Genomic DNA, 144179 nt, shown 5'->3' with positions numbered 1-144179 from the left:
CTTCTAGATTCAAGCCAAAATTTTCAAATTTATAGTGCATTTGATGAGGTGAGCAAGTCTTCCCATTATGCTCCTAAGTGGCAATAGTTATTATGATAATATAGACTTTGTGCGATAGATACGAACATTCAAGAAAGTTCATAACAGGATCGAACAAGGGATCGTCCATTTTTGTTTTACATTGGTGATGCGCATCATGAAGGAAATAACCTTGTTTTACCAAACGAAAAACTTTATATGAGGTTGCAACTTTAAAATGTAGAACTATGGATGCACCTAAAAAATCTATCCGAAAAAGTTATTTTAATGTTGAAAAACGTTATAATTGAGCATCTTGACATCGATATGTATGATTTTGAAAGAAAAAGGATTTTGAGTCTAAAAAATGGTGCGTCTTACAACACATTATCTAGAATGTCCATTTTCAAAAATTTTATATGTTTATAGATCTACTTGATTTTAACCATTTTGAAGTTTAAAATTTTATAATTAGATATGAAAATAGATTATGAGATAATCTTAAGAATTTTTGACTTCAAAATTGAATGTTATGACCAAATTTGAAGGTGCGCTTAATTCGACTGTTTAAGGTTGCAACCTCATGGAAACCAAACTCATAGCAAAAAGATAGAAAAATGTGAAAAATTTAAAAATAAAATGAAAGACAACAAGGGTGAAAATGGAAAAGTAAAGAATGTCACAGGCAAATACTTAAAAGGTATATTATTTTATTTTTGTAAGAAATGAGAACTTTTTCAAAATAGTGGTCATTGTTTTATGAGTGAAAATGGAAAAATAAAGAATGTCACAGGCAAATGGTTAAAAGGTATATTATTTTATTTTTGTAAAAAAAGAGAACTTTTTCAAAATAGTGGTCATAATTTTATGAGATTATATATTATAAGAGCATTTGACTTTAATATAAGGAGGTTGCAATCACATTTACCTATAAGGAGGTGACTTTAATATAAGGAGGTTGCAACCACATTTACCTATAAGGAGTTCACAAATGCTCTGGCCATTACATAAGTAATCGGATAGTTTGAGGTGCATCTTAAGGTTTGAAAAAATTTCACAAGGCTTAAGAATATTTATTTTTCAAATTTGAGCATGGTAAATGCTCAATTTGAATGCTAATGAGTAAAAGTGGTTGTGGTCTTCTAATACTAAAAAGAAATGATATTTTTGCAAACTCTTCTTTAATTTATTAGACATGACTATCATGTGCGTTGACATTATTTTAAAGGTTCGAATAGGGTAAACCTGGGGAAAATTAATGAAAGCCCGTGAACTTTATTTTCTGAACATTCTTCCCTCCACAACTTCTTAAAACAGTAGACCTCAATATTTTTTTTTTTTCGCACTTTACCCCAGTAAAAGTCAATAAATGTATTATCAAAATACCTCACTTTCTGCCTTATACCCACGTTTTCATAGTGCCGGTACGATACAAAACACTGCCAAATTGGCATTATGAAATCAATGTGTCAGACTCATATGACACATTTTTTGTACTGGACCGAACTCATTTTCATTTCCAACACAAAAAAAAAAAAAATGCCATAAACAAAGGTCAAATAGGGTATTTTGATAAAAAAAGGGCACCTTTTTAACTTGGGGTGGTAGCAAAAGAAAATAATATTGTGATTCATAGAGTGATATCAAAAATGTTGGGGGGATGATGCCTAAAAAAATCAAAATTGGGGGATTTTAATAGTTATCCTATAATCAACAACCTTAGGGTTGCACCTCTAGTCTAGCTTTTTATGGATTGAGGACCTAACAATTGTTGTAAACAACTGCAAAACCATTATCATGAATTAAATGATGGAAGGGAAGTTTTTATTATTATTATTTTTTATTTTTATTCAATTCTAGAATGTATATTATAGTTTTAAAATTTATATTTATTTTTAGGATTTTTTAGTTTTTTTAGGATTTGAAGATTTTTATTTTTATTTATTACTCACAATTACTATTCATGGTATTATTTATAGTTATTGTTCACGATTACCGTTTATAGTTACTATTCATGTGGTACCGTTCGGAGTATTTTTAAAATTATAATATTGTTTTCAAAATTTAAAGTTTTTGGACCTCTCCAATAATCATCTTTCTGGGAGCATCCCTCAAGAACTAGGTAAGCTTCATAACTTAGAGCACTTATTCCTCTCGGATAACAGCCTTTCAGGAGCTATCCCTTGAGGACCAGGTGAGCTTCATAATTTGGAGCACATAGTCCTCTCCAATAATATCCTTTCCAGAGCCATTCCTCAAGAACTAGGTGAGCTTCAAAACTTAGTGGACTTGGCCCTCTCCAATAACAACCTTTCAGGAGCCATCCCTCAAGAACTAGGTGAGCTTCAAAACTTAGTGGACTTGGACCTCTCCAGCAGTTCTCTCTCCTGTAACTTCTCCTTATCAACCCTAGCAAATCTCTCCATGCTTCATAGTGTGGACCTTTCTCAGAATCGTGGATTGGTTATATTGAGTGGTGTTTTGCCTTTCCAGCTTTCTAAGCTCCGCTTGTCATATTGCGACATAAGCAAATTCGGTCCCAGTGTTCTTGGGTTCCTCTCAATTCAACATACTCTAGAGACATTAGACATCTCTAACAACAGAATTGCAGGAGAAATACCCACAAATTTCTTTACTGATCTTCCTAGGTTGAAGGAGCTAAATATGTGTTGTAACTCCTTCAGTGGTAGCATCAATTCTTCCATTAGCAGATTAGAAAGCTTGTTACATTTGGATTTGTCTTCTAACTTTTTTCCTGGGAGACTACCATCCAATCAGACAAACACATTGGAAGTTTTGGACTCATCAAACAACAGATTATCAGGAACTTTACCATCCAATCTTACCAAAGGAAATAATTTGAAGTACTTGAAGCTAGCAAATAACAACTTGGAGGGGCCCTTGATCTCAAGAGAACTTTGATCTACCTAGCTTAATGTCATTACATTTGAATCACAATGCATTTAATGGAACAATACCTAAGAGCTTATTTATCAAAAGTCAACGACTGATGGTCATAGCCATTGAAGATAACAATATGTCAGCTGTCATACCAAAAGAGATCGATAAACAAGATCTTTTAAGAATGTTATTCTTGAGGAGAAACAATTTTGAAGGTAATATCCGCTACAGCTTGTGCCAGCTCCAAGAACTTGCAATTCTAGTCCTTTCCCAAAACAAATTTGAAGGTTTTATACCTTCTTGTTTCAATAACAAACCTGCATGGACAGACTATACAATATCCCCATTAGGCTATGAGTTTGATATATTTTCAAAAGTCAGTGACCAAAATGAGGTGGTTAATTTCAACAAGGGTTACATATATGAATATCGTGGAATTGTATGAAGTGGTTAATTTCAACAAGGTTTACATATATGCATATCGTGGAATTGTTCTCTCATCGATGATTGGAATTGATCTCTCTTTGAACCAGCATTGTGGCTCCATTCCATAAGAAATGGGCCTCTTAAAAGGACTCATGGAACCTCTCAAATAATCACCTCACTGGGACACTCCCAACATCTTTAGGAGATTTGAGTCAGATTCAGGCAGTGGATCTCTGGCGAAACATGCTCAAGGACAAAATACCTCTTGAACTAGGCTGCCTCCATTTCTTAGGTCTCTTTTCAGTGGCAGATAATGATATGGAAGGGAGTGTCCCTTGTGTCATCTATCTGGAGAAAGCGCATTTGCAGGAAACCCTAACCTCTATGGATTTCAAGGGAATGAATGCTTTCATCTTTTGCCAGTTGTGCCTCCAAGAAATGGAAATGAAGACAATGAAAATATTAAATGGGTTGGAGACAAACCAACTTTCTATGCTCGTACTCAACTGGATTCATAGTTGGCTTTTGGGGGTCATGGCATCTCTTTTTCCCAAAAAAAAAAAGAACAAAAGGAGAATTGTATATTTTGGAAGGATTGATAAAGTTTTGCATCAAATCTCTTCCATCTTCTAGTGACTTTATAGCACCCTGACACAGTCTGGTGTGGTGACCTCGTATCAGAGGTTTTGTTATGATGTAAAAGTTTCTCAAATGGTAGCATTCCTACCGTGAGAATTATTTTGGCTTTCTTGTATCTCAAATGGTTTTTCCTTTATCTTCTCAATCATCATGGTTGTGCATAACTTGAGATTTGCCTTCCTTGAAAAATGTGGGCAGCCCTTGCCTTGGGTCCCACATGTAAATTGCTATAGGCCCAATTTCACTATGACGATCCTTTGATTGCCAAAAAGTACAGGTGGGAATTGGGTCGGGTCGACCATACCGGTTCCTAGTCAATATCCAAACAATAGACCCGGGTCAGGTCTAGGTCCACTTGACCTTGAACCGACCGGGACTGGATTCGTGTCCGGGTCTAGCATGGATCCTACCGGTCGGGTTGGGTCGGGGGAGGTTGAGGCCCCTACTTGTTTTTTCAATTTAATTTAGTTTTTTCAAATAAGAGTTTTTTCAAACAAGTGATTGTCTATAAAAGACCATTTATCTTTTGTACAAAAGATAAATGATGACGATGACAATGAAAGTTACCCAAATATTGAATTTTATTTCTGAAATATAAACATGGTCCCTTATATTTCATATTTTATGCTTAAGTCGGACTTTTTGAGAGTGTATAATGTATTTTATTTTTATTTGTATTCCATAATTTGGCGAGTCCATACTTATCATACTTATGCACCTTCCAACTATGTAAAAAAGACAATGTAAAAGAAATAAAATTACCAAAGAACTCTTGAAACTTGTAGAGATATTTTGGTCATTTTTAACACAACAGACTATAGCTATTAAAGTATAAGGACGTTCTCCATCCTTGCCTATTGACAAAAATTGGAGAATAATGTACATAGGTGTACATCCCTCACCTAGAATTTGTGTTATGAGGCTCGGCTGAGTCCACTCGGACTCGCCATGGAAAAGCCAAGTTGCCCCGAGTTGTATGTACAAGGGGTACATAGAAAATTTAAAATAATTTAAAAAAATTGTAAAAAAATTATGGTAATGGTGTATACATTTTTTTGTATGATTTGGATTTTTTTGGAAATTATTGCTATGTGTAATTTTTTTCCATGATTTATATTTTCCTTTTTTTAGATATTTTTTTTAAAACTGCCCATCTATAAATCATTTTTTTTTACATCCATTTTATGCTCTTTTAAGATTTTTTGGATTTTTTAATGTTTGTTTTGGTTTTCTTTTACCTTTACTATCTTCATTTTATTTTTTCATATTTTTTATATTTTTTAATTTTTCTAAGGCCTTTTTGCCCTATACACTCGGATTGGACCGAGTCACTCGCCTCGCGAAAGATGAGTACTTTGGCCGAGATGAGTATCTGCCTAGAACTATAGTCAGTCAATCTCTACATTTAATCATCAAGAATGAGCAGCGGATGTCCTCGTGGTGTATTTATATGTTATATTCCCCTTACAATAAGAGCAAATGAAATCTTGGTGGTGTCGAAGTTATATATTGCTTGAGATCAGTTTAAGTTGGTTAGTCATGTTATAGATTAGTCATCCAAAGAAAATGAAACCCACAAGAGAGAGAGCATTTTTCATATGAGTGTACATCAGTGGAGAATACTGGAATACAAACTCATGAGACAGGGCATCATGGCCATGGTAACATAGTTGCCCATTTGGTTATTGTCTGTGAACGGGCGAAGAAGTCGAATGACTGTAATGCCTGTGGCAAAATGCATGGAAAGTCGGGAGACTTTTGCATCCATGGCCCTCACGCAAGCATGTCCTCTCTTCTTGCCAAGAAAAAGAAAGGCCAGTGCTCTCCCCATATGCCAATGGCATAACCCAAGGCAATGAAAGCATAGAATGCAGGTGTCATTTCCACCCACCCTTCCTCTCCTTCATCTTCGTCTTCTCCATCATTATCGCTTGATGCACCTGGTACATTTGGCGACAGAGTTGTCGAACACCTCTTTCCTTGTGTATTTAGTCTTGGGTTTCCACTAAAAGAATTCTCATTGAAAGTACAGAATTGGGTTGTGTCTGGTATCTCTCCAAAGAGATTATTATTGGCAACAGAAAACAAGGACAAATGGGTAAGCCTTGTTAATTGAGGAGGGATTTCACCAGAGAGTGCATTGTGAGAAAGATCTAATGTTGTGAGACCCAATAATCCTCCAAAGGATTTGGTAATTGGACCTGTTAGAAGATTGTTGGAGAGATTCAACATGGCAAGTTCTTTAAAAGCCCCATGTCTATTGGAATAGGGCCACTTAATTTGTTTTCCGACAAATCCAAACCAGTCATGTACTTAAGAGGATCCCCGCGATAAATATACATATTTCCCTTTGTAAAGTCCACCTTCTCTTGTGAGCCAGTGCCTCGATGAAACTCGGAACCATGCATGACAGAAAGAGTAAAATTTGCTCCATAATCAGATGAAATAAAACTTGTAGGAGAGGTATTTGTCCATGCAGAAAATGATTGAAGCAAGGAGGTATGGGACCTTCAAGGTTGTTTCGGTAAAACTTGTAGAAGAGGTATTTGTCCATGCAGAAAAATGATTGAAGCAAGGAGGTATGGGACGTTCAAGGTTGTTTCGGAAAATATCCAAAACAGCCAAACTTTTTACTTGACACAGCTTCAGTGGAATATGATCGAAAAAATTGCTTCTCAAGATTAGCACTTTCAATTCCAAAAGCCAAAATAATTCAATTGGCATCGGAGTATATAATTTATTATTTGCAAGATTTAAAACAGTTAGAGATGAACTACACCGCAACAAGTTCCTTGGTATGGTTCCATTGAATGCATTGTTATCTAGATGGAATGATACCAAATTTGGTAATTTGAAATGTTTGGATTGCAAGGGTCCTTTCAAGGAGTTATTAGACAGGCTCAAAAACATGAGCGCGTTTCCTCTGGTCAAATTGGAGGGTGATTGTCCAGTGATTTTGTTGTTTGATACATCCAAAATTGTTAGGTGACAGGGGAAGATGGAAGGCAAATTTCCTGAGATGTTGTTGCTAGACAAATCCAACACTCTCAATCCCTTAAAGTCATTGATGTAGGACATTAAGTCACCATTAAGAGAATTCTGGGACATTTTAAGTGATTGCAAATTTGCAAAATAACTAGAGAATATTTTTGGTAAATTCCCAGTGATTTGGTTGTTGGAGATGTCCGAACTTTGAAGGTTGAAAGAGATGTTAGGTAAAACTTGTACTCCTGAGAACAAATTCCCGTCCAGCAATAGTAGTTCTCCTCTAGTGTTTTCAAGCAACCAAAAGGGGATATTCCCAACAATGTTGTTCTTTGAGAGATCAACAAAGTCTAACTGGTCTTGAGTCCATAGGAAGCCTGAAGAACTTAAATTGAACTTTCTCATGTCACATGATGACAAGTTGAGGCTATTAAGCTGGAAAGTAGGTGTAAAGTTCTTATGGGAAATGGTTAGCTTAGGATTTGCAGAGAGGTCCACATATTCGAGGCTAGAAACATTTGCAAAGACTGTGAAGGAGAGGAGAAATCACCTGACAAGTCATTATCGGAGAGATAAAGACCACACAAAGAGTAAAGCTTATCTAATTCGCATGGGATAGAACCTTGCAGGTGGTTTCCACTTAGCAGTGGAGAGGTTTCCCAATATACATGTTCTCTTCAAGATTTAATCTTACAAGGAAGGTGAGGTTGACAATAGACAAGTTTATTTTCGCTGAGGTGAAGGGCATCCAATGATAATAGGCTACCAAGAGATTCCGGTATGCTACCGGAAAGTTGATTCCCATATAAAATATATTGTCATATTTAGTTTAAAAAATTTAAAGCTTTAAAAATAGTGTAGATCTATGAAAACTTGAAAATCTTTAAAATTGACCGTCCAAAAATGTGTTATAAGATGCACTATTTTCAAAACTCGAAACCTATTTTTTTTCTCATGTCCATGTATCTTTGTGTTGTAATGGATCAATTTGAGGATATTTGGGCATCGAACAACCTATTTTCGTGAAATTTTTGATCTGGCCTCTAATTTGATTGTTTAGAGCCTCGGCTCTATATAAACTTTTTCCATTAGGAAATATTTCATGTTTGGGGATATTTTGATGTCAGGTGTAAAAAGTTTTTCGATTATTTGGGGATATTTTGTTGTCAGGTCTAAAAGGTTTTCGATTTTCTTGTTTAATTTTGTATTTGTTTCTAAGGTTCAAGTTTAGAACCGATTTCCATGAAGATGAGTTGAAGACTTGACCTTCTTTTTTTTTTTTGTTTTTTGACAATTAACAAAATTTGATGACTTTTAATGACTTCCGATTATCTTTGAAATTTAGAGGCCAATGTGTTTGTGTCCACAAATAATAATAGCGTAAATGGCACTACCAATCACAATCACATATAAGAATTGTAGATTAGTTGGAAAAATATGTGATGCGCCTAACATTTTCCCACATTGCTTCCAATTCTAGTTTAAACCTTCATGCATCAATTTCCGCAATCAACTCATAATTCTTATAATTACTAAAATACCTTTAGGTTCCCAAACCAAAAGCAAATTGGGCATTTTTCTAATTTATTATTAGTGAGAAATTTTGAAGTTAACTTTATTAATTAAGATGTTTTGGCCCATATAATGATTTTTGTAAGGGGTTTTGCCCTCCTTTGCCTCCCCAATTGCCCACGGGAAAGACCTAAATTTGTGTTTCGCTACAATTTATTCGAGGTATCCACCTTAAATAATCAAAGTAAAGTACACCTCTAAATCTAAATCATGTTGGAAGATGCAGTTCAGTTTTGGTGTTAGAAATCTCTTTGATGGACTAAAACTCCCGATTATAAATTTTAAAGCTGCAAAAACAATAAAAACTCAAACTATCAATAAATATTTGAAGATCTCGAAAGTGGACAGTCTAGATAATATGTTATAAGATGGGAACTTTTTCTCTTCATCTCCCTGATATGATCAAGTTAAAGAAAGGCCATTTTCTCCAAGAACCAGCCCACAGACCTCGTTATCAGCCGTGCAATGTGCCATGTGCGACTGTTTCCCATATAATTTCTACCCATACGAAGATTCCCACCATGCATTGATGTGATTGAGTGACAAAAAATTTCCATTAGGAAGGCACAAGCTCGGGTCCTCTCAAATCAAAGCAAGAGAGAGAGTGTGTGGATCCTCTCCAAGTCAAGAGAGAGAGAGGCTATTGCTTGACTTGATGATTGGGGCCTTCCCATTCCATTAATATGTATTTATTGAGTTTGGATTTTTCTCTCTTTGTTTTTGGGGTATGGTTTGTACAACGTTGCAACTTGAAACTATCAAATTAAGGCGCACCTATAAATTTTATCATAAAATATAATTTTGGTTTAAAAAATTCGTAATATGGTTTGAAAAATAATTTTCATTTCTAATTATAAAATCTTAAATTTCAAAAATAGTGCAAATCAAGTACATTGATAAACACTTGAAAATATTGAAAATGGATAGTTGTCACACCCAAAAAATTTACAGTACAAATATTCTTGAGATGTGACAGTCAAAACATATATACATCTCTTGATAGGATAAATTTACAGTGGCGAATTCTTACATAGTAACAAAAGAAAGCTTAGGCACAACTACAATATTTTCCAAAGTTGCCCTTGACTAGTACTCAAAATGAAACTGCAGTTTGATGCGTTTGGCTACTCATTAAGTGATCATCATAATCCTAAAAAATAATCATGACTGAAAGATATAAACTAACTTTCAAAATGGAGGTCAATTAAAAACAATGCGAGCACAAGCATTTTCAGAAATGCACAATTAAACATAATCCAAATGATTGAAATGCGTACAACATTTTAACGGCAGTGCATAATTCGAAGGATTCCACAAAATACCCTACTGACGTCCCAAGTAGGTCACTTATATACCCCATCAGCGTCCTGATGGGTCCACTTAATCCCTATCGGCGTCCCAAGTAGGTCACTTATATACCCCATCAGCGTCCTGATGGGTCTACTTAATCCCTATCGGCGTCCCAAATAGGTCCACTTAATCCCTGCAGGTCCACTTATACCTCACTGGTGTGCCGGATGAGTCCACTTAATCCTTACCGGCACCCCTGATGGGTCCACTCATACCTCACCGGCGAACCGGATGAGTCCACTTGCATAATTAAAATATTTCTAAATCTCTTTAAACATTTGAAAACAACAATATCATGTACTCAACATATCACTGAATCATTAATATGAATTTCACTGAAACCATTAATAACAGTCACTTTCAATAACATTTCAAAAATAACCAATCAAATATTTTGGGCTCAAATTTAGAAAGGTAGCAGTTCGTAAAGATATTCTAGCATAATTGGCAATTTAATATGTATAGAAAAACTCTTATAGAATTTCAAGAATATGGAATTATTACAATTTATGAGATGTCAATTTGCAATTAAAAATTTCACAATAATGCTATAATCAATTGCAAAAATATCAATTTTCAAATAATAAGGCAGTCATTGCACATGAAATTTACAATGTCTAAATATTAAAAACAGTAGAAAGAAATCTTACAATTTTACTAACAGCAGAAATATCACATTTCTTTCTAAATTTTTTTAACAATAGACGAGAAAAAGAAATAAATAAATTTATTTAAAAGAATTTACAGCATTTAAAATTTCTAATATTATAATTTTATTAAAAAGATTATTTTTCAAAATAATGAGGTCACTTGCACATAAAATTTATTGTGCTTAAAATTCATGATAATAAGCAGAAATAATTATTTCATTTCATTTTTAAAAAGAACGGATTATTTTTCAAGATAATGAAGTTATTTACTTAAAATATTTTAGAGGGAGCTTCCGATAAAAATTCGGCTAGGGAGAGGGGCTCTCTGTGTTTTGACCAGAGAGAGAAAGATCTCATAAGTTTTTTAAGATGGGAGTCCTCGCCTCTCGTACTTAAACTCTTACAACACCTTATTATAATATTTTATTAAGTTACACCTCCTACACAAGGTGTAACTGTTATATAACCCCTTATATGCTTAAAGCCCACGTCCACTTGACGTGGCAAGGCAGTGCAAACAAAAGAAACTTAACTAAAAGATTTTGAAAATAGTGATGGTTTCTAATGATCATCATGTTCATATGGACCAACACTTATTAAAAGTTTTTTTTTTTTTAATTTTAGAATTATTACATTCCTCCCCCTTTAAAGAAATTTAGTCCTCTAAATTTGTGTACCTGATTACTGAAAAAGATAGGGATTTTTTTTTTTTTTTGAAATTTTAGAAATATTACAATAGTCTAGATAATTTATTGCAAGATACATTACGTCGAGGATTCAAAATCTTTTTTTTCTTTTCATATTCATACATCTCGATGTCGAGATGATCAATTAAAGGGTTTTTCAATATCAAAATAATATTTTATAATGGATTTTTGAGATGTATCTTAATATTATTACATTTTAAGGTTTCTACCTTTTATAAATTTTTGTTTGGTATTTGTATATGTGAGTGAGAGAGATTAAGATTGACGACAGTGGCTTTGGGAGGTAAACAATGGGAAGACTTTTGACCAGAGTCAATTTGTAGGCGGGTCATTCACGTTTTGTTAAAAATAAGAGAGAGAGAAGAATATATGGTGAGGAGTCACTTGCTTTTCCTTATCAAACGATAGAATAACAAGGCTCACTTTTTCTAAAATGCTTACTGTGCCGACGCATCACTGGTGTGTACACTTATTCTTAGTTGGTTTTGTTAATAAATATGTCATGTTTGAAAGGATAATTTTTGAGCAATCATTTATTGTTTTTTTTTCATATTTTTACTCGATCGCCGAGAGTCATATCCACAATAACGCCATCGTTATGTAGTCTAGAAATTTATCTTGGTGAGACGTATAAAAACAAAATGTTTACAAATAGTAGAATCCGGCTCTTGTGTACATTTCAACTACCTATAGAACAAATTCTATCAAAATTTAGAGTAATATATGTATAGATCTGAAATAGTTACCTAAAATATAAAATGATTTTATTATAGGCAGAAATTACAAAGAAGGTCGGTCATCCCGTATTTTTTTTTTTTAAAATTGCCCCTCTGTCATTTCATTTTTGTTTTATTTTTTTGTTTTTCTCTAGTTTTTTTGTTAGTAGGGCAATGCCTAAAACTTTAGGTGCTGTGCCTAGGCAGTCCAGGTTAGAATTCTTGGACTGCCCTGCGAACACAACAAAACCCCAATAGACCAATATGAGGTACCCATCTTCAAACCATTGTTTTCCTCAAAAATTAAAGAATAAAGTGCGATCCGCGGATGGGGACCTCGGACCTCCCAAGAATTGAGTTTTGCTCGGTCTAAAGAGCGGTCCAAGATCCCCAACCTCGGACTGTTGTTTTTCTCAAAAAATAAGAAATAAAGCGCGGTCCGAGGATGGGGACCTCGGACCTCCCAAGAATTGAGTTTTGCTCAGTCTAAAGAGCGGTTCGAGATCCCCAACCTCGGACCATTGTTTATCTTAAAAAATAAGAAATAAAACACGGTCCGAGTATGGAGACCTTGGACCGCTATTTTTCTCAAAAAATAAGAAAGAAATAGCTGTTCGAGGATGGGGACCGCCTACTAACAAAAAAACTAAAAAAAAAAAGTGGTATGAGGATGCATCCTTAGACCGAGAGGCAATTTTAAAAAAAATAAAAAAACGCTGGTTGTCCGACCTTCTTTTTAATTTCTGCCTATAATCGGCTTATTTTGTAATTTAGATAAAGTTTTTGGGTCCTTACATAAACCAAAAAGCAACACTTACTCTGCAAATCCATTTCCAAGTAAAATAAATTTGGAATCTCAGTTTGACTGATACAGTTAGCTACTTTATTATATAGAACCAAAAACCAGCAAAGCAATTGCTGAGAATTCAAAATATCTTAAAAATTTATGCTTATTTTTATACTTCGCTTAGCATCTGCTATAAAGAGTCTATGTGTGTGTTCGAATTCAGTTAAGAAAGAGGTCAGTCATGGGGGCTCTCTGCTCTCACAAAAAATCACTTGCCTCATGCCTGTTTCTTATGTCAAGCGTAATCAACATTTTCTTTTGGGTTGGATGTTCGTGCCTGGAGAGAGAAAGAGCAGCTCTCTTGGCATTCAAAGCTTCTTTCCTTAATCAAATCTACGCATATGAGCAATTATCTCTTTCATGGGAGGGAACGGATTGCTGTGGCTGGTTGAGAGTGACGTGCGGTAAAGAGGGTCAGGTTGTTGGTTTGGGATTGCATGCTTTGGGAGTTCTTGATATCAATCTCACTTCTCTTCTTCGGCTTGAAGGACTTCAGTTCCTCGATCTTTCAGACAACAACTTGCGTGGTTCATTGTTCATTAAAGGTGCTGAATCTCTCACTCTTGGCACTCTTTTTCTTTTGAATTAACGGTTCCATAGGAGGCAGTTAAGATCATGCCATCAGTTTTGATGTTCATTATTAAAATTTGGTATGCTTTCAAAATTTTACAAAACCGAGTGGGAGTGTGTGTGGTTACACGCGTTGCAATTCCTCGAGAGAGTAGCAGTCTTATATAGAAACACCAGTATGTGTGTGTGTGTTTGTGAGAGAGAGAGGCAGCCATGGATGCAAAATGAGAGAGAAGAGCAAATACACAAATAAGGTGCTTTTGCCTTGATGTTATCATCATCATCAGAGTGTTTTTTCAACCATTTGAGGTCTAATCAATGTTAGAAAAATCAGGCGATCTATTTCAAAAAAATATATATAAAAATCTAAAAATTAAGGAATTTGTTTGTAATATATATATTTTTTAATATTATGGAAAATATTAAAAAAATTTTTTGTCATTAATACTCATTATTATATTTTTCAATCTTTTTTAAAAAATTTTAAAAATACCCCTAAGCAAAAATTGATTCTTTAAAATCCATTTTTTCATTAATTTGAAACTTCAGTTGAGTGTGTTTTGTTTTAATCATTCTCTATATGCTTTTCACATTTTAGTAGTTTTTTTTGTATCATTTTTATTTTTTTCAACAATTTGCTGAACGCCCAGGACTTGTCCAGTTAGAACTGTTGGATCGACCGGTTTACCGGTTAGGCCGGTTAAACAGCTTCTTACCCTATGTCCGATTAACAGTTTTGGTTCGATTTTGTGAACACTAGGCTGAATACACAAATTCAGGTCCCTATTTTGTTCTATCGAGGGCCATATCCTAAATGAGCGATATGTACATAGTGAAGCCCTAAGTCCCTCTGTCTGGTAATTCTAGAAAAGCATGGAAAGTAATGTCACTCCCTCTAAATACTATGAAATTGGGATAACTGAGATCATCAAAAGATGGAGCAAACTGGTGTAAAAAAAAGAAAAAAGCACCAAAAAATCACATTTCCCATTTCGGCGACATCGCATACTTTTGGAACTTTTTATGTAGCAGATCATAAATTCCCAGATTCTCCATAATGGAGATTCCATGGGGTTTTTCCTCAATCCTGATGCTACTTTTTTGTTGGGGTCTTTGCAGAGCTTTACAGGCTAAAGAAGTTGCAAACTTTGGACTTATCGTACAATTCATTTGAAGGCGCAATGCCAGTGGAGATAGGTTTGCAATCGTCGTCCCTCGAAGTGCTTTATTTATCTTCGAATCAACTTGGAAGCCTACCTTCTTCTTTGGGCAACCTTTCCCATCTTAAGGAGCTCGATCTAAGTCACAATGAGCTCAACGGAATTATTCCTCCTTTATTGGGTAGTCTCTCATCTCTTGAAGAACTTTATCTAAGTGAAAATGAATTTCGAGGTGGACTATCTCGATTTCTTGGCAATTTATCCTTTCTCCATTTGGTCTATATTGATCATAATAACCTTTCAGAAGCCATCCCTCCAGAACTATCAAAGCTTCGAAATTTACAGTTTTTGGACCTCTCCAGTAATCACCTCACTGGGAGCATCCCTCAAGAACTAGGTAAGCTTCATAATTTACAGTTTTTGGACCTCTCCAGTAATCACCTCACTGGGAGCATCCCTCCAGAACTATCAAAGCTTCGAAATTTACAGTTTTTGGACCTCTCCAATAATCACCTCACTGGGAGCATCCCTCAAGAACTAGGTAAGCTTCATAATTTAGAGCTCTTGTTCCTCTCCAATAACAACCTTTCAGGAGGCATCCCTCAAGAACTGGGTGAGCTTCAAAAGCTAGAGGGCTTCTCCTTATCAACCCTAGCCAATCTCTCTATGCTTCAATATGTGGACCTTTCTTGCAATAGTAGACTTGTTATATTGAGTGATGTTTTACCTTTCCAACTTTCCGTACTCCAATTGTCATATTGTGACCTGAGCAAATTCAATACCAGTGTTCTTAGGGCTACAGCTAGTCTTGAGAGACTAGACATCTCTAGCAGCAAAATCAGAGGAGAAATACCAAATAATTTCTTTACCGATCTTCCGAGGTTGAAGGAACTAAATATGTGTTGTAACTCCTTAAGTGGTAGCATTGATTCTTCCATCAGCACATTAGAGAACTTGTTAGAGTTGGATTTGTCTTCTAACAATTTTTCTGGGAGACTACCATCCAATTTGACAGATACATTGGAACTTTTGGACTTGTCAAACAACAGACTATCGGGAACTTTGCCACCCGATCTTACCAAAGGAAATAATTTGATGATCTTGAAGCTGGCAAATAACAACTTGGAGGGGTCCTTGATCTCAGAGAACTTCGATTTACCTATGTTAATGTCATTACATTTGAATCGCAATGCATTTAATGGAACAATACCTAAGAGCTTACTTGCTAAAAGTGAATTGCTGGTGGTCATAGACATTGAAGATAACAATATGTCAGGTGTCGTTCCAAAAGAGATAGAAAACGCAATTCTTTTACGGGTGTTGATCTTAAAGGGAAACGATTTTGAAGGTAATATCCCCTACAGCTTTTGCCGGCTCCATGAACTTGCAATTCTAGATCTTTCCCAAAATAAATTTCGAGGTTCCATACCTCCTTGTTTCCATAACAACCCTGCATGGGCAAACAATTCAATATACCGTCCGATTTTCTTTGGAAATATCAGTAACCCAAATGAAGTAGTAAACTTCAACAAGGGTTACACATATGAGTATCGTGGAATTGTTCTTTCATCGTTGATTGGAATCGATCTCTCTTCGAACCAGCTCAGTGGATGCATTCCAAGAGAAATGGGCCTCTTAAGAGGACTCATGATATTGAACCTCTCAAATAATCACCTCACCGGTACACTCCCAACATCTTTAGGAGATTTGAGTGAAATTCAGGCACTGGATCTCTCCCGAAACATGCTCAAGGGTAACATACCTCTTGAACTAGGCCGTCTCCATTTTCTAGGCCTCTTTTCAGTCGCAGATAATGATCTTGAAGGGAGTGTGCCCTGTGAGGTTCCTTTAACAACATTTGGAGAAAGCTCATATACAGGAAACCCGAAGCTTTATGGATTTCAAGGGGATGGATGCTCTCATCTTTTACCAAATGTGCCTCAAACAAGTGGTAATGAAGAAATGGAAGATGATACATGGGTCGGAGATAAACCAATCTTCTATGCGTGTATTGCAACTGGGTTCGCAGTTGGCTTTTGGGGAGTTATTGTATCTCTTTCTCTGAAGAAACAATGGAGGATTGTTTATTTTGGAAGGATCGATAAGGTCCTGCATCAAATATCTTCCATTTACTAGTGACACATTGAGACAATGTGATGTGGAAACTTTGGATGAGAGGATTTGTTATGGAATAAATGTGTCTCAAATGGTAGAAATTCCCGCGGTTGATTTATTTTTATTTTTATTTTTTAATGTTCTTCCCATAGTTGAAATTATATTGGAAAATGCGCGCAACCATTGCCATCCCACATGTATATTGGAATGGCCCAATTTTAGACAAGTGCACCATGATCATTTGATCATAGAAAAGCTACTTTAGTGTCATCTCCGTCCAACCCATTCATAGCTGGTGATAGTGAGAGGCTGGCATAATTCTCTCTCTTTCTTCTCTTTCTCTCTATGCAAATACTAAGGTTTAAAAAAAAAGAAAAAAGAAATACAAGGTTGGCAACCCGGATTGCCAATCTCATAAATCGTGTCGGATCAATGGATCGGAAAATCGGACAAATTGATATGTTTTGGCACAAAAGAGTTTCAAAAAATCACTAAAAATTCCTAAAAATGTATATTGTTTTTTACATTTTCAAAAAAAATGGGTTTTACACTTTAGATTTTTATTGTTTTATTGAAAACATATAAATATTGGGAAGATATTTCATGCTTAAGAATTTGTTGACTACTACATCCATTTCATAGTCAAATGTATCGTAAAATTATATTGCTGTATAAAATAAGTTATTATAAGAATAACAAATTAACAATAAGTTATTTATTAATATTTGTAAAATTTATAAATAAGTTAATTTAAAATAACAATCTACCGATTGAGCTTGGACACTAACTCCTTTTTTTTTGTGCAAAATAATAATATCAAACTTGAGAAGAATGGATTGATGGGATTACAAGAGAAAAGAAACAAAATTTCAGTGATAAATAAACTCTGGATAATAAGGCCAAGAAAGAGAACCGTTATCTTGTTTCTTAAATTAAAATCGAAGTATTAATAAACAATGAAAACCATATTTTAATAAGTAGAAATATGAGGACCCATTGACTGATATTTCAAACGTGGTACATAACAGTAACATAACATGAGATACACAGAAATAATTTTTTTTTATAATTACAAAATTTTCAATGGCATGTGTTTCATGGCACTCGATACTAAGGTAGGGTGGGCCACCCTTTTTGAAAAACAATTTTATAACTACAAAACTTTCAAAAAAATAAAATAAAGGAGTTCATTGTTACCAAGAGAGGTAGGGTAGGCCACCCTGTTTTTTTTTTTTTTTGTTTTCTCTAAGGGGGACTCATCTGGATCTTGATATATCGAGGGATTCGGAATGGCATGAAAGATTCAGATTTCGATCACCGAATTTTTAAACCCTCACAAATATTCGTGAGTAACTTATTTTTTGTTTTTGTTTTTTTTCTAATGGATCTCATGAGTGAATTTCTACCATTCTTCATTCATGGTTCATTACCATTCAAAGTCCATCATGGAAACCCCTTACAAACACTACCTTACAAACACTAATGAGTTAATTTCTACAATACTTAATTCATAGCTCATTGCCATCCAAAGTCCATCATAGGGTCATAGATGTCTAACAGTATTTAAACTTTAATAAATTTTCTACAAATCAAATTTATCTAAAATTTAGGATATGTATACATCTAACTAACTAACATATAAATAAATATAGTAAAAGTAATTTAAAAAATAAAAAATACGAGTGAAATATTCATAGGGATGCTTTGATATATATATATATATATATATATATATATATATATATATATATATATATATATATATATATATATATGTGTGTGTGTGTGTGTGTGTGTATGTGTGTGTGTAAAAGTTTATACAAGGTGTCAATATTATATTGTAGAAGTAAAGTGCACCTTGATAACTCATTGAAAAAGATTGTTTCATGACTATAAAATTCTCCAATTGATCATCTTGATCTCGATATACATGGATATGAAAGAAAAATTGAATTTCAAGTTTTAAAATTAATGCATATTGTAATATATTATCTAGTTCGTGCATTTTCAAGGTTTTCAAGTACTCATAAATCTGCTAGATTTGCACAATTTTTTGGAGCTTTCAATTTCATTATAACTTTAGCGTGATTGTGTAAGATTGACACCTCACACACACACACACACACACACACACACACACACACACATATATATATATATATATATATATATATATAGGGAACCTTAAAATGTAGAACACCGGGTGCACCTCAAAAATCCATTGGAAAAAATTATTTTAATGTTGAAAAACCCTCTAATTGAGCATCTCGACATCGAGATATATGATTATGAAAGAAACCATTGGGCATACACTTTAGCTTTCAGCTAGTAGGCTAATAGGATATATTTGGGAGAAGATCTTGTTAGGTTGAAAAAAAAGTGGATTTAAGAAAAATTGATTAAGAGATGGAGACTTCTTAAAAAGGAAAACAATTTGATAGGGTTGTAGCTTTATGAAACTAAGTAAAGCCTCAACTCATAACTCATAAATATTTACAATTCGAGCATTGGAAAACCTTTACATGGATTATCTCGGCTTGAACATTATGGTTGTAAAAAGAAATTAGGATTTTAAACTCTAAAAAATAATATATAGTATAATAACTTATTTAGACCATACATTTCATTCTAAAAATATATGTCCATAGATCCACAAGTTCTGTATCATTTTTTTTTAGTTTCAAATTTTATTATCGGTGTTGGAAATTGATTTTAGATCCATCATGGAGATTTCCATTACCAAAAGTGATTTCCAAAAAAGGATTTGAGGTGAAGCTTTATTTTGTTTTCATAAAAGCCTAAGCCTTATAGAAACTTCATCTTTTTGAAAATATAAAAATGTAGATTATGACATAAACTACAATCCCGATGCATTCGAGAAGCCTTTGACGTGAATGGTCAATTTTAGCATTAATACTATTTATTGTGTCCATCCATTTAAGAGTGAGAGGCATCTTAGCACGATTCACCATTAGCACTATTCGGGTCCCGGTCTGGGTCCAGACGGACCCGACCCGTACCAATAGTTATAGGATATATGATGACAACCATGTCTCGTTAGGCACGCGTTAGATGTTCATATTGTCACAATATTGGCAATATTTACAGTATTATTGACAAAAACAAAAGAAGATAAGAACAAAGGAAAGGGAAAAAACAAAAATGATAAGCTCACCAGGGACCCGACGGGTCTGGGTATGGGTCTAAATTTTGGCCTTGATTACTAAACCAGGACCCAAACCATTGTCACCCCTAACTGTGAAAGTAATGCGCACTTTAAAAACTCCTTGGAAAATTGGTAAAAACCTTAAAATATACATATACGGAGGTCTTCAAGTTTTAAAAATAGTACACCTTGTAACATATTATCCACAACAATCTATTTTCAAGATGTTCAAGTATTTATAGATCGCCTCTGTCTTCACTATTTGTGGAACTTTAAATTTCATACGTAGATATCAAAATAGATTTTTTGGGCCATCAAAGTGACAAAAAAATTATGTATTCTGAAATGATTTAGCGATGCGCCTTATTTAAAGGTGAGACATACAAACCACACCCTCCTCTGTTTATATAAGCAAAAATGTAATAGATCTTTTATTAAAGGGTGTGGTTTGTATAAGGTTAGGTTATAAACAATCTGAGTAAGGCACACCTTCAAATAGTATTGAAACATGTTGTTTAGTATAAAAAATCTTTGTGATGACTTTAAAATTTATTTTCATCTCTAATTATAAAATTTAAATATTCAAAAATAGTGTTGAGCAAGCAGATCTATGAACATTTGAAAATATTGAAAATTGACGGTATACATTACAAGATGCACTTATACATTACAAGACACTATTTCTAAGACTTGAAATCTATTATATCTCGTGTCCATGCATCTTCAGTATACATTACAAGACGCACTTATACATTACAAGACGCACTATTTCTAAGACTTGAAATCTATTATATCTCGTGTCCATGCATCTCAAGTTCGAGATGATAGAATTGAGGGTTACTCAGCATCAAAGCAACCTTTTCCAGTGAATTTTCGAGGTGCACCATAAATTGACTATTTAGAACCTTACCCTTATATAAACTTTTTCCTTTGTTAAAAGAAGGTTGGAGCGACAGATTATTCTAAGGATGCAAAGGCCTTTGAAAATACTAATGAATATAGTTCTCCCAGATTGCCCACGAATGTATGCAAGGGAATCACGCAGTGGATTTGGCCACCTCCTTGAAAAATTTAGGCTTTTATTTATAATTAAATTTCTAGAATTATGCTATTGTAATAAGATATATTTTTAGGGAATACTATGAATACGCCACCATTTTTAAGAATTATACTCATGGACTGTCATTGTGTGCAAATTACCCTCATTTCTTAGGTTCTCTTGGTCCGAAAAATAAAAAAAATCTCATTTAATTTAATAAAATACTTTTTATAAATAGGAAAGGCATGGAAGGTAAAATAAACTTTTAACATTTTTCTTTTATGAGGGGCAAGTAGCTCCATTTGGCCCTCTATAGAAGTTCGAGAGCTAAACTCAAAAATAAAATATCTTAAGGTCTAGTTTATTTAAAAGAAAGTTCTCAGGAGGCCTATTAAGAAAAAGGCTGTTGCACCCTACTTGTTGATGTAGCCCTTGGAACTAACATCTCATGCACCTTCAAATTGCCTCTTTATGGACTGGTATTTTAAAACCTCGATCGGTGGGGTAAATGGTCCACCACATAAATTTGTGATAGATGGCTGGATCGGCAATCCAAAAAAATACTAAAAAATAAAAATAAAAATTGGGGTTTATAGGTGGGGATATAGGGCAGAACTATATAAACATTAGATAAGCATAAAAAGAAAGAAAAACGAAATGTGAAATAAGGGGTTTTATGTGTGGAACCGAGCTATGACCGATTCCTTTACAAAACCAATTTAGTCCATACTGATTCCCAGTCCGGTTTGACGATTCACAAACTGGATCGTAGCACGTTAAAACAATAATTTGGCTGCTTATTTTCCAACATAATAATCAATAATCCATAGACGTGAGTCAGTTAACTACGCTTAAGTTATAAAGTAGGTTATGCAGTTGAAAAACTAACCTAAGAAGAGTATGTTGGGTGATTACCTTGTGGGATCCAGCCCCATAAGGAGTGAAAAGAACAAAAAAAAAAAAAAAAGGACCCAAAAAAGAAGAAAAAAGGGTTACAGAGAGAGAGAGAGAGAGAGAGGACATATGGGTGTTTTAAAAAACAAACAAAGGGTATTTTTTAGAGACACAATTTTGCAAGCAAAGATAGGGTTCTTTGAAAGCCCTTGGAGAGAAGAGAGTGCAGGTTTGTAATAATATTTCTATCACTATTATCAAGCCATCCAGATGCCATTTTTGTTTTCTTTCACACTCAACACTCAGCTGGAAAATCGGAACAATTGGTGTGCTCTCTGGTTGCATCTCTAAGTCATTGGAATACCATTTTATTAGGGCTTTTTGAGGTGGAAAAGAGCTGATCTTGTTGGTGCTTGTGAGGTAAACTTGTATTTTTTTCAAGTTATTGTTGTTCTCTCATTTGATTGTAAGCCTCAAGTTTTGGGCAAAAACTTAAGAAAAAACAATATTGTAACCTTCATTTGATTTTAGTGGAATCCTCTCTCGGATTTGCCCCGTGGTTTTTCTCTTCACATTGAAGAGTTTTCCACATTAAATATTGTGTTGTGATTGTGTTTGGTGGAACTTTCCTCTTTTTTGTGATTTTTACATTTCTTGACGCTTAGCAAATTGCCTATTTTTTGGTATTTGCACAAACATACATTGTGAGATCTTTTTACCTTTGATTCACACATAGAAGGGAAGGGCATTGCTTCCCAACAACTGGTATCGGAGCATTTGCACATCAAGTGTTTGTTTTTATTCATATGTGAATCAAATATGGATGTAAATACATCTACACTAATGATTAGTTTGAATAGGGGTAATTGATTAATTTGGAAGGCCAAGATGAAAGACCTTATGTATTCAAGAGACCTCTATTTACCAATTGATGGTATAACGAAGAAGTCGAAAACTATCACCGATGATGATGGAAAGAAGTTAGATTGGAAAGCAATTGCTTGCATCTAGTAATGGTTGAATGATATAGTGTTTCACCATGTATCAATGAAAACTAGTACAATTTCCTTGTGGAAGACTTGTAAACTTGAAGTTTAAGGGGAATGGGTCGGTTGTGGAGTACTTGAATGAAAAGCAAAGCATTGTAAATCAGTTGACAGTTAAGAAAATTGTGCTAGATGATGAGCTGGAAGTATTGTTGTTGTTGAGCTCATTGCCTGACACTTGGGAGACCCTTGTTGTATCCTTTAGCAACTTGGCACCCAATGAGATTGTTACAATGAGTCAAGTTACAAGTAGTTTGTTGAATGCAGAAGAGAGAAGAAAATCTTCACATTCCTCCCACTCACACGCATTAATCACTGAAGAACGGGGGAGACCAAATAATAGATAAATTATAATTGAAGCAAATCAAAAGGGAGATCCAAGTCAAGAATGGAGTGACGTGTTACTATGGCAAGAAGCCCGGACATATGAAGAAGAAGTGTCCAAAGTTTAAAAGAGATAAAAAAGAAGGAAAATGTGGTGATGTAAACAAAGAACATTAGAAAACCACTGCGGTTGCATCCGATGATGTTATAATTGTCTCGATGTGTGGTGAAAGTTATGTTGATACAACGTGTGATGATTCAAATTGGGTGATTGATTTAGGAGCATCTTTCCATGTTACTTCACACAGAGATTTCCTTACCATTTACAAGTCGGGAGACTTCCGTTCGGTAATGATGAGAAATAATGGAGTATCCAAAATTCTTGGAATAGGTGATGTTTGCATTACTACCAATACTGGCTACAAGTTGGTCCTCAAGGATGCGAGACATGTTCCAGGCCTTAGATTGAATCTCATCTCAATAGGAATGCTTGATGATGAAGGGTATGAGTCACAATTTGGCAATGGAGTGTGGAAGCTGAAAAGGGCACTCTTGTTGTGGCAAGAAGCAAGAAATGATGCTCTCTTTACAAGACCGAAGCCCAGCTATCCAAAGGTGATGTGAACACTGCCTTTGAAGAATCTCTATCCGACTTGTGGCATCAACGACTTGGTCACATGAGTGAGAAAGGTTCGAAGATTTTGGTGAAGAGAAATTCTATTCCAAGTCTCAAAGGTACGTCTTTAACCCCTTATAATCATTATTTAGGAGGAAAACATCATAGAGTTTCCTTTTCACATGCTAAAACTAAACGAGATATTGAAATACTTGATTTAGTTTACTCTGATGTATATGTCCCTACAATTGTGAAAACTCTTGGTGGTGCTTTGTATTTTGTCACTTTCATTAATGATGCATCCAGGAAAGTTTGGAGCGTTGCCATGAAGAGCAAAGATCAAGTATTTAACAGCAAAAATCAAGTATTTAAAATTTTTCAAAAGTTTCATGTCATGGTTGAAAGACAAATATCAACTTCCTTGAAATGCATTTGCAAAGATAATGGTGGAGAGTACACCTCAATGAAGTTTGAGGACTATTGTGCCAATCATGATATACGACACGTGGAGACTATTCCCTCCGCACCGCAACATAATGATGTTGCAGAAAGAATGAATCGTACCATAATGGAAAGGGTTAGAAGCATGCTTTCTTCAGCTAAGTTACCAAAGGAGTTTTGGGGTGAAGCTATGAATATGGCATGCTACTTGATAAATTTATCTCATTTGACTCTATTGGAAGCGAATGTGGACCGGCAAGGATGTATCCTATACACACTTGAGAGTATTTGGATGCAAGGTTTTTATACATGTACCTAAAGAGCATCGAAGCAAGTTAGATGACAAAGCAACCCAATGTGTATTTCTCGGTTATGGAGATGATGAATTTGGGTATAGGTAGTGGGATCCTAAGGCCAAAAAGTTGCATAAAAGCCAATATGCGATATTTCGTGAAAACCAAACACTTTCCGATTTCGATAAGGAGCAACCGCGAAAGAGGTTTGTAGATGAGCTACCAGAAGCACAAGCCCTTTTACCCATACATGATAATGATGGGCAGCAAGTTCAAGATGAAGATGACCAAGTTTGGGGTGGTGAGACTCCTCAAATAGATGATGTGAATGATGATGATGTACATCGTGATGTTGTGCAGGGGGAACAGCCTCCTCAAGAAGAACCACTTATGGTGAGAATGTCACAAAGGGAACGAAAAGCCTCAACAAGATATCCATCATCAGAGTATGTCACACTCACTGAAAATGGTGAACCAGAAAGTTTTAAAGAAGCTATGGCACATGAGCAAAATGAACTATGGAAGAAAGCTATGCAAGAAGAACTTAAATCCTTACATAAGAACAAAACATATGAGCTTGTTGAGCTACCAAAAGGACGAAAAGATATGAAGAACAAGTGATTATTTAGGTTGAAAAATAAATATGATAAGAAGAAATGAGGTACAAAGCAATGCTGGTTGTCAAGGGATTCAGGTAGAAAAGGGTGTTGATTTTAATGAAATCTTTTATCCCATTATGGAGATGACTTCTATTTGAACTATCCTAAGTCTAGCTGCTGGTCAAGACTTGGAGATTGAGCAGTAAGATGTCAAGACAACTTTTTTGCATGGAGATCTAAAGGAAAAAATATATATGGAACAACCTGAAGGTTTCTTAGTGAAGGGCAAGGAGCACATGGTATGGAAGTTGAAGAAGAGCTTGTATGGATTGAAGCAAGCTCCACAACAATGGTACAACAAGTTTGACTCTTTTACGATGAATCATTGTTTTACTAGAACCACTGCAGACCACTGTATTTACCTTAAAAAGTATTCATATATTTCCTTTATTATTCTCATGTTATATGTTGATGGTACGCTCATTGTTGGTTAGTATGCTAATTTGATCGACATATTGAAGAAAGAATTGAACGAGGCTTTTGACATGAAGGACCTAGGGGCTGCAAAACAAATTTTGGGCATGACAATCAAGCGTGATAGGAAGAACAAAAAGTTGTGGCTATCACAAGAAAAGTACATTGAGAAGGTACTTAAAAGATTTAACATGAAGGATGCTAAGCCAATCAGTACACCATTAGCTAGTCATTTCAAGTTGATTGCCAAGTTATCTCCAACCAGCAGTAAAAAGAAGAAGGAAATGGAGAAGATCCTCTATGCATCAACAGTAGGGAGTTTGATGTACGATATGGAGTGCACAAGGCCAGATATAATACATGTTACCGATGTAGTTAGCAGATACTTGACAAATCCAGGCAAACAAAATTGGGAAGCTGTAAAATGGATTCTACGGTATCTAAGAGGCACATCTAAACTTTGCGTATATTTTGGAAACTCATCACCCTTGGTGGAAGGCTATACAGATGCGGATATGACAGGAGATCTTGATAGAAGAAAGTCTACTTCGGGTTACTTGTTTACTTTTGCAGGAGGAGTCATTCTTGGCAGTTAAAGTTGCAAAAATGTGTTGCACTCTCGACTACAGAGGTAGAGTATATTACTGCCACAGAAGCTTGTAAGGATATGCTATGGTTGAAGTGTTTTCTATGGAGTTGGATTTGAAGCAAAAGGAGTATGTAGTTAGATGTGACAGTCAAAGCACCATTGATCTGAGCAAGAATGCTACATTCCACTCTAGGACCAAGCACATTGATGTGCAGTACCATTAGATTTGAGAAGTCTTAGAAAATGAGTTGATGAAGATTTGCAGATTCCATACCGATCAGAATCCATCAAACATGATGACGAAGATAGTGGCAAAGGAGAAGCATGAGTTATGTAGAGCTTTGGCAGGCATGAGTTTCATGTGAGCATCCAGTATGGGGAAGCCCCCATCATGGGTCTGAAGGGGGAGTTTGTTGGATGATTACCTTGTGGGGTCCAGCCCCACAAGGAGTGAAAAAAAAAAAAAAAAAAAAAAAAAAAGAAGTTAGGAAGAAAGAAGTTTTGAAAGATAGTTAACATATGGGTGTTTTAAAAGAAAAAACAAAGGGTTTTTTTTAGAGACACCATTTTGAAAGCAAAGATAGAGTTATTTGAAAGTTCTTGGAAAGAAGGTGCGAGTTTGTAACAAGATTTCTATCACCATTATTAGGCCATCTAGAGGTCATTTTTGCTATCTCTCACGCTCAACACTCAGCTGGAAAACAGGAACAATTGGTGTGCTCTCTGATTGCATCTCCAAGTCATTGGAGGACCATTGTTTTGGGGTTTTTTGAAGTGGGAAAGTGAAGATCTTGTTGGTGCTTGTGAGGTAAACTTGTATTTTTTTCAAGTTATTATTGTTCTCTCATTTGATTGTAAACCTCAAGTTTTGGGCAAAAACTTGAGAGGAAACTATATTGTAACCTTCATTTGATTTTAGTGAAATCCTCTTTTGGATTTGCCCGGTGGTTTTATCTTTCACATTGAAGGGTTTTCCACATTTAATCTTGTGTTGTGATTGTGCTTGGTGGAACTTTCATCTTTTTTGTGATTTCTATATTTTTTGGCACTTAGCAAATTGCGTATTTTTGGTATTTTCACAAACATACATTGTGGGATATTTTTACCTTTGATTCACATATAGAACGGAAGAACATCGCTTCCCAACAGAGTACTAATTGTAACTTTTTCTCAACATCAACACTTGCTGAACATCTAGCCTCTTCTTGTAGTCCTTCTCCATACCCATGATACATACAAAACTACTTCTTTGGCTCCAAATGAAAACGAATATGCATTTTTTCAGAATTGGATTCTCATTTGCTAGGTTTTGGATGGTCAGATCTAGTTTTTTAAGATCTAGCTTATTATTTTTTTATTTTTGTAAATAAATTTTAAATCGAGAAAATCCTTCGTCCCTAGTGGCCTGGTTGTACAATAATAATTCATGCTCCTCCTCATTTAAAAGAGAAAAAATGGCTATAATTTACCTTAAGCAAGACCGTGCCTTGAAAACTAAATTGAAAGTCAAGTTTTGCAATTGATTTTTTTTTTTTTTGATATATTAATGTGGGAATTGAAGGGGGAGAATTGAAAGAATTTTTTGAGAGACTCTTTGATACACCAAGATTACCTAAAAATGTGGCTTTACGTCTAATGGCCTTCATATTCTCTAAACCCAATTGTGTTAGGTTCGGATTTGGTTTTATTCCTTCGAAGGTATAACCCGGTTGGCATCTTTGAACTGCATTAAACAAGACTCTAGAGCCTTACTTTAGAAAATAAAATAAAAAGTTAAAATAAAAAATAACAAGCAGTCCAAAGATCCTTAGTCCGATGGGCAATTTGGGAATGAATAAAAACGACTTTTTGATCAACCCTTCACAATCTTACAATCCTACAATAGAGTAACAAGGTAACATTGTTGCCCATTGGAGAAGTCGAATGACTGTAATGTTTATGGCGAAATGCATGACTATTGCATTCGTGAAGCATGTAAAAAAAAAAGAAAGGCTAGTGCTCCCCATAGGCCAATAGCATAACCCAAGGCAATGAAAGCATAGAATGCAGGTGTCATCTCTTCCTCTCCTTCATCTTCATCTTCATCTTCACCATCATTATGGCTCGGTACACTTGGTACATTTGATGACAGAGTTGTCGAACACCTCTTTCCTTGTGTATTTAGTTTTGGGTTTCCACTAAAATAACTCTCATTGAAAGTACAGAACTGGGTTGTGTCCAGTATCTCACCGGATAGATTATTATTTGCAACAGAAAACATGGACATATGGGTAAGTCTTGTTAATTGAGAAGGAATTTTACCAGAGAGTGCATTGTAAGAAAGATATAATGTTGAGAGATCCAATAACGCTCCAAAGGGATTTGGGAATTGGACGTGTTAGAAGATTGTTGGAGAGATCCAACATGTTAAAGTTCTTTTAAAAGCCCCATGTCTAATGGAATAGGGCCACTTCATTTGTTTTCCGACAAATCCAAACCGGTCATGTACTTGAGAGCATCCCCGAGATAACTATATGTGTTTCCCTTTGTAAATTCTACCTTCTCTTGTGAGATTGTGTGAAGTTTATAACCCATTCGGTCCCTGGAAGCAAGTTTGGTAGAAAAGGTCAAAAATGGTTCATAACGAGATGAAATGGAACCAATTCTTGCGGAGAGGACCACATCTTTGAGGCTAGAAACATTGGTAAAGACTGAAGGAGAAATCACCTGACAAGTCATTATCGGAGAGATGAAGACCATACACAGAGTAAAGCTTACCTAATTCGCGTGGGATAGGTAGTTTTCACTAGCCCAAGATATTCAAGAGTAGATAAACAAGCAGCGATGAAATGCTTACTGCCAGGCATCCTCACGTGTCCCTTTTATAGAGGAGCCGAAATTTACGTGAGGGTCATGTCGGGAAGTATCAATATATCGGCTCACAATAAAATCGAAAATAAATCATTTTTATTCTTTGAGCTATGTTAATTTTCTATGCATGTTTTTTCCTAATGTATTTTCTCCTAAGTTCTTTGAGATGGTTCTCTATCGGTTGTTATCTTTCTCTCTCTCTGTACTAATATCGAGCATTATAAACAGTGATTGCTAACTAATTAATCAATTTTCCCCTAATTTCTCGCTGAGTGATTCTCTTTCTCTCTCTGTGTATTGGAGCTTTATATCGAGCATTATGAACAGGGATTAATACTTAGCAAATAAATCATCAATAAAATGAGTTCAAAAAATAAAAATAAACTAGTGTTCAATACAATTTAAAGCTGCAATACAATAAAGCCTATAAATCTCTGTGAGCATTCTTTGATTTTCTATAATAAATCATCAGCCATATGCAATGAGCCCGTTTTAGGATTTTTTAAAAAAAAAAAAGAAAAAAAAAGCAGAGAAAAGGTAAATGAACTTTTTATGAAGGTATAAAATTGAACTTTTATAAAACAGGAAACATGTAAATAAACTTTCAAAATAAAAATGAACTTTTATAAAACAGGAAACATGTAAATAAACTTTTCGAAAATAAAGTTTTTTTGGAATGATTTATTGTAAATATATAAAAATCGTGTCTTAAACTTCTTCATGAAAAAAATGCGATTGTTTGACTCTCTTTTTTTAAGTAATAAGCAGATTAAAACGGCCTTCAAAAAAACTCCGATTATTTTTTAAAAACCGTGTCTAAAAAGCTTCCGATTTTTTTGTATTATTTGTCTTCGGTTCTACGGTTTAAATTTTGAAGTGACTTTTTTTTCCTTTGAATTAAAAACTAGTTTGAAGACGCAATTTTCGAATATATATATATATATATATATATATTTCATTAAGTGAAAGAAACAAAAGTTCAAAATGGATTAACTCTCCAACTTGAACCAATAATACAAGGATTATGAAGTAAAAAAAGGCAGAGAAGCACAAGCTTCGGTCATAAGGAAAGCCAAAAGCAAAGTTCCACAACAGTCTAGAGTTTTGTTCTCATTTTCTTTATGGGTTCAATGCCTTCTTCGGTGCTTTTGAATTTTTTATCTGATTTACTGTGATACACAGGAAGAAGCATTATCAATCAAGCAAAAAATAAATAAGGAAATGCATAAATAAATAAAAATAAATGGATGAGTTTTTGATAAGCCAGGGCTTCATGAAACTTTTTTTCTTTTTTGGGTATATCAAATGGGAGAACAAGCGCCTACCAATTTTTTGAAATAGTTAGTGGTTTTCAAATGCGTAAGTACGAATGAAACCTAAACCAGTAACTGAGACTCCGGTGGTACTACCACCACGACCTCAACCCCATTCCCAGGTCATTAAACTGGAGAGGGCCTCACCTCAAAATGGTGTACTAGAAATTAGATGCAACACTTGAGAACCTTGTGATGTTCTACAGATCAATTGCTGCCCCTAGCTGTGGATTTTGGAACTCCAAAAAATAGTGCAAATCTTACATACCTGTAAAGACTTGAAACGGACAATCTAGAAAAAATATTACAAGATGGAACATTTTTAAAGCTTAAAATCGAATTTTTTAGATCCATGGTTGTTGAGGTGTAGATAAATAATATGCAAAATTTATGGGGCTGGAGCCACGTTTTCCAACAAGGTTTGAGGTGTTCAATGCATCAAGCCATGACTTCACAAAATACGTTTCCTCAATAAAAAGCAAAATATTATCTAACGGTTTGCAAAAGTAATTGTCAGAAAGAAAGATATTGCCAAGATAGAATAAAATTCATTGTGTTCTTAATAAGAGACTATGATATATGAAAAATTCATAATATGACATTATCTCAAATGGCTGTATTCTTAATAGTGCATTGCATTATAACATAAAGGAAATACATATACATCTGTGTGTAATCCATTTAGATAGAAGAAAGACAAATAACCAGAAAAGCATTTAATAGCAAAGATGGAGAAACTCTTGAATAAACATCTCGTTCTTTTTTATACAATTATTGAATAAAACATTAAAACAACTAACGAACATCATTTTGCTTATCTAAAATAAAGACAAGTAATAGCATGAATACTAACATATCTAGAGAACATAACTAGAATATGAATGATAAATAAATAATGATAGCTAATACAGCATAAAATAAAAACATGGAATTCACTAGAAAGGTGTACATTCAGCATGTAATTCAATAGAAACATGGACTTCACTAGAAGGTGTACACCCCCTTGGTATTTGGCAATGATTTATGATGAGATTGTATACACTTGCAGGGATATGGAAGTTTGCTGGATACATATCTCGAGGATGTCCAACGAGCTTGCCGACCTCCTGGCGAAGGATGGGGCGAGGGCCCACGAAGAAGTGCACACCTGGCCGCCCACTTCCGCTTAAGACCTAAGAAGAATTACTTAGAAGGAAAACTCACTGTATTCGGGCATCTTATTTAGCCCACTTTTGTTATTCCACTGTAAACTTTGCAATGGGCCAGTTTTTTGTGAACCCATTGTAAACTTTATAAGGGGACTATTCTATAACCCCATTTTTTTGTTAAGGGACTATTCTATAACCCCATTTTTTGTATAGGGTCCTTCGACCTATTCTTTTTTACCGATGAGTCCCGCCTAGAGGGCACTCTCGGACTGACCTCCAACTTGTACTTCTTTCCATTCAGCAATACAAATGTTGACATTTATCAGAAAAAAAGTGTGTACATTCAACAGAATCGATCATTCTTGTACATAAAGTTCCAACTTTGCGCATACTAAACCACCAACTTAGACAGAGTTTTCTGGCTGCAAATGCAGAACATGTAGATCACATTAGATACGAACCAAAAGCCATCTTTTCGATAAGATATTGTAAGGCCCAATTTGGACAGTTCGGATATATTGATTGACCATAGCGCCCAGCTACAATCCTAAACCACTTATAATTATGTAATAATTCATATGATAACCCAATCAAATATCTTACATCATTATTATGACAATCGTAAGGCCCCGTTTGTGTTTTGGTTGCCTAAACCACTTATAAGTATGTAATAATTCATATGATAACCCAATCAAATATCTTAGATGATTATTATGACAACAAAATCGTGAGGGCCCCATCTGAATGTTTTGGTTGTCATATCCAAGGGACATCTTTAGTCGGCTTTATGGGCAACTGTGATAAGAGGTAAGACACAGGGGTCATAACAAGTAGAACAGTATCCACTTTTTTGCTGATAGAGAAAAAAGGTATTTTCTTTTGTATCCATGCGTGCAAATGCCCCTTTTCACTGGGTTTTTGCTAATAAGAGGGGTTCCAAAAGTTTAAAACCTCTGCAGATGGTGGTGTGCCAAGCTGCACACTACCCACTCGGGCACAACTACCGAGAAGTGAAATCTCTAAGGCCAAAAAGTGAGGCCTAAGATAATCTACACAACAACCTATAACCCTCACACAATCGGCATTCCTTGTTCTTTGAATTCAATAGATGTCTTTGATTGATTTCTCTCAAAAATAAAATAAAATTAGATGTCTTTGATTAATCTTAACTGTTTATTTCACACTAATCCATTTATTTTTTATTGTGTTGATTAAATATTTTGCCTCTGCCCACAAGCAAACATTTAATGAACAAAATGTAAGTTGTAGGTAGAAACAATGTCAACTTTCTAATCTCAAAGAATGCCTCAAATCAATATTGATCTCAACAAAATATGAACGCTATAAGCAACTAAATGTCAATGGATATAATGGCACCATAACTTTGAGCTATTTTGGCATAACAGACATGAAATTGAACATTTCAACTCATTATTCCAAAATTGTTACACGAGTGCTGCATACGATATCTTGGACAACCACTAGAGGCAATGGATATCAAAGAAACAAAAGTAGAATCAGCTGATTTTACAACAGACAATAGGTTAAAGGCTATTCAACCAGTATTCATAAAATGGAAAAACAGAGGAGGACCATTCAAAAGCAAAAATCATGAAAACAAAGGTCTCAATTTTATAGTTCCAAAAAAGGTTATGAGGAAGATAGAAAACCTTTGATTCAACAATCAAAAAGCAAGGAAGCCTCCATGGAACCCATGATCATAGAATCATTTCTGGGTTGCCCTTGCTTTCTTCATAGATCCGGCGCAAGTAATCTGCCTCTTCTCCAAAACACCCCACAAATTTTTGCAAGAATCTCCTCTCCGACAACAAACAAACTGATGATAATTTCACATCCTTCTTGAGCAACTTCTTCAATCTCAAAGCTTGCAAAACATTGTTCCTAGGTATCACCCTTCCCCCCAAGCTAAAACCAAGAATTTGTGGATTCATAATCAAATTGAACAAAACATCCTCTTGTTTCTTAACAAAATACCCCATTGTTTCCTTCAACTTCTTCACCGAGAGACACATTGTATAAGGTGCCCTCCGAAATATTGAACATACATGATCTTGCGAGCACCCAAAACTCTTAAAAATGTCAACTTTTGCCTGCCATTTCTCGTTATTCATCGAGCTGAATGCATGAAGAGCATGAGCAAACATCAAAGATTTCGGATTAAAGCCCATCTCTATAATTTTCTCACAATTTTGCTTAGTTCTTTTGGGGTTTTGAGAAAGCAACCTAGGATGGACGATTGCCAATTGTTGCAGTTGTGAGGGACCAACTCCATAGCTCTCTATGCACCTCATATTGGGTAGGATTCTTTCCTCAATGCGAAATGAAAGTACCCAATTACTTCTCAGAACTCTAAGAACATTTTCATTGGTTTTCAAATAGCTTTTGAGGAATTCGATGATTGGGGCGATCCTCTTCTCTGCACTGTAATAGACCATGAATGCACGTGGAGATAGAAACTCCCCGAGATCAGGACCAGAGAGACCCAAATCTTCAAGCATTTCAAACTTGGGTTTTAGGGTTTTCTCAACATTGGCCACAAGAATCTTGGGGCTCTTCGTTACAATGGAACAGATATGGGCATCATGAAAACCAGAGTCTTTGAGGAATTTTAGCACACATTTCGGATTTTTGGTGGGTTTATTGAGGCCCAACCGGGAAGAAGAGGCAACGGCCAAGGCTGATTCTTTAGAGAGGCCAAGTGAGTCCATTAGAAGATTAACAATCGAAGAAGAAGAAGAAGGAGAAGCACTTAAGAGGAGTCCATCTCCAGTGAGAGAAGGAGACGGAGTGAGAAGAGAGGTTTTTGTGGAATAGAGTTCAAAGGAAGAAGAGAAAGAAGGAAAAGGAATGAGAAGGGAAAATACATAGTGGGGTTTCAAGAGAGAGAGTGCCTGGAGTTTTGCCAAAGCCATTACTTCGAAGACGCTATAGAAACACCATTGAAGATGGAGAGAGAGATTTGTGACTGGTAAAGGAAAGGAAACAGTGGAGCTGGTAGAGAGAGAGATCTTGAAGGGTTACAATATATTTTAGAGAGAGAGAGAGAGAGAGAGAGAGAGAGAGAAACATACGGGGAAAGGGAGGAGCATGGGCCGTTTCTCACTCCTCTTCTGCAAATACGCCGCTTCCTCCCCCCATCCGGAAACAAGGGTTTTTGATTCAAGTTGCAACAAGTGGGAGGGAAACACAGTTTGTCACTGAGAATTGAACCCGAATTTTCCTAGAATTTACGGATGTGCCCTTCACTTAAAAGTTAACTTATTAATTATGCCTCGAGTACTGTTTAAAAACTTGCTTATGTGGATTGGAAATCGTTGATCCGAATTGTAGATCACCAATTCAGATTGAAATTTTTTATTACATTGGATTGTACACAAAGCGTGTATTTTTCTTTTGTATATAGATGTCATAACCATTCCCACTTATTAGATATCAAATTGAATTGTTTGGAGTGAGTCACGAAATCTGAGAATATTTTTTTTTTTTTTGAAACTTTGCGTCTATTCAATAACACTCTTACAGCCACAAAAATGATTATGTACTCTATGTACAAAAGATAAATGGTCTCTTTATAGACAATTCTTAGACAAAAAAAGAAAATGGTCTCATGGATGAAATTTTGATTTTAAAAAGAAAAAAAAATCGAAACATATATTTCCTATGTTAAGATTAAGATCTGGTATGTATTTTTCTTGATGTTTGCTACCCATTTTTGAGCATCATTGGCATGATTTGTTCTTGATGCTTCCAGCGCATCCTTTTGAGCATCAACTGCATGATCCATTGCATGATTAAGATAACATATTATGTGATGATTTAATGTAGTTGTACTTGTTATAACGTGACTTAACATATATTTATCAGCCATTCTATGCCAGATTGAATTATATGGAAACATTCAAAATAGTGGGCGTCAATGAGCATGAGTACAAGCCTGCCATTGATATTGTCTCCAACGCTAGCTGAACCACTAATTGCTTGGCCCCCTTGGCTAAGTTTCATCCTCTCTCTCTCTCTCTCTCTATATATATATATATATAAAAAAAATGCCGTTGGTCATTGGATGTACTCAATAATCAATTTGAGTTGTTTGGCCTACTATTCTATTGGGTAGCCAGAACATTCCTATTTCCCTTCTTTCAACCCCCCTTCCCTCTCGGCTAGGCACATTCACAAGCATATACAAATCTAAGGTGAGGTTTCTATGTATATGGAGACACAACATTTGGATCTTGATCAAGCGATTACAAGTGAGGTGACAACAATGTTAACACAATAGTTGTGACTTGATAAAAACAACTAACATCAATCTTTATTATCATTATAGGCTCACTTTATAGCCGTGAGAACAAGATTACACGGTTTTGGGTCTCTAGGCATAAATCAACAGAGTGTATGGATACATAGAGAAAGGTTTCCCTCTAATGTGTCTCAGCATGTTTTCCTTTGTATTTATGTATAGGGAAGTGATGTTATGGGTCATGTTTCATTTATAATATAATGAACTTGGTCTTTTAGAAAATCATGTCATGGCAAGTGTATACCCCTAAATTTGGAGGATGCACTCTTTTCATTCCAATAATAAAATCTCAGAAAGAATAATTGAATTTCCATCCTTGAAAAGGTCAAAATAAGTCCAACAAAGGATCCAAACTGACCATTTACTAGACATTGAGATCTAAGCTTTTAAGAACTCAAAATTATTTTTTCCTTTTCCAAAATTTTTCATCAAATGATGTTAAGGCCATCTACAAACTTTGGGATTAATAAAAATTCTCATAAGGCCTAAATCATCTAATCATCCCATCAAATAGACGCCTTATGTTTGTTTGGTTAAATAATCGCTTTCTAGGATGCATTGTCAATTTTTTCTTTTCTTTTTTTGAGATTGTTCATGTGAATGAAAATGATGTATTTTTCAAATGTCCCTAACATGAATTTTGAGGGGGCGCCTCATTTATGTTACTATAAAACCATTGCATGAAATACTCCCCTTGTCTAGATATTTATGTCTCTTGTTTTTGTCTTCAAAAGAAAGATGATTATCTTTCTCTGTTTCTTTGGAGTAAGACTTCCAGGGTGGTTGTTTTTTTTTTTCTGAACTTAAGAATTCTAGGATCGTTACTATTGAGAACCCTAAAAATTGAGAATGAATGAGTGTCCTTTTATGGTGAACAGGTTATCAATGATAGATTTGGCATAGTAGAGGGTCTGATGACCACTGTACACTCCATCACAGGTGCATCTCTCTCTCTCTTCCCCCTCCCTCTCATCGTTAATTTCTGTTTTATCTCTCTCTCTCTCTCTCCATTAATTTCTATTTTACTCTCTCTCTCTCTGTGTTAGTTTCTGTTGTTTGTTCTCTTCTTCTGCATTAAGAATTAGAGTTTATGAATTTCGCTTGATTATCTGTTGTGTAATTTTTATAGCAACCCAGAAGACAGTGGATGGCCCATCAAGCAAGGATTGGAGAGGTGGGAAAGGTGCTGGCTTTAACATCATTCCCAGCAGCACTGGAGCTGCAAAGGTAGAAAATTGCAACAGCACTTGTTGGCTTTCACTCTTCCTAAATTCAACTCATTCATCTCTCTCTCCCTCTATACATACACACACACCATTTCTTTCGAATATCTCTCTATCATCTTTACCATCTCTTTCGAAATCTTTATATCTCTCTCCAATCTCTTCCCAAATCTGTCTCTATAACCTTTTCCTTTCTTTCTAAATCTTTATTTCTCTTCCTTCCATCTAATCTTCATCTCCTAAATCACAACAAAGTTGCCACCCCAATTCTGGGTATAAATAGACTGCACCTTAACGTTAAATGATTTGTCAACGGTAGAGATGAGTGGGATCCGTCAAATTACTATATAAAAACAAAACCAATTAAGAGAAGATCATAGTTCTTTAAGTACTGTTGGAAGATCCGGCTCAATATCGCAATAATCCTATCAGGAAACCATAAGACTAAAAGTAAACTAAATTACATTAATAAAATTAAATTAATCTGAAAATCAATAAATTAATAAATAAACTGACTTACCTAGTTAGGCCTACCAACCCGATACACCCAAAGACCCCAAGTTGGTGCCTTTATCAGGATCATGGGTTGTTTACACATGCTCTTTCACTTTTCTTCTTGAAGATGCCTTGGTAAAGCTCCTTAGGGCTTGGGTTTATCAATGAAAATTAGGGATTTGAATTTGAAGATAATTGGCTAGGTTTCTTGCCCATAGGGTTGTGATTTCCTATATCTATGAGGTTAGGGTTTCAGAGGTTTTTTCAGGGACCATTATAGAATTACTGGTAAAAAATTTTATTTGGACCATAACTTTCAAACGACGAATCGGATTCAGAAAATTCTTGGACCGTTGGAAATCTCTTGATCTACAAGTAGTGCCCAATGTAGAATCATATTTAGCCCAATGTAGAATCATATGATTCTAAATTGATATACTCTTCAATTTAGAATCATATTTAGCCCAATATATATATATATATATATATATATATATATATATATATATATATATATATATATATATATATATATCCTCATCCATATTGAGAATCAGAATGACATTCTCTACAATTTTACCTAATTTCTTGTGTCTCTTATGATTTAAAGTTTAAATCATCAAACAATTATCGAAAAATGGCTCCATGAAAACTTTTTATTAAGTTTTCCTTTAAATTTTAGCTAGATTGCCGCTTTAGCATATTTGGATCGCTCGTTTCGAGCAATCGAATCGGTCCAGTCTCTATTTCAACCGGTCTATCCATTTTTAAAGTGTAGAATGAGTTAATCACCTCCAAGTTTTCTCATTTCATCCCATTTCCCAATTTTTCCATTTCCATGAAGTTGTCTTGACTTGGCTTTTGGATGACTTTCAATAATTCTCTTTATATATATATTTTTTTTACTATTAACAAAATTTGATGACTTTTAATGACTTCCGATTATCTTAATAACTTTCAATGATTATCTTTTCTTTTATTTTTTTCTTTTTTTTTTCTTGTTTTTTAAACCATTAACAAAATTTGATAAGTTTTAACGACTTTTTATTGTTCTACTAATTTATTTGTGTCCACAAAGGGTATTAGCGTAGATGGCACGAACAATCACCATGAGCTTTTTCTCACATTGCTATCAATTATCTCACGACCATTTTTTAGTTTTTATTTTTATTTTTTCTCATTTAAAGATATCTTTTTAGTAACGTCAAAGCATGGTGCACATGCTTGTGAGTATTGAGTAGGTCGAATAATATATCCTATTAATTTTATCTTTTCTGTTTTGTATTTTTTGAGGAAAAAAAAAAAAAAAAGCAAAAATTTTTTTTTACAGACATCATTGTGTTCATCTAAAAAATCAGGATGTAATTGAGTAAATTAAATAAAATTGAATATGGTAAATGATAAAAGACACGATAAATATTTCAAACCCTGAAAGGTAACTCATTATTTTCAAAATAAAGACATAAATTGATCAAATGACGAAAAAAAAAAAACCCAGAGTTGTTACCTGGTTTCATGACCCCGTGGCTTCAATCTCCAAATTACTCTGTTTTTCTCAAAGATTATCACAAATTCGTAACAGAATTTTTTGATAAACACTATTACGATCAAAATGCCTAAAAATTTTCACAGATTCATGCCCTATTTGGCATGAAACAAAAGGAAAGGCGGAAACCGTAAAACCACAACTTTCATGATCCAAAAACACGAAATTTCTCCACCATTTAATCCATGAAAAGGATGAAAAAAGCTGCATAAAGCCTGAATATTCGATCAAATGGCAAAAAAAAAAAGACAAATGATAAAAAATGACAAATTTTGAAGAATCCCGTGAAGAACACTGTGCAGCCCGTGTTCTTCACGGGACTCGCCGATTCCATACAGTGAATCGACGAGTCACTGTACAGGATCGCTCGGTTTTCTCTGGAACCGGGCGATTCCGTGCAATTTGCCGGAACCGGCACGTCCAGTGACAATTCCCGAGTCGAACCAGGCGATTCCGGTTCGACTTGACGTTTTTTTAAAGACTGATTTTAAGTTTTGAAAACTTGATATCTATATAAAAATGAAACCTAAAAATAGAGTGTACAAATATATATTTTTTATATATTAAAATAAAACATAAGATCTACAAAAATATTTTTGCAATATATTAATAATTTATTTAATTTACACTCATCGATTGTAAAACATCAATAGAAATTCTAAGTTTGTGCCGTCATTGACGTGGAGTCTCCGGGTTAAGGTCCCACGCGTTTGATGGGGACACTTTTATTTAAAGTTTACAACGCTTCATCCACCTGCAATTGTCTTCGGATGGACCACTTCCTTTCCAAAAAGAATTTATAACAAGTGTGTACGTTGTGCTCCCCCAAGACCATATAATGTACATTTACTACCTTTCGGTGAAATATTTTTAAACTAAATTGTACGATTCACCTAAAAATCAATGGATAACTATTTTTCAAGTAAAAGTATATAAATAGACCATTTACTCTTGTCTTTTAGATTTCAAATCAAGTGGTTGTAAGTATATTACTAACTAGATTCAAAATAATAAAATAAAATAAGTAAATAAATAAATATCTTAGATTTCGTGACACACCCCAAGGTCTCCAAATAGTTAGGAGTAATTGTGACCTCCTTGTGAGAAATATAAATGGTCTCATAGTATATGATCCCTTTTTTCAAATGAAATTTGGATTTTGAGTTGGGCTTCTCACTCTCCAAAAATTGGACAGTCTCTATTCAATCTTAAGATGGTAAGTTTTTTAGGTTTTTCTTGGAAGTTAGAAGCTAGGTTTAAGAAATTACATCTCAAAAATTTGAGATGTCAAAAGCAGAGGTGGAAATGGTCAGGTGGACCCGACAAGCTGATGGGTCGACCCAACACGGGTCCAGATTTGGACCCAAATTTTCGACAAGGTAGGTAAGGTTTGGGCCCAAATGACATGAACATGACTTGGTGGGGTTCGGGTCAAGGTCTATTTTAGACCTTATAGGGTCCGATCAAGGTTGACTTTACCCGATGCGTATATACAAAACGCATATGGGCGAAAATGAATAGTAGTTTTGCCTATAGGCTCAATGCCATCCGATTTTTTCGAACAGCATGGATTAAAGACCATCACGGATTAGCATATCGGTGGTGGTCACGGACATAGCAAGTCCGTGAATGGATTTTTTTCACGTAAATTTGACGTAAAAAATATGGGGGGACCACCACGGCTCCCGTAGGTCCGTGGCGGTTTTTAGACAAAACTGTCATGGACATAACATGTCCGTGATGGGGGCAAAATACTGTAGCACTTCGCCTATTGGTGCTTTTAAGACTTTTCTACACACACACACACACACACATATATATATATATATATATATATATATATATATATATATATATATATATAGGCAATGATCTAATGCAACGGTTGTATCATAGTATATTGCAACAACCCTTTTAGAAAACCATTTTGGGGTATTTGTGTGACCCAAAATTTTGCATACACACTCTCTTCATCTCAATAATTAATCCAAAAAAAAAGAAGTGCAATTTGAACCCCTAGATATGGTCAAAATGAGTCCCCTCCAACAATGAATCTAGGCCATTTATTTGGTGAATTTCTAAATATTAGCCTTTACAAACGTAAAATCCTTTTTTTTCCTTTTTTCACATTGTTTATCTACTGATAATAAAGTCATCTAAAAAAATTGAATAAGAAAAAATACTTCTCAAGCGTAGATCTAAGCATATTATCAAAATGGACATCATATGTTAAATGGGCTAAAAAAATACTTTCTAAGTTGCATTTTCAAATTTATGTTTTTTGTGATTGTTCATTAGAATGAAAAGAATGTATATTTTAAATTTTGGACCTAACATGTTTTTTGAAGATTGTTGCATTATATTACTATACAACTGTTGCATGAAATTACTGGCATATACACAAACGCACACACACACACACACAAAAATTATTATTTATATATTGTAAAATATTTTATAATAAAATTTGGTTTTCTTCTATTTAGATCCAGACTAGAACCGAATTGGTTGGGTCTAAGTCTAGTGACCTAGACCGAACACAAGTCCTAGTTGGATCTGGTTTCAGCTAAGACCTAGTTGGGACAAGTGCGGGTCGAAGTCAAAACGAACCAACCCAACCCATCAATACCCTTACTTAAAGGTGCTATTACCCGAGGAAGTAAATAGATAGTATGCTCCCACAAGTACACAAAAGCACTTTAGCGTACATGATAATCCATGGCTAATCCATGGCTACCTTAAATGCTGGTGGGGCAGCTGTAACTTCTTCGAATGCCAAATGCCAGGGAGGAAAGACTTATATCTTCTCCTGTCTAGACTGTTTCTTGGATCTCCTTGGTTGTACATATCCTCTTGGTTTTAGCCACTTGTTTAGCAAAAGAAGTGTTGGGTTTATGCAATTTTTAAAGGCCATATTGTATTAAAAAAAAAATTTGAATAAATGAAACACAAACGCAGTGGGAGTGAATTCCTCTTATGAATCATATTAGGCAAATGTTATTTACTGATACGCAAATTAGGCTCGATGTGCTAGGCCAACTGAGTTTGAAAAAACCCAAGGTACTTGGGCATATGGATGTAACCGAGAAGGTTTAGTAAGTTAGCCCTTGATGAAGTCGGAGTATGCCCGATGAGAGCCGAGAGACTGTGTGACATTTATGTGTGATGAACAGCATTTAGAGACATGGCTAAAACTTTATCGTTATATCATCACACGGAATGTACATAGATAGTCGTATTGAGATTCACCATTTAGGGTGAAAAATGTACATTTGCGATAGATTATCCCAATGCACTATTGAGTTGTGGTTGCATCATGGTCTGGCAGAATATGGTTTTGTCTCTAAGGGAGAACCTGAAATCTATACATTGGGATTACATCCTATAGTCTATTGACTGACTTTGGCGGTCAAATCATGAGCCTGTGCAGTAGACTGTTGGTCATGGGAACTATTTGGTTAGTTTGAGAAAGCTAGATGGCTCATGGTCCGCAGTTGAAAGTGGAGTGTTCATGTGCATTGATAAATTCCTAAACCTAAATAAACCTGATTCCCATCAAAATTAATTAATTTTATATTATGTGATTTTTAAAATTTTTATTTGAATTTTTGTAAATCTTCTGATATTTTATTTTTGTTGTTTGAATTTATAAATTAAGATAAAGTCATTTTTTCAATGTTTTAAATAAACTATGAAATTTAAAATTCTAAAATTCAAATTTTGTATTTTTTAAAATTATGTGGACTTTTTATAAAATATGGGGACCCATTTTATACATGTGGTAATTGGGTGGGCCTATGAGAGGCCACCAAGGGGTGGTACGCCCCACCTATAGGGATTATTTGATCATCAAGTTAGGTGATGGTTATCCTGGTTATCCCATATTAGTTGGTTTTTTATTTTTCGGATATAGTCAACTTGTATAATAAATTCAAATATTTTAAATATTTAGTAAGTCTTGTTAATCAAGATTGTTTGATTCAAGAAATAATGAATGGATATAATAAATGAAAAAGTAAGAGATATATTATTCTTATTTAAAGATTTGATGGGAATATGTTTAAATAAATAGAGGATAAGGTTCTAGCACATTATTTTAAATCTTGATGGTGGATCATAAGAATGGATGACTCACATATTTCACCCCACAAGTCTCTTTAGATTGACAGTCAATATTTGATCTTACTAATCATGAGATACCTTAAGGCATAGAAAATATATACATAGATGATCTCCCACCCCATAATTCTCTACGCCTCTTCACTCTTCGCTCTCTAAGAATTGTCTCTCTCTCTATCAAAGTCTCAAGAGGGTCACGCCACTTAAAAAGTACATCTCTCTCTCCCAAGTCTCAAAGAGGGGCCACGCCCCAACCTAGAAAGATTATCTCTCCTTCATCAGGTTTCAAAGGTGGCACGCCCAAGATTTTTTTGATCTCTCTCTCTTGTAGGGCACACCTAAACTAGGCTAAAGTTTATGGGTGGCAAAGAGGAGGATCCCCTAGCTAGTAGATCTCACCCTCTCTCTTTAATTTTTATCTCTCATCTCTCTAAAGATCAAACAGTTTGTCTCTCTCTCCCAAAAGAGAGGCCACGCCGCAACCTTGAAAGATCATCTCTCCCTCCGGGTTCCAAAGGTGGCACGCGCAAGATTTTTTTGATCTATCTCTCTCGCTCTTGTGAGGCACACCTATGCTAGGCTAAAGTTTGTGGGTAGCAAAAGGGAGGATCCTCTTGTTAGTAGATCTCTTCCTCTCTCTTTATTTCTTTTTTTCATCTCTCTAAAAATCAAGCCAATGGGCCTTGAGCATGACTAATGCATTGAGTATTAGGTAGTTAATTCGAAGGTAGTTGGTTCAAGAGATCGAGCCAGGGGGGCTTGAGCAAGACTACAATATTAAGGCCTTAGGTAGTTGGTTCGAAATCGATATCTATATGCCATTGAAATGGTTTTTGTCATAAGTAAGAGAATCAAAAGAACGATCACAGATCTCGAGCACCTACGGAAGAAGGAAACTCGATGTGGGTTTTACTAAGTCCAGTTGAAGTAATCTCTGACAAATTTACTTCTTTAAACCTTTATTTGTAATTTTCTCCTCTTCCTATAAAACAATGAGTCTAGTTTTGATTATTGAATAAAGTGTTGTATTTAAATAGGTAGCAAGTGAATACGTCGTCCTTAATCACAAAGTCCTTCTTTCAAGAAAACCATGGCCTCTTGAATCCCTTGCAGATTACCATTTGTGTGATGCCTAGTTTTTATGGTTCGCATACTCTACATGTTTCATTTGGGATCCCAACAAATGCTCGAAAGCCATAGGATTCTTGAATTCATGGAAAGCATTGGATTCCACTAACGCTATGGCGAATCCAATGGTCAGTTTAGATTTTTATTCCCGACTTAATTTAGGACGATGAGATCTTAACATTACTTCGCTTGTTAGGGTTGAACACTTCCAGTCACATGTCCAGAGGACTGCAATTGGGTGGCTTCTTTTTGTTTTTGGGTAAGTAAAAGGTAAGTTAACGGGGATTTGAATCAATACCCTTTGGTGAGAATGGAGTCAGAGACTTCATCATAGGGAACATGGGTGGTTTTTTGCCTATCAAAGGTGCGAGTCTAATGCATTTTCTTTTATAAATTTCAATTTTTGATGGTGAATACTTCGAAATTCAAAAACCACAAAATGTTTTCTTCAAATTCATTGGTCGAAATACCAATTGGTTGATTCAGTTTCTAAACTACTAACTTGAAATAAGCAGGTCTCCATTTTTTATGATATTCTCTAGAGGTGTTCTATGAACTTTTCTTGAGGAAAGAAATATTAGAAAATGAATAAGTTTTTTTACGGCAAAAGGAATAGTTATAGTCATTGAAAGAGAAAAATGGAACGCCTCCCCGGTTATTATCATACATGACAATTGTCAATTTCATAATTTCACTTTTTAAATCTGGAAGGATTTATATATATGGTTAGTTTTAGTTAGGAGCATATTGGTTTTTAATTTCAAAGCCCATGACATTTTTCATGTTTTCCGAATGAGAAACTCATTTTTTTCAGGGTGAGTTCTTGTTGGATTTTTTCTCAGTAAGCTAACCTTGTTTTTCCGGTGTTTGCAGAGCTTTCCAAACTGAAGAAGCTCCAACAATTGGATTTAGGGTCAAATTTTTTCTCTGGTACGCTGCCTGTAGAGATGGGTTTGCTATCATCTCTTCGTACACTTGATCTAAGCAATAACAAACTACAAGGCAGCATACCTCATTCCTTGGGGAACTTGTCCTCACTTGTAGAACTCTCTCTCGGAGACAATCACCTTACAGGATCCATCCCGCAAGAGATAAGTAAGCTTGAAAATTTGGAGCGTTTGGATATCTCCAATAATTCCTTATCAGGTGACTTCTTTTTTTCTTCCCACCTTGATAGAGTGGACCTTTCGCATAACAGCGGGTTGGTCATTTTGCAAGGAAGTGACTTCAATCCGTCTTTCCAACTTTCGGAACTCCAATTATCGTACTGCGACATGAGCAAATTCGACATTTGTACGTCCTTTCTTTCCACTCAGCACTCTTTCGAAGTCATCTATTTCTCGTATGCTAAATTGTCAGGGACTATCCCACCATGGCTTCCACAACTTTATGGTTTCGGCTTCTCATATAACAATTTTAGTGGAGAGAAACCTAAGAATTTCTCAATCCATTTTCGGGACCTGGATATTTCACACAACTTTCTAACTGGGGACATAGCTTCTATCTTGAGTGGTTTCAATGTCCCTCGGTTCAATTCTTTGGATATGTCCTTCAACAAGTTTTATGGAAGATTACCATCTAATATGACCGGCAAGTTTTTGTCTCTAGACTTGTCAAACAACAACATATCTGGAAATCTACCTCTTAATCTTACTCGCGCGTATAAGCTAGAACATATGAATTTGTCAAATAACTCTTTAGATGGACCTGGCGGTCCGAAAACTTCTACCTCTCAAGCATACAGTCCATACATTTGGAACACAATGCATTTCATGGAACAATACCCGAGAATCTGCTTCTTTACAGCCCCTTTCTAATGGTCATTGACATCGGCGCCAATTATATCTCGGGTCTCATCCCAAGAGAGATCGCAGAAATCTCTCATTTACAGGTCCTAATCTTGAAAGAAAACCGGTTTGAAGGTAATATACCTGATGAAATATGTCGATTACAGCAACTGGCCATTTTAGATCTATCGGAAATCAACTTTGAGGGATCCATACCTTCTTGCTTCCATAAGAACTCTGCTTGGGTAAATGGTAGCAGATCCACTATAAGTGCTAGCTGGGATTCACATGTGGGTTTGGAAAGTGAATATGTTGAGGTGGTCAATTTCAAGAAGGGCAATGAGTATGGATACAGTGGAATAGTTCTATCTGTTATAACAGGAATCGAGCTCTCTTTGAACCATCTTAGCGGCCCCATCGCAATGGAGATTGGCCTCTTAAAAGGACTTATTGTATTGAACATTTCCAAAAATCTTCTAAATGGGACGATCCCGGATTCGTTTTCAGAGTTGTCTCGGATTGAAGTACTGGATCTCTCACAATATGCTCAAGGGCAGGATACCATCTGATTTAGGTTCCCTAACTTTTTGAAGCCAATTTTCAGTTGTATATAATGATTTAGAAAGTGCAGTTCCCATTGTAAACAATTTTCAAACCTTTGAAGAAAGTTCCTATGGTGGAAATCCTAAGCTTTGAGAGTGCTCTGGAAATCCTAAGCTTTGCGGTTATCCAAGGAAAAAGTGCACTCAGCTAGAAGAGGAAGACAAGGAAAATGAGGAGAAAATTTCAATATGGGTGGGGTACAAGCCTGTGCTCTATGCTTGCATTGCCACAGGGTTTATAGTTGGTTTTTGGGGTGTACTTTGATTTCTTTTTCTCAGCAAGAGGCGGAGGTTTGCATGGTTTAGGGCCATAGATGGACAGATTCATCGTGTTTTCTATGGTCATGAGTGACGTGTTATGCTTTTTTTTTTTTTTTTAAGATGTGATGGTATTTTGATCATTTTATTTTATCAATAAAATTGTGTTTTTTAAATGTGATTTCATAAGGCGCATTAAAAATCTTAAGCTTTTCTTTATGTTTGTATTTTTATTTTTAAAATTTCCATATGGTATGGCACAGACTAGCCAAATTGGGTCCGGCCACCTAGCCAATGGCCGCAGTTCAGCATGGGCTACGGTCTCTTCTACTTGAACCGGATCTAGGCTCTAGGAACTGGGCTGGCCTTATTCATAAGGCATCCTCTCATCCAGGGGAATCTCAAATGAGATACCATCACAAGCATATTTCATAACTTTATAATGGGATCGGGATTGGGAGTGTAAAAGGTTTTTCAGTATTTTTTCAAAATTGTCTCTTAGTTTGATGAACCGCTTTCTTTCTTTCGTTTTAATCTTTTTCGATAGTAGGGTTATGCCGTAATGTTTGGGGCACTGCCAAGTCTGTTCGGTCCTATCATCGGACCGCCTTCTGTAGTGCTCTTCAAAACAGTCCGAGATTGGCATCTTTAGACCGTAATGACTAATTGTTTTAAGCATTTAGAGGCCATCAAAGCTACCCATTCTGGAACCATCTTCTCAAGTTCTCTTTAGGGCGGTCCAAGTTTGGCATCCTCGGACTGTATTAGCTCATTTATTTATAAGAAATAAGGAGGTCTGAGGATGCCAACCTCAGACTACCTTCTGGATTGGGCATTGCCGCTCATACTAGGGCACTGCCCTATCAACGAAAAAAATTTAAAAAAAAAAAAACATTAAAAAAGCGGTCTGAAAATGCTACTCGAACCTATGGGCAATCTTGAAAAAAAAAACATAAAAAAAAAAAAGGGTTGATCAACCTTCCACGTATTTTTTTACTCAAATTCACTAAATTCGTATTTTCCTTTTTTTTTATCTGTGAATAAATTACTCTTATAAAAATTGACGGCTTATTCATCAAAGTGAACTCTTGGATATTAAACAGTGGGCTATTAGGGGAAGAACTTAAATGATGGTCCGACGTATTACTGTATTATGTTTCATTAGAATTCTATTGGAAAATATAAAAATGGTCAAGGCTTTCCTTGAAAAGATAAATATGATATTCTAGGCTGTGTTTTGAGTAATGGATTATTTGCTCTCAATTTGAAGATTAGGGATGATTTTTAATAGTGGAAAATATCTAGAGAAAATAATCAAGGAATAAAGTCTGGTTGTGCGTTAATATGGAAAAAATCATATATTAGTACCTCACAAAAAAATACAGTTTTAGTGCTTAAAAACGCTCAAATTGATCATATCAACCTCAATAACTATGAATATTCGAGAAAAATAGATTTCAAGCTCAAAAAATAATATAATCCTCATCAAGTGTTTAACACATCTAAGAAATAAAATTGTATAGAGGAAACTAGGAACTTCATTGAGAAGTGCAGTTTCAATACTTAAAATCCTCAAATTGCTCATGTTGACGTTGATAATTATGCATAAGGTCCTCAAATTGCTCATGTTGACGTTGATAATTATGCATAAGGAAAAGAACATATTTCAAGCTCCAAAATTGGCGTATCTTGTAATTGCCCTTATTTAACAGGTCCACACAATTTCTATATCAATGCATAAGCTAATTTTCCACACCTTATGAAAAATTTAATGGAGTATACTAAGATTTTTTGGGAGTACAAATCCCACAAGAAAGAGTAACAAGTACCATGGTATTGTAATTTTTTTCTTGTTTTTTTCGAGGGGGTGGGGGGGGGGATAAAGCAGTGGGGATGAGGAGCACCAATCCATTTTTTTTCAAAATAGTCAGTTTTTTAATTTGTTAGTGAGAATGGAGGTCAAGACATTTAATTTGTTTGTGAGAATGGAGGTCAAGGCCTTTAACTGGGGCTTAGGTGATACTACCACTACAAGCCTAGCCCATTCCCAAAGATACTGTAGTTATGAGAGATTTAAATAAATAAAAGTGTGTAACGAAGAGAGTTTTGGCTGAAAATCTGGTCAAGGCATGTTCATCCATCGTGGTTTTGGCATATTTCACAAATTCTCAAATTATCATAACATCATACATGTTCAAAATCAAACAATTAACCTTAAAAGTTTATTTTATTTTATTTTCATTGGATTTATTTTTAAATTTTCATTTTATCTAGGTACTCCTCTATAATACTTCCTTTTCAGGATTAGAACCCTAAACAAGCAGCAACATTGTAGTGATTTGATCCACCTAAGACACCTCAATCAAATATGGATGTAACCTACTTGATCAGAGTGGGTCAAATTATTGAAATTTCCTTACATGTTTGGGGTTCCCAACCATTAATAAGGACATGCTTTTAGATATTTTTTAAGGAGATGCATGAGTGAAATAAAAATTAAAAATGAATCCTTGGTAATTGGAATATCCACTTTGTGAGGGATTTTTTGCCCCTTAAATAATGACATTTTCCTTAACTTTTATGGTAACTTCTGTAGTTGCTCTTTAAATGGATATATCTTGACATGCATGCTGGGTGCAAGACCCAAAATCTTTGTTTTTTTAAAATTGGAAATATTTTTGTAATATTTTGTATTTTGGTTGGTCGATCACTATTTCAAAGGTAGGAAAGGTGTACAAAGATAATCATTTACTTTTAATATAATCACTCTTTTCCATCAAATTACAAATCAGGTCGTGTGAGTGTGTTTTTCATTGGACTCAAAGTTTAAAAAAAAAAACGAAAAAAAAAAAAAAATTCTTGAACTTTATGATACCCCCATGACATCGAGTGATTATAACAAAGATGATTCGCTTCATAGGATACAGTCCTCATTTGGAAAACCTTGCCGCAGTAAATACCAAGGGAAGAGGTCTCTACCACGAGTAGAACGGAAATTTGTTATCTACTTTTGTTAGTTTTATCCATTTGGATGAAAGTTTTGCCAAAATTAAAGGAAGCGTTTATGGCAACATTATTTATATACGAGGGAACCCTTATGTAGGTCGTCTTTTTTTGGAATAATAATTTGGAGCAAAAGTAAATTTTGGATAAATAAACATATAAGATGAACCAATTTTATTTTGACATCTAATGAGTGGGAAAGATTGTTACCTCCATGTACCAAAGATAAATGGTCTCTTTGTTGACAATTACTTTCGAAATACTCTCTACTACTATTTCACATGGGTGAGCAAGTGTATCGCTTACAGAAAAAATGGAATTACCATATATTTTTCTACATTATAGAGCAATCTTAGTTGTAAATTCTTGATTAATTTTCTAAAGAGTGTTTTGGAGATATGAATAATTCAGTTCTTCCTTTTACCACAGTTATGCCTATGTTAGCCATTCACTAATTGTACAATTTACAAAAATGTCACAAATAACAAGGACCTACTAATTGTTCAATCTTTTGTCTGGATGGCTTCTCTACAAACCAAAAAAACATTTGAAGGAAGGAGTATTTTCTCGATGTGGTCATAATGTAAATCAACACTTGTTAACAACATAAAACAGAGATTAGAGCTGAATATATTTTGGGGGATAAAAAAAGGTGAGATTTATATAAGGTGTCAGCTTTATATTCTTGAGGCAAGGCGCACCTCAACACTTAGTCGAACGATGTGGTTTCGGTGTTAAAAAGCATTTCAATGGTACGAAAATCTATTGTTACCCCTCATAATGAAATTTAGAGCTTCAAAAATGATCTAGATCGAGTATATTTATGAACAACAATGTTTTTTGAAAATGGATGGTTCAGATAATGCATCATGAAATGCCCTATTTTCATGACTTTAAACTTTTTCTTCTACTTCTTCTTCTTTTTTTTTTTTTCGTTCTATATCTATACATCTTGAGATCGAGCTGATTAATTTAAGGGTTTTTCGGTATTGAAACATTTTTTCTATAGGTTTTTCAGGTTCACTTTCCTTCAATAATATAAAGTCGACATCTTGTATAAACCTTTTCCTTAAAAAAAAAAAAAAAAAAAAAAAGGTGGATCCTCTTTCTTTGCAAATACACAAGTTGACTGTAATTGAGAATATTAAATACTAAAATAACCTTACACATACCTAAAATTATTCCAACTAACGAAATAAGGTAAAGCGAAGAGTATTTAACCATAGCAACGGCCGCACCAAATTAGTATTTCAAAGTCCATCGATTCCGATCAATTCGGATTGGAAATCGTTAATCTAGAACGGTAATCATTCAACTCAAGCCGATTCTAGGCAAGTATCGAAAATCGGCCCTAGCCCTTCTAAAAACCCCTTCTACTTGGGTTTGGCTTTCTTTTCGTTTCCCTCGCCATTTCATTACTTTACACTACTACCCCCTTTTGTAGGTGTGTTAGAGCTCATTTCCTCTCTTTTTTTTTCACAATTTTTTATTCAGCCAAATCGGATCCAGCGGATCACGACCGGGACTCGGTAGACAAATGATCCACCCCATTGATCCATGTTTTAAAAACCTACTCTAGACTATACAAGACACCATGCGCATCTCATGATGTGTGGTTCCAATGTGAATCACAGCTCAAAACACATTGGACGGTGGAGATCAAATGGATGAAACGCACTAGCATACAAGACACCGACACTCACCAAGGAAGGATCATGGAATAAGCTTTCCTAGTAAGAATGGTATTGAACCCATTCTCTATGTTGCAACATTAAATGAGAGGCCGCGGTTGTCACTGATTCTGGCTAACAATATTGCAGCCAATGCAATGCACCTGCAAGTAGAGTCGCCATCTGGGTCGGGTCGAGTAGGTCTCAACGCACGGCTTGGCCTAAGGCCGGGTCTAGAGTCTGGACCCATTTTAAGGCCCACGGGATGACTTGGACATGATATGCTAGACCTGAACAATTTTTAGGTTGGGTGAGGAAACTTGGGCCCAGCCCGATCCTAATCTAAAATTGTATATAACATATGTTTAGGACAATTGATTAGACTAGTTCGAAATATCAACTTTTTTAACTCACGATTGCGTCTCCTTGAAGAGATTTTTAAAATCCAATAAAAAATTAGGTGGATACACAGCACAAAAAATAGGGACAAGCTTTGCCCAATCTAATTTTTGGGGCATGCCTGAACCTTAGTGATACAACTCGGGCCCAGGCCAATTTACAAGTTATAGTTTAATTTTGGGCCTGAGCCTAACCAAAAAATTCTGGCCAAGCTCATGCCAATGCTGACCGGACTGTTGGCAGATCTAGTGGCATGCTTTGATTGAGATAAAAACAAAATTATTTTTGAAACTACTTGTTTGTAATCGCTGCTATAAAAGTATTTTAAGTGGGCAGCTTGATTAGGATTACAAACTAAAATAAAAGCATTTTAGGCTATTTTAAACAAAATTGTTCAAGAGGTACCCAAATGAAAGCTTTCTAGAAAGCAGTCAAAGTTGTTGGTAAAATTGTTGATTTACCCACTCATTTAATTTGGAAAATGGTTTGATAGGATTGCAGCTCTATTAAAACAAGTAAAGCCTCACGTCATAACTCATCAAAAATTAAAAAGCCTTTACATCAATCATCTTGACTTGAACATTATGGTTATGAAAAATAATAATTTCAAGCTCTAAAAATAATATATATTGTAACAAATTATCTTGATTGTCTATCTCGCCCTAGAAATAAATGTTCATATATAAGTAAAATATGTGCCATTTTTTAGTTTCGAATTTCATTGACAGTATTGGAAATTAATTTTAGAGGTATCATGGAGCTTTTTATTGCCGATAGTGCTTTCCGAATGAGGATTTGATGTGAGAGTTTATTTTATTTTAATAAAGCTTTGGCGATATAGAAACCTTATCTTCCAAGAAGATTTCCAAAATCTCCTACTCTTTTAACCTAGTGATGTTATTTTTATTTTTTTATATAAACATTCATATTATAATAATTTTTTCATTACTTTTCTTGTAAACGTTAGACATTAATACCTTATTTGACTCGGAGACTCCAATAGCACCAATAACAAGTATAAGTTTGTACAATTGTTGACTCGGAGACTCCGGGATAAGGTCCCACACGGTTAATGGGACCCTCTTATTTGAAGTATTCAACATCTCATCCGCCTTTAATCTTCTTCCCATAAAGAACGTATAACAAGTGGGTATGTTGTGCTCCCGCAAGAGCATATAATATACATTTACTTCCTTCGGGTGAAATATTTTCAATCTTAAATTATAGGATCAACCTACAAATCACCAGATGACCATTTTCCAAAAGTAATTTGGATTTTGACTTATGCGTAAAAATCACTCTCCAAAAATTGGAAAGTCTCTATTAGGAAGATAAATTTTTCAGGCATTTACAAAGTGCAATTTGAAAATTTTCTTTGGAGGTTAGTTGCTAGATTGAAGAAATTACATCTCAAAAATTTGAGATCTTAAAATTAGAGGTGGCAATCGGTCGGGTCTACCTGCCAAGTTGATGGGTCAACCCGACACGGGCCCCAATTTGGACCAAAATATTCTGCGCAGTGGGTTAGGTTTGGAGTTTAAAATTTTATAATTAGATATAAAAATCAATTTTGAGATAATCTTAATAAATTTTTACACCAAAATTTTATGTTATGATAAAATTTGGAGGTGCGCCTTAATTGGATTGTTTAATGTTACAACTTTATAGAAGCCACACCCATATATCTATATATATATATATATATATATATATATATATATATATATATATTATGAAATATTTTAAAATAAATACTAATTTTCTTTTATCTGGAACCAAATTTGATCCAACCTGGTTGGTTGGGTCTAAGTCTAGTGACCCAGACTCGACACAGGTGTTAGTTGGGTATGGGTCCAGCTAAAACCGAGTTGGGAAAAGTCCGGGTTGGGATCGAAGCAGACTGACCCAAAACATCAAAACCCTACTTAAAAGTGCTCCCCCAAGGAAGTAAAGAGACAGTATGCTCCCACGAGTACACAAAAGTACTTCAGCATATATGATAATCCATTGCTACCTTGACTGCTGGGGAACAGCAAATTTTGGAACTTTTTCAAACGCCCAATGCCAGAGATGAAAGACTTATATCATTTCATGTCTGGACTGTTTATCGTGTTGCTTCTCCTTGGGCATTATTCATACAGGACTTATCATTTGGTTTAGCAACTTTTTAGCTAAAGAAAACCATGGCCTCTTGGTTCTCTTGCAGAAAACCATCTGTGCCATTCCTGGTTTTTATGAAAAGCATACTCTATATGTTTCTTTTGGGATCACCTCAATGTTTAGAGAAAGAAGTAGCAGCTCTTTTGGAATTCAAGGCCTCCCTCGTTCATCCCAATAAATCCACGGAAGCTGAAGCCATCAGATTCTTGGATTCATGGAAGGGATTGGATTGTTGTGCTTGGAATGGTGTCACGTGTTGCGACATGGACTACACTAAGTGTGATTCCACTAGCTCTATGGCGAATCGGGTGGTCGGTTTGGAAGTTTTTTCACGATCTGATTTTGGGAGAGGAGATCTTAACGTTTCTTCGCTTGTTAGGATTGAACACTTACAATCACTCATTCTAGAGGACTGCAACATGGGTGGCTTCTTGCCCATCAAAGGTGCGAGTCTAATGCATTTTCATTTGTAAATTTAAAGTTTTGATGGTTAATACTTCAAAATTCATAATGGGCAAAATGTTTTCTTAAAGTTCATCGGTCAAAATACCAATGGGTTGTTTCAGGTTCTATATACTACTGACTTGAAATAAGCAGGTCTCCATGTTTATGATATTCTCTAGAGGTGTTCTATGAAAAAGGATGCTCTATGAACTTTTCTTGAGGAAAGAAACGGGAGAACATGAATAAATGTTTTTACGGTAAAAGGGATAGTTATAATCATGGAAATAGAAATATGGAAGGCCTTAAATCAGGGAGGAATTATGTATGCTGTTAATTTTAGTTAGGAGCATATTGATTTTATTTCAAGGCCAACGACATTTTTCATGTTTTCCAAATGAGTAATTCTTTCTTTTGAGTGTGAGTTCTTGTTGGATTTTTTTCTCTAAGCTAACGTTGTTTTTCTGGTGTTTGCAGAGCTTTCAAAGCTGAAAAAGCTCCAGGGATTGAATTTAAAGTCAAATTTTTTCGCTGGTACACTGCCTGTAGATATAGGTTTGCTATCATCCCTAAAGTATCTTAACTTGCATGGCAATGAACTTACTGGAACAATACCCTCTTCTTTAAAAAACCTTTCCCATCTTGTAAATCTTGATTTAAGCAATAACAAAATTTTTGACAAGATGCCCCCATGGTTTGGTAGTCTACCATCTCTTATTATACTTGGTCTAAGCAATAACAAACTACAGGGGAGCATACCTCATTCCTTGGGGAATTTGTCCTCCCTTGTAGAACTCTCTCTCAGAGACAATCACCTTACAGGATCCATCCCACAAGAGATAAGTAAGCTTGAAAGTTTAGAGCGTTTAGATATCTCCAATAATTCCTTATCAGGTTACTTCTCTTTTTCCACCCTATCAAATATTTCCCACCTAGACATTGTGAGCCTTTCGCATAACAGAGGGTTGGTCATTTTGCAAGGAAGTGAATTCGACCCATCTTTCCAAATTTCGGAACTCCGATTATCGTATTGCGATATGAGCAAATTTGACCTTAGTACATCCTTTCTTTCCACTCAGCAATCTTTGGTAAATGTCTATTTCTCGTATTCTAAATTGTTAGGGAGTATCCCATCATGGCTGCTACGACTTACAGGTGGGACATTGGTTATGGATGGGAATATGCTCAGTGGACCACTTGTTTCACCTCAGGCTCCTGCTGGCCTTTATAATTTGGACATCTCATATAACAATTATAGTGGAGAAATGCCAAAGGATTTCTTAAAGTCACTCCCTCAGTTGGGGTCACTGGATATTTCACACAACTTTCTAACCGGTGACATCAGTTCTATTTTAAGTAGTTTCCCTAGACTCTCTTTTTTGGATATGTCGTTCAACAAGTTTTATGGAAGATTACCATCGAATATGACTGGTGATTTTTGGTCTCTAGACTTGTCAAACAACAAAATATCTGGAAATCTACCTCCCAATCTTACTCGCACAGATACACTAGGATATCTGAATTTGTCAAATAACTCCTTAGACGGACCCTTGCTGTCGACGAACTTCAATCTCACACGCATACAGTCCATACATTTGGATCACAATGCATTTCATGGAACAATACCTAAGAATTTGCTTTTTTACAGCCCCCTTCTAATGGTCATGGACATCGGAGCCAATTATATGTCAGGTCTCATCCCTAGAGAGATTGCAGAAATCACTAGTATACAGGTCTTGATCTTGAAAGAAAACCGGTTTGAAGGTAATATTCCTGATGAAATATGTCGACTACAGCGACTTGCCATTTTAGATCTATCAGAAAACAACTTTGAGGGATCCATACCTTCTTGCTTCCATAATAACTTTGCTTGGATAAATGGTAGCACATCCTCTAGGGGGGATCCATTGCATGTGGGTCAGGAAAGTGGATATGTTGAGGTGGTCAATTTCAACAAGGGCAATGAGTATGGATACAGTGGAATAGTTCTCTCTGTTTTAACCGGAATTGATCTCTCCTTGAACCATCTTAGCGGCCCCATCCCATTGGAAATTGGCCTCTTAAAAGCACTTATTGTATTGAACATCTCTAACAATCATCTCAATGGGACGATCCCGGACTCATTTTCAGAGTTGTCTCAGATTGAAGCTCTGGATCTCTCGCATAATGGGCTCAAGGGCAGGATACCATCTGAATTAGGTTCCCTCACCTTTTTAAGTCAATTTTCAGTGGCATATAATGATTTAGAAGGTGCAGTTCCCTTTGTAAACAATTTTAGAACCTTTGAAGAAAGTTCTTATAGTGGAAATCCTAAGCTCTGTGGTTATACAGGGAAAGAGTGCTCTCAGCTCCCAAAGGGAGACGAGGAAGATGAGGAGAAAATTTCAAGATGGGTTGGGGACAAGCCTGTACTCTATGCTTGCATTGCCACAGGGTTTATAGTTGGCTTTTGGAGTGTACTTTGGTTTCTTTTTCTGAGCCAGAAGTGGAGGTTTGTATGGTTTAAAGCCATTGATGGACTGATTCATCACGTTTTTTGGGGTCATGAGTGACTTACTAATGCTTCTTTTGCATGTTGTAGTAGAGATATTTTTAACATTTTATTTTATCATAAATATTTTTTTCTTTTTATAGGTGTGGCCTAATGCGATGGTGGCGCACCAAATTCCATGTATGTGTGATTTGTAGAGAAATGAAAAATAAGAAACATGGAGCCATTCATACACATATGCAATAGAAATTGAAAGAAAACAAAATTAGCTCCCCCAAAAGTAAGATGAGCAGACCCAAAATTAGCTCCCTAATGATTCCAACTCCTATTCTAATTATTTTAACACCATAAAAACTGACATAGTAATATTTATTTTTTTATATGCTTTATTGTATGTTTTCCACTCATACACATATACATCGACTTTGGCATAATATTTGTGTTTTATACTTCTTGGTTCCACTGCACGCATTCGCATTCGCATTCGTGCGAGAGGATTCTAAGTGGGTGCATTCGCATTCGTGCGAGAGGGTTCTAAGTGGGGGAGCCCAACAATTGAATTGTCATTTCGTAATACATTTAACTGTCGCATATACTTACTTTGATAAGTGTGACAATAATTTATAATTAGAGCCAGCAATGGGCCGGAAGGCTTGCCTTGTCCCGGTTGGCCCAACCCTAGAGACCAAAGGCAGGACCAAAAGCTGGCTAGGCTACTAGGGCTAGGTTCGGCCACCTAGCCAATGGCTCCAATTGGGCTTCAGCTCTGTTTGAACTGGATCTAACCTCTAGGGATGGGTTGTGCCCTGGCCCCGCCCAACCCTACTCATAATGCATCAAAACTGTACAATTTGACCAGGATGGTGAGTTTTAATAAAAGGGGTAAAATGAATGGTTTTTATTTTTTTGGTAATTCAATGGGAAAGACAGCCCCTGACCATTTTTTCCAATAACTTTAGAGTTAGTTTTTTGAAAGAAGATATTATTGGAGTGATGTCAGTGAGAATGAAAAACACAACGTGGTGTCCAAGGTTATGGTACGGGGGTGCTACCACCGATCCCAGCCCATTTCCAAGGGGGAATGAAGGTGTTGGATGGAGAATGGCATGTGGGTCGTCTTTCATTCTAAAAATTGATGGCTTATTAGCCAAAGTGAACTTTTGGATATTAAAGAGTGTGGCTATTAGGGGAAGAACTTAAATAATGGTACGGGGTATGACTGTATCTTTCTTCTTAAATTTTCTCGGAACATATAAAAATGGTTAAGGCTTTCCTTTAAATATTTTAGGTTATGTTTTGAGTAATGGACTATTTGCTCTCAATTTGAACTCAAATTCTCTAGGGCTGTCAATGGGCTGGGTGTCTAGGGCCCGCAAAGCCCTGAAAACGTAGGACCTGGGCCACAAGTTGTGGCCTAAGGGCTGGGCTAGAGCTCCATTCGGCTCGGTCCGGCATAACTCTCTTTTTTTCTTTTCTTTTTTTTTCCCTTTGTTTTTCTTTTAAGTTTTTTTTACTTGTTTTTGGCCCAGCCCGGCCCTAACAAAGTCTGAGCGAGGCCTAAGTCGGCCTTATATGGACATGGGTCGTGCCAAGGCCAAGGCTAGCCCCGCCTGGTCCCAATCATTGCCTTCTCAATTTATTGTAGCCTCCCACCATATCTAAATCAAACAATTTATATTAAAGGGTTTATTTTCTTAATTTTAATTGAATTTATTTTGTAATTTCCATTTTATCGAGGCATCCCCTAGGAAATATCTCCTTCCTTTTCAGGATTAAAACCCTTAAACAAACAGAAGGCATTTTAGTAATTTAATCTGCGTAAGAGTGTACCCTTGCCTGTTTAGGGAATGTCCCTACATATTTAGGATTCCTGGCCATAATTAAGGAGAATTTGAGCATGTTTTATATATTTTTTGGGGAGATGTATGAGTGAAATAAAAATTTAAAAATAAGCCCCGGTATTAGGGATATCCACGGTATTAGGGATATCCATTTTGTAGCGGTCTTTTGGCCCATTAAATGACATTTCCTGTAACTTTTATGGGAATTTAGGTTTATCTATTGGAAAACGTTTATATAAGGTTGAAACTTTAAATTGTAGAATTAAGGCACACCTTAAAAATCCATCAAAAAAAGACTATTTTGATATTGGAAAACCATCTAATTGATCATCTCGAAGTCGAGATCTATGCATAAGGAAAAAAAAAAGAGGTTTCAAGTCCAAAAAACAGTATGTCTTGCAACACTATATAGATCCTTTGTTTTTAAAATTTTCATGCTTTTATAGATCTCCTTGATTTGTTAGATTAACATTTTATAATTAGAGATAAAAATATAATCTCAAGCCATCTTAAGAATTTTCGACAAAAAAATTGCGTCTTATGACAAAGTTTGGAGGTGCGCCTTATTTTGATTGCTTAAGGTTGTAATGTTATGTAGAATTTCTTTTATATGTATGTATGTATGGAAAAAGCTAACAGCTATAATGAATACATGCAAACTATCACTTTTGTGCCATTCATTTTAATTTTTCAAAGATCAGCGACTTACGATGTGTTTCAATCCCTATAGCTATAAAAACCGTAGTGCTATCATGCATCAAATGATGCACAAAAAAACTACCCAAAAGAAAAAAAGATTTTACTAGATTTTTTGTGATAAAATAATTTTATTTGATATTTTGAAAATAATGAAAATTAAAAAAAAATTACCAAAAAAACAGTGATTTTATTAGACTTTTTTTTGAGACTCTATATAATGAGGAATTTACCTAATGTATAAAGATGTCGCAATTACTTATAACTATCCGATGTGAAATTTAATAGCTTGGATGTGTCACAGCGTTCGAGAAAATTGCTTTTGGACTTTCAGCTTGATCAATTAAATAAATATAGCCACCCAATTTCACACCCAATGGTCAAGATTAATGGTGACCGCCTTGGAAAATGCACTTCCAAATCAGGAGTTTGTTAACCATGATGGAAAGAGGAAGAGTTGGTTTGTCTTATAATACATTCAACTTGCAGCTATGTCAAAGAGAATAAATCACAAGGAGGACCACATTTGCATGAAAATAAAAAGTAGTTATGCTGCGATCTCAGCCTATATACTTCAAAGCATATTGAAGCTGGTTGCCTTGGATGTATCAAATATCTTCATCCCACAATTCCTCCACTGTCTTGTAAGGCCCATTGGGTGAAACAAAATATTGAGTTGGAAATACCTTCTTTTGTGGGAGTTCCTTGAAATTAAGTAGGTCCTCTTCATTGAGCTCCCAATCTAATATTTCTAGATTTTCCTTCAACCTATCTTTATTGAAGCTCTTTACCACCAATCCCACACCTTGTTGAAAGACCCATCTCAGAGAAACCTACAAAACCCATTTCAATTTCTGATCTTTTCCTTTTTTGAGTATTAAGAATCCATTCCAAATTCTTCAAAAGTTTTAAGTTTTCTCAACATTTTAGCATCTCAATATTAAGGCCATGGTTGTCAATCAGGCCAGCCTGGCCTTTGGGATTCCAAGCTGGGGCAGCCCTTAGGCTTGCCATAACTATAAACGTTTTTGGGCTTGGGCTGGTTCTCAGGCCTCAGGTGGCCTGAACCTAGCTTGTTAGCAGTCATGTTTGTGTATGGCTGGCAAATGGGCTTAGGCTAGCGGTGCTTGTGTGAGGCCTGAGAACAACTATAAAAGTTTGGGTCAACCTCGGTCTAACCCAGTCCAAACATAGCCTGGCCCATTGACAGCGCTAGCTAACATTTTACAATGTGTCATATGGCAAGTATGTTCTACAATGTGCATGTAGATCATTAATACAAATGTGCTCAGTTTCCTATAAATCGAATTTTTTATGCGACTATAAGTAAAGCGCTAGACCGTTTTTTGAAAGACATTTTGTTGGTATTTCAAATTTCGATATATCTTTTTTTCTCCTTTTTCTGTGCAAATATGAGAATGCATATTACGCTAGTCAGATGTTCTAGCCCTTTGAAGAAGTGCTCATATCATTTTGAATCGACTAGTTTGCTGCTGATGCAAAAAGCATGAAGAATTATTTGGGAAATAATCAAAGCATTTGTATGGTGGAAGATCTAGAAAGAAGAAATAGTAGAGTTTTTGAAAGAATGTATTGGAAGTGAAAGAATACAAATAATAATAATACATACATACAAGCGCAGAATGGATGGAATCCAGGGTTGTTTCAAGGAAAGATATGCTAAATAAACTGAGAGATTTGGGCCAAATGCAATCTTCAAGAACAAAAAGAAATTTGAATTGGTGGCCCCCAACTAATGAACTAAATTTGCATAGTAGGTCTAATGCTCACCGAGGAATCTCAGGGGTGGATGTTTTGATTAGAGATCAAAATGGGGTAATCAATATCATATATTCAAGGTCTGCAGATTACTTATTTAATCATAAGGTTGAGCATTTTTACAGGGTTAAAGCTCATGGAACAGTCATGCATAAATGTTATTGTTGAAGGTGATTAAATGGTGGAAAAAATGAGAGCATTCCATGGACGTAAATTCATTGTCTAATCAATTCTTGATTTATTTAGGGGGAGGAATATCATTTTTTTTGATGTGTTAAGAGAGACTAAGCAAGACCCTGATCTCTGATCAAAATAAGGTGTTATTTCCCAAAGTTCAATTATAAATAGAAATTAAATGATGTAAGGTACTCTTCATTATCTTTTTGAGCCACAGAGGGCAAGTTATGGTACCCTGTTCTTGTTGCTCTCTCCGCAACAATTTCCTTTCAAACATTTTTGTACTGAAGTAATGAAATGAACTATTGTGAATTTTTCAAAAAAAAAAGAAGAACAAAACATTTTTATCTGTCATTTGATGAGCCATTTGGAATTCAATCAAAAGGATGAGAGTTGATTGCAACTAGATCAAAGTATATGAGTAAGGTATTAAATAGAATCTTGAGTGTAATTTGATAAATTTTAAATACTTTTTTCGTAAATAAAACATGAGAGAGAGAGTCAGAGAGAGAGAGAGAGGGAGAGAGAGAGAGTAAATGCTTACTTGAGCAGCAGTTTTTCCTTTGGCCCGAGCTATTTCATGGAGAACTTCACAGTCCAAGACTGCAACAGGACCAGCAATATCTCGTTGCCCTCCTAAAGGAGAGTATGCAGTCACATGAATCCCCTTTGCTTCACAAAACTCCCTCATCTTCCTCTGTTGCCATTGTGGGTGCATTTCCACCTAAGCACAAATTGCTGATATTTCCTCAACAATAACCATTAAAGCTAGAAAACTAACCACCTTCATGAATCTCATGTGCATGCTTCCTAGGGCACATGCACTTAAAAAGAATGGTACATGATCTATGCCATGTAATAAACCAAGCATGGTTACATGCTTTAAAAGGCTAAAGTCCCAATAGAGTGCATGATCAACAGGGTAAATATGTGCCATATGATGGTTCAATGCATACCATCAAATACATGATTTAATGAGGAAGTATACAATAAGAGCCTTAATTTTTGCACAAAAAGGCCGGACTTGTTTTTGAGAAATTTATCAAAATATACTTAATTTATCAACTATTTAACATTGGACACGGTTTCTTTTGAGTCCCTGGACTCATACACCATCTTAATAAACAAATGGGATTTTATCACTAATGAGGAATGTAAAATCCCTAACATGATGATCATTAATACATAAAAAATTAAATTTTAAAAACTAAAAATGATAAAAACTTCATGAAAATATTTAGACCATTGATTTTAATTATTTTTTTTGAGGACCGCCATTTACATCCATTTTTGAGATGGAGGATTCGATCTTCGTGAGGGATGGTGTATGCCTTGGGGAATGCAAATGTCAGAATGCATCCCCCGATTCATGTTACGATATTCCTTCAACATACTTATTCCCACTCGTGATCATATTTATTGTTTGTGGATTTTTATAAGATTTTTAAATTAAATTAAAAAATAGCTATCATATTAAGTACTCAATCTCTTAGGTGCATTTTTATAGATTCCCCTCTATTTTTTGCGCAAAAATCACAATCAGCCCTGTCATTCCCAGTAGCTTGATTGTATGGTTCCCCTCCCTCAGTAAGAGTCTCCTTATCTCCTTTAACTTTGAGAATTATAAAACACCTCAATCCTCTCTCTTTAACATCTCACTGCTTGGTTAATGTGAAGTTCCATAGAGAACTTCATTACGATTTATTGATTTTATTTTTTACTATTTTATCTTATTCATGTCATTGTTTAAAATAACACCACCATGGTTGGTTCCAAGCCAGTTGTGTCGATCCCAAATCCAAATAAAAGAGAAGGGATGTGCTTTAAAACTTTAACAGCTTTTTTCATGAATCCTAAACATATGATTATGTTGGCGATTAAAATATGGGACTCGGGCTCCAACTTGCTAGGAGTTCGAGCATGTCTCCAACTTGTAAGACATGGCTCTTTCTTATAAGAAATTGAAACAAGAAAAATTGAATTTTAAGAAATAATTGAGAAACCTCGTAAACCCTGAGTTTTTCAAATCATTTGGCTCTGATTTCCAAGCAATATTGGGCAGTTCCGTATATCCAGCAATTATGTGAGCAATTCGGAGTCAGTTTGGTAATTTTCAAATTACTAAAGAAAAGTGGTTTATGTGACGGGGGGGTGCAAAACTATATTTACATCCCCAAAGCACCAAACATCCATCTTAAGATCCCCAAAGCACCAAACATCCATCTTAAAGATGAATGTACACGAGTCCAAAATCTATTTCTAAAATGGATCATTAAGAGGAGATGCATATCTACATAAGTGTGCACGAATGACACAATCGGAGGCCACCGGGATCCAGGACTAATCATTTTTTTTCTTCCCTTGGGTAATCACATCAACATGCATATAGATCTACCAAGTATTAGGATTCGCTACAAAGACATCATTTATCTATTGTGCATGGAGGTCACAATCATTTTTATTCATTAGATGTCAAGCAAGATGGCTTGGAATGAATCACAAAATCCGAAAAATTTTCTTTGGTGCGTTGTGTCTATTCAATGACACTCATACAACCGCTTATTTTGATATTTAAGGGATAAAATTGATTGTGATCTCTATGTACAAAAGATAAATAGTTTCTTTGTGGACAATCCCCCAAATACTTGCCACCAATTTCTTTGATAAAGCTCAGGCAAGAAAATCTTTCCACATTTATCTTTGAAATGCTAGACAAAAATATGACATTAATTTCTTTGATAAGGAACTTTGAAATTTTAAGTTGAAATCTAGAAGAACACCTGTCTTCTACTTGGACGTTCACAAACTTCACAGAAATACAAAACTTAGGGAGGAGGCATACAGAAAATAGCATTGTTTTCATGCCCAAAAAGGGGTTAAATTGCAGAAATAAAGTATAAAATTTTGTTAAAAATGAAAAGCAATAAAAATCTAAAGAAGCTATAATATATTTTGGTCTATAAAATTAAAAAAAATATAGTAGATGGAATACGGAAAAATTTACTGAAACAATTCAAAAATATAAAAAATTTAAAAAAATAAAGCAGATAATAAGAAAATTTTGCAAATCATCATAAGAAAGAATAATTATATAAAAACATATATGTGCTTTACTTTTAGTGACTTAGTAAAATTATTAAATACTTAATAAGAAACCCGAGTCTTGTTGTTAAAGTCATAGTTACCGGAAGCACCCTACTAGGGTGGACAGGAGCTCTCACTCCGAAACCCAGCTCCGGTGTTTCATGACCATGATCTTAACCGGAACTCGTTTTAAATTTTTTGGAAGCTGCCTCCTATTTATAGTATTCTTGATCCCATGTACAAAAGATCTCAATCCCACTATCGCACGGAATGCATTTCTTAAAATTGTAGATATAGTTTCTGAATAATTTTAGAAGCATGATCCCTACGTTACCGGACCTTCCTAAAGAAACTTTTTTAATAAAATTAACTTTTAAAACAAAATAATCATATTTTAAGCCAAATATTCATACGAGTGGAGTTCTGCGATGGGCGCGTGGATTAATCATGTAAGGAACGCATCGTTCCTTGAATGGACCTCGATCCTTTCCAAATAGGAATGCGATCATTCTTAGATGAGGCCACGATCCTGTTGTTGATGGGAGCGATATCCTAATGAAGATGGGAGCACAATCCCATTTAACATGGAACGCATACCCGTTAAATAATGATTTAGATCCCAATGTATCTCTGATATTGATATGCTACTTTTACCCTCATTATACCTCGTTCTCCGAGCTCTAGAGCTTTGGGTAGCCATCTATCTGACGCTCTCCCGGAACCAAAGCTGTTCCCGCTCCCGATAATTATGATTAAAACTGGACTGGCTGAGTTTTGAAATACTATGTATGAGAAAAGTCTCTCTCTCTCTCACCTGATTAACTGCAGGGGGAATGGTGGCGTAGGCCAGCAGATCTCCAAGCTTCTTGCTAGAGAAGTTGCTAACCCCTATGGATTTGGTGAGCCCCATTCTGCAACACTCTTCCATGGCTCCCCATGTGCCTTTGATGTCAACAGGGAGGATATCTTCTGCTGCCCAAGAAAAACCCCTGTACCCTTCCCTCAACCTCACCGGAAAATGTATGAGATACAAATCCAAATACTCCAACTTCAACCTCCTGCAAAATTCCTAGAAGAAAATATCAAAGGAAGACGATCCTAGCAAGTAACAATGTATCAAAGAAGAAGGAAAAGCTTTATGTGTGTCTCCACACATGTATAATTTGTATATTTTTTTGAGACATTCATCTATCTAATGTTGATCGAAATGCTACATATTAATTATGACATGTTAAATCAGTGTTTATAAAATTAAACCGCCTTCAGAAACTGCCCAACAGCGGGTCCGATTAACTAGTGAATCGGCTAGTTCAACATGCCTAACTGATAAGGTTCCGGCCGATCCAAAAAGTATTAAAAAATAAAAAATACTGAAAAACTCTAAAAAAATATGAAAATTATATTTAAAACATGATTAAACATAACACATTCAAGTAAAGTTAAAAAAAAAAAAGATTTTAATAAGCCGATTTGTTCCCAAGGTATTTTTAAAATTTTCTTGAAAAAGGAAAATGTCTACCAAAATGACAAAAAAAACATTGAAAAACAAATTACAAAAAGATTTTATAACTTTTTAAAACAAATTTTTAAAATATCCTGTCCAATTACCAAACTGGACAAAATCAGATCGACCGGTACCCGGTTCTAGTTTAAGTAGCCGATCTTGAGTTAGACCCGCCGAGTTTGAACACTAAGCGAAATACGGCTAGCACTAGCCAAGAATATCATTCTTGGCAAGCCACCAACTGCACAATTAATACTAGCCTGATTCGAGTCTCCAAATACGTATAAATTATTTATAATCTCCACTCCAATTATTTATGTTGCTGGGGATCCAAACTTGAGCAAAGTCACCAAAAAAAAAGAAAAAAGGAGTGGACTTACTCTAGTGTTTCCTTAAGGGCAGGCAAGACCTTGTCAGGGTGGACATCGGTGCACCAAAGCTTAGATGTAATGAAAATGTCACCTCTACTTCTAATGATATTTGTGTTGAGAGCTTCGGCGATGGCTTCACCGAGGGCTCTCTCTGACTTGTATAACTTAGCAGTGTCAAAGTGCCTGTAGCCCAACACCATGGCCTCTAGTATTGGGAGCTTCAGAGACTCGTCTTCAACAAAAGGGAATTGGGCTGTGCCCATTGCTACTAATGGCATCTTGTGCCCTGAATTTAGCACCACTTGAGGGACTTCTCCCATTATTTTCTCACTCTCAACAATACAATCTCTCTCTCTCTCTCTCTCTCGGGTAGAAAAGAGCTGTTTCTCTCTCTAACAGGTAGAAAAAAGCGCTAGACGAATGTGGTGAGGACTGGTTCGTTCTATATTTGCAGGCAACGATTTCCATGCCACACAATAAACTTCAAAAAGAAGAGGACAGATGGCCGCTCCAAGACGGGCCCTTCGAATATTTAATTTTGGGTACCCTGGGAATCAATGGTTTCACACAAATTTTCTCTCTCTTGGCGTATTTCCCTACCTCTATGACCTCATAGTTATCCGATAAAATCAATCGAAAACAATTAATTTGAGCACTTAAATTTAGGAAAAATCTCTTGGCGTTTTCTCTCTCTACCTCTTTAAAGTCACGGTTATCCGATAAAATCGGAGAGAAATCTTTTGGCGTTTTCTCTCTCTATCTCTTTAAAGTCATAGTTATCCGATAAAATCAGGCAGAGGAGCAAGTTTGAGCCCTTAAATTTTAAAAAAATCTGAAGGATTATAAACTTACGAAAAAAAATACGCTCGTTGGGTGTAGGGGATAGAGAAAGTTTAAAAGAAAAAATTTATTTTTACTTATGTAATGTAGAGAGAGACAGAGAGAGGATACGCAGACCCACAAGATAGAAAAAATTTCCGTTTTTGAATGATCGAAAATTTTAAATTTTGGGTTATTTACAAATATAAATTAGCTTGAAAATATTTTGAATTCAGTTGTTCAATAGCATAAAATAGGTAAAATCATTTTTTATAAAAAAAATTGTTTTGACATAAAAAAAAAACACGTGGTAACAACGGACACTATTCGATAGAGCCGTAATATAGGAAACTATAACGGATATGTAGGTAATTTTTTCTAGTTTTGTTTAAAAAAAATGAATATTTTGTCTTGTTATACTTAGATCTGGCGCTTTAAAAATTTTATGGTTTCTATTTAATATTAAGGCACTAGTTTTTCCGGTGCATCGACAGTTTATTTCAGAATTTATTTTACTGAGATTATCTGTTTTAAGAATTATATCTTTTGAAATTGAGATCTAAAAGGTATTTGTGGCATGCATTTTGTTTCATAGAGTAAATGAATAGTATACTCCAGCAAGAGTAGGAAATCTTTTGACAACCACTACTTAGGATGTTTATAATATATGGGAACGGGCACACCAAATCAAATTGTTGTTTAATTTTTTTTTTTTTTTTTTATGTTTTGAAAAAGTGATTTTGAAAGTTTTAGTCCGCGATATCCGGGTGACTTCCTAAACCGTCCTCATTAATTTTTTGGTCTAAGTTTAGTGAGTTTGTACGATGAACTTGACATAAAACCATAATCGTTATAATTTATTCATGAGCTAAAGTATTTAGCCTATAAATTTTGTTTGTTTCGGTTGTCAGGCACTAAAACTTTAAAAGACGGAAAGTTTTACTTCTCATAAAATATATGGATGTGAAGTAACCTTCACGAGCTTTTGGATATTAAAAATCATTTAAGGGTTAAAACCACTTACAAAATTATTACCGGTAAAACATCTCAATCACTTTTGAATTTTCATTTTACTCAAAATAATTTATTAAAAAATATCTAAATTGCCCATATTCAATTTTGGAAAATTTCAATGTTGTGATATTTCCTAAGTAAGCAGGATAGCCCAGGTACTTGGTGGGAGCTTTTAAGATGGGTCAAATTATTCCGAACATCGGGTTATCTTTAAAGATGTTTTTTTTTTTTTTTTGAGGCACGTAAATGAAATGAGAATTAATAAATAAACATTTGCTGTCAATTGGGACTTTTTATCCCCTTGATAAATTTGCAACGGGTAATGGTATTTTACTTGAAAAAAATTAAATAAAATTTATATATAAAGATTGGAAAATGTTATAAATATTTGAAAATGAGAAATTTTAGCACCGGTTTATCCTAGAGTGGTTGTCATTATCATTTAAATGCGCTGTTATTCGCCCTTTAACCTAGAAACCTTCGGGCAAGTTCTTCCCACGAATATTCATAATGGCACCAATTTATGATAGGAAAAAGTAATTTTTTTTCATCCCACTATTTTTGTTTTAGGGCCAGATTTTGTAGTATTTTTTATTTTCAACGAGCTTTCTATACTGCTCCTAATGGATAAAACTTATATACTTCTTTTTATCCAACCGTTTATTCTAAATGGACAACCAATTTTGAGTGTCCACTCCTCTCTTAAACTCGCACCTGTAAAAAAAAATATAAAACAAATACTCTCAATAAAATAAAATGGGCAAAAAAAATTTAAATATTTTTTTATCAAAAATATTAAAAAATATATTTTTTGGTTGCACCCTATTGAGATCATGTCACATGTCAAATTTCATATTCATATAATTTTTAAATAAAAGATAAAAATAAAAAAAGCGTCTGATCTAATCAAATGATCAGGGCTCACTTGATAAACATTGTACAACTGGATGAGGGTGGAATTATATATCTTCCCTACAATAGGGAAAGTATAAAAACATTTCCCTTTTATTTTTTTCCTTCCTATAGTACACCATCCCTAATATGCGACAAATGCGAGTCTTACGAGCTTCTGGTATTCTATCATGTTTGTCTAGACCACTAAATGGAAATTCATTTATATTTGTTGCAAGTTTAAGAGGGGATACTTTAACAATTTTTCGCCTCTACTCACTGGCTGGGCCGGGCACGGCAACCATGCCGGCCCCAAAAAACTACGGTCTGGGCTACAAGATGTGGCCCAAGGGCCGGGCCACGACAGGGCCTGCCTGGTTCGCCTCGCCCAACCCTTCTTTTCATACTTTTCTTTTCGTTCTTTTTTATTGGATCATAGTCAAGCCCATCCCTAACATAGTGACAAGGATAGGGTCATGGCCTCCTCAGCCCAAGCAAGGTGATTTGACCTATTCTCACTTAGGTGAAAATTTGTCAATATAAAATTGGAAAAAATAAAGAAGTGAAAACCAGCCAAATTTATGGGGACTCAACAACTACCTAGTTTCGAATAGGAACCGGGTAAGTTCCCACCAATATCCCATCTTTATCATATGATTCTGATCAGGATCAGCAATTCTTAAAGCTTTATTCCCTAGTGAATTTGCACATTTTCTTTTTTAATAATCATGCATCTAAGGCAGAAACATGCATGTGGTGACATAGGATGTGTTTCAATCCCTATAGCTATAAAAACCATAGTGGTCACATGCATCAAAGGATGCACAAAAAAAAAAGTACCCAAAAGAAAAAAAAATGATTTTATCAGATTTTTTTTGACAAAATGATTTTATTGGATATTCTGACAATAATGAAAGTTAAAGAAAAAATACCAAATAAAAAACAGTGATCTTATTAGATATTTTGTTTGGGATTTTATACAATGATACCAATTTACCTATTGTATAAGAAGGTCACATTTACTTATAGGGTTATGTTAGGGTCCTCACACTATAGAGCATTTTAGAATTGTATTCGATAAATTGTGAATATTTATATACCTTTGTTTCACAGTACAATATTTTTTTAGTAAAAGTATATGTGGTCATTAGGATGGGTGACATCATCCACATAGGATATGACATAATCAACATGGAGTACACTAGTGGCATTTAACGTTTCATATGGGTCACACCCCATGTAGATGATGTCACATCCCTCTGAATGACAAAAAATACCCTTACTAAAAAAATAAGACATGGTTTCTATGAGTCAATGTAGAAATGAGTCGACTCTTAAAAATATATTTTTGAGATGGATTTTCGGAATCAATTTTTAAGGACATGTAATCTCTAACATGGAGATCATGAATATATAAAATATATAAATTTTAAAATATAAAAATAATGATTTTATGAAGAAAACATTTGGACCTTTAGTTTCATTTGCTTTTAGATGGACAACCTATTTTCATCCATCTCTAAGATGGATGTTTTATACCTTGGGATCTCATATTGTGGAAATGCGGTCCACGTCGCATAAAACAATTTTCCAAAAAAAAATTCGTATTACAAAACAATAATATTTAAGTGTCCAAAATTTATTGACTAAAATTATAAAATGCTACCCTGACATAACCGATACTTATAATTATCCGATGTGAAATTTGATAGCTTAGGTGTATCACAAAGTTCGAGAAAATTTCTTTTGAACTTTGAGCTCGGTCAATGACATAAATATAGCCACCTACTTTCACATCTTATGGTCAAGAATAATTGTACTAAAGATAAGTGGTCTTATTGTATATTTTTCTATTTTAAAATACTGAAGTTGAAGATGTTTTTCCAATAGTGAAGTTGAACATATTTTTTAAATAAAAATTTATCGAACTTTGTGATACACTCAAGCTATTCACAAAGTCACTAAAATACATAAAGTTGTGTATGTCTAAACAGGTCAAAAATTTCAGACTGTGCAATGTATAAAAGTCAAAATATCTGTTCACATTTCCTCTCAAACTCAAGATGCTTCTTTCAAAGAGAGTAGTTGGAGTTTGAACAGTAGAATGCAAGCTTAAAAAATAATACAGGAATAGAAGAAACCGGAGCAACGGCAAATAAGCAATCCTCAGAAACAGACGCCTCAAACAGAGTAAGCTCGAGTTAGAACAGATCAAAAGACCTCAGTGACAAACGTCCAGAACATACATAGTAAGCTCGAGCAACATCAAATCAACAAGTCTCGAGAACAGATGTCCAAAATATAGTACGATCGAGCAACAAATAAAAAACGTCATATCTTCGCCGGAGGCAGAAAAGTAGTCGAGACAACTTAAAAAACAAAATGACTCTTGAAAGAGCCAACAAAATTCGATGTGGATCCAAAACGGATTTAGCAGCTCACAAACATACAAATATGATCGAGTTATAGAGTAACAAACTCGATCTTACATACAAGAACAGATAGCGAAAATAATCTTAAAAATAATTCATTTTTTAAATAACAGACATGGAAAAAAAAATCAATCCATCACAACTTGATGGTCCATTACTACATGAAGTAGTGTGGTCCGTTACCACATAGACGCTTCTAACGCTCAAAAAAGTCGCAAACAATGATATAGAAAAAACAAATGTTGGAAGTGGAAGACACGTGGGTCTAATCGTTTAAACCAATGGTTTAAAAACCGGATCGGTGACCCGGATCGGGCTTTTCAAAAACCGATCCGGATCGGCGAATCGGCGATCCGAATCGGAATCGGGTGAATCGGTCAGAATAAAGCTTCAAAAAAATCCGAAAAAATTATTAAAATTCATTATAAATATTGGTTTTTAGGAATTCAATAAAAAATGAGGGTACTCCATTAAGAATTTTCATGTTTTTGAATGAATATGCGAATATTGATATGTTCTTTCCCTGCATGAACCGCCATTCAGTATTTAATTTACAGTATTTCGTGCTCATCCCTACACTGTTGCTGTTGGGACTCGATATGTGAATAATATGGCTGGGATAGGGTGGCCTCAGAATCATCATCTCTCTCGTTTTCTCTTTGAATAATATGGATTAAAAAAAAAAAAAAACAAATTTTCAAAAAAATCTATCATGGATTAAAAAAAAAATCACAAATTTTCAAAAAATTCTATCATGGATTACAAAAAAAAATTCGATCATGGATTAAGCAAAAAAAATCACAAATTTTCAAAAAATTCAATCATGGATTACATAAAATTCGATCATGGATTACATAAAATTCGATCATGGATTATATAAAATTCGATCATGGATTACAAAAAAAAACAAACAAAAAAAACAAAAAATTCAATCGTGGATTACAAAAAAAGAAAAAAATAGTTCGATCATGGATTACAAAAAATTCAATCATGGATTACAAAAAACTCTATCATGGGTTACAAAAAAAGCAAAAAACAAAAAATTCAATCATGGATTAAAAAAAAACAAACAAACATTTCAATCATGGATTACAAAAAAAAAACAAACATTTCGATCATATATTACAAAACATTCGATCATGGATTACAAAAAATTCTATCATGGGTTACAAAAAAAAAAAAAAAAACAAAAAAATCGATCATGGATTACAAGAAAAGAAAACAAACATTTCGATCATGGATTACAAAAAATTCTATTATGGGTTACAAAAAACCAAAAAATTCGATCATGGATTACAAAAAAAATCTATCATGGATTACCCAAAAAAAAAAAAAAAAAAAAAAAAAAAAAAAAAAAAAAAAAAAAAAAAAAAAAAAAAAAAAAAAAAAAAAAAATTCTGTACGGAATCGCCGATTCACTATTCGGACTCGTCAATTCCGTACAGTGAATCGGCGATTCACTGTACAGAATCGTCCGGTTCTCTCTAGAACCGGACGATTTCCGATTTTTGGACGATCCGGTTCCTTTTTCACTATTTCCGAGTCGAACCGGGCGAGTCCGGTTCGACTCGGCGTTTTTTAAAACGCTGGTTTAAACTTTAAAGTGAGAAGAAAAACAAAAAAAGAAAAGATAATAAGAGAGTGACCCAGTAATAAAAATTTAAAAAAGAGGGCCCACAATCTAATCCTCTCTCACCCACTCCCCACTTCTTTCTTTGAATCTCCGAGTTCTGTCGATTTGCTGCATCTGAAATTGACCATCTGAAATCCGATTTGAAAAACACCCTTTGAAAATTCATAAAAAATTCTAAAATTACCCCAAAAACTGTTAGATATGAAATATTTACTTTTCGGTCCTCTAGAAAACGACCACGGCCTTTGAAGAATCGCTAAGATCACTGCCTTTCCTCTGAAACCAACGGGCCTTTGAGAAATTCCCTCTGAAATTGCATCTGGATATGAACCGACTCTGAATCTCATTTAATCTCTAAAATCTCAAAAACCCTTCTCGGATCTGAAATTGCCTCTAAAATTCTCCGTTTCTTCTGTCATTTTCTGAGCTTATTTGGCTTTTCTATCTCTAATTCCTCTCTTTCTCATCACCGTTGAGTATTGAAAAGGATAGAGAGTTTGAACCTGTTTCTCTCTTCCTAAACCCTTGCTGCTTTTGCTTGATGAAAGAGAGAGATCTGTGTGGCTGGGTCAGATTTCAGATAGAACTGGACTTTAAGATCAAAGTCCAAAAACAAAATGACCAAATCACCTTTACTATTGTTTTAATGACATGAGCTTTAGGTAGGAAACGGGAGTGATTTGCTTGACCAAATGACCAAATTACCCTCATTTATTGTTTTAATGACACGAGGTTTAGGGTCGAACTTCAAGTATCACCTCCTTATAAATCACTAATTTCTTTGCTGATGTCACTGTTTTGTCCTTGCTCCTTGCCTTTTCCTTGGCCATATTATTAAAAGGGGCCTTCCAACTCAAATCTCTTTCCTTCTAATATGTGTAGGGATGGTAAGTTATTAGTTTATTTGTTTTGGTATAGCGAGGCCACAATTTTTTTTAGCTATTAGCCGATGAATTAGTAAGCTTGGAGTGTATTATACAATTCGAAAGAAAATTTATTTTGACTTTAGCCTATCAATGAGCTACTCAGTTCAAATCTAAGTGTTACGCTGATTATTTTAGGGTGCAATTTGTATAGAACAGAGGTTCTAAACAATCAAATTAGAGCCTACTTTCAAATAATGTCAAGAAATATGATTTTAATATTGGAAAGTTTTTATTAGCCTTAAAATTTATTTTTATCTTTAGTTATAAAATTTAAAGCTTCAAAAATAGTGTAGATCGAGCAAATATATAAAAACTTAAATAACTTAAAAATTGGCGGTCAAAAAATACGTTACAAGATGCACTATTTCCAAAACTTAAAATCCATTTTTTTCCTTAAGTCAATGCATCTTGATGTCTAGATGATCAATTTGATGATATTTGGGCATCAAAACAACCTATTCTAGTGAAATTTTTGAGGTAGACTCTAATTTGATTGTTTAGAGCCTAGGCTCTATGTAAATTTTTCCCTTTTTTTATATGTTTTTCTTATTTTTTCTCAAGAAGCTTGTGTCAGAACTCATAATACAAAGAAAGGCTAATAAACACACTTAGAGAGATTTGCTTGTTTAAAGTAATGTATGTTTGTTAAAAAAATAAATTATTTTAGAAACATTTGATTTTGAGTTCTTGAAGGCCTCAACTTACGATCCACCTAATAGATATGGAGCACTCAAAAAAAGTGGCCAACTAATATTTCTCTTATATTACAATATATAGGAATAGATATGGAGCACTCTGAAAAAGTGGCCAGCTAATATTTCTTTTATATTACAATATATAAATATATAGAGGCCATGATCACTTAGCTATCAGATGTGAACTTTGACTGCTTGGGGTATGTCATTGAGTTTGGTAAAGTTTATTTAGGATGTTGAGTCAATGGGGTCGATGCACCTCGACAAACATGCTCTCTTAGATCTCGGTGCCTCAAAGCGCCCGTGGGAGGAGCCTTGGCCTTTCTGCTCGGTTTGATGCCAACTCCTTCACGTCCTTTCGGCTTGGTTGCCCACAGTCCGGGTCAAAGATCTTAAATTCGTCTCGTAGGCTTTGAATTGTACTTGTATAAGTCTAGCCCTCTCATATCATGTCCATTTCCCATGATTAATTTTAACCACCTCATACCAAAGTAAACAGGAATATTTATAAAATCTATGTCAAAGGGCATAAACCTAGGCTCTAAACAATAAAATTAGAGCCTATCTTCAAATAGTATCGAGATATGTGGTTTCAATATTGCAAATCTTTGTGATAGCTATAAAATATACTTTTATATTTTCTAATAAAGTTTCAAACTTCAAAAATAGTGTAGGTTGACATATCTATGAAATATTGAAAATCTTTGTGATAGCTATAAAATATATTTTCATATTTACTTACAAAGTTTCAAGCTTCAAAAATAGTGTAGGTCGACATATCTATGAAAATCTTGAAAATTGACGATCAAAAAATGCGTTACAAAATACACTATTTTCAAAACTTGCAATCTATTTTTTTCTCATGTTCATACATCTTGATGTCGAGATGATCAATTTGAAGATATTTGGGCATCTAAACCACCTCTTCTAGTGAAATTTTTGAGGTAGGCTCAAATTTGATTGTTTAGAGCCTCGGCTCTATATAAACTTTTCCCTAAATTTAATGTGGCTTGAGCAACATTATTATTTAGGGGGGAAATTACAAAAAATCCCCAAGGCGACACTTTCTATACAACTTACCCCCAACCTAACTTTTTCTCTCACTTTTTTCCCCAAAATACACTTTCTATGCAAATAGCCCCAATCAAAATATCAATAAAAAAATGCCTAAACCACCCTCCCTTACTTTTACCTTACCCACACCTCTCTCTCCTCTATCTCACCAAAATAGGGGCTCCGGAACTGTGTAGTGCGGTCCAGCAGTCGAGCCCCGACACTGTGTAAAGTGCAGTCCAGCAGTAGGGCCCCGACACTGTGTAAAGTGCGGTCCGGCCGTAGGGCCCCGGCACTGTGTAAAGTGCGGTCCGGCCGTAGGGCCCCGGCACTGTATAAAGTGCGGTCTGGCTGTAGAGCCTCGGCACTGTGTAAAGTTTGGTCCGACAGTAGGGCTCCGGCACTGTGTAAAGTAAGGTCCGGCAGTAGGGCTCCAACATTGTGTAAAGTGGTCCGACAGCAGGGATCTAGCACTGTGTAAAGTGCAGTTCGACAGTAGGGCTCCAGCACTGTGTAAAGTGTAGTCTGACAGTAGGGCTTCGACACTATGTAAAGGGTGATCCGGTAATAGGGCTCCGACACTATGTAAACTGCAGTCAGACAGTTACAAAGAGCAGTCCGGCAGTTGCAAAGGGCTGTCCCACATTAGGTGTTACTGGATTCTAGGGCTCTGATACAATGTAAAGGGCAGTCCAACAGTACTTAGTTTTGGTTCAGTTGTTGTCTTAGGGCGGTCCGGCAATTGGGCGCTTCAGCAATTTGATGGTGCGTTCCGGCAATGCGCTATTGGGGTCCAAAAGTCAACGTCAAATCTGGCCAAAATGATTTTTGTGTGCGGGAAGGGCATTTCCATCTAAAAAAAATAAACTTTTTCCCTTGGGAGGTATTTGCATAGAAAGTTTGTTTTGGGGAAAAAAGTGAGAGAAAAAGTTAGGTTGGGGGTAAGCTGCATAGAAAGTGTGGTTTTGGGGTTTTTTTGTAATTTTCTCTACTATATAAGAACAATATTGTCGAGGGGCGACTCCCTTAAATACGGTGGCAATAGCTAGGGGTGGCAACGGGTCAGTTCTAGGTTGGGTTTGAGAAATTATGGGACCTGATCTAATATAACCAAAAATATATTTTTATATTTATTTACAAAGTTTAAAGGTTCAAAAATAGTGTAGATTGACAGATCTATGAAAGCTTGAAAATTGACGGTCCAAAAATGGACACGTGTAGTAAGAATAAAAACGACAAATAAACTTTAAAAGAAGTTTATAGCGATACTTACTAGTTTAAGTTTTAAAAACTAATATTAATTTAAGAGGTAGGGTATGATAGTTTTTTTTTGCGTGAGTAGCCTATGATAGGTACTTTATAAAAAAAAAAAGCCAAAAGATTCTCTATTTTTGCTGAAGTTTACTATATATATACTTCCTAGGGTTACTTTTTTAGATCTTAAATTTTGGGGATGTCTCTATAATTAATGAGTAATCGCATTGGAAAGGATTCTAAAATAAACTTTCTATGTGCATGAAACAACTAATTCCTCAAGATTAAATACAGACCATATAATTTTTAAAGGACTAGATCTAAGAGTTACAAAACTCAAAATTCCGGAAACTAATAAATTCGACATTTATTTGTCTTATTCCTTACGGTTAATTCTCCTACTATTATGAAGGACTTTCGCCCTATTGGCCTTTGCAATATTCTGTACAAAATTATAAGCAAAGTTATTTCCAACCAATTGAGAGAAGTATTAGATGATATTATTGATCCTAGATAAACAACATTTCTAAATGGGAGATTGACTACAGACAATATTATTATGGCCTATGAACTTATTTTTCTATGTTACATGAGCTCCATTAATCTAAATATGTGCTTGCAACTAAAATTAAGCAGTGCATATGATCGGGTATCTTAGGATTTTCTTCTTACCAGACTGTGAGCTTTGGGTTTTCGGATATATTTGTTTCCTGGATCCAAAATTGTATTACTTCTCATTTCTTCTCGGTTCTTTAGCATAGATCCCTTAGAAGTTATTTAAGAGGGAAGAGGGGTTTGCATCAGGGCGATCCTCTGTCTTCTTATTTGTTTCTATTGTTTATAGGGCTTTCTTTTACAGATAGTTGTAGTTCTCTATCAAGCAGGTATGCTCCCAATGGCTTTTCCTTTTGGCTGTGATGTTGGAATATCACATATCTTCTTATAAGCATCTTCTAGATCGGCTTCTGCAATAAATTGCATCCTTTCAGATTTTGAGAAATCTAAAGGGGAAAATTTTAATATGGCAAAAAGTAAGGTTTTATTTTTTCAGGTATTACCGAGCTTAAAGCATCTAATTTTAAAAGATATGGGGTTTGGTGAAGGATCTCTTCTGGTTTGTTATTTTGGTTTGCATCTTTTCTTTGACAGTTTGAAGCATTGATATTGTTATTATCTGATAAGTAAAATTATTGGCTACATTGGGACATGGTAGGCAACATCTTTATCTTATGTTGGTCGTCTTCAGTTATTGATGTATGTTTTTAGCATTTCGGCTATTTTTTAGATTCTCTCATTTATTTTGCCCAAGCGCACACATCACATGGTAGAGAGGCTGCAATTGAATTTTCTCTGTGTATGTACTGTTGACAAAAAGGGATTCATTTGGTGATGTAGAAGACCGTATATCAGATCACGTGAGAGAGCGGATTGGGTATTCATAATATCTCATAATTCAACACTGCATGCATGTAGAAATTGGCTTGGAGAATTGCTGCAAATTCTTCTTCCCTTATTTCATGTTTTTTCAAGCATATATACTTCAGGGGCTCATCTATATGGGATTATAAAAACATAAATTTTTCTTATGCTTGGAAGGGGATTCAAATGGGATTATTGTATATCAGAATAATGTTAGATGGATTATTGAGGATGGCTAGATACTAGATTTTTTAGCAGATCATTGGCTATCAGATAAAACTATTTGGGAGTCATATGGTGCACAAGTTCATAATGATCTTGGGGTTGTTGCTAAACCTAAGGTAGTTGATTATTTGCATGGTTCCCCTCAAACATAGACGCTCCCTTCTCCTACTTCTGATTTTTTTATTAGGATTTGGAAGGAGAATGATTTTCAACTCCATTATAACCAAAGCAAGATTTTTTTGGTGCGGATTCATTCTTGTAATGGATTATTCTCTGTTAAGGATCCATTGAATTTTATTCAGCATAACGGTATCATTCAACCAATCTTCAAAGCTATGTAGTCTTTGAAGTGTCACCACATGGCCAAATGGTTTTCTTGGCTAGCTATTCATCATGGACTTCCTACTTTCTCTCTTTTATAACAAAGAGGGATCTCCATGAATCTAATAGGCCCATTTTGCCGCTCTAATGATAATAATATTTGCTACCTTCTTTTCCATTGTGTTTTCTCACAGGGTATTTGGAGATCGGTCGTGGAGATGGATTTACTCCAGACACATCCATTGCAACTATGGTCAAGACCTAGATTGTCTTCATATTTAAATCAGAAGATTTAGTTAATATTTGGTTATCCTTATTCTTCACCACACTTTAAATGTTATGGGAGGAACAAAATCATTGAGTTTTTCAGGGAAATGTATCTAAACAGTAACACTTGCTCGGAAGAATTACCTTTCATGTAAGAGAGACGGTGGATGCTAAAGCCCGGTCCTTCCACTTATCAGAGAACGCAATTGTTGACAACCTCCAGATTACATGGAGTCACCAAAAAATCAAACACCCCATACTTGTTGCACGGGCTTTTCCTCATATACCAGTTCCACGGTCTTTACCTCGTCCAAATCATTCCAAATTGAGTGTTGATGGGGCTTCATTTCAAGATCCTGAGCTTGCAGGTGGTGGAGGTGTTATTAGAAGTGATATTGGCTTTTTAGTTGCAGCTTTTGGCAAACATTTGGGAATAGCATCAAATAATTATGTAGAGTTTCATGCCTTACAAGCAGGCATAGACTTTGCCATCTAATTAAATTATTTTCTCCTGCAAATTGAGAGTGTTTCCTCATTGTTGGTTAATGTAATTCATGATCGATACAAATCTCCATCGGCATTCAATATTGTTGTTACTAACTATCGTTATAAGCTTTCCTAAGTCGTGTTTGGTCCATAGCCCATAGTTATCATGAGGCTACTATGGTGGCTGATATTCTTGCCAAGAAAGTCACAATCTTTCTCAGATGCCATTTTTTGGCGATCTGGACCGCCAAATTTTCATTCTCTTGTGTTAGTTCATGATGTGGCACAACTGTCATATTCTAGGGTAGCAAACTTATGAGTTCGTATTTTCTTTTCATTATTAATAAACAATGGATAGGGGGCTTTCTACCCCACTAATTTACCCAAAAAAAAAAACTCAAAATTTAATTTCTTTCTTTTAAAAATAATCATAAGGTAATTCTTATATAGTTTCCAAAATTTTAAACTAAAATAATTCCCAAAATTTTAAACTAAAATTATCTTCCTAAATAGATTTTCATGCACGGGAGTAGACATACAATATGTTCCTACTAGAGCACAAAATTCATTTTTCCTTTGTATCTATATATCTTGATGTCAAGATGATTAATTTAGAAGTTTTCCAACTTCGAAACAGTCTTTTCTACAATATTTTTGAGGTACACCTTACTTTTACAGTATAAGGTCGCAACTTTTTCCTTTTTCTCTCTTTTTTTTTTCCCTATTTGTCATTGCCTTGTCTCGATCCTTGAGGTGGAGGCTAAGTTTGCCTAATCCTTTATATTGAATGTGTTTTGAAAAATATTTTTTTATCTAGTTTTATTAAATATTTTTTGAGATTACTTTGTGTTTTCGAATAATAGCCTAATGATTTATTGTGCTTTAGAAAATTGTTATATCCAATATTCACATTTTTTTTCATACCTCGAATATTGATTGTAATTTTAAATTCATTAGAGTAAAATTTTATCTTTTCAATATAGAAGTCTAAGAATTTTGATTCTTACTCTTATTGACTCATTTTTTGTTATTATAATATTTTTTATTCATTACTTTTATTGCATTTATTTCTTATCCGGGGTGTTTTATCTAACCTAAACAAGATCAACTCTTTTACTTCGTCCTAATTTTTAAGGAAATAGAAATATTAATGGATATTATTAGTTCTTCATAACACTATGGAGTTTAAAATATAGTTTGTTTATACTAAAAAATGCGGGTAAGGAACTTCGCCCCTGCCTTGGTTTCAAGTACAAACAAATCCAAGATTTGGAAGAGTATGAGTCCCGTCATATCACGTCCCGGGGAGAATCGAGTCCTAAGACTTATCACCCTCGGATCACCGACAAAGTTGGCTTCCCTCCTATTTCAACCTTAGAACTTAACAAAGAAAGCTTTTGAAAAGTGGTTTGAAGATGACGAAGAAGTTTTTAAGAAAATAGAATTGAAAAGAGAACAAGAAAGGAAAACCACAAATAAACAATCAAACTAGGGAAATAGAGATAAACAAGGATAAATAATCTAACTATAAATTGCAAGAAAAATAAGAAATTAAAAAGCATTGAGGTCATAAAGACTAAGTTACTATCTAAACTAAACATGTATAACATAAAATGAAAGAGAGGGAGAAGATTAAAGAAAATAGAGAGTGAATATTAAAGAGAAAGGAGTCCCCATCAAAAGAGATACGAGCACAATATGAGCATAAAAATAATAATATAACATGGGAGATAATCTACATAAAGAAAAATAGAGTGAAACTAATATTAATAGATAATATGCAAGGAGAGTAATAAAAATAAATATAAAAGAGAGATAGAAGGAAAAAGTATTAGAAATAGTGCTAAGATAAATGAGATAAAGAGAAGTAGAGAATGAAGCATTGAAAGGGGAGAGAGGAGTATATTCAAGAGAGAAGAAGGAGAAGCGTAAGATATTGAACAAAATATAAGAGTAGACATAGTAAACATAAGAGAGAATAGGAAATGAAAGAGATAAACATCCCAAGCTGAAATAAAAAGAGTATAATGAAGACAAGAAAGCAATCATTAATTTGAAGAGATGAGAAAAGGGAAGAGATCTACATTATGAAAGAAGGATAGATGCAATAGACTTAATAAGAAATAAATATGATAGAAAAAAGGAGAATGACTATATAATCATTGAAATGAGAAGATTGGGTGAGGAGAAAAGGTCTACGCTACCAAATAAAGAAACAACAAAAAGACATGAATGCCACAAATCAAAAAGAGTAACTTCAAACCAACCAAAAGAGGAAATGATATGCAAAAAGAAGATAAAAGAAGAAAGCAAGGATTAAATATAACTCAGTAGGGATGGTAAATACTATATTAAATGAAGAAGGAGAGAAGTTGAATGAGATCATAAATAAAGGGAAAATAATGAAAAGTAGATAGATATAATTAAAAGGAATAAATGTAAGAGATATAAGAAGAGGAAGGTAGAGCTACATCAGGAAATAGAAAAGGAAGTGAAGAAAATCATAAATGTAACTAATAAATGAAAATAAATGCTAGAAAAACAAATGAAAAGAATATTTAGGCCGGGCCCCAGGCCTGGTGCCTAGAGTCGGCACCGATTCAGATCGGTTGGTTGCACAGTCAATCCCAAGCTTTCTGGTTTTTAATGGGGCAAATAGAAATAGGAGGAAGAGGCCCCGGAATGTCTGATTATCCAGACTGCCTTCAGTTTGATAGTGTAGCTTGAAGGAGTTGGCATTTTATTTCTGAATTGAGGGGTTTGGATGGAATTGATATTTGCTCAAATGGGCTCACTTTAGGGCTTTTCTCTTAACCTCAAGTTTAAACTCAAGATCAAGAATTTTTTACCATAGCCTAGGCTCAAGATTAAAGAAGTTTGGACCTTAAGATAGAGGTAACAATGGCCAATTTATAGGTAAAATGGATCCATGACAGCTTGTAAGTCTGTTTTGTGCAATTTTCATGCCATTAGAATTCTGACGACATTTGGAACGGCGCTGGCGATAGTGGGAATAACACCATGTCATTAATGCAGTAATAATGACGGTCAACAAACATTAACTGCTCATTAATGCGATCGATACGGCCCTGTCAATGTCTGATGCCATTGGCAATGGCGCCGACGACATTCTGACTGCCTTCAAACTTTATTTCAGACCCATGTCGTGTTTTGGTGACTCTGGTTTGAATCTGATGGACCAATCACAACTTAAAGCTATTCCAACTGACGTCGAGGGCATTTAGAGTGCCGTCAGAAACCAGCTGGCACGTCGTCTTGGTTGTACTTTCATCAATTCATCACCCAATGGAAATTCGACAACTATAGGCCGTATTAACTTCTGACTCATCAGTATGGGCTTGCCATGTCGGCGGGTATGGACTGACATGCAGCATGTCATCTCAGTCATGTCGGTCAAGTTGTTTCCTGCCTGGTGGTGGCCTTCAGGGCTGGCGCTAGTTGGAATGGAGCTAGTGGCATTGGCATTGCTGCCAGATTGCTGATCCTTTTTGGAGCTCAAAAGGGTGCATGGAGCTAGGTGCTAGTTGGGAATGGCGCCAGGCTTCTGGTCTTCCAGGCCACCTCCTCAGTGACTAAGGTGCCTTCAGTGTTCCACCTTCGGACTTTTCGTAGGGCTTTGGTGGCTGTTGGGGCAACATTAAAGCTTTTCCTTTTGGAATGCTTCAAAGTCAGGTCGCTCTGAGTCTGTCTTGCCTCTTGGTGCCTTTGGTCCCATTGGAGTAATGAGGGTTTGGTGGAGGCTAGGTTCACGGAAAAGGGGTTTCGATTGGGTGAATGGTTTAAAGTATCTAGATGGCCTACCTGAAACATTTCAACCTATCCATAATTTCTTTAGTCGAGATCATGGTGCCTACAAGTTTTCAGTTTTTGCTATTCTTCTATGTTATAACATTTCCATTTGCACCGCTTGTAAATTCAATATTAGCATAATTATACATTATAACTAAAACTAATATAATATCAATACTCTGAAATTATAAAAGAATATATATAATATAGCTTATCATACAAGTTGTCCAATAATACGAGTTTATTTATTATAAACTATATAATATTATGAAGAATTATATCGGATTTTACAATTATTTTAACAGTATGGTTCCATTATATATTTTAAGTTCTATAATATTTTAGTATTTTATATTTTCTCAAAATCAACATCACACTCCTTTTTTTTATTTCATAAAATTAAAAAATACATGACTATGAGTTAGAATAGTTGATATTTCATATATGTTTTGATAAATGTTAAATAGTTATATTTTTAAAAATACATTTTGATCATTTTCCCCTTTTGTCTATTTGAAGCACCTCTTGGGTTGGATTGGAATACTTTTATGCTCTTAAAAATTCTAGATTTAATCACTTAGATCAACTCTCGAGTGCACAGCTCGTAAGTTATGAATGTCCAAAATAGTGGGAGCGAGTAAATTGGGGCAATGAAAATAAATATTTTCAAACCTTGCAAATAAAAGGGGAGGGATCTTTTTGTTTTCACGTACGTCAAATGCACTAATATTTTCCCTTATTAACAATAGGAAAAAGTTTATATAAGGTTGCAACCTTAAAATGTAGAACTACATATGCACCTCAAAAATCCATCGAAAAAAGTTGTTGAAAAACTCTCTACTCGATGACCTCGACATCGATATATACGAAAATAAAAATAAAAATAAAAGGATTTTGAGTCTCATAAATAATACATCTTGAAACACATTATCTAGACCGTCCATTTTCAAGATTTTCATATGTTTATAGATCTATTTGATTTTAACTATTTTTGAAGTTTAAAATTTTATACTTATATATAAAAATAGATTTAGAGAAAATCCTAAGAATTTTTTACACCAACACTACATGTTATGTTAAAATTTGGAGGTGGGCCTTAATGGATTGTTTAAACTTGCAACCTTATAGAAACATGTAGAGGTTTTTAGGAAAATTGTCCTCGGAATACCTAAAAAAAGAACATCCAACACAAAACCAGCGAATTCACATAGCGCAACAACCATATTTCTTTAAAGAAAGAAAATGAGCAATAAAAGAAATAGATACGAAATATGTTGTCCTAGACTAAAAGATTCAAGTCCTATTTATTGAGAAAGAAAGTACATATTCGAAATCGAGTTGTGATCGATCAATTTAAGATATTGTTGAAACATCACACCTCTTGATTGCCATAATCATCAATTACAGCATCAATTACAACATCCATGTAATTGGGTTTCTAACTGTTATAATGAATCTAATAATTGCATTTAAAATACCCGAAGACGGTCAAGCACTTGTTACCACTATAGCCAACCATAATACAGTATATGCCGAAGTCATAAGTGCAAAGTACACCTCAAACACTACATAATCACGGGTATCTCATGTTTTGCAAGTCCACAAGGCCTTCTTTCCTCTAGGTTATATGGATACAGACGAAGAGAGTGTTTCTCTATATGAACATTACTTCTATAGTTTAATATTTTTAGATAGACTACCCGTTTGCATCTATCTTTAAAATTTATGCTTGGGGACGAAAACATGTTGGGGGATGCATTTCTAAATTTTTGTCCCCCAAGCATAAATTTTAAAAATAGATGCAAATGGGTGGTTTATCTAAAAACAATTGAAACTACTGGTCTAAATATTTTATTCATAAAATAATTATTTTAAATTTTAAATTTATTTTTTATTTATATTCATGATCTTCATATTAAATAGAGATTATATGCCCTTAAGAATTAGGTCCAAAAATCCATTTCAAAAATAGATTTTTAAGAGGGGACTCATTTCAGAATGGACTCATAAATACTGTATCTATGTTTTTTCTTTTTGACAATCCGTATCAATGTTTTTAATATAAGACGAAAACTCATTGTTTCTCTCTCTACAATAAGATTGTTTTTCTGAAAACCATACCTTAGATATTAACTAAAAAGAACTCTTATTATTTTCCGAAAGAGAAAATAATAGAAATAAATTGTTCACGTCTTAAATGCTTTTTGGATAGATTTCCCATAAAATGGAGAACCGTGTGGTCACGTCTAGCTCATACATTAAGAGGCTATAAAAGCAAGCGGGGAATAACTATGATCCAGAGAGAGAAACTATTGCTGTAAGGGGAATAACTATGATCTAGAGAGAGAAAATATAGGTATACGCGAGCGTAAGAGGCACGATTAACAACACCGGAGCGACGGATAATCCGAGTCTCCTGAGTTGTAGAGAGAAAGGAGGTAGAGAGAAACGCAGCAATGGCCATGGCTTCTTTTTCAGTTATCCACCAAACCCCTTTCTTTCTTGCTTCAAACCCCTCACAATTTGGGTCCAATCTTTGCCCTAACCAGGTACACATGCTTCCTGCCAAGCCCTGTAATTTGATGGTAGTATCCAACGCTAGGGTTTTTCACTCTCATGGAGTTAAGCCCTCCAAAACTAGGGTTTTTCTCTCTCATCGTGTTAGGGCTTCTGCTTCTTCAGCCTCCTCGCCAAACGCACATACAACTTCGAATTCCTTGAATTCCTCTCAAAACTTTCTCTCTGATTCAACACGCACCGTTTCATACGTTCTTGGAGTTGCACTTTCTCTGTCCAAAGTGTTTATGGCGGCAACCCAGGGTTTTGCATCCAAGATTAGGGCACTTTGCTTGAACCCCACACCAGACGAAGCGGCTTCTCTTCGAATGCTTCAGGATAATCTAGTTTGCACAGTTGGGCCTCTGTTCTTCGCTGCTATGAAGAACAGACCAGCTGGTTACTTGAACACGCCATTAACTGTGGTGGCCTCTGGCATGGCTAGGTGGCTTGATATCTACAGTGGGGTTCTGATGGTTAGGGTGTTACTCAGTTGGTTCCCTAACATTCCATGGGATCGCCAGCCTTTATCGGCTATTAGAGACCTGTGTGACCCTTATTTGAACTTGTTCAGGAATATTATTCCTCCCGTCTTTGATACTCTGGATGTGAGCCCAATTCTTGCTTTCGCGGTTTTGGGGAGTTTGGGTTCAATCCTGAACAATACCAAAGGAAGTCCTATATATTGAGAGGAAAATTCAATTGGGAAATTTCATTAGCTGTGTAATTGAGACGGAGAATTCAGTTTGCCAGTATTTCAAAGCAGTATTTCATGTACCTTGAGTTTCAAGGTGGAAAGAATGCATTTTTCATGTAGTATATTAGAATTTTGTAGGTTTTCTGGAGTTGTTGTATCGGGTATGTCTTACAAATTGAATGTTCTTTTGTGTTGTTATAGGTTTAACTTTGAGGTGTCAAGGGATTGCTATATTGTTCATGATTAAACATCGGATATAAATAGTTCCTTTTGCAATGATGCATTTTATAATTGCATTTTTATCAAGAAATTTTGTAGATATCCAGGGTAATGATTGCTACTTTCTTCCTTTGTTTCTCCATTATAATGCCTATTGTAAAGTTTTACTCTTTCATTTTAACTCCTATAAAAATACTTGACTTATATTTGGGGTCTAGATGACAAGATATTGAAAATGTATTAATCTCCCGATGACACAGGTTGATGATAAAGAGATGGGAATTATGCAAACTGAATTGAAATTGATGAATGCAATAACTGTTATTTTCTTTAAGAATTTGTATATCCTATGACAGTATGTTCTACATGTTAAGAATAAGTGCTTTCTACAGTCTTTGGTGCATTGCTTGTATCATGAGTCTACGTTAGTTTTGGGTAATTTAGTTATGACTTCTAATTATACTTCTGAATATCATGACTCTGCTTTTCACTAATATGAGTTAACTAATGTAGGGTTATGATGTTTTCATGATTCTATGATCTATGGCTTATAAATCTCCAATGCTAATTCTTTTGTTTTGCAGTGGCGGTTGTTTTTCTTCTCTCTCTTATAACTTCTATTTTTTTTTTTTGGGGGGCGGGTGTGTGTGTGCGGGGATGTGGGGTGGAGATTGGGGTGAGTGGTTCTTGTAGTTGCGTTTTTGGGGGGTGGAGGTGTGTGTGCAGGGATGTGGTGGTGGAGATGGGGTTGAATGGTTCTCTTAGTTGTTAAAGGGTGCTTTTAGCTATTTCTGATATTAAATACGTGCAATTTATGGAGAACTTTCGCTCAACAATGTATGCAATCCAACAAACGCCATGTTTCCTGCTATGTGCTCATTTTTAAGTCCCTTCTAAAACTTGCGCACCAAGTCACCTCATGGAGATTGGATTTTGCAGATCTTCCACTTTACACCAAGCATCAACCCTTAATCTATTTCAACTGCCATCCCCCATTCTAAGTAAGTGAGCTGTACAATGTATTTGCATTGCACTTGTCAACTTTTCCCCTTTTTTACCTGTCAAGAAATGTGAGCTATAGAAATGGGAACATGACATATTGGAACTTTTTTTCTTTTCATATGATGTCTTCAAATATTGAAATTGGAACCTGCTTTTCCTGATGATGTTATGACGATCTTATTAGATGAATACTAGACACACATTTATCGAAGAGGCAAAAACATACTTGTTCTTCATTTCATGTTCATTTATGCTTCTTCAAGTATGGTTAATATTTCCACGATCTCCATCTGCAGATTAGAAAAAAAAAATAGTATATCGGTGTTTTTCACATTTTTGGAGATACTGAAGGCAAGGATTACGTCATCTAAGTTCCTTTTTATTGTGAAAATCAGTTTAGGTCACTTTTACTAGTAGACATAAACTTGAGCTTGGGTCCAGCGTAAAGACGCATGGAACATTAGGGAAAACGACCGTGTCAATATCCCATAAGTGCCATCAATGTTACATTGGTACTTTTGCAATCAAACATAAAAAATCAAAAGACAAAAATGTTATTGCCCCAGGAATTCCTGACCTATTGGCAGACTTGTGTGGATAGGAAACCTCCTAGCCACTTACATGAATGGATATTCCCCTCTTGCCTTGTGAGAACTAATCATTCCTAATACTGAATACTCAAAAGCAGGGATGTTGCCTATAGGACCTTTAGCTTGGTGCATTTAGTCATTTTTCCATCAGTAAATGGTGGGAGAGATTTTTGCGGAGCTCAATAGCACTAGGCACTCCTAGAGCTCATTTAAAAACTCACTCAGGCACACACTCACACTCACATGCTGACTGAAATCATCTATTGAAGAAATGGAAGCCTTTCTAACATTGATCTGGACTTGGTTAATTGGGTTAATGTTCGTAAACCACTTACTTCAAATGAATGGAACTAGTAGGTTTGGCATTGAGGGGGGGGCAATTTGACTTGATTATGCCCCGGATTCGACCTAGTCCCAAGCCTAGCTCAATCAGGCTAACTCATCAGAAGTGACACAGAGAAAATAAGACTTGGTCAAGTCTCTTGGTAACTCACTGATTTTCCGATCCTAGTCAATTTGGGTGAGTCTTGAGGAAACTCTCTTTGCTCTTGTAATTGTCTTTCAGATGGATATTTAGGCCTTTCTAGAGCTGGGCCAAATACGAGATCATCATAGGAACTTGCTAGATGTGGAAAGAATATGAATGCAAAGAGGTGGGTTCATTCCTCCTTTGCCTAGATTCCTTGCTTATGTAGTTGTTGAGCCTTAGCAAAATCGTTTGGTGAACTAATTACGGCATTGGAGATTTTGAAGCCCTCACAGATGATTTATGTGCTGTGACGATGCTGAGTCCATGGTGATGTATAGAACACTATCCTAAGCACCCATTTTTGTCATGTACAGAGCTCCTGTCTTGTGGGATGCCATTTTGCATACTGTAACTACTTCATTACTTTACCATCTAAAAAAAAAAAGGAAGAAGAAGGAGAAGAAGTCAAGAAGACGAAGATGCTAAGTCAATGGGCTATCTACTCACCCCTTATGTCCAGGTCAGTTGGTCATTCATATCAAATTTGTTTGGTTTTTCATTGGATGATGCTGGTGTCTTACAATTTTCCTACTAGCTAGTTGGGTTTCTACCCCTTGGGTTTCAATTTTCCTACTAGCTAGTTGCATGTTCTAAGGATGAGTCTGCTTTTGTAGAACATATGAAAAGAGGGGCAATTTTTTTTGCTGGGATGTATTTCCTATCCGATAGAAGATCCATGGCTTGGTCATTACTCAAGAGAGCCATTGGGTCACTCTGTTTGTTAACCTTGTTAGCAATGAAATTTTGGTTGCTAGCATCTCTACTCTTCCAATCCTAGACATGCTGAAGTTGAGCTCCGCCCCACACCTACTCTCCCAATCTAGATGAGCTGTAGGTGATCTCAGCCCCCAGTGGGTGTAAGTTTAGCTATTAATTCCAGCCCCACTTGGATGGTTGTTCTTGAGGAGATCTGTAAATTGCCATGCAGACAGAATAAAGTATGAAAAGAGCGGTTCATTGATTAAGTCTTTTCAGGGACATTGGGAACATGTGATGCAACAGAGAGGGAGCCGCGAGACCTCCTCCTTGGCCTTAAAGATGAACCTGTTTCATCTCCCCCCCCCCCCCCCCCCCCTCCCCCAATTAGGGGAGGGAGACTTAGTATAATTAAGTGGGAATGCCTTGAGCTGTGATTCACGGATAGAGCTTTAAGCACAGCTACAACATTTTTGTGATTTTGCATTTTTTACTCGTGTTTTCAAGTGTTTAACATGGACACTGCACCCGTTATGAAGTATGTGTGCATCCACGCAGTTTGTCCGTCATCACGAGGGGAGACATTGGATGAGGACCTTCACCATTTTGATAGCTTTATCTCTTTCAACCACATTTTGCATTAGGCTGACATTTTACACAACTCCTCAGTGAAGGACGGTGTAGGGTGCAGCAAGGCTAAGGGATGGTGGAATGTCCATAGGGAGCGAGCCTCAGAGGAAGAAAAGAGAGGGGAGATGGGGAATCATTGCGCACCAGAAGCTCCCTAGTTATGTTCATTAAAAAAAATAAAAAATAAAAATATAAAAAAAAATAAAAATAAAAATAAAAAAGAAGCTCCTCAGTATGGCAGTGCCAAGGGGAGTTCCCATATAACAACTGTTAATAAACAAATAGGTATTAAAAATACGATAAACTTCATGAAAAAATATTGATATTGTTGCTTGAGTTCTTTTTTAGCTTATTTCTAGAATAAAAAATGTTGCCCTCTCCTCAAACCCAAATTTTACGTTGTGATGCATTTTGTAGATCCCACAATAGAGCCCTCCAAAGGAGATATCAGGCTCTTCCTTAAGAACGTGAGTAGAAAGATTTCCCAAGAAAATATGGAACAAGTTCTGCCTCCCGAACTGCAGATCTGCATTTCGGGAGCAGGACGTCCTCCCTAGTTTGTCAAGTGGGCGGGCTTTATAACTGAAAAGCTCAAGAGATGTCCTGAGTTTGTATATAAATAATTTTTTTATGCTGATTTCGCTTATAAATTATATATTGTTGAAGAACTGGGTACAATGTAGACTGTTCCATTTTTATCATTTTTTTTTTTATAATGATTCCATTTTTATCAAATTCTTGATCAATTTGTAATTGTTCCCCTTTTATCAAATTCTTGATAAATACTTAAAGGGTGCGGTTTGTATAAGGCCCAGACTCTAAAAAATCAAATTAGAGCCTACCTTCAAATAGTGTCGAGCAATGTGGTTTCAATACTACAAATCTTTGTAATAGCCTTAAAATATATTTTCATCTTTATTTATAAAGTTTAAAGCTTCAAAAATAGTGTAGATCGACAGATTTATGAAAACTTGAAAATCTTGAAAATCGACGGTCCAAAAATGCGTTACAAATTACTCTATTTTCAAAACTTGAAATCTAATTTTTTCTTATGCCCATGCATCTTGATATCGAGATGATCAATTTGAGGATATTTGGGCATCAAAGCAACCTCTTCTAGTGAAATTTTTGAGGTGGGCTCTAATTTGATTGTTTAGAGCTTCGGTTCTACATAAACTTTTTCCATTTGTAAATCTGGTCATATTTGTTAACTATTTGACTCAGCAAGTTGACTAGGGTTGTTGGTGACTGTGTCGGTCGTCAAGTACCAGTTTTTGAACGCTGTGAGATGGATATATATTAGTTATGGTTGCATGGACATGTCCAGCTCAATGAAGCCCTGAAGTAGCGCTTTTTATTCTCGTGAAAGAGCTCATGCTAACCTTTACCTTTGTTTCCTAAGAAGGGTTGCTTCAGAAATTACTGCTTCATTTTTTGATGCTCAATTTAATTTTTTTTTTTTTTTTGGGTAGGTTGGTTAGGTATATTGGTGACTGACAAATTATACCGGTGCTGATAGATTTTGTGATGTATTGGTATGTCTTAAATGTTGATTTTGTTCCATTTCATATTGAAATGGAATTTTCAGGCTTCCAGCTTTCTGTCATGATAATCAAGTTGTGAATTCTTTCCTAAAATTTGATTTCTTTTATAAAATTGGTTTTTAATGTTAAACCGCCTTCTTTGGAGTTCAGTTTAAAAGCTATTCTGATGTTTTATGAATTTGAAAACACATGGATCAGATGAAACTCATAGACATTTTACCCTGTTTGTTTTACATTTGTTTTTTGACTTTGATTTCTGTGAACAATTCACACTTGAGAGAACAATTCCACTGTATCCATAGTCGTTACCATTGTTCAAGTTAACCTCTTCTATGTAGTAAACTCCATTGCCAATGTTACCCAACTCATGAGACCCGATTGATGGTTTGGTATCAATGGACCATGAAGAAATTTTGTAGAAGCAAGCAGGTATAAGGCCCTCAAATTTATTATGGGAAAGATCCATGATGGCCAATTTTTGTAACTTACATAGGGTACATGGAATCTGACCCTCAAAATTGTTTCTTCACAAGATCAAAACCTGCAAATTCGAGAGTTTGTCTAGTTCTTTTGGGATGGTGCTAGATATATTGTTATTGCCAATGTGCACCTTCAGACTTGAACGATGGGGCACTGGGTTTCGGGGTATGGTACCTTGGAATGCATTGCCATCTAAATGTAGAGATTGCAAGGTTGATGTATGTGAGTTCTTGAAAATTATGGGTCCTTCCAAGTAGTTATTAGATTGCCTGAAAGCCATTAGCTTGTTTCCAACCGCCATATATTTTGGTAGTTTTCCTCTTATTTTGTTATTGGATTAGTCGAAATTCACCATTCTAAATAGCTTACTTCCTTCGAGATGCTGAGATGAAAACCAATTTGTCCACTGAAGGCATTCCCTGGCATATTTAGATCATACAAATATGGAAAGTGGATAGAGAATTCTGGTGGTAGTTCTCCCTTGATTTATTATTTGAGATGTCTAGCTTTAGAAGATCGGAATGATTGGGAGGTAAATCAAGTGGGCTGAACGCATATTTCCAACCAAGTTCACTTCTATGTGCATGGACAAAGTAACCAAGTGGGCATGCTCCCTACCAAATGTGCGTGAGAGAAATCAACAGTAGTTAAATAGTTTTGAGTGAGAAAGAACCCAGGCTCGTTAAGGTTGAAGTTGCTCATGTCGCAGTATGACATGTCGAGCATGGAAAGCTGAAATCTCAGGATTCATTGGCAAAACAATCTACTCTTTGTTGTTATACAGAAATAGGCGTGAAAGTTTATGAAGCTTTGATAGGATAGAAATTGAGAAATTCCCTGATAAATCATTGTTGAAAAACCCATAAGTATAGAGAGAGAAGCTCGGAAAACTCTTGGGGAATGGCTCCTTGAAGGTTATTGTCATTCAGGTTTGAGAAGTTGTAGGTTTGAGAGGTTGCCTATAGATGAAGGGATGGCTCCTTGAAGCTGATTGAAGCCTAGATTGAGGACCTTAAGATGGGTAAGGTTGCCCAGGGATGAAGGTACACTTCCCTGTAGATGATTGCTGGCCCTTAAGAAAATAAAGGCTGCCCCAAAGTTTTGGAGTACTCCCTTGAAGTTGAGTTTTACTTAAATTAAGCTCCCCTCAAGTAAGGATAGGTTGCAAAAAGACATGGATATGGTTCCTTTGAGTGGATTCACGGATAAATCAAGCTTTCGAAGAGATGAAAGTGAACCTATCTCTTTTGGAATCCCTCCCTCAAATGCATTATCAGATATGTCCAACTTATGCAAATGTTTCAGCCTGGAAACTTTCAGCAAACCCTACAAACACAAGAAACACAAGTTCCACTTAAAATAGTTTTATATAAAAGAACCAGATAGTGCCTTTAGTAGTAGAATTACTTTGGCGAAGAGAGAGAGAGAGAGAGAGAGAGAGAGAGAGAGAGAGAGAGAGAACAGTTCCTCAAAGATGCATCGAGTAGAGCTATTTGTGTGAGAAATTGAGTTTGCACACCTTTAATGGGCAAGGCAACTGCAAGATTGTTACTCTTCAATGTGAAGATCCTCAACTGGTCAAGGTGAGGCAATGAAGTGGCATTGTGATTTACTCTCTACAATTTGGCAGTTTTCGGGACACTCTCCAACACATGACCGACCACATGAGATCTGGCTTTGTTGTATTTCACTCCTTTCCAGTTGCAGCAATTCTTCCCTTCTATGAATCCAGAGACTTCACTCTGTTTGAGTCATTTGGATGAATCAGGCAGGCTTTCAGTTCAAGTAGAGTTACTCTTTCTTGCTCCCGACGCAAAGGCAAACCAAGAATCATTGGGAAGCTTAGAGACAAGCTAAGTGTAATTGGTATTAGCCACCATAGACAGAAAATCAATGAATCTATCTTATAAATTGGGGCCATGGCTCATAAACTAACTGATGAACTACTCATAAAGGGCTTTGGCTGATACACTTACTGAAGAATTGCTCAAAAAGGCCTTAGCATAAAGTTATTTATGAAATATTTAAATGTCTTTGGCTAGAAGTCGTATTTATGAAATGGATGGAATTCAGTCATTTATGGATTGAGGACTTTTACTTCTATTCCTTTACTTTCCAGTGTGAAGACTCATTGCTTTCTTTCACCATATCATTCTCTCAGTATACTCACATTAACTTTCACTTGGAAGATGAGAAACAGTTCAGGAAGAACACTACATAGAGAGAGAGAGAGAGAGAGAGAGAGAGAGAGTTGCTTGTTAGAGGGGTAGAAAGATGGGAGGGAGGATAACGGGTCATTGGCTCTGGCCAATGATGTCTCAATCCACATTTTATTCAATGTACTACCAACAAACAAAGCCACATCCTACTTGCTCTCAATTCATTCATTGCGCTACGCGGGAGTGGTTTGCTGACCGTACCTTGACCTTCGAATGAAAAACAAGGCCATGTGATGCGTGGCTAACAATCAATGACATGTCGTCAGCCCTGGAAATCCGGTCCTGGTCCCTATAGGATCTGTCAAGCCCAACCTGGTCCAAACTTTGGCAAACAGCCCTTTACCTACTCTGCAGCTCTGCCCGACTAGTACTTTTGGTGTCCAAAAGTCTTAGGATGGTGGGAGAATCTATTTTTATCTTTAATTATAAAATTTTAAACTCTAAAAATGCTTCAAACCAATCATATTATAAATGCATGAAAATATTTAAAATGAATGGTTTAAATAATGTGTTGCAGGATGGACTATTTTTAATATTAAATCGGGTGTAGCTTGAACTTTAAACAATCAAAGCAAAGTGCACCTCGAAACTTCATCAAGGGATGGAATTTTGGTGTCTAGAATTATTTAGATGGTACAATTATTAGTTCCCTGATCACTACAATCCTTAGATATATTCACAGCTCCGCCTCGAATCTCACCTTGCCCCAATAGATAATCAAATACGTATATGTAAAATAGATAAACAATGCAGTAATTTCTAACCATTTTATTGATCAATTTAGAAACAAAGAAATTTGATTTTGAATCTTAAAATTTAAGTGTGGCATCATTAGGCGATAAGATGAAAGCGAGTAGACTTAAGTGGGTTGGCCTGTAGCACAGGTGCAATATAACACATGTGAGGATGTATGAGTTAGTTCAAGTAGAAGGCTAAAAAAGGGCAAAGGGTAGGATCAAAAAGACATGATTGGAACTAGTGAGAAAAGATTCGGGAATTTATTCTCACTGAAAGTATGATCTTTAATATAACATAATGGCAGATCAGAATTCGTGTAGTCAACTTTAATTACTTAGAATAAGACTTTGACAATGATGATGGCGAACGGCTTTGAATATTAACATCTCTACCCGAAGATTCATAAAGGTAGTCCATGCTAAATAATCACGAATGCCTTCTTCTCTTTTGAGAAAAATCGTGGCATTTTAATAAGAGACTTGCTGAGTGTGCCAAGAATAACATAATTGCGCCATTAGTTCCATGTGCAAGCCTGGAAAGCATTTTGTTGATGAAAGAAAAAAACCAAAATAAGTAAGGAAAAGGTTAGCCTCATGCTTTAATCTTTGAGATAAAAAGTAAAGTTGAAACCTCACTTTTTCAAGCGCCTACCGGAATAGAAAATATTCAAATTTATCATAACGATCTTGCCGGTTATGGTTCCGGAAAAAAAAAAAAAAAGATTTCAAGCCCTAATATTAATAGTATATCTTGTATCATATATTCTGAATTATTAAATTTTAAGTGTTTGCAAATCCGTAAGATCAGCACTCTCTTTAGAACTTCAAATTTATCATGATCATAAATAAATTTTGAGGCCCTCGTAAAAAAATTTAGTGCGATAATCAAATTCTATAGTTTTTATATTACTTTTTGTCATGAAGCCGGATCCTCTACCATAAAACAAAAGAAAAGCAACTATTCCCTGCTATCAAGCAAAATTCAATGGAGATCTATCATTTGTGGAAGACTGGAACAACACATGAGAACCTGTCTCAACTCTTTCGTTTATTCCTTTACAATATTTCTTGATAATTGTAAGACCTTTTGGACATTTAGGTACGTATTGTGAACTTCAAATATTTTTATTGCCATCAGTATCACCAATTAGGTTTCGAACAGGTTTGGATGGACTACTAAATGAGATTTGTGTTATTGCCTTATGTTTTGTACGTCGGAACATACTGCAATTCATTTATGTGCGTTGCTTTTAAAACCCTCCTTTTCTTGCCTCTACTACCAAATAGTAGCTATTTGGTAGTAGAGGCAAGAAAACATAGAATTTACATTATAAAAAGTTTATATAAGGTTGCAATCTTAATTGTAGAAGTAAGATTAAAGTGATTTACACCATCCATTCTATTTGAAAGGTGTGGTTTGTATAAGGCTGATGCTCCAAACAATCGAAGGCGCACCTTAAAATAGTGTCTAAATATGTTTTTCAGTATTAGAAATCTTTGTGATGGCTTGAAACTTTATTTGCATAATTAATTATAAAATGTAAACTTTAAAAATAGTGTAGATCGAGCAGATCTGTGAACACCTAAAAAATATTGAAAATTAATGGTCCCTTTTTTCTCGTGTCCATACATCATGGATCAAAATGATTGATTTCATGATTTTTGAGCATCTAAATAACCTTTTCTAGTTGTATTTTGAGGTGTGCCTTAATTTAATTGTTCATAGCCTCACCTTTACAGAAACTTTTTCCTTATTTGAATGACCGTTTTCCTTATTCGCAAATAGGGCATTTGGAAATGCGCGTAAAATCTAAATTTCGTCGGGGCCAATGCTCCATAATTTATTGAGAATAAAGAAGAAAAAAATGGGGATAAAGTAGCAATGCTTCTGGTACATATCCAAGTATGGTGGTGTTGCATGTACTTGACTGTGTCTACACATCGAGTGCGAGTTTTCCTTATCTGCTGTGCCTGTGCTGAGTGAGAGAGAGAGAGAGAGGGTTCTTGTAATGTAGAGAGAGAAAGCGTCCAAGACAGTGAGAGAGATCCGAGGGGAAAAGCCGGGTTCTGAAAATAAGGAATCTTGACTGTGCTGGCATCCCAGGTTGCTTTGCAGTGGTTAAGTGTTATTTAAAAATAGAGAATTTATCAAAATATTTATGAGAGATTTACTATTTAATATTTGGAGAAGACCTTTTACTTTTGGTACAAAGTGGCTCCAATAAATCTTGATGATTGAATGCAATATTGGATGGCTGTATTTATTTCATTGATTTGGCTTAAAGTTCAAAATAAATTTTTTCGAACTGTGTGACATACTTAAGTTATCCACATAAGCTATCAAATTTCACATCGGATGGTTGTAAATAATGGTGACCTATCTATTCCAAAGATAAATGATGTCATATTCTAAAGATAAATGATGTCATTGTATATAATTTCTTGATATTTGATGCATAGCTATGATATATTCCCCTAGCAAAAACTATGATTATATTATGGAAGGGATTGGGTCGTGGTGGTAGTACACCCATACGTAGTCACCGTATTGTGGGTTCCAATTTTGCTGATATCACCTAATGACACCTTCAACAAAGCTAACTCCCAAAAACAAGTAGGGGCTGTCTTGTCCAATGAATTATCCAAAAAAAAAAAAGAAAAAAATAGAATACTACGCGTACTATAGCACATAATTTTTGACGAATATTGTTCACCTGGTTCATTTCGTATTATTTTTTCTAGGCACACAAAATGTGGTTTTTTGAAATTTGGTAGTTGGTCACTCAGTTGAAGAAATTATATGCCCAAAATTTTTGGTCCTACAAATGTTCTTAAAAGAGAGTTTTAACCGATGCAGCAAAAATATAAAATATGCTCTCGGGGGATATACACAACCCGTTGTCAAAAAATATTGACCATGCATACTATACTCCAGTGGAGCATCGATACACTTACTCAGTTGTATGGATGATCCCTTCAGGATGATTTTTTTACTCTGATTTTTTAGAACCAACCAAAAAACACCATATGATTATTTTCAAAAGAGATAAATTGAGTTTAAAGTTTTATAACACCCAGACAGCACCCTTAAACAATTGGGCAATTTCTATTTAATCGTGAGACATAATTTTTTCAAGTGCATAGAGATTGCTAACTGGAAATTTTTTTTAGTGAAGTTGGTCTATGCGTTGAGGATGTTAATTCCTAAAAAATTGTGTGATCCTACTAGTACTCCTTGACTAAGTTTTACCACTGGACAGTATACTCTCGCGAGACCATAAAATCTTTTGGCAAAATGTCAATTAGTACCTATAGTAGGTAAAACCATTTCTCAATTGTAGCTCCAAGATTTCGCTTGCTCCACGTGCCGTTACTTCATTTTATTCAAAAGTAAAGGACGATATTGACATTTTAAGACGTCAATGGCAATCCAGAAAACTTATTCAAAAGATCAGAGGACCTTTCTGTCATTTTACCATCATAAAGTCCCCAATTTTGGCAAAATCCGCTCTATTAGTCTACCCTAGATCCAAACCCTAGTCCCATAATTACGAAAATACCCACGAAAAGCACGGACCTGTACTTCTATCCAACCCGATTAACATCTGTCCCGTTACCTTTTTTGCTCTCTCTCTCTCTCAAAAATAGCAATGTTTCTCTCTCTACAACTCTCTTTATAAAATAACAATAACACTCTCTCTCTAAAATAGCATTAACTCTCTCTCTCTCTCTCTCTCTCTAACTCTCTCTAATAAGAAAATCTCCCACTCTCCTCCATGATAAGTTCCTCTCTTTGCGGTCAAATATTTTGGCCTTTCCCTCCCTTTCTCTCTCATCTCTCTTTCTCTCTCTCTGCAATTTGCTTGAATAAATTTCCATTCTCTCTCCATAAACTCCTTTCTCTCTCCTATTTCCCTCCACTCTCTCTCTCTCTCTCAGGCTCTCTCTGGTCTGCCTTCTTGCTACAACATGTAGTAGAGCCCTAGCCTTTTAATGCACTGATTTTGATTTCTTAGTCTCTCTCTCTCTACAATCTTTTCATTTTTTGCTTCAGTTTCTGGTCGGAGTTATTGTTGCCATGGATGCTGCAGCTGGTCCGTACAACCCTAGGACTGTGGAGGAAGTGTTCAAGGATTTTAAGGGGAGGAGAAACGGGATGATTAAGGCTCTCACCACTGGTGAGTTTTCCCTCAGGAAGTTTTTGTATTCTCTTATTTCTTGTGTTGGCTTTTTGTTCTGATTTTGTTTTGGTTTTTGGTGTTCCTTTACAGATGTTGAAGAATTTTATCAGCAGTGTGATCCAGGTTAGGGTTTTGTTTCATATGGTTCCTATGTATTTGTTTCCTTTTTCAAAATTTTCAAATTTGTATGCTTTTTAGTTTGTGCATGCATGTTTGTTGGGAGATATTAATCAGTTTCTAATTGAAAATGTACTCGGGGATTTTGTGTGCTTTGAATTTCAAAATAAACGTTATGAGTTGAACCAATTATAATTGTATTATGTACTAGAAATTGGAGGTATAATCAATTATATACTGCGCATTATTTGTGATGGAGTAATTTTTTGTCTTTTTTTTTTTTATGTTTGTTAAAGGTTTGTTTCTTATTCAACCTAAATTGATACTTCTGTGGTTATAACCCCACAATAGTCCAATTATACTGTTACAATATTCAATTTGTTACAATGTTCAGTATTGGATTTACTATTCAAATTGTTTTATGTTGATGGCAAAATACTAATTTGTTTTTGCAAATTCAAATTTAGCTTGTGTTAGGTTTTTGGGTTTGTGAATTTCTGTAATTTTTTCACAGTGTTATGTGTGTTATGGCAGATTTCGATGGACTTTTTTAGGTTGGTTTATGTTTCTTTAGGCTATTTCTTTCATGGTTTGGATTTTGACCATTGTGGTCTAATTTTTTGTTATTTGTTGACTTACAAGTAATTCGGTAATTAGTATTGCATGATATATATTGCATGATATATCGTTGTAAGTAATATATATTATAAAAAGGTCATAAGTGATGCCTGATTTTGCTGAAGGAACAATTGATATAGAATGAGATGAACCATACAGTTTTGTGCACATAAACTTCTTGCATTTATTTTCCTTTTTTGCCTTTTACTTGTTTTGCATTTTTTGCCTTTTAATCTTTCTGTATATGTGTTTTGCTTAGAATATTTGGTAAGAAAATTTACTTAACTGAAAACAAGAGTTAGGGTTACTAGAAGTGTTACAAAGAATAAAAGAGAGTTTGGTTAGTGGAATTTTTTCTCAAACATGGCATAGGCTCAAATGGTCTTTCCAGCATTTCAATTCTACTTTGAAAAGTTCTGCTTTATTATGGAGGTTACTACACTGAGACTGTGTGTTCAAGACTCCAATTGGTAAGTGCCAATCACAAATATAATGCTGAAGTGTATTAGGTTTGACATTTCTGGGCAAGCTTTCTCTATTTTCCCTACGGCATAAAGTTATATACTTCCCCGTATCCAAGAATGGACGGCTGAGATGGCGCCAATCACAATGTCACATATGTATACTATTTTATTTTTAATTTTTTTCTACAAATATTTTTACCCCAAATTTAGGGCATCCACTGTATCTTAAACTCACACTTGTAAAAAATACAAAAAAATTATTCCCAATAAAATAAAATAACCAAAATACCCCTGAAAGTTTCAAGGGGTATTTTGGTCTTATTTTTTATCAAAAATTCTTTTTGGTATTTTTTTTAAGTTGCGCCCCATTGTTGAGATGGCACGTACCAAATTTCATATTCATACATTTTGTAGAAAAAACTAAAAATAAAATACACTGAGGCATCGGATCTAGATCAAACAGTCAGTGGCTCACTTGATCTAAATTGGACGGCTGGATGGAGGGGGAAGTCTATATTTTCCATGCTATAGAGGAAGTATAGAAACCTTTCCCAAAAAAGAAAAAGAGAGAAAAAAGAAAAAGAGAGAAAAAAAGAAAAAGAGAGTTCTCAAGGCTTGTGGTCTTTCTAACAATGAATTTTTTTTTTTGAATTTGTTTTGATTTTCTTGTTTCATTGAGACATGCATTTCTAGTTGTTAGTTATTTCCTATACTCTAGAGGGCATAGATGAATGGGTAGTTCTGTTTTATAATACTAACTGTTCTATTGTGGCTTGCCTTCAGAAATTCATCTTAAATGAGGCACTTATGTAGGATGCATTAGTGAAGGTCCCCAGTGATCCATAGTCATGCTCATAAAATCCATTTTCTTATTTTCTCAGACATAGTAATTTTTGGTAATTCTAGAAGAATTTCAGAAGAGCACATGGAATTTCATGGAAAACACAATGGAAAGAATGCCTTGCAAAGGCTTTGAAATGTGTTCGACCTGAAATACCATACAGAATGAAGGGATCACATTTGAATTGCTTGATATGCCTGTCCAACGACATGTAGGAGTATGTAAATCTTGGGGGGCTGTGGGAGAACACGAGGCAAAAACATTTCCCATAGTAATTGGGAAATGGCATGATCCCATTTCACTTAATATGTCTTTTCAGGGGACTGGTTTTCTGAACTACTTTCGAGTTCGACATCTATGATTTAAACATCAATTTTTTGATTGTTATGTTTTAAAGAGCTTTGTAGATCATTGGCAATATTAGTGACACCCACTTTAATTTTCTTTGTTCCCCTCTCAAGGAAATGTCCCTTTTTTTGAAGTTATTAAAACCATAGTATTTGTATTGTTGCAATGTGCCACTTCATGCGTCTCTATTGTATTGACTAGTGCAGTCCATTTCGATCAATGATGTTGTCTTCTACCTGAATTTTGTTAACCTACTACAGTTGTAAGTCTTCCATTTTGTTAACCATTTCAGAGAAAGAGAATTTGTGCCTCTATGGATACCCAAATGAGTCATGGGAAGTTAATTTACCTGCTGAAGAGGTTCCACCAGAGCTCCCTGAACCTGCACTAGGAATCAACTTTGCAAGAGATGGGATGCAAGAAAAGGACTGGCTATCATTGGTTGCTGTTCATAGTGATGCATGGCTTCTTTCAGTGGCATTCTATTTTGGTGCTAGATTTGGATTTGACAAAAATGACAGGTATTACATATTTGAAGTCTAAAGGAATATTGCTTTATATTTAAAGCTTAACTTTTATTTCCATTTTTATTTATTTATTTATCTGTTTCATCATTGGATGTGTAGTCCAATTTTTTTTGCTGTTGTCCTATGGTTATTGCTTTTAACTGCATATTTTACTAGAATTCATATAATAGTTGTAAATATGTCTATGACTCTCTATGTTGCTGATTTCCTATATCTTACTTCTGTATTTCATGTCATAGACTTCTTGAAATAATTGTTGCATGAAGATTTGGAATTGAATAGCGAGGTAGACACATTTAAAATATTTGTATCATAATAGTAAAGCATGGTAGGGTAGAACAATGTTAAACATTTGTAAGCATATTCAGTTTGTCACCATCTCATATTTATGTATTTGAACCCCCGACTAATTTTTTCTCATAGTTTTTATCCAAATGTGGTTATGAATGTTTGAGAGCACCTTTGAATAATGAAAAGCGAATTTGTTATTTTGTTCTCCTTATTTCAATCTTGGCAATGATCTCCTCAATTGTGTTGGGTTACAGTCATTGAACTTAATTGACCTGTAGCTTTGGATATGTTACATAGGAAGCTTTTGAAGGCAAATTTCAACTTTTAATGCCTTAGATTATGTAATGAGAGAGTGCTGATGAACTTAGATATGTTTTAGATTAAGATATGATTTTTTGTTACACATGGACAGATTTTCAAAGGAATTGAATATGATGAATATCAAAAGAGATATACACTGGATTGTTCCTTGAAATGCTGCATGCGGACATACTGACATTGTGTGTGATCTCTATTTTTTTTGTATAATTTGCAAAATTGTTATCTTCTGTCCCCTATACTGGAAGTGCTCTCTTGTTCAATTGTTGTATGGATGCATATTTGAAATTTGTTTTTAGCATTTATTCATTTTTTTTACCTTTGGGCTTTGAGTGGTTCACTATTTCAAACTATATTTTGCTTCCTATGTTTTCCTAATTTTTCCCAGTATACTTTTCTATAGTTGCTATTACAATTTGAATGTGTGTACATGTTCCATCACTGCAGAGCCAAAAACCATGCCAGAGATTCCTGGCCTTGAAGTAGCGAATAGTATGAGGGGTCTAGACAGATACCCTTGATACCATTCCCTGAGAACTATGTGCTGTACCTTAAAGGAAAACCTGAGAACCTTACAGTAAAGCTCCATAATGGATCCCTATTCTCTGCTCAACTGTTACCTGAGACCCAAACTTATGCCAGAATTATTCTGTTCTTAGATTTACCCTTTTGACATCCCAAATCTTTATAGTTATCCTAGCTTGCAACTGTTACTTACCTGATTTTTCTTCAAGGATGAACCCTTATGTCTCTTCCTTGGTGTTTCTCAGGTAGTTTCTATTCAAATAGTGTTTTGAAAAAGGGTGACTTGGGCATGAACTCGAGCGAGTTACTTGTGCCTGGTCTGGGAGACTAAACCTAAAATCGGGGTATATCTTACCTGAATCCAAGAATTCTATGTATTTTTTATGTAGAGAATCACCTGAGGCAGGTGCTCTGACTTGGCCTCTAAATTGGGCTAGGGACCCTGGTGAATCTGAGCCTGAGTACAGGCCTTTAAACACTGTGTGGAATGGTCTTGTAACCCTTCAAAAGCTCCCAATTCCTCCACGCATCTAGCTTCTAGTCTGCAGCCCAAAATTTATTTCCTGAAGCCCTGAACATATTTCCCAGTGCGCTTCTCATTACCATATACATATGATGCCCTAAAAAATTTCTGCCCTCTACTAGACAAGGAATATGAATTAAAGCTTCTTAGAAGCTCCTATTAACCTGAAATGGCTGCTTTTGGACGATCACTGTGTTATAATAGATGTGGTGTAATTGTTAATTTTTGCAGTGTCCAAATTTTCTTTTATTAGCTTACACCTAGGGGTGTCTTTAATATTTCTTCATATTTGAAAAGGTAACTTATGTTACATTTTATGGATCTTCTATAAGTTTCTAAGAGGTGTGGAGCTCTATTTAGTGTTTACAAAGGATTATTATTTTTTAAAGCTTGCACTATTCCCAGCCTTAGATAGTGTTTGGAAAGGATTACGTTTTTAGACCATGCTCTACCCCCATCTTCTCTGTGTGTTTGTATGTGTATGCTGGCACCCCCTTTTGTGCGTATGCATGTGTGGGTGTGGGTTTGTGCATGTGTGCGCACACTTGTGCGTGCATGTGCATGTGCTTGTGTTGGGATCTTGATTGAGAAGGGAGTTGTGTGTTTGCTGCAATGCTCTTGTATGTTATAAAATACATATATACTATGTACATGCATCATATGTATGCACGCAAACTTGTGTTCGAGGAATACTTGTATATGCTTAACGTGCTGGTGTTATGTCTTGTCGACACTGTTATTGATCCCAATGCTCTTGTATGTTATAAAATACATACATATTGCATACATGCATCATATATATGCATGCAAACTTATGTTTCTTGCATATTTGTATATGCGTAACATGCTGGTGTTATGTCGCGTTGACACTGGTATTGATCCCGGACACTGTTGGGATACTTTTAATCATCAAACGACAAAGCTATAAATAATAAATAGGCAAAGTGAAGTAGTCCCTTCTCCCTGGATTTGTGGTCCACATAGACCCTCGGGTTTACATAAACCCCCTCCCACTTTGATAGATGGGACCATTACCCCCTCACATTTTTCACGCATCAAATGCACGCTAACGTTCCTGTCTTTTTATGAATACTAATCCTGTCTATTCCCTCATTCTCTCATGAACTCTCTCTGTCTCTCTCCCACTTTCCCTCTCCCTCTCTCTCTCTCTCTCTCTCTCCACCATTTCCCCCAAACTAATATCTCTCTCCACTCATTTGTATACTCTCTCTCTACCCTTCATGCACTCTCTCTACCCCTTCATGTACTCTCTCTCTTATCCCAAAACCGAATCAGGGTGAGGGAGTGCTTCATGAAGGAGTAAAGAGAGGGCATGAAGGGGTAGAGAGAGAAAATCTCAAAATCTGTTTTTGGGCTAGGGTAGAGAGAGATCCTGAGATCATGGGAGGTGTTGACTTACGACCAGTGTTCAAAACAGCGGACCGCTCAGCGCCTAGGTGGTATAGAATTTGCCTAGGCGGCTGCCCAACGCCTAGCCCTTGGCGGGTCGCTCACGGCCTGCGCCCCGCCTATGGGCGAACCTTTTTTTTTTGTTTCTTTTTATTTCTTTTTTAAATATAAAGGGTTCCAAAGGATGGGTTGTAGGTTCATTTGAAACCTAAACCCACAAGAACCCATTTTAGAGAGAAATAAACTTCAAGAAAACATCATTTTCTAACTTTTATTGGATCAAAGTGTTTCTCAAAGTTACAGAAAACGGATCCAAACATCACCCAGGTAGATTTGATTTAGTTTTGGAGTTTTATAATCCTATTAGAGGGTGTTTTTGATTATTTTAGCACCAGAAAACATCTAAGAGGTAGGAGTTTGGAGTTCGAGCAATCAAAGTAAGTGCAAAACTTTAATTTTTAGATTGCTTGTTTTATTTTGAGATGTTTTTTTCAGGATCTAGTCAAAGTGGAGATCCGGGTTGGAAATATGGATATAACCTGAATCTAAGACGCAATTTTTGTTAAAAAGATACAAAAGGGGGCGGTTTAAGAAACATCTTGTCGGTATTAAGGGGAATGTTGCCCCTTGTATAAATGTTCCTGAGCTATCAGAGAAGAGATTATGCAATATATGAGTTTTGTAAAACAAAAACAGGAACAAAATCTTGGTCATTTGAATAGATCTATGTTTGCTACTTCTAGAAGAAGTGATCTGGGTTGGAAGTATGGTTATAACCCAAAACTAACTTATAAAAATTGAATAAGGTGTAATTTTTTTTAAAAAGATACCAATGGGGGTATTAACCGATTCAAGAAATACCTTGTTGGTATTAAAGGGATTATTGCTTCTTGTAAAAAGGTTCTTGAAGTTATTCGGGATGAGATTAGACGACATTTGAATTTTAAAGAACCAGAAAATGATGAAAATGAGCCTTGTTCTTTGGGAATATCTTCTCCAGGTTCTTCTAGAAGTGGTAATCCGGGTTGGAAGTATGGTTATAACCCAAATCCGAATGACAAAAATCGTATTAAATGTAATTATTGTGGAAAGGATACTAATGTGGGCATTTACTGGTTTAAAAACCACCTTGCCGGGGGATGTTGCCCCGTGTAAAAATATTATTGACGCTACCAGGGAGGAAATTATACAATATTGGAGTTCAAGAAATCACAAAAAGATAGAAAAGGGTAGAGCAACCAAGACTTCTAAGGCCTCATTTGCACATACTAGTAAGAGGGAGGTAGAAAAAGAGGAGGACAAAGAGGCAGATTCAGAAGAAACAGAGGAAAACGAGCGTTATATTGAAGAGGGAGATGACTCTGATGATGATGGCCTTGATTCTGATGCATATGATGAAGCTTACTCTATTCCTTCTGATGATGATGATGACTGAAGAGTCTTGTTGTTGAGTGTTAACTAATGTGTCATAGTCTCATAGACTGTATATTTTTTGAATTTCTGTATATTTTCTCTTTCTTATTTTTCGTTTCTACTTTCTAGTTTCTAGTTCTACTATCTAATTTTTGTGTATACAGTCTACAGTGTATCAGACTATCAGTGTATGCTTGTATGGTTTTACAATTTTAGCATTGTATGAAAATATGGATTATCAAAAATTCAAAATTCTCTTCCTGACTTTTATCTTCTTTTTTTTTAACTGGGATCATGGTCTTATGGATTATCAAAATGCTTATGGATTAATCATTATTAGTCATCAGTTTTTTTTTTTTCAATTGGGCCTTAGCCCTCAGTTTTTTTTTTTCAATTGGGCCGCTCAGGTTTTGGGCGTTCGCCTAGGCGGCCGGGACCCCCATGGCCGCCTCAGTGCCGCCTAGCGCTTTTTGAAACACTGCTTGCAATAACAACTTGATGTTGTAGTGTTCGGGTGACACCGCTCATTGTCCATGCCAGTACTGCTCATAGCCCATTCCACCACCCTTCACAGCTCCACTTGGCCCCTTCTCCGAATGGGGGAACTAGGCACTCTCTCTTTCTCTCTCTCCCCACACCCCCTCCCCCCCTTCCCCCCAACCAAAAAACAAAATCCCATTTCCTGTCCCTTTCCAGCCCTTTTGGACTGTCCTCTCTCTCACTCTCTTGCATATTTTATGATGATACGCTGACCATTCAAACCCTGGTTTGCTTGCTACATCTGCACGTAACCAGGTTTGTGATTGATTGGAAGCTTTTAATATATTGATTTCCTCCTTTGCAAGATTTTTCTATGAATGTTTTTTTGTACGAATTTAAAGGTTCTTGATCTCAGGGGATTTCAACAAAAGCTTCGTTTTCCCTTTGTTTTGGGGATTTCATTGCATAAGTCAAAATGTTTTGCCATATTGCTAGGTTTTCACTATTTCTCTTCTAAGTGGTTTTCCATTTTTTTAAATATTAATTTACTTTTTTATGGGATCAAAATGTAGCTCATTTTTTTTTTAATTATTTTTGGGTAGTTTGGTGATAGGATTCAAACTTGAGACATCGTATGCGATAGTCTGCACTTCAGCTAACAGCTCATGCCCAATTCTAATTAAATACATATAGCACTTATGGATTTGATTTTCCTTAGAGAAATTACTCTTTGATATTATATTTGTGTCCTCATTTATTATTTGAGAAGCTGGCTTTGCTACAAATAGTTCTTTCCTTTCTTTGTGGTTTTTTACCCTGAGTGGCTGAGTCTGTCTAATAAGGGGTAAGAAGATATTTCAAGCAAATAAAAGTTACTTCTGATATTTTATATGCTCAACTAAACAATTGTGACACACTAGAAAATGAACATCTATGATTTTTCTAGCACACTTTGTTGATGATTGCAAGTTTTTAGAAGGACAAGTTTTTAAAATCCCACATCCTAATGAAGCCTTGTGTATGTAAGTGAATAGATGATGTATAAGATTATGATCCAAGGTTGTGGTTGGGTTCGTGATGCTTGTTCTTATTCTTTGTTTTTATTGAACTTTAAAGGATGTATATTAGAGTTTGCTTTTAGGGCTTATTTCTTAGGTTTTTAGTTTTTTAGGGATTCTAGGGTTTTTATTTATTTATTGTTTATTTGATAGTAACTATTCACAAGTACTATTCAAGAGTACTATTCACGGGTACTATTCACAGGTAAATTTGCCATTACAAAATTTAAGTTATGGAGTTTAGTTTCACGTTATGCTTAAGTTAGGACCTTTGGTCAAAAGTTGATTGTATGGACAAATATTGTCCAAAACAATAATTTTCTATTATAAATAAGGGCCCAAATGGGTTGGAGAGGCATTCATGTATTCCTCTTTAAGAAAAAAAAGACTTTGTCTTGTAAAAGAAGCCTAAGGCTTGAGTCGTCAGTGGGAGAAAGCCATAGGGTTTCTCCAAAATTGCTTGTGTTTGGTTCTTGCTAATTTTATTGTTCCCTCAATTTTTCCTACATCAGTGTGGCACATCACTCATCAATTTTCCCTACATCAGTGCGGCACATCACTCCCTGCACCAAATCTCTCTACTTGATTGCGAAATGCCTTTTTCAAGTTTTGCCTTCATGCCTAAAAGCGAAACTGACCATATAAGCAGGCTGATGTGTTATAGATATCAGCCCTGCACCAACCACCGGCTTGTATTGCCGTAAATTGTTTTGAAGCGTTGATCTTCTAGCCGTTCGATTGGCCTTTAAATAGAGGACATGTGGATTTCATTTATGTATCGCGGATCTGCTTCTCCATTTGGAATGTGCTATTTTAAACTGTTTGCTGCTCTAATGCTCCATGTTGTGAATCCTTCTTGAAGCCCTAATCTTAACATGTTTCTTCCTTAGCCAAGCATATGGATTATCAGTTCTGTGATTGAAATAATACCAAAAATTGAATAACCACTCAAAGTTTTAGTTGGTACTTGTGCTGAGTAATGGATGGCGACTTATACTGAGTAATGGATGGCACATATACATAAAAATGGACAAGGGATGACCTATAACCCATCTTTGTGGGTGACCAACATGTCTAGTGGTGAACTTTTCAATCAGCTCTCTGTGAAATTTATTAAATGCTTGATTACTGCAATTTTGGTTTATTTGAACCTAAAATCTAACAACTCCAGATTAAATGTTTGATAGATTTAGCAGATATTAACGACTAAGAAGAAGATATCCAGTGGCTACTTTGGCTAGAGATGGCTACTAATGGCTCCTTCCCCACTCGATCTACTCCTATAAAATGAGTATTGTGCCTCTTCTTGCAGCTAACCTCATTGTATGGACCAATCCCTCCTCTAAACCATATTTCTTTAAAATTTGGTCAAATGAGTTTTGGCCAAATTTATCAGTAATTTTTGGCTAAAGTTAATTCAAACTTTGACCATTGGATGGATGGGTCATTTTTTGTTTTTATAAATATGTGTTGTTAATTGTTGGTTATGGGGCCTTGCTAAAACTTGAGTGGCTTTTATTTCTATTACGTGGGCGACACTCGATATCTTTGACCATTCGGGAAACATGTTAATGATAGGGCCATAATAAGGAATATTAGAGCATATGACAAACTAAAGAGCGCATTCTGAATGGAGTAGCAAAGTTTGTATCGTGTAAATTAAATCCACGAGTGGCCCATGTAAGAAAAATAATATGCCAATTAAACTACTGAGAGATCAACACTCTGAAACAACATATATTGTAATATTAAAGATTATTTTTTCATGTTTATACGTATATTATAGATTATAAATAGATATTCACATCACACATTTTCATAAGTTGTCTTTGTGTGTGTGAGTACGTGCTTGTGTGCATGTTTGTGCATGTGTGCATGGATGCTCCTGCATGTTTGTGGACGTATCTTATAAAATCAAGGGTTTGGAGGATGGCCCTTTCACCATTGATAGGATCCATGTTGTTAAATTGGATTGGGTGTTGAATTTGTTTTCTATACTTATGGAGTTATGCTACTCGAATATTTATTTGTAATCTATAATTCATGTATGAAGATGTATTTTTTATTTTTAAAATTATAATAAGTCAATTCAGAGTGTTGATCTTCTACTTCAATGGGAAGCATAATTTTCATAGATTTAGGACTGATGGATTTTGTTTACGTAATACAGACTTTGTGACTCCATTCAGAAGTGCCCCTTAAATTAACAATGGTGCTGCACAATTCGATAATAATACACGAGTTTCTAGGGGAAACGTTGTGACCACTTCATGTTTAGGTAGTTTTGTTGAAATTATTGTAGGGATATAATGTCATGTTTCAACGCACTTCTTCCCTTTAGTGTAGACTTCCTTTTCCCATTAACCGGTGGCTTGGTTAGAACTGACCAGTTCTTTACCAACAAGGTGAATTGGCCACGTGAGGGTTACAGACCCACTTATGTTCCCCATTTGGTTGACAGATTAGCTAAGGGGTTACTCTGCCAAATCCTGATCGAGGGGGTTGATGTGTTTCAGATTAATATTGTAATGGTATATGTAGGTATATATGGGTACAGACTCACGCTCCCTGTGTTCAACCAGACTTTCCGCCGCTCACACGAGTGGATATGTGTGGGTACAGGGCATAGCCCCTAGGTTCTTAACCAGACCATCCTTTCTCTTGCATGCGTAAACGTTTGTGGGCATCTTGCAATACATTGCTCTACTCACATGAAATATTGAGAAGACAAAAACTTAAATAATGAAAACTATGAGACTGCGCTTGTAATCTTGTCATTAGGGAATGACACCACTTTAGATTTCTTTGCTGTCTCTCATGTGGATTGTCCTTCTATGCTATTAAAGTGATCCTCTTACAAGACTGTCCTTTTGAGATGCTGTCTTGTAAAAACAACTGTATGAGCTTGTATCAAATATTGAATGATTACACTGTTATTCATGTATTGTGTGAAAGTTGGAAGTACTGTTATGTGATGATTATACTGTTATCCAGGAAAAAAGTGATGATGGTGCTGTGCTATTATACATATATTGTGCTCTTGCTAGGTTTTCTACTTATGCTTTTGGTATTGCAAATGCATAGTTATAAAATTCGGAAGGCAGTAATAATATAAATATATAAATATATAAATATATAAATATATAAATATATAAATATATAAATATATAAATATATAAATATATAAATATATAAATATATAAATATATAAATATTCCCACAATTATTCAAAAATAAAAAAGATCTATACATCTGCCGATTGTCATATTTGTTTTACATGTTAATATGGTAGGCTTAAGTGCTATAAGAGCTACTAGATCTTGTTAATAATCAATTGTGGTAGTTTGTGATCATACTGTAACTTTGTTATTTTCTGTCAAAAGCAAAATTCATATACAATGTTATTTTGAAAGAAAAAATAGGGGAAATTATAGATACCCCCCCAAATTCAACTTTCTAGACATCCTACCCCCAAAACGTTTTGTATCCCACCCTAAACCCCAATACCGTTTTTCCTTATATTTATCCCCCAAGTCAAAAAGTCAATGGATTTAGACAAAAAAATGCCCTTATTTTCTCTCTTCTCCTCTATATTGGGGTCATGTGACTCTCTCTCTCTCCCCACACTCTCTCCCAAAGTAAAAACCCATTATCTCTTTCTCTTTGTCTCATTCTCTCTCCCTTTCTTTCTCCCTTTCATTCTCTCTCGTTCTCTCTCTCTCTCTCTCTCTCATTCTTTGGTAATGTGGTCCGGCTGTACCAGACCGAAATCTTTTTGTGGTCTAGCACAAAAACATGCCAGACTGCAAAAAAAATTGAGTTATAGTAACGTAACTTGTAATGCGGTCCGGTACCCAGTGTGCTGGACCGGTTAGAATTTGAGTTAAGGTTGGTAATGCGGTACGACACACTCTGTGCCGGACCAAAATTTTTTTGCGGTCCGGCACAAATTGCATGGCCAGTCTTAACTCAAATTCTAACCGGTTTAGTGCTCTGGGTGCCGCACTGCAAAAATCTTAGTCCATAGCTAGACAGAGAAAGTGAGAGGGCGCCAAGACGGGTAGAGAGAGAGAAGAGAAATACAAAGAATGAGAGACAGTGAATGAGAGAGCATGAGAGACAAAGAAAGAGAGAGAATGGGTTTTTACTTTGGGAGAGAGAGTGTGGGCAAAGAGAGTGAGTCATGTGACCCCAAAATAGAAGAGAAGAGAGAGTATAAGGGCATTTTTGTCCCAAATTCATTGACTTTTTGACTTGGGGGTTAAATATAAAGGAAAACAATATGGGGTTTAGGGTGGGATGCAAAACGTTTTGGAGGTTAGGATGTCTAGAAAGTTTAATTTCAGGGGCTATCTATAATTTTCCCGAAAAGATATTTATAGTCTTTGGGGATAGTGGGTGTAATTAATGATTATTGGTCATTCGGATCTGGGTATGCGGTTTCGGGAATGTTCTTGAATAGCTGGCTCTTCTTGTTCTCTACCGTTTTCAAAGATCAGGGAATGGTGAAGTTTAAGGTTAGGCTGTTGTGAGCAAGGTAGTTTGACTAACTCCTGGTGAGAGGTTTCCTTGGATTTAGATTTCTTCAGGTGGTTTGTATTTCATTAAGGTCCTAGAAATTGGTAGGAAAGTAAGCAAGAAAAAGACCGTTCTTCTCTCTCACCCTTTTTTTGTTGATTTATTTATTTATATGCTGGAATTGAAGGTATCAAAAGATGTGGATCATAGCTGGTTCTTCGAGCTTGAGAATCGGATCTATTTTTTATCAAAAGATGCATGGGAGCAAGTTTTTTGGCTTCATGGATAAGGCTTCTCTCTCTTTTTTTGCTTATTTTTATTGTCAATAGGTGATCATTGGAGTTGTTTTGGATGGATCTGTTATGTTTTATAAAGATAATTTATTTTTGCTTCATTGGAGTTGTTTTGGATTGTCTACAGGGTTTATGTAGAAGCAAGGGTCTAAATGAACTGAAATTCAATAGTGGGGGTAACTCTGTGTCCTCCTCCCTTAATTTTTCTACAAATTTAGATCTTTTGCCTCAAATAATGGGATTTTTTAGTGGTTGGTGAGGGCGGTGTTGAGCTCATTACTAAATGTGGTTCAATCCAATGTTGGGAGACTCAGCCAAGTTGGCCGAGGCACCTTGTTGAGCCGGAAACCCCTATGGTACTTAGGCAAGTTACTGTGGCAACTCGCCCGAGTATGTTATACTTGGTGAGTTCCTGACAGACTCGTGAAGTCGTTGAAATAGTCATGCAACTGTAGCAACTCGCCCATGTATGTCAAAGACTTGGCAAGTTCCTGACCAACTCGCAGAGTTTGTCTGGACTTTCTGAGTTTGCCAAATTTTTGGAAATTAGAGGGGGGTGTTTTTTTTTTGGTGCCGGGGGGGGCGGGGTTAAGTTTTGAACCCCCTTTTCCCTCTTTTCTTTTCAACAACACATTTGATTCAGCTTGAATTTCGGCCGTATGGTCATTTTTGAATGATCTAACCATTGAGATCAAATTTGATAAAAAATGGATTTTATGGATTTAATAGATGAAATTTTCGACCAACATTTTTGGGTGAATTTGGAATGTTGCGACTTCTTTGTAATTGTTACTCACTCTTGGATGAAATTTGTTACCTAAGCCTATTATTGGAGTTCTTTGTTGAATCATAGTCTTATTTCTAGTAAAACACCACTTAAGAGTCTTGGATTTCTGAGATTTGTATTTCGGAAATATTATTGACCCAAAGTTTCTATAGCTTGGATCAAGTAGATCCAAACATGAATCCCAAATTTTATTTTGGGGGTTTAGATTTGAGGTGTTGGAATACCTTTTGACAATGATTGGATAGGATCGATTCACACTTAACACAAAATATTGGAACGTCGGCTTTGAAATTATTGATAGTTTGTAATTTTTGGATTTGATTTATGTGATTGATTTTATTTTTTAGTGATGTCACTCTATGGGAAAGTATCCCGTCCTTATGATATAGACGGGTGGAAGGGTGCACAAGCACCTTTCCAATGGTTAGATTTCGTAAGGCCATATCTAATGGAAAAAAAATTAATTTCAGTATTTTATTTTTTGTTTCTATATAAATAATTTTTGTTTTTCTGAATTTTGGGCTGAGATTCATATTTTACAATTATAATTAAATAAAAATAATTAACAATATTTAAATAAAAAATGACTAAAATACTCTTTAAGTTTATTTTGATCGATATTTTTTATTTTTAAAAGTTTTTTAAATTCTACTTATAAAATTAAAACCAAAACCAAAATTTAATATTAGTATCATTTTTTAAATAAAAAATTGTTTTGACCTTCAGATGGGGCTAGTTCAATCTGAACCATTAAAAGGCTGTGGATGCAATATCATCCGTTTCCATAAATCTCTTATGATTTTTCCTGTTATTTCCTTATTTTGATAGAATTTTCTTATTTTTTCAGGGTTTTACTGTCCATATCAACGAAATGGGGGAACTATTCAATTTTTTACTTATGATTCTTTCTTTTTCTTTTCTTTTTTTTCCCCTAACTTTCACTTTTTTCGGGATTTTCCAGCCATCTTGGCCAATGAGGGGAAATACAGTGAGTGCTGAGTGGACTCCCTGAGCTGACTTGCTCTGGACTCTCAGTTTCAGAGCAAGTCCTATTTTGCTAGTATTGGTTCAATCTTTAAGGAGAAAGCATTGATTTCTGTGCTACTCATGTTTGGAGGTGGCTAAGTTGGTCTTTTCTTCCATCATACGCAAGAATTGCACAATGTTTGAATATTATAGAAGCATCATTAGCAATATTCTGGTTTGTTATATTTTGAATTTTGGTTGACTTCTGCGTGATATGATATTGAGGATATGCAATATGTCCTTGATGGTGCTTGCCCCAACCCCCCCCCCCCCCCACTCCACCAAAAAAAAAAAACGGGAAAGAATGTTTTGATGGTTATTGCATCCTGTGTACCCTTGGTCTTGGTGTTGCTATTGGGAGGGGGTGGGAACTTCATCCACAATTTGAGGAATGAGGTTTGAGTTCAATTGTGTTGTAAACTGAGCAATGGAAAATGTTTCCTCTTTTGTGAGCTTCTTATACCTTTTAATGACTGATTTTGATACTCTTGGCATTCATTTTATTTCTCATGAGGACATGCATATTAGGAATTAATGTACACCTTTATTTGCTATGGGCTGTCATTGTAATGCATCAAACAATCCAGGAACATATGCTGCTGCTCAGTTTTGGAATTGTAAATTAGTGGGTCTTAAGGTTGCAATTAGAATCGTAGGCTTCATGCGTACAACAATGGTATGAATTATAGTTTCTGAAGCACATTTGAGTAGAAAGTTTGCAAAGTCACTAGACATTTTAGCACCAAGGGGATATTGAAAGAGACTTTGAAAAGCCATTATCTAAATATCTAGGGACAAGTTTCCTGAGTTAGGTTTCAAGAAACTTGTTAGTAGAAAATTTTGAATTATGTCAAATTATCTTTTTGTTACTCAAAAGGCATGGATGTGTTGGGTTCGCCTATTGTAGCTTTAGGAGTGTCACCTTAGTGTGTGATAATTGAGCATGCCAGATTGTCGCCTAAGTGAGCAAAAATGAAAGGCTGCAGTTGAGATGCTCTTTTTGCCTCCTAACGTGCTTTACATTTCTTTGAAATATTAGTCTTGAAAGAAGAAAAGGAGCATGCCATAGGTTTTGAATAGTTACTCATGTGCTCTGTGACATTGGCTTTTGCTTAACAATTAATCAGAAATTTAAGTTGTTAACTTTCATAAAAAAATTGGTGGCGGTGTTGATGTTCTTCCTTCAGGGAATCTAATATGTTTTATGAGGAACTGCAATATTATGTTTTTGAGTACATGTAGTTTTTGTTGTACTTCATTTAAGGTACATCATGTCATCTGTAACAGGAAACGGCTCTTTAATATGACGAATGAGCTTCCCACGATATTTGAGGTTGTTACTGGCAATGTAAAGAAGCAATCAAAGGAGAAGTCATCGGGTGGAAACCACAGCAGTAATAAATCTAAACCGAACTCCAAATTGGTAAATAATGCCCATAATCTCCTCTTTTCATTTCATTTTTGGCTTTTTAAATTTTTTGCTGTTTAGGGAAAACTATAAAAATGCTCATGGTTTTGAAGATCTTTTCTAGAAAGCCTAGAAAGTATCCATCTACGAAATTTGATTGACATGCTTCCGCATTTCTAACTTATGCAACAATTGAATGGTGAAGCTACCCTTGCAGATGAACTACTATTTTTATGTATGCCTGTCTCTCTCTCAATGTATGTATGTATGTAATCTAGTATTAACACCCCATGAAATCCTACAGGCTATATAGAGAAAGGGGTGTGAACTAACAAAATTACTTCAGTTGCCCCTTTTTATATTTTGTTACTATAAAATGAGTAAGGGTATTTTTGTCATTAGAAAAGGTAATAGTGATATTTGCACTAAAGGACAAAGGGTATGTCATCTCGAGAATGGCATGTTTGAAATATTTATTAATAAAGACAAAAAAGCCATTACTCATTTTATGAACATTGAATAATTAAAAAGGTAACTGTGGTAATTTTAACAATTCACACCCCTTTATAAATGTAATCTATAGGATTTTGTAGGATGTTAGCAATATATATATATATATATATATATATATATATATATATATATATATATATATATATATATATATGGGTGAGGTTTGTATAAGGTTGCCTCTTTATACTGTAGAAGTTAGGTGCACCTATAAAATTTACTTAGTGATGTCGTTTTGGCATCGAAAATCTTATGATGGGTTGAAAATCTCTTTGAGCTTCAGTTAGAAAATTTAAAATTTAAACAATGCTACAAATCGAGCAGATCAATAAACACTTGAAAATCTTGGAAACAGACGGTCCATATGACTTTTTACAAGATGTACTATTTTTTGAACTTGGAATTCTTTTTTTTCTTCTTGTCCATTTATCTCAAGGTCGAGATGATCAGTCGGAGGGTTCTCCTATGTGGAAACACTCTCCACTGTAGGATTTCTGAGATGCACCTTTCCTCAACAGTATAAGTTTGCAACGTTATACAAACTTTTTCCTATATATATATATATATATATATATATATATATATATATATATATATATATATATATATGGAAAAATTTTATAAAAGGCATCAATGTAGAAGTAAGGTGCACCTTAAAAATTCATCGAAAAAGGTTGGTTAGATTTTAAAAAACTCTCCAATTGATTGATCAATGCGATAGTGGTATGTATGACAATGAAAAAAAAAGGACTTCAAGTTCTAAAAATAGTGTTCCTTGTAATATATTATATAGACTGTCCATTTATATGATTTTGAGGAGTTGATATATCTACTTTCTCAATACCATATTTGAAGCTTTAAATTTCAGAATTAGTAGTGAAATACATTTTCATGCCATCATAAGAAATTCTGGCATCGAAACTGCATATTCGAACAAGATTTGGCGGTGCGCCTTACCTTGGTTGTTAAGGTTGACACCTTATACATACCAGACCCTATATATTAGAGTAAATGACTAGATCTTTTGGAACTGGGACTATACTATGGAATATGGGATCAGGAGTGACTCTACTTCAAACAAGCACTTGTATATGTGGGAACATCCTTAGTAGGGAAAAGCAGCAAGTGTCATGGCGTATCAAATAGAAAAATGCCTCTTCTATTGGACCATAACCCCTAGGTGGGGATATGGGATGGATCACCCAGTAAGTAATCTGTTCCATCCTCTCATTCCTGGCAGCATTTGGGAGGTCTTGCCACCATGCTCGCTTTGGTGACATCATGAGTCTCCAACTCCCGAGGACCTGACCTTGGCCACCACCTCTCTCATGTGCCACTCCCTTGGGGTGCGGGTGCATCATTAGCTCGAGAACCAGATGCTTTGCCTGCTTAAGTGCTTCCAACTTGTCCATTAGTGGGTCTAGAATTCCTTCCCTCTTGCCAGTCTCCTCTCAGTCTAGAGTCTACAATCCCTGTCCCTTTGGTTAACAATGAACAAAGTGACGGAACTACTATTAAAGCAGGTAGGTTAGGTCCCTGTCTTGTGACTTGTTTATATATATATATATATATATATATATATATATATATATATATATATATATATATATATATATATATATGTATATATTTAATGTTGATATTAGCCCACTAGCTCATAGCTCATATGAACATATGAGCCCAACGGCCAAGATTGAATCTGGGGCGATCTGACGATCACGATCTCATTTTGTTCATATGAGCTATGAGCTATGAGCTAGTGGGCTAATATCAAAATTTTATATATATATATATATATATATATATATATATATATATATATAGAAAGACACTACGCAGCACCTATGAGCGAAAATGAACAGTTTTTTCGCATATATATATATATATATATATATATATATATATATATATATATATATATATATATATATATATATATATATATATATAGGAAGACACTACGCAGCACCTATGAGCGAAAATGAACAGTTTTTTCGCCTATAGGCTCAAGTCTGAAAAAATTGGGCGGCGTGCGTTTTTGGATTGCATGTCCATAGCGGTATCGTCACGGACTATGTCTGTGACCGTCAAAAAATCATGCGGAACCGCAACAGACGACGTGTTGCCCGTTGCAAGTCCGTTCAATAAATCGCCATCGACTTAGCAAGTCTGTGGCGGTGGTGAAACATTGTAGCGCTTCGCTAATAGGTGTTTTTTCCATAGCGCTTCGCTAATAGGCGTTTTTTCTATATATATATATATATATATATATATATATATATATATATATAAATAATATGGTTTTGTTAGGGTATTCCTACACATGGAGTATTTCTTTATTGTACTCAACTTTTTGGACACTCGTTACCTTGCTTTGTGGATTCTCAATTTATGGAAAGTTGTGGAAAAAATTTGTGTTGGCTGCGTACCTAATATAATCCTCTTCCCTTAGAACTTTGCAGGGATGCTTTAGAATCCAAGGTCCTGTTTGGGTACTTGGATTGGACTTTCCGGGATAAGGCTATTTAGGTATTGGGCCCTTATCCCTTATTTGGGTAACACGTTCACTCGTGGATATCTGAATCCCGGAGAGTGGCTAATCCACATTTTTGGGCAAAAAGCATGGATAATGTTATTCTACCAAAATAGGTGGAATAGGGCTATCCACGGTTTTCTGGATTGGCCAATCCATGTCGGACCCAAAATTTTACAATATATTTAAGTTAATTTGAGACATTGAGTTCTGCAAATCGCAAAGACATCTTAGTTAAATATATACTATATATTACATATAATATATAATAAATGTTTATATTATCTATAATAAATATATATTAATAACATAAATATATAAATATGTAATATGTATGCCATAATAAATATGTACAATAATGTATTTTATATTTATTTTATTAATGTATATTTCTCCACCCCCTAAAGAGAAAGTAGCTTTGTTGCATAATATAATATAATATTTTTAGAATATAATATATAATATATAATTTAATATATGATTATATGATATTTTTATATCATATATGATACAAATAATATATAGATTATATATAATGTATATAATATGTATATATTATATGATATATATATATATATATATATATATATATATATATATATATATATATATATATATATATATATATATATATATATATATATATATAATATAATATAATATAATATAATATATGATTATATGATATTTTTATATCATATATGATACAAATAATATATAGATTATATATAATGTATAATATATATATATATATATATATATATATATATGTATAAATTTCATATAATATTACATTATATATTATATAACACATACACACACACACACACACACACACACATATATATATATATATATATATATATATATATATATATATATATTAATTGGGTGCGGTTTCTATAAGGTTGCAACCTTAAACAATCCAATTAAGGTCCTCTTCCAAATTTTATCATGATGTGTAATTTTGGTAAAAATTTTTTTAGGATTATCTCAAAATCTATTTTTATATCTAATTATATAATTTTAAACTTCAAAAATGTTTAAAATCAAGTAGATCTATAAAAGCATGAAAATCTTGAAAACGGATGGTCTAGATAATGCATTGCAAGATGCACTATTTCTAGGACTCAAAATATATATATATATTTTTTCATATTCATACATCTCAATGTCGAGATGATCAATTAGTTGTTTTTTCAACATTAAAGCAACCTTTTCCGATGGATTTTTGCGGTGTATCTGTAATTCTACATTTTAAAGTTGCAACCTTATATAAACTTTATCCATATTAATTATATAACATATAGTAGTATATAAATATCATATATTATAATAATACAATTACATTAATAAAATAAATATAAATATAAATATATAATACATATAATAAAATATAACATAATACAAATTATATTATATATAATTTATACTATTATATATATATATTATAATAATATTATATACATCATATTTTTTTATATATTTATATACTATGTATAATATATTTATGTAATGTACTATAATATTATATATTTCCTCTAATGTTATATACTATAGTATAATATAAAATGACATTATTTATATAAAATATTATTGAGATATTATATATTAATTATTATTGCAATATAATTTATCTATTAAGGATACAATGGAAAAGAATAATAATAAAAAAAGGATTTCATCTTAGTTAAGAAATAATATTGAAGTTTGGAATGAATGGTCGAAGTTAATCAGTATAAAATTAAATGTAGGGTAATAATATAAAACCTTCAACTGAATATCCATGGATTCACATCTTCCGGGCAATCCAAATAGTGGACATGCATATTTCATTTTTTTTATTTGGTGCTATCCAAACAGTAGACACCCCTATCCAAGAACAAACGAATTCCAAAATAACCCAATTCCAGGAGAAGCTTATTCCTAGGATAGGCTTCTCCAAGTACCCAAATGGGCCTTAAAGGTTTTAAAATTATCCAGACTAAGATAGAATATATGGAATCCAGGTTTATTAATATTAGGAGTAAAAATGAGGTAATAGTTAAGATTAGTGGCCAATAAATACCTAAAGGAGAGTATTTTTGATATCTTGGGTCAATAATCCCAGAAAATAAAGAGATTGAGTAAAATGTCGCACATAGAATTAGACCTGGATGTACGAAGTGTAGATGTGCAGTTGGAGTTTTATATGAACGTCGCATACTAATGAAGCTGAAGGGGAATTTCTTATAGGACAGCTTTAAGACCAGCTTTATATGATAGGGCAGAATGTTAGAAACAACCTACCTATAGGATGAGTGTAGCAGCGATGAGAATGTTGAGATGGATGAATGGCAAGATATAATTTGGAATGAAAATATTCAAGAGAACTTAAGGGTGGCTCCAATAGGCGACAAGATGAGGGAAAGTAGATTTAGGAGGGCTAGCTATGTGCAACGTAGACCCAATACAATACCAGTTAAGAGGTACGATTTGGTCTAAGTGGAAGGCTCTAAAAAGTCAAGGGGAAGACCTAAACGGGCATAGATAGAAATAATGTGAAAAGATATAGATACTTATGGTCGTACTAAGGCTATGACCCTTGATAGAGGAGAATGGTGGAATAGGATTCATATAGTCGACCCCAAATAGTTGGGGTAAGGCTCTAATGATGATGATTGCTTTGCTTTGTAATGCAAAATGTTTTGAGCAAGGGTATTTTTTGTCATTAGGAGGCATGGAATAGATATTTTTATAGAAAATTAGTGACATTCTACTAGTAGTTAGGAAGTATTAATGCTCTATGTAGGTGATGCCATACCTCACGTGGATGATGTCATTCTCCACTATAGTTAATAAATGTTTTCATTCTTAACTATAGTTATATCAAGTATCCATTTGGATATTTGATACCTTTACTCCATAATATAGTAACTTTTTTGTATAGGGATATTTTAGGCAATTAATCAAGAATAAAGTAAATATTCTTGAAAGGAAAAAAACATTTAGTAACTATAATAGAGAATGACATCATCTAACATCTCCCACCTAGAGTATTAATTGCATTTTAACCACTAATTGAATGCCGCTAGATTTTTTTATAGAAATATCTATTCTACCCTTCTTAACGATGAAAAATGCCCTTGCTTGAACTATCTTATGTTACAAAGTAACGGTAATGAGTATCCAAAGAATGTTGATCCCTCCTAATGACGAAAAATGTCCTTGCTTGAACAATCTTGTGTTACAAACTAAAGGTAATTGTCTAATAAATGTTGAGTATGTTAAGGAAATGCTTCATGTGTAGGAGTACCGTAACAAAGAATCAATTACAAACATTTATGGGCTAATTTCTACAAGATTTTGCTCATGGCTTGTGACCATCCAAAGTCCATCAAATGGTCATGATCGTCTGATAGTGTTTAAATTTTAATAATTTTCTAGAAATCAGATTGATTTGAAATTTGGAGTATGTATACATCTAACCAACTTGCACCTAAATAAAGTAATTCTCAAAAAGTAAAATGATGAAAATACCCTTGAAATATTGATTGGGTTAATTTGGTCATTTTTATTCTTTGAAAATAATGTTTTTTTTATTTAGGTGCACCTTACAAAGGTAGACACACCCAAAAAATTTCAAGTTAGTCTAATTCGTAGAAATATTATTAAAATTCAAAACTATCAGACAATGGTGTCAGATAGGCTTTAGGTGGTGATAAGCCATTCGCAAAATATTGTGTGCTCATGAGTGTTTTTAAGTGTTTTATATATATATATATATATATATAGGAAAAGTCTTCTTAACGCCTATAGGCGAAAATGAACAGTGATTTCGCGTACTCTCATCAACGTTAAAGTTTCATCGTATGGTCAAGATTGTCCGATAGTGTTTTATTTTTCATTTGTTTTCTATAAATCAGGGGTATGTACATCTTACTGAGGCGCTTCTAACAAAAATATAAAAAATTTATCTGTAAAAATAAAATTGACCAAAATACCCTTGAAAAGTTTAGGGGTATTTTGGTCAATTTTTTTCATGTAAAATATTTTTTGTTATGTTTTTCTAAGATTCTCCTATTTTTGATGAATACACGCTTCAAATTTAAGGTCATTCTGATTTGTAGAAAAAAAAATGAAAAATGAAACACTACTAGACAATCGTGACCGCGCGATGAATTTTGGACGGTGATGGGGGTAGGCGAAATCATTGTTTATTTTCGCCTATAGGCATTGCGTAGTGTTTTTCATATATATATATATATATATATATATATATATATATATATATATATATATATATATATATATAGAGAGAGAGAGAGAGAGAGAGAGAGAGAGAGAGAGAGAGAGATAGGGGGGGGAAAGTATACGTAAGGACCATTTACTTTTAATACAAGGAGGTCACGATCATTCTTTTCTGTTAGATTTCAAATGGGGTGGTCGTGAGTATGTAATTGACTAGACTCAAAATTCAAAAAAAAGTTTCTCAAACTTTGTGATACACCCCAAGCACTCTAATTTTTCATTAAATGGATAGGAGCAATTATGGTTTCTTGTAGTAAACAATCCCATATATATACATATATATAAAACTGCGGCCCCTAGGCAATCTTGTTAAGCTTTTCCAAATCCCTCAAAATAGACATAGTATCTGTAACTTAAAACGCTAAAAGGCTTTGTTCCTTAGCCTTGTGCCATAATCGGCTAAGTAACCTGCATATATATAGGGATTGTATATTATATGACCGTTTATCTTAATTGTGATCATTAGATGTCTAGTTGGATGGCTTGGGCTTATCACGAAGTTCATGAAATTTTTTTTTGGACTTTGAGTCTTGTCAAAGACACAACTATGTGATTTGAAATATGATGGACAAGATTGATTGTGATCTCCTTGTACTAAAAGTAAGTGGTCTCATTGTATACTCCCTTCCCCGTCTCCCGCTCGCTTCGTTATATATATATAGTAGGCTAGTGGGCCTGCAGCTACATATGAGCTCAACGGCTCAGATTCAATTTGGGCCGATCTAATGATCACGATTGCGTTTCGTATTTGAATTTTAAATATTTTTCTATAAATTCAAATCATTTGAAATTTTGGACGTGTTCTTTAAAAATAAGAGAATCCAATAAAAATATCAAAAGAATATTTCGTGAGAAATAAATTGATCAAAATATTTCTGAATTTTTTAGGGGTATTTTGGTCAATTTATATATTACGAATTAGTTTTTTAATATTTTTATTAAGTTAGCCTTGATGAGAAAAATAGACGCCTAAAATTTCACGTGATTTGGATTTGTAGAAAAAAAATTCAAATTCAAATACAAAACGAGGTTGTGCCTATCAGATCAGCCTAGATTGAATTTGGGTCAATGGGCTCATATGTAGCTGTAGGGCCACTAGCCTACGCTAGTATGGAAGATGCTAGGGTCAGCTCACTTGTAGAAAAAAAATTCAAATTCAAATACAAAATGAAGTCGTGCTCATCAGATCAGCTCAGATTGAATTTGGGTCGTTGGGCTCATATGTAGCTGTAGAGCCACTGGCCTACGCTAGTATGGAAGATACTAGGGTTAGCCCACTAACTGATGGAATAGTATAAGTCCAACGACCCAGATTGCATCTGGGTCAATCTGACGTTCAGGACTGTATTTTGATAGTATAATATTTTTTATATTAATCCAAATAACATGAAATTTGGAGCATCAACTCTTTTCATTAAGGCACACCTAATAAAAATAATTTGCATAAAAGTTTTTGACCAAAATACCCTTGAAACTTTTCAAGGGTATTTTGGTTAATTTATTTTATGCGAATTATTTGTTTGAAGAATAGACGTTAAAAATTTCATGTGATTTGGATTTGTAAAAAAAAAATTAAATTCAATTACGATCATTGGATTGACCGTATTTTGGTTAATTTATTTTATGCGAATTATTTGTTTGAAGAATAGACGCTAAAAATTTCAAGTGATTTGGATTTGTAGAAAAAAAATTAAAATTCAATTACGAAATACAATTGTGATCATTGGATCAGCCCAAATTTAATCTGAGCCGTTGGGCTTATACTGTTCCATCAACCCATGGGCTGACAGGAGTTTTCCTTATATATATATATATATTTATATTTATATAATATAACCATGTTGTGTACGGTTTGTATTAGGTGGCCACCATATAGTATAAAGGTAAGGCACTCCTCTAAATTTTTTCGGAGGATGTAGTTTCAGTGTTGGAAACGTTACAATGACTTGAAAATCCATATTTAATCCTCGTTATAAAATTTTAAAAACTCTAGTGACATTGCAAATCGAGCAAATCTATACATACTTAAAAATAGATGGTCCAGATAACTTGTTACAATATATACTAGTTTTAGGATTCGAAATTTGTTTTTTCTTTATATTGTTACATCTCGAGGTTGGGATGATTAATAGGAAGGTTTTTTAACTTCAGAACACTTGTTCTTATTGGATTTTTGAGGTGCACTTCTATTCTATAGTATAAGGTTGCAACCATATATAATTTTTCTCTTCTATATATATATAGGGATTGTCTACAAAGAGATTATTTACCTTTTGTATAAGGAGGTCACAATTATTTCCACTCATTAGATGTCAAATTGGATGACTTGGGGTGAGTCATGAAGTCTGATAATTTTTTATTGGCACTTTGTGTGTAATCAATGACACTCTTACAATCACCCATTTTGAAATCTAAGGAGCAAGAATGATTGTGACCTCCTTGTACAAAAAGGAATTGGTCTCTTTGTAGACAATATATATATATATATATATATATATATATATATATATATATATATATATATATATATATATATATATATATATGGGAAAATATCCTGTCAGCCTATGAGCTTACATCTACAGTGTCAGTCAACGGCCTAGATTGAATCTGGACCCAATCCAATGGTCACGATCTTATTTCATATTTGAATTTTCATTTATTTTATACAAATCCAAATCACTTGAAATTTTGAGCGTCGATTCTTAAAAAATATTAGAATCTAATAAAAATATTTAAAAATAATTCAAAAAATATAAATTGTCCAAAGTACCTCTGAAACTTTTCGGAGATATTTTGGTCATTTTATATCTTGCGATTTATTTTATTTTTTATATTTTTATTAGGTGCACCTAGATGAGTAGAATGTACGTCTAAATTTTAAAGTAATTTAGATTTGTAAAAATGAAAATTCAAATACGAAAAAAAGTCATGACTGTCTAATCGGTTCAGATTCATCCATTCCATATATATATATATATATATATATATATATATATATATATATATATATATATATATATATATATATATATATATCCTGCATCTCCGCCACAACAGCGAGAGTTTTTCTTTAGAATTGATGGAATATAAATTGAACCGGTGGCATTTTTTGTCCCTTACTTTACATGCATCACCCCCTCATTGAATGTAGCAACAGCGTGGGCCTGAGTCTCAGAGCAAGTTCACAAAGGTGCCGCAGCCAAAGGATGAAGAAGAGGGCTATGACGAGGAAGACGAGGAAGAGCATGGTGAGACATTGTGTGGAGCATGTGGAGAGAACTATGCCTCCGATGAATTCTGGATATGCTGCGATATTTGTGAGAAGTGGTTCCATGGAAAGTGCGTCAAGATCACTCCAGCTAGGGCCGAGCATATCAAGCAATACAAGTGCCCAACATGTAGTAGCAACAAGAGATCGCGGCCCTAAACACTCTCAGGATCTGTCCAAAACTCACACTAACACTTTGTTTAGGTTTTGTTGCTTTCTTGTTTTAGGATCACTAGGGGTCTGTAGTTCACTTTGGGGCCTTTGTATGAATGCTTGGTTTCCCTTTTATGCTATCACTCTAGGACAATAATGTTTTGCTTTCATGTTGTGTATGCTTTTTCTTTAATCCATCTGTTTCTGTTAATCTTCTAATCCATCTGCTAGAACTTTGGGCTTCTCCATTACCCATTCTGTGTTCACCAAGGGACAGAATCAGTATTTTGATGCTAACCCTTCCAAGTTGATACCCTTCTGTTGCATATGGTGCCTTTCCTTTTCAGTATCTGTTTTAAAAAGATCCTTGATGGTGTGTTTTTCAAGGCGTTATGGACCAAGCTCTAGGGCCTTAGCCTTAAAGCCCCGTCTAATATGGGTATGTGGGTTGCACGTGTGCTGATGGACGTGTTTCTTAAAGTTGATTTTTTGAATCCTGCTCAAGATATCTCTATATTTTAAGGGCACGATTGACTGTGGAAGATGCGGCTTCCAAAACCCATCTTCCACCAACTGTAGCGCTCCCATATTTGAAAATGGGAGTGTTATGCTATTTTGGAAGGCATAGATTCCCGTGGCTTTCAGAATAGCATTAAATTCTAGATGTAAATACTTCCATAGCTCACTCTGGAAGTTGATGGACCATGTGGCGGCATACAAAGCCATGTCTCTAAGTACTTTGCCCTCGAGCGTGATTACTTTTAGATTGGGGTAGTCTTAATTTTAAAGTGTTTATGGCCAAAAGCCTCTTGGAGGGTATATCTGCATTGGGTTCGTACACATGAAATGTCTGTTGTTGAAACTGCATAAAGCTCTATTTTCAATCAAGTATTTTCAAGTTTACCAGTAGAAATGTGAGAATTACCCCCTCTGGGGTGATTTATGCTCGACAGCATTGGAATTTTTGGTCCATCAAAATCAGAATTGCATGAACAAATTTCTTCATGATCAAATAGTTTGATTAGTTTCATTTGACCTTTGGTGCAAGGTCACAATTATTTGTAGTCATATGATAGTTTGGGTGTGTCATAAAGTTTGAGAAAATTTATTTTAAACTTTTAGCTTGTTCAATGAAATAAACACAACCACTCAATATTTTACATTCAAAGGTCAAGATTAATTATGGTCATTTTGTAACAAAGATAAATAGTCTCATTGTATATCTTTTTCATATAATTCCAAGGAAGTGGCCGTACCTTGTTGAATGGTTTGGCCGTACCTTGTTGAATGGTTTCTTTTGGTTTTAGCTTACAAAGAATATGAATATCATATAATATGCACATCTATATTAGGTAATAGATTTGGTCCTCACTTGGTTAGTATCCTTTTTGGGTTGTTGCGTGTTACTAAAAAGGAGAGAGAGAAGTTTCAGTTCTTTTACTTATGGGGTTGTTGAATTTTATAAAATAAACAGGAAAGTTAAAAGAAAGAAAAATTGTTGTACGTTTACTTATATTTGAATGTTGTAATGGTATGTATCTTTTTTTTACTGGGTTAAGTTTCTTGTCTCTTTGGTATAGAGAGAGAGAGAGAGGCATATCTTCTTGGTTTTGTTTTTTGTCTCATACGTGGGGTTGTTGGATTCATAAAATAATTGGTAAGATAATGAGAGGGAAATGTCTGGCTTCCTGCAGTTTTCTATGTTGGATTACATGAAGAAATTGACGAGATCTATCTATCTTATATTGACTGGGTTAAGCCTCAGTTATTTGCCAAACAGTATTAAGGACAGCCATTCGTGCATCATCAGAATACAATTTTCTCCTTAAGTAGGTGAAATGCATCTTTTCTTTTAGACTCTTTAGCTCGTCACCAACCTTTCCCGTTATCCCTTCTCTGTCAATTGCATGGCCGAGTCAGCCTTTGGCCGGTCGAGGTGACAATGCATGGAGAGAGAAAGAGAGAGAGGGGGTGGCAGCAATGGTCTCGGACCTGGACTTGAGAAGTGGACCCCGATTTGGGTCCGGGTATGTGTCCAAAAAATTGGAACCGGCGTGTCGGATTGGGTAATGTTTTTTGGGGCTCAATTTATTAAACATATTTAAATATAGTTAAATATATAAATATCTTAATTTTAGGTCAAATCCAATGACGTATGGACCTGGACCTGTTGCCGCCACTGTGTATGTGAGAGAGAGATAGAGAGAGAGAGAGAGAGAGAGAGAGAGAGAGAGAGAGAGAGAGAGATTATGAACCAAAATTGTTTTTAAGTTATGATTAGAATAGGTCAGGGGAATGGATAAAAATTAAGAATTAATACTGTACAAGGAAAATGCACTTTTTTCTTCAGGATGTGACATTTTAATAAACTACACTACGAAAATCTTTTTTTTTTCAATTTGGATGTTTGTAGTACGTTAAATAAAAAGCTTGTCTAGATGTACTTGTTATTATTGATAATTTATTATTCAATAAAATTGGTCCGAATAATAGACTGTTTCACAGTGTCTATTATAATGTTATTTGAAACAAACTTGCTGGTAGTTTTACGCGTAAGCTTATCTTTTAAAAGTCTTCTTTTTCTCTATTCAATGTAGTTTATTAAAACTCACATATTTTTTAATTAAAATTGTTGAGAATAGTTAGAAATAATCAAAATTTAAATAATTAGATGATATTATATACAATATAAGATATACACCAAACAATTAATAAAAATAATACCATCCAAAGTACATTAATTTAAGAAACATTAATTTAAGATAAGAATTTTTGTATCAGTATATTATCATCCAAACAGCCTCTCCTTTTCAAAACTTAGCGTAAATATCTCTCTCTCTCAATGTAGCTTAAATCTCTATCTCTCTCTGACACATACACACAAACACAAATATGGTTACGTACACGCATACGTTCTCGTGTTTTCAACAATAATATAAAAAATTGTACGTAGAAAGATTTTCCCATGGCTGTAGCCTTGAGTTCTGCTGCTCACCCGAGTCTGATCGTGGAAATTTTGATTTGAATTTATTTTTGAAATTATTAAAATTCGATAAAAAGGGCAGTTGCGCAATTTTTAAGCTTGGAATCGCCTGGCTCTAGGTCTTTTTTGGCTCAGGCTCAACTTGATTCGTATTTAGGCCAGACTTGAATCGAATGGTGTTGAATCGATCTAGACCAGAGATTTTTGAAACATGGGTTTTAAGATATCGTGCTGTCTCTTGTGAGGAAAACGTTCATATAAAGGTCAGGACTTAATCAATCAAATTTAGGTGCACTTCAAAATATCATTAAAAAATGTTGTTTTAATGTCGAAAAATCTTCAAATCGATTATCTCAATATCAAAATGTATGGACAAGAGAAAAAATAAATTTCAAGTTTTAAAAATAGTATATCTTGTAATACATTTTCTCGATCGTCAATTTTCACTATTTTCAATTGTTCATACATTTATTTGATTTACACTATTTTTTAAGCTTTAAATTCTATAATTAAAGATGAAAAACCATCACAATGATTTTCATTAGTAATGAAAGAAAACATTGTAGACAGAATTTGAAGGTGCACCTTACTTTGATTTAGAGCCTCAGTCTTATACAAACCCTAACCGCCTGCAGTTAAATACCGTACTCTAACTTGGCAATTTCTTCTCCCTATTTTTTCCTTGGCATGAATTAGTAGTGGTTCCATGTGATGTACGAACCCACGCTCTTCACGCACAAGTAGGGGTCACGATGATGGCCCGATCACTATCGAATCAACTTACAAATAAATTCAATTATTAATACTGTAGATCGATATTTTACAAAGGAACCAAGTACTCGAAGATAACGAAAATGCCCCCAAACTATCTTTACAAGTTTGGTGCAAACAAAAAACAGTGTGTTCGCGTTAACTCTAGATATCTGGTCTAATCAAAATCGGTAAAGAGTTTGAAAGAGTTAGAGTTTGTCTTGGTGGTCAAGCGAGCTGCAGCCAACTAATTTGACAATTTTTTACCTGATCTAAATTTTGCTTTGGACTAGACCGACTAATATACTAATTTGTAATCCTACTATCAAAATAGCCAATCCAATCTTGATAACTGTGATCTATTCATTTAATCTAATCTTGATAAGTGTGATCTATTCATTTAATCTGTGAAGAACACGAATATCACCACATGTTGCTTTCACACAAAAACGTGTAATATGGAAGAGAGAGGGACAGTTGCAGAGAAGAACAAACGGTGTCTCCATCCCAACGAGTTCACATTAAGAGAGTAACAGTCAAGAATAAAGAGTGATGTACGAGATATATTTGTGTGGTTCATAGTTCTCCCAACGAGACAGAGAGAGGAGAGAGAGATTTCAAGAGAGAGAGATATTGATTTTTTTTTTTTGTGGTTTGTGCATATGTATTTTTATTTTTGAAAAATTAATTCAAGGTTGCGGAGGTTATACCACAAGGTTTGGATGAGTCCATGTAGAAATGAGCCCCTCATAAAAATTTATTTTTAAGATGGGTTTTTGGACTCAATTTTTAAGGACATATAATGTCTAACATGGAGACCAAAAATATGAGAAAATTAATAAATTTTAAAAATAATAATTTTATAAAAACTTATATTAGTTACTAACACTATAGAATATTTTATAATAGTACTTAATGAATTTTGGAAACTTATATACCCTTATTTTGTACATAGAACAATTTTTTAGTAAGGGTATTTTTTGTCATCAGAAGGATATTTGATAATGGTACTCAACAAATTTTGGACATTTATATCTCCTCGTTTTGTATGAATAGCATATTTTTAGTAGGGGTATTTTTGGTCATCAAAAGGGATGTGACATCCCACATAGCTATGTGGTGGATGATGTCACACCCCTCTTAATGACAAAAAATATTATCATTAAAAAAAATATTGTATTACAAAACAAGAGTATATAAGTGTCTAAAATTTGTTGAGTACACTTATAAAATGCTCTATAGCTTGAACACCCTAACATAACCCATATTTAAATAGACCACCCATTTGCATCAATCTCTAAGATGGATACTTTATACCTTGGGGGACACAAATGAAAATGCGTCCCTTGATTCATGGAACAATTTTCCTTGTCTAGAACATTGTTAGCAATTCGCAGATATAATCGCGTTCTTTTAAAAAAAGCGGCGCTTTTTTGAAAAACGATTTAATTTGCGACTTTTTCAATAGATTGGTAAAAATACTCGATTTTTTCAGGAATAAGTCTAAAACACGACTTTTTCAAAATTTGAAAAAATCGTTTCAAAAAATCTTTCCTATTAATATACTCTGATTTCTTTTTTTGGAAAGTTCAATTTTTTTTCCCTGTTTTATGAAATTTTTATTTCTATTCTCCTGAAACTTTATCTGGTTCTGTGCTGTGGATATGATGCGTAATTTTTCGGGTGGTTATGGGTAGACTATAGTTAGCAAGTATGGGGTTGATAATTTCTTCTAGAAAGATGAAAATTGAATTCACCTACGTAATACTTATATTGACGAATAGAATAGATAATCATCTTATGATTTATACTGAGTGATTTATAGAGTGAAAGCATTAGTCCTCACTACTATTAATTTTTTCTATTATGAGTGATATATATATATATTTAGAGTTTTAAAATTTCTATTATTTTAAATATATCAGCCTTTTTTACTCTGGTTTTTTTAGCCTAGTCTGATATATTCGCGATCGCTTTACATAAAGTATTTTTTCCGATCCATATTTTTTACCCAATTTTTTTATCCAACTTTCAAAAATAAAAAAGATTAGTTTCTAATTTCATGATGAGCTGATTTATTGATAATCCCCGACTTGCTAACTATGGTCTAGAAACATACTATTTATCATTTGTACATGGAGGTCACAATCATTCTTGTCCCTTAAATTTTCAAAAGAAAAATGGTTTGATAGAGTTGCAGCCCTATTAAAATAAGTAAAGCCTCAGCTCATAACTCGTCAAAAATTGTAATTCAAGCATTAGAAAACTTTTATATAAATCATATTGGCTTGAACTTTCTAGTTGTGAAAAAAATAGGATTTCAACCTGTAAAAATAATATATATTGTAACAAATTGTCTCGACCATCCATTTCACCCTAAAAATGAGATCTACAAGATCTGTACCATTTTTTAAGTTTTGAATTTTATTATGAGTGAGTGTTGGAAATTGATTTTAGAACCATTATGGAGATTTTCGATGCTGAAAGTGCTTTTTGAACAAGGATTTGAGATGAGGATTTATTTTGTTTTCATAAGCCTAGGCTTTATAGAAACCTCTTCCATTTCAAAATGGGTGGTTATAAAGGTGTCATTGAATAGACATAAACTTCCAAATAAAAAAATTCGAAGCTCCCAAGGGCATCCAATTTGACATAGGGTGAGTGAAAAGTAATTGTGACATCCATGTACAAAAAATAAAAGGTGAGGTTTGTAAAAAGTTGCCGCCTTATACCACATAAGTTAGGTGCATATATAAAATTTACTTAGATATGTCGTCTCGGCATCAAAAACCTTATGATAGCTTCAAAATTTATTTTTATTCTTAGTTTTAAAATTTTAAAATTCAAAAAAGATAAAGATTGAGCAGATCAAATAATATTTAAAAATATTAAATATAGGTGGTCCAGATAACTTATTTCAAAAAACATTATGTTTTGGACTTGAAAATCCTTTTTTTTTTTTTTCGTGTCCATTCAAACCTTGTATAAACTTTTTCAATGGTAAAAGGTCTTTTTGTAGATAATGCAAGTACAATCTTTTCTCCTTTTGAAATTAAATAAATTGAAGGTTATACCCCAAAAGTTTGGTGGTCATGGAGATATGGTCTTGCGGGCCTTTTTAAAATCAGAGAGCACAAGCAGCATGCGTTTTCCTCGTTACCCGGTCAAAAAACTCGGTATGAAAGAGCAAGATGACTACGGGGAAGGGTGAACCTCATTTCATTTAATCATTTTCACATGTCCTGTGCCTTCCCAGCAAAAACTCAAGAAAACACACACACCAACCCCACTCTCTCTCTCTCTCTCTCTCTCTCCAAAATAGACCATGACCCTTGACCCGGCCACCCCACCAACTCCCCTTACCCACCACCTATAAGACCCCCCCTCAACCCCCAAAATATTCAGTGCAGACCTCACTTTCTCTCACTCAATTCATTTTAAAGTATTACTCTTCTCTCTCTCTCTAAGCTCATTTCAAAGTAATACTCCTGCCCTTTCTTTCAAGATTGCCAACCGTCTCCAAGATCACCCCTTTATCTTACCAGACTCTCCCCCCCCCTCTCTCTCTCTCTCTCACTTTCTAGCTTATTAACTGTAAGTGTTTCCATCTCTATTCCTCTAAAATGGCTGAGAATGGTCCTCAAGCAATTGAGTCATGCAGGCCTGCAACTCTCCCTCTACCCATCAAAAGCACATCAACCATTTGCTCAAATGGCTTCCATTCCACTGTAACACCCCCTCCTCACTGGAAAAAGGCCTCTGAGGCCTTGGAAATCAGCCATTTCCAAGAAGTCTCGAAAATGATCTCCCAATTCAACCAAGCCCAAACTGTGACCCTCCAAGGCACCTCCTTCACTGTTGCCCAAGTAACTGCCATCACCCGCCGAGCCCATGTGTCGGTCGACCTTGACGAGCACACCGCTCGAGCCAGGGTGGCCGAGAGTGCCAATTGGGTTCGTGAGAACATCGCGAGGGGCACCGACACCTATGGTGTCACCACTGGCTTTGGTGCCACCTCTCATCGCCGAACCACTAAGACCTCTGAACTCCAAACCGAGCTCATTCGGTTCCTCAATGCGGGAGTCATAGGAAAAGAGCATTTGCCTGTGACTTACGCCAGAGCAGCCATGGCAGTTAGGACCAATACACTTATGCAGGGGTATTCGGGTATTCGATGGGAGATCCTCGAAGCCATGGCTAAGCTCATAAGCCTCAATCTCATTCCCAAAATTCCCCTTCGTGGGACGATTACTGCCTCTGGTGACCTTGTCCCTCTCTCCTACATTGCAGGCCTTCTCACTAACCGACCCAATTCTCGAGTTTTGACAGAAGGTGGAGAGGAGATAGCAGCTTTGGAGGCGTTGAGGAGAGCGGGTATCGAAAACCCATTTGAGTTGCAGGCCAAAGAAGGGCTCGCACTCGTTAATGGCACAGCTGTGGGTGCAGCGGTGGCTTCTTCGGTTTGTTTTGACGCGAATTTGCTCGCTCTTTTGGCCGAGGTTCTCTCTGCTCTCTTCTGTGAGGTTATGCAGGGGAAGCCTGAGTTCACTGACCCTCTCACTCATCAATTGAAGCACCATCCAGGCCAGATTGAAGCTGCTGCTGTAATGGAGTTTCTTCTTGACCAGAGTGATTACATGAATGAAGCTAAGATCAAGCACGAGAAGGACCCACTCTCTAAGCCTAAACAGGATCGCTACGCTCTGAGGACTTCACCCCAATGGCTTGGCCCTCAGATCGAAGTGATTCGAATGGCTACGCACTCCATAGAGAGGGAAATAAACTCGGTGAATGATAACCCATTGATCGATGTAGCGAGAGACATGGCTCTCCATGGAGGAAACTTTCAAGGGACCCCAATTGGGGTATCCATGGATAATCTGAGGATTGCCATTGCTGCAATTGGTAAGCTCATGTTTGCTCAATTCTCTGAATTAGTTTGTGATTATTATAACAATGGGTTGCCCTCGAATTTGAGCGGCGGGCCAAACCCAAGTCTTGATTATGGCATGAAAGGAGCAGAGATAGCCATGGCTGCTTACACATCAGAGCTTCAATATCTGGCAAACCCAGTCACCACCCATGTCCAGAGTGCTGAGCAGCATAACCAAGATGTGAACTCTTTGGGCCTCATATCGGCTCGAAAGAGTGCCGAGGCCATAGAGATACTCAAGCTCATGTCTGCAACTTTCTTGGTCGCTCTTTGCCAAGCTGTTGATCTCAGGCATTTGGAGGAAAACATGAGAGAAATTGTTAAGCATGTGGTTATGCAAACCGCTAGGAAGACTTTGTACATGGAAGAGGACAGTGGGTCTCTGTTGGATACGAGATTTTACGAGAAGGAGCTTCTACAAGTGGTTGATCACCAGCCGGTTTTCTCTTACTTAGACGACCCGGCAAACCCTTCCTACGCTCTTTTGCTCCAGCTTCGCGAAGTCTTGGTTGAGAAATCTCTCGAAAGTGAAAAAGAAGGTGATGGGTTCTCCATATTCAAGAGAATTGGCGTCTTTCAAGAAGAACTAAAGGCCAGACTCAGAGAGGAGATACCAAAGGCCAGAGAGAGATTTGATGCAGGGGATTTTCCAGTCCCGAACCGGATTAAGGGGTGCCGGACTTATCCTGTTTACAAATTTGTGAGGAGTGAGATGGGAACTGCTCTTCTCAGTGGGACTACGAAGGTTAGTCCTGGTGAAGAGATTGAAAAGGTTTATGAGGGGATTAGTGAGGGAAAATTGGGGAATGTTTTGTTGCAGTGCTTGAGCTTTTGGAATGGATTAGCAGGTCCATTTACCCCTCACTCAGTGCCAGCTTCACCTGCACAGGGCAACCCAACATACTGGGCCTGGTTTGAGAACACAAGATCTCCCTCTGCTATAAGTGGGAGGGGCTTTTGGAACATGTAAAGCTCCATGTTACAGATTGGTTCCCTCACTCATTCTTGTTCTTCTTCTTCTTCTCTCTTATTTGTTCTTTCCTTCTTGGTGTCTGCAACAGAATAGGTTCTTCATTTCTGTCTCTTAATTGTACTTGAGGTTTGTAGCTGACCAAGTTGCTCTGTTTAGTTTCTTCTCTTTGTAATTCTTTTCATATACTTTCGAGTCATTGTACTTCAATTGTAAGTTATTTCCATTTGAAGAAACATGAATGGAAATTAAAAGTTTCTGTGTATTAAACATGTTCTAGTATGTCACCCACTGTTTGAAAACGCGCCGAGTTGACTTGGCCTCCACTGAGTAATTCGGCCTCGGTCGCAGAGTCAAGTTTTTTTTGTACAAATCAGAGCTAAGAATTACGAGCAATTCAGTTTATTAAGATTTGATCTTCATATGATTTACCAGCAATTCAATTAAATACGATAACATTTTCAATATTCATTGGGACTACTAAATACACATTTTAGTTTTGTTATTCAGTAAACTACCTTTGCTTTAAATTATGGAAAATAAATCCTAAGATATAAAATGTGGTGGTGGTGCTTAAATCAGTCAACTTCTAACAAACTGGCTAATTTTTTAAAATCAATTCTCTGCGATACCACCTTAATTATTTTAGAGATATTTATCAAATTACATATAAGTTCATAATATTAAGGACCCGTTTTTTATGCGGCCAAGCCCGCATATGTACAAATGCGGGCGTATTAATAAATCTATTTTTGAGATAGATTTTTTGACTTAATTTTTTAAGACATGTAATATCTAACATGGAGATAATGAATATGAAAAAACAAGTACATTTTAAAAACTAAAAATAATAATTCTAGTAAGGAAACATTGGGACCGTTAGTTTCCATTGTTTTTAGATAGAACACTTTATTGCATCCATATTTAAGATGGATGCTTTACACTTTTTGGACCTCATATGTAGTCATGAGGCTCAGCCCGCATGAAACAATTTTTTTAATATTAATTATCAAAAAAAAAAAAAAAATTACAATATCAAATCGCATACCCCTTTACCCTAGCATATAGGATTGGAGCCCATGATTTAATGCTGCGAACATATGATGTGGAGGTTGGTTCAATCCCTCTCAACCCCCACCCTGATCTTTTGGTATGGATTCACTCGTCAACCCCCACCCTGATCTTTTGGTATGGATTCACTCGTCAACCTCCACCCTGATCTTTTGGTATGGATTCACTCGTCAAATGTAATGTTTTCTGTTAAAAAGACATAAAATTTCATTTGTCATAAAGGCTATTCTCCACCGGTCTTCGGGGCACGGCACTATGGTCTTCTAAGTGTCATCCAAATGCTAAATGGTTCTCGTGGTTGAGCTTTCATCATCGTCTTCCAATTTTTTCTTTAATGCAGTGGAGGAATCACCTTTCTTTTGTGTGCCCTTTCTGTCATCTTAATTGATGTAAAAAGAGTCTGGGAAATTAAATCCAAATCTTCTTTCGATCTTAAACAAATTATACCAATAAGAGAAAAATCTATCTTTTTTCATTCATATACAAATTCTCAATAAAAATATTCCAGTCCCAGGAAAGTTCCATATTAAATACAAGCCAATTAAAAATGTTAATATCTTTCTCTCTCTCCCACAATTTTCTCTCTCTAGAAATCTTTTTCTAAATCTTCAATCCCATAAAAATCTCTCTTTTAAATCTTTAACACCCCATCCATATCTCACATAAATCTCCCTACCTCGTAAAATTTTCCTTTAAATATTCACTCTATCAAAATCTCCCGTAAAAATCTTTCTTTTAAATCTTTAACTCCCCATCCATATCTATATAAATCTCAATCATAAATTTCTCACCCGCTTCCATTATTATCTTTATAATTATTTAACAATACTCCCCATCAATATCTCACATAAATCTCTCTAGATCACCCAAATTACAATCATAAATTTCTCCATCATTATCTTTCTAATTATCTAACAATACTTCCCATCCATATCTCACATAAATCTCTCTATATCTCACATAAATCTCTCTAGATCACCCAAATCACAATCATAAATATCTCCCCCCCTTCCATCATTATCTTTCTAATTATCTAACAATACTCCCCATCCATATCTCACATAAATCTCTCTAGATCACCCAAATTAGAAATTTCTCTACCCCACATGTCATCAACCTCACCCATTATTATCTTTCTAATTATCTAACAATCCTACCAAAATAAGATCATGGAATCCCACGAACTAAGAAATCTATCCAAGCCCATAAAACTCAGATGCTAAAGTTGAGCCCCCTTCCATCATTATCTTTTTAGCCTCTATATGAATATCTCTAAAACTCAGTTCCAATAATAAATATAAAAATAAAAATAAAAAATTTTAATATCTTGGATGCGATTTGCATAATTAATGATGATAATATTTGTCATATTTTGTTTCATTGTGTTTTTTCGTAAAGGGGTTTGAAGGCCAATAGTATGGCGATGTAGAAAACGCTTCATTATAGAGTGTTCAAAATTTGGCATTCTCTCTTCTTCGAATCTATATGGAAGATTTGGTAGGAGCGAAACCACCATATGTTTCAAGAAAGGACACTCACTCTTGAGAAGCTGATTCGTAGGATCACCAGCCATGTTTGTGATTCGGCAGATGCTAATGCATGGATTTCCCACATCTTAGAAAATGGAATTACTGAGCATTTACGAGTAACGTTGTAGCAACAAAAGATCAAGTTACCCATAACAATGGCATGGGATTTCTACATTCACAATTATTTAAACTAAATATTGATGGGTCTTCTATTCATAATCTAGGTTGAGCTGGTTGAAAGGGCACCTTGAGACAAGAAATGGATTTTTTGTTGCCGCATTTTTAGTTCTTGAAATTGCTTCCAATAATTATGCAGAATTTTGAGGTTTACAAGAGGTTGTTGACTTAGGCACTCAAATGGAATGCTTCTCCCTACAATTTGAGAGTGAATATTCCTTCATTGTCTAGGTCATACAAGTTAGGAGTATAGCTCCATGGGCTCTTCATACCATAGCTGTTAATTGCAACTCTAGACTTAAGAATCATTCATGGTCCATTTGCCATGTTTACTGTGAGGCACTATTGCCACTGATGTTCTTGCCAAAAAGCTACAGTTTTTACGTAGGCCACCATTTGGCGCTCTAGGCCTCCAAAATTTTTTAACTTTCCTTTACTTCATGATGTTGTGCAAATATCCTATTGTAAAGTTATAAGAGAGTACCATATAATTTTTTCTATCTTTTATTAATAAAAAACAGGTAGAAGGCATTTTCCCTCTACCCAAAAAAAAAACAACACATATAAGAATTACAGTATTTCACATCTCACTGGGCCCTTGTTTTTAATCTAATTTCTAGCTTATCATTCCTTGGATCTAATTTCAAATAGTCCACAAAAGGGAAATTGTTTCATGCGGGTTGCACTGCATTTCTATATATGCGATCAAGAAAGAGTTATAGTCCAAATCAGTTCTCAAGAAAAAGTAACAGTCCAAATCTTAAAGATGGATGCAAGTCGGTGTTCCACCTAAAAACAATGGAAACTAACAGTCCAAATCAGTTCTCACACATTGCCAGAAATTCTATACTCAATGCATTTACTCCATACAATAAAAACTAAATGTAGGAGTTAGGATCCCAAATTTTGGGGATGTCACCTCTTCAAGAACATAAACCATCCAATTTTTCAAGGGCAAGATCTAAGTGTTAAAAAGATCATGTTATGGGTTATAAAAAAAGAAAATATCTCCATATCCCCTATGTTTAAGTTTCATTTCTTGATAAACTCAATGTTTCAAAAGATATCTTCTACCCCGGGATACTTTAAACCTATTTGTTAACCTAAACAAATGTAAAAAAAACTTGCTCTTTCTCTCTTCACTTATATACGCCAAATTTCTCTCTCTTTTCCTACGTCTCTCACCGTCTCTCCTCTGGTATTTCTCCAAACACTTCTTTCATCCCGATAACTCTCCTCCGGTATTTCTCTAAACACCTCTCTCGTCCCGATAACCTCTCACCTCTGTGAAATCCAACCCAATCCTTTTTTTCTTTTCACTTATATACCTCAAACTTCTCTATTTCTTTGTCTTCTTATGCCTTTCACTCTTTGTGGAAATGTGAAGAGAGAGAGAGTGGGAGGAGAGAGAGTGAGAGAAGAGAGATAGGAAAGACGAAGAAAGAGAGAAGGGGTGTAGGGAGAGAGAAATTTGGGAGGATGGCTTTTAAAAATAGCATGTATTTTTAGATTTGTTTGGCCTAAAAACACATGTTTAAATTAATTTAGGGGGTTAGAAGAAATAAAATCTATAATTTTTATGCCTCAAGATATCTTTTAAAACCTTGGGTCTATTGTAAAATGAAACCTAAAAATAAGTATTATGGAGATATTTTCTCTTATAAAATATATTTTTATTTTAAAATTTTTTATTATAAAAAACCGAAGTTTTCCCTTGAGTCAATCGAAACATCGAATTGCTTCATTTTTCAGACCAAACCAAAATAGACTCTGAAGCGAATTTGACAACGTGGACATGGAGTATGTGATTTTTTAAGTCTTAAAAATAGTACATCTTGTACCACATTATCTGAACTGTCAATTTCAAGATTTTCATTCATTTATAGATGGGCTTGATTTGAAGTATTTTTTAGTTAAAAATTTTATAATTAAAATAAAAATAGATTCTGGCACTATCCTAAAATTTTCGAAACCAAAATTTCATCTCATGACAAAGTTTGGAGATGTACCTTAATTTGATTGTTTAAGGTTGCAACCTTATGCAAACGATACCCTTTTTCAAATGTGTTTATGACCAGGTATACGAGATAATTAAATTTAAGATGGATGCAAATAGGTAATCCATCTAAAAACAATTGAAACTAACGGTTCAAATGTTTTTCTAATAGAATTATTATTTCAAAAATTTTATATTTATATTTTGTTTCATATTCATGATCACCATGTTAGAGATTGCATGTCCTTAAAAATTAAGTAAAATAGATATTTAAAAGGCGGCTCATTTCTATATGAACTCATAGAAAACGTGTCCATTGAATATTGATTTCAACCGTTCATGACTAAACTTAGATTTTGCTTTGGATTAGACCGACTGAAGCAACAATTGTTGCTTCATAATCCTATGGTTTAACACAAATATCCCCACAATTTCGCATATTTTGACATGGTGCTTTCAAACAAAACGAGTAACATGAAAAAGAAAGACATGGTGCTTTCAAACAAAACGAATAACATGATAGAGAAAGGGAGAGGGGCAAACAGAAAGAGAGAGATACAAAAGAGATTTGCGTGGTTCATGGTTCTCCCAACGAGAGAGAGATTGATTTAGTGGGTTAAGTAGGGTAGCCGGCGTAAAATTTCGATAAATCTTATCATGAATTCTGAACTTTGGAGTTAAATGGAGAAAATAATATATATATATATATATATATATATATTGAAATTAATTCAAGGTTACGAAGGTTCGTATGTCATGGAAATATAGTCTCGCTTTAACATACAGTATAGAGCGCATATGCATTCTTTTCTCCTATTGAAGATAAATCCATTGAAGGTTATACCCCAAAGTTTGGAGGTCATGGAGATATGCTCCCGCCCGGACCATATAATCTTTTCGCCTTGTTAAAATGCGAGAACAAAACAGCATCCATTTTCCTCGTTCCCCGGTCAAAAAACTCACCGGAGGAAGGGTCATAGTCAGTAAGTCTCCGTTTAAATCACGATTGATTTTTTCCACAAGCTCTCATTTTTTTAAATCTGTTGAGAGGTCAGACTTTTTCAAAAGATCTTAAAAAAAACACATGCTTTTTTAGTAGAACCGATACAAATATTTATTTTACATATCTTTAAAAGAACTTCTTTCCTATGACTTTTATTTCTTTCTTAAATAATATTATTAAATTTCACTTTTAATTAAGTACGTTAATAGGGAGAGTAAATTCAAAATCAAGATTTAACAAAAGATTCTATAAAAAATTTCACCATTGAATTTCTTAAAAAAAAAAGTGTACGAAAAAATACAAGCATTATTTTTCCCGAAAAGAAGTATTCAAATTCGAAAAAGAGTAACCCAATGAAAAATCTTTTTTTTTTTTTACACCTATAGTAATCTTATAAAGAGCGAGCGAGAGATTCGATGATACTAACGATTTAGGTAGTTAGAAATTCAATGTGAGATTCAAATTTGCTTAAACATTTTGTTGTTGCTTTTTTTTTAATGCACAGAGAAGTTTGATTAATTTTTTATTTTATTTTATTTTTGTATATAACTTAATATTTTAGATGGACTCCTATTTTATATATACGAATTTTTCTATTTTCTTTTAATTAACTGGAATCCTATATTTAGGGTATTTTTTGTTTTTGTTTTTTTGAAAAATAATCATATACCTTAGTTCACAATTCTTGTTATTTATTAATTAGTTCTTGTGTTTAATATTGTTGTTGTTGCTTTATCTATGCTCCTAATAAATTTACTTTATGTTTTGTGCTATGACAACAAAGTAAGCATTGTTGATAGATTTATTGAAAAATTCAACACAAAATTGTCAAGTATTACTTTACTAATACTAGTTAGATTATAAAAGTATTGTTTAATAACTTTAACATATCTATAGAATAGCTGCAAATCATAATCCTATATTGTGCCATTTATATACATCCAATTTTTTCAGTACATATTTTTTAACCAAATCGAAAACATTCACAATTTTATAACTAACCTTATGTTTTGACGATCCGGTTTTTTTATCGATTTTTAGCTCGGCCTTTTTAAATTAAGACTGATTCAACCTCACTTAATTTTCACAATATAACCGATTCAGCATCACTTCATTTTCACCTGCCCTGTGCCTTCCAAGCAAAAACTCACCAACCCCTCACTCTCACTCTCACTCT

The 144179-nt window shown here is 35.0% G+C and overlaps 7 protein-coding genes and 1 long non-coding RNA gene across 10 annotated transcripts; 5 read left to right on the top strand and 3 right to left on the bottom strand.

Annotated features, from left to right (window-relative positions):
* The first annotated feature begins 12787 nt into the window (after positions 1-12787).
* On the top strand, positions 12788-16757 carry LOC110007156 (receptor-like protein EIX2). Its single transcript, XM_020666500.2, has 2 exons — positions 12788-13356; positions 14501-16757. The coding sequence occupies exons 1-2, from the start codon at positions 12993-12995 to the stop codon at positions 16675-16677; spliced, it is 2541 nt and encodes an 846-aa protein (XP_020522159.2). The 5' UTR covers positions 12788-12992; the 3' UTR covers positions 16678-16757.
* Positions 16758-32840: 16083 nt separating this feature from the next.
* On the bottom strand, positions 32841-34636 carry LOC148782197 (transcription termination factor MTERF15, mitochondrial-like). Its single transcript, XM_088864348.1, has one exon. It carries the CDS (start codon positions 34379-34381, stop codon positions 33167-33169), a length of 1215 nt encoding a protein of 404 aa, XP_088720474.1. The 5' UTR covers positions 34382-34636; the 3' UTR covers positions 32841-33166.
* A 2303-nt stretch (positions 34637-36939) lies between these two features.
* Positions 36940-57327, top strand: LOC18439364 (uncharacterized). The gene is given in 8 exon segments (XM_088863633.1): positions 36940-36996; positions 45154-45426; positions 45640-45870; positions 45975-46605; positions 46607-46641; positions 46765-46910; positions 54171-54603; positions 55078-57327. Coding segments are annotated over 7 exon segments (3750 nt in total). The 5' UTR covers positions 36940-36996; positions 45154-45227; the 3' UTR covers positions 57153-57327.
* Positions 57328-60037: 2710 nt separating this feature from the next.
* LOC18439365 (non-functional NADPH-dependent codeinone reductase 2) lies at positions 60038-67176 on the bottom strand. Of its 2 annotated transcripts, none has more exons than XM_006849531.4 (4): positions 66553-67176; positions 65483-65726; positions 62129-62308; positions 60038-60461 (listed from the first exon to the last, which is right to left on the bottom strand). In XM_006849531.4, the coding sequence occupies exons 1-4, from the start codon at positions 66861-66863 to the stop codon at positions 60237-60239; spliced, it is 960 nt and encodes a 319-aa protein (XP_006849594.1). In that variant the 5' UTR covers positions 66864-67176; the 3' UTR covers positions 60038-60236. The 2 variants fall into 2 exon arrangements, with proteins under 2 accessions (XP_006849594.1, XP_088720475.1); XM_088864349.1 differs by having other exon boundaries at positions 62129-62281; positions 66553-67132.
* Positions 67177-86108: 18932 nt separating this feature from the next.
* LOC18439366 (ylmG homolog protein 1-2, chloroplastic) lies at positions 86109-87317 on the top strand. Its single transcript, XM_006849532.4, has one exon. It carries the CDS (start codon positions 86245-86247, stop codon positions 87031-87033), a length of 789 nt encoding a protein of 262 aa, XP_006849595.1. The 5' UTR covers positions 86109-86244; the 3' UTR covers positions 87034-87317.
* A 6141-nt stretch (positions 87318-93458) lies between these two features.
* Positions 93459-94612, bottom strand: LOC148782196 (uncharacterized). The gene is made up of 2 exons (XR_016053811.1): positions 94251-94612; positions 93459-94057 (listed from the first exon to the last, which is right to left on the bottom strand). It is a non-coding gene; the product is annotated as an uncharacterized LOC148782196 (long non-coding RNA).
* Positions 94613-99465: 4853 nt separating this feature from the next.
* On the top strand, positions 99466-127809 carry LOC18439367 (PHD finger protein ALFIN-LIKE 3). Of its 2 annotated transcripts, none has more exons than XM_011626986.3 (5): positions 99466-99865; positions 99959-99991; positions 102549-102777; positions 116713-116848; positions 127327-127809. In XM_011626986.3, exons 1-5 carry the CDS (start codon positions 99766-99768, stop codon positions 127594-127596), a joined length of 768 nt encoding a protein of 255 aa, XP_011625288.1. In that variant the 5' UTR covers positions 99466-99765; the 3' UTR covers positions 127597-127809. The 2 variants fall into 2 exon arrangements, with proteins under 2 accessions (XP_011625288.1, XP_006849596.1); XM_006849533.4 differs by having other exon boundaries at positions 127321-127809.
* A 6697-nt stretch (positions 127810-134506) lies between these two features.
* On the top strand, positions 134507-137496 carry LOC18439368 (phenylalanine ammonia-lyase-like). The gene has a single exon (XM_011626987.3). The coding sequence runs from the start codon at positions 134947-134949 to the stop codon at positions 137224-137226; it is 2280 nt and encodes a 759-aa protein (XP_011625289.3). The 5' UTR covers positions 134507-134946; the 3' UTR covers positions 137227-137496.
* The last annotated feature ends 6683 nt before the right edge of the window (positions 137497-144179 follow it).

This window comes from Amborella trichopoda, chromosome 4 (genome assembly GCF_054954075.1).
Source record: "Amborella trichopoda isolate Santa Cruz 75 chromosome 4, AtrichopodaSantaCruz75HAP2 v2.0, whole genome shotgun sequence".
NCBI classification, from domain to species: Eukaryota; Viridiplantae; Streptophyta; class Magnoliopsida; order Amborellales; family Amborellaceae; genus Amborella; species Amborella trichopoda.
Note: the sequence above shows the minus strand (reverse complement) of the source record. Positions and strands in the feature narration are given on the sequence as shown.

Coding starts and splice junctions, on each gene's coding strand:
- LOC148782197 (XM_088864348.1), bottom strand. CDS start 34,381: ATGGCTTTGGCAAAACTCCAGGCACTCTCTCTCTTGAAACCCCACTAT.
- LOC18439365 (XM_006849531.4), bottom strand. CDS start 66,863: ATGGGAGAAGTCCCTCAAGTGGTGCTAAATTCAGGGCACAAGATGCCA. Junction 65,727..66,552: donor GCCCTTAAGGAAACACTAGA/GTAAGTCCACTC, acceptor GGAATTTTGCAG/GAGGTTGAAGTTGGAGTATT. Junction 60,462..62,128: donor AAGGAAAAACTGCTGCTCAA/GTAAGCATTTAC, acceptor TGGGTTTTGTAG/GTTTCTCTGAGATGGGTCTT.
- LOC18439366 (XM_006849532.4), top strand. CDS start 86,245: ATGGCCATGGCTTCTTTTTCAGTTATCCACCAAACCCCTTTCTTTCTT.
- LOC110007156 (XM_020666500.2), top strand. CDS start 12,993: ATGGGGGCTCTCTGCTCTCACAAAAAATCACTTGCCTCATGCCTGTTT. Junction 13,357..14,500: donor TGGTTCATTGTTCATTAAAG/GTGCTGAATCTC, acceptor GGGTCTTTGCAG/AGCTTTACAGGCTAAAGAAG.
- LOC18439367 (XM_006849533.4), top strand. CDS start 99,766: ATGGATGCTGCAGCTGGTCCGTACAACCCTAGGACTGTGGAGGAAGTG. Junction 99,866..99,958: donor GATTAAGGCTCTCACCACTG/GTGAGTTTTCCC, acceptor GTTCCTTTACAG/ATGTTGAAGAATTTTATCAG. Junction 99,992..102,548: donor TTATCAGCAGTGTGATCCAG/GTTAGGGTTTTG, acceptor TAACCATTTCAG/AGAAAGAGAATTTGTGCCTC.
- LOC18439368 (XM_011626987.3), top strand. CDS start 134,947: ATGGCTGAGAATGGTCCTCAAGCAATTGAGTCATGCAGGCCTGCAACT.